At 39.7% G+C, this 144,179-nt stretch overlaps 2 protein-coding genes across 4 annotated transcripts in view; one reads left to right on the top strand and one right to left on the bottom strand.

Annotated features, from left to right (window-relative positions):
* Positions 1–56,357, bottom strand: part of Fkbp14 (peptidyl-prolyl cis-trans isomerase Fkb14) — a 61,323-nt gene extending 4,966 nt beyond the window's left edge. The window contains exons 1-2 of the mRNA XM_034983259.2: positions 56,069–56,357; positions 6,924–7,012 (exon numbers count right to left, since the gene is read on the bottom strand). Coding sequence (XP_034839150.1) covers positions 6,924–7,012; positions 56,069–56,256 — 277 coding nt within the window. The 5' untranslated portion in view covers positions 56,257–56,357. The remainder of the gene's footprint in view (positions 1–6,923; positions 7,013–56,068) is intronic.
* A 19,641-nt stretch (positions 56,358–75,998) lies between these two features.
* On the top strand, positions 75,999–141,064 carry LOC117995356 (protein NDRG3-like). Of its 3 annotated transcripts, none has more exons than XR_011238428.1 (10): positions 75,999–76,179; positions 78,769–78,858; positions 87,221–87,417; positions 109,557–109,674; positions 128,590–128,731; positions 130,172–130,318; positions 133,654–133,899; positions 136,186–136,270; positions 140,355–140,681; positions 140,729–141,064. XR_011238428.1 is itself a non-coding variant. In XM_069508705.1 (10 exons), the coding sequence occupies exons 2-9, from the start codon at positions 78,821–78,823 to the stop codon at positions 138,288–138,290; spliced, it is 1,131 nt and encodes a 376-aa protein (XP_069364806.1). In that variant the 5' UTR covers positions 75,999–76,179; positions 78,769–78,820; the 3' UTR covers positions 138,291–138,328; positions 140,355–140,492. The 3 variants fall into 3 exon arrangements, 2 of the variants coding, with proteins under 2 accessions (XP_069364806.1, XP_034839260.1); XM_069508705.1 differs by lacking the exon at positions 140,729–141,064 and adding an exon at positions 138,133–138,328 and having other exon boundaries at positions 140,355–140,492; XM_034983369.2 differs by lacking the exon at positions 140,729–141,064 and having other exon boundaries at positions 140,355–140,712.
* Positions 141,065–144,179: the final 3,115 nt, after the last annotated feature.

Raw genomic sequence — 144,179 nt, 5'->3', positions numbered from 1 at the left:
GGGTACGGGCTAGCCCCAATGGCATCCTGAGGGCATTTGCTAACAGGTTTGATTTTCAGTACCTGAACCATTGTCATATGGTGCACGTGCTGACTAATCAGGCCTGTCTTATATATAGTTTTAGGATTAGGTAAATAGTTAAAAGATTACTGACATTAGTTTTTTAAGGTGTGTGTTGTTACTAACAATTATGATCTTGATAATATGGTCGAAACTCGAAATAAAGGATATTTATTTTTTATTTTATTTGATTACATATGCATACATATACTTTGATTTGATTAAATAATAGGTATATAATAATATGATATGATATCAATTTATGCCTTCAAATTGATTAATCTAGCTGTTAAACCCATATTAAAGCAATTAGCGTTTAGGTATACAATCAAAGTGAAGTAGGTAGCAGCAAATGATAGAGCTCGTGTTGCGCGACCTGATTAGAAGATGTTCCTCTATTAGTTGTGACAATAAGCCACTTGCACCTAGGCATTAACTCTAGGTACTATAAACATAAAGTGGAATTTGTCAAAGAGATAACGGAGGTTTCAATCAATCTTTCCATTTATATTATATACATACTAATATATTGTACTAGCTTATGCTCGCGACTTCGTCCGCGTGGAATTAGGTTTTTAAAAATCCCGTGGGAACACTTTGATTTTCCGGGACAAAAAGTAGTCTATGTCAATCTCCAGGTCTTTATCTATACCCATGCAAAAAACCACGTCAATCCGTTGCACCGTTGCGACGTTATTGAAGGACAAACCAACAGACAAACACACTTTCGCATTTATAATAAGGGTACTAATTTACTTTAAGGGATCAGCTGTTTGCAGGATTATCAGACCAGTTTTAAAACAAATTGAGTCCTCACCTTCCACGCATCTTCCACGGATATTATGATATATTATTTTATGATATCTCTAAGGTCCTAGCCTCAGCTTGCGGGGATGTTACGGACATTACCCAACACCTTTGTAACCAACTTTGTAAGATACCTCGTCAATATTTGCCGCCAGCTCTCAGGTCCATGTGTTTCTTGGAGTTGAACGCGAAGCTATGTGGAACACTGAACCAGTGAGCACTTGATAAGTTTAACAGGATTTGTTCAATGTTGTTGTTCAGTAAACTATTTAAACACTAGCTGTCCTGGCGAACTTCGTACCGCCTAACAGTCGATTATTTAATATATTTTTTAATACTTATTCTGCTATTCGGGACACCGGGTCAGCCTTTCCGGAATACCTCCACTAACACTTAAACTTAATGGTATGGTATTAAAGTTCAAATTGACTTTTAAGTATTATTAAGAATCTTTTGTATGGGAATATAGAAAAGTGGCCATGGAGTCTTAGTGCTAAAAATTTTTTACGAGACATTTCACCGCGATTAATAGCCTCAACTGGTGACAGAAGGGCTGGCTCATTTTTTGCGCAGCGGATCAGCCTGGCTGTCCAGCGCGGAAATGCAGCCAGTGTTCTTGGCACCATTCCACGCGGTCATGATTTATATAGTAATTAGATAAGGCTAGCTTTAAGTTTTATTGTATTAAAAAAAAAAAAAAAAAAAAAAAAAAAAAAAAAAAAAAAAAAAAAAAAAAAAAGTGTTGTTTCTAGACATTTTCAGGCAATTTTTTAATTTTTTCTCTCCGTAACAACCATCCTCATACTTCAAGGAATATTATAAAAAAAGAGTTAGCGAAATCGGTTTGCGCTTAGCAACACATTCAGCGATTCATTTTTATATATAGAAAAAAAGAAGATACGTTGGTACCTAAGTAGAATTTATCTAACAAAAACTGGAGTGATGTATTAGAAACCTACATCCTTGTTGTTTTTATTGTTGTTTTTTTTTTTTTTTTTTTAATACAATAAAACTTAAAGCTAGCCTTATCTAATTACTATATAAATCATGACCGCGTGGAATGGTGCCAAGAATACTGGCTGCATTTCCGCGCTGGACAGCCAGGCTGATCCGCTGCGCAAAAAATGAGCCAGCCCTTCTGTCACCAGTTGAGGCTATTAATCGCGGTGAAATGTCTCGTAAAAAATTTTTAGCACTAAGACTCCATGGCCCCAGGGTCTCCACGGCAAACGGCACAAAAATGTAACTCTCTATAAGAGAGGCATACTTGCGCCGCTTGCCGTTTTCAGCTGTTTCTGCTGCGGCTCCCGGTCTTGATGCTGTCTTCCTGATATGACACGGGGCCAATGTGTCAACGCAAGTTGCGTCCCACATTAGCGCCCGTCCCCGTTCCCAGGGAACCAGCGTCAATCCATCAGGTCTCTTGCCATCATCCCGACTAATCCCTATTGTTGTTTTGATTCTAAGTATATTTATATTTACGACCTGATGCCCGACACTTCGTTCGCATGGATTTAGGTTTTTAAAAATCCCATGAGAACTCTTTAATTTTCCGGGAGAAAAAGTAGGTTATGTCACTCTCCAGATCTTCAACTATACCCATGCAAAAAATCACGTCGATCAGTTGTTCCGTTGCGACTTGATTAAAGGACAAACCAAAAAACAAACACTATTTCACATTTATAATATGGGTAGTCATGTGATGGGCAGGGCACATAGTTCGTAAAACCTATAGACGTTGGGGTCCCAACTCCCACTGTGCTGGAATGGCCCCCTCACACCGGAAGACGCAGTGTTGGAAGACCCCCCCACTAGGTGGACGGACGACATCAGACGAGTCGCAGGGAGCCGCTGGATTCAGGCGGCACAAGACCGTGGCGTGTGGAAGTCCCTACAAGAGACTATGTCCAGCAGTGGACGTCTATCGGTTGATGATGATGATGATGATCATGATGATGATAATAACAAAAGGGCAGAGTATGTCCTTTACAAGAAGACATCCATTTGTATTTTGTCTGTATACAAGTAATTATAACTTTTAGATAACGAAAGTTTTCGTGCGGCTCTAGGTCTCAGATTGGGAACACCACTGTGCCATCAGCACAGATGTCCGTGTGGAAAAGAGGTTGATAAATTTGGAATCCACGGACTCTCTTGCCAAAGGAGCTCCGGTAGGCTGTTTAGGCATGGCTCTCTTAACGATACAATTAAAAGAGCTCTTGCCACCATAAATATTCCTGCGCTCATTGAGCCGGCAGGGATTAGTCGGGATGATGGCAAGAGACCTGATGGATTGACGCTGGTTCCCTGGGAACGGGGACGGGCGCTAATGTGGGACGCAACTTGCGTTGACACATTGGCCCCGTGTCATATCAGGAAGACAGCATCAAGACCGGGAGCCGCAGCAGAAACAGCTGAAAACGGCAAGCGGCGCAAGTATGCCTCTCTTATAGAGAGTTACATTTTTGTGCCGTTTGCCGTGGAGACCCTGGGGCCATGGAGTCTTAGTGCTAAAAATTTTTTACGAGACATTTCACCGCGATTAATAGCCTCAACTGGTGACAGAAGGGCTGGCTCATTTTTTGCGCAGCGGATCAGCCTGGCTGTCCAGCGCGGAAATGCAGCCAGTATTCTTGGCACCATTCCACGCGGTCATGATTTATATAGTAATTAGATAAGGCTAGCTTTAAGTTTTATTGTATTAACAAAAAAAAAAAAAAAAAATAATTATTATACCTATAAGTTAATTACAGAAAAGGTTGTGCATAGAAATCATATATTATGATTTCTATGGCGTTGTGTTTATAAAGACAACATAATATTATAAATCACAATATCTACTTTCTATTACGGATGGAGTATCTGCCTTTCTAGATCTTATGTAACTTACGTTACCTGGGTCAGAGAGTACGGAGCGGAGGCTGTGTTTGATCTTAGCTATTTCCGGTGTAGTCATTCATTCAAATTAGTATTATACATTCTTTGATTCCATGTGCGTACAGTAGGTGCAACAGAGCAGATAGCTAAAGTTAAAACATTTCGTGGTGCATGGTAGATTGCACGTAGGTATATTCAGCGACAGGTCGAGATGGCAATCGGGGTGGGAAGTGGGAACGCCCCGTGCGCCCATACAACTCCCGTTCTAACCCGGTGAGGGCGAGGGCAGGTGACGTGTGGGTGGGCGGGGCGTCCCCCCTCCTCATACCCCGATTGCCATCTCAACCTGTTGCGGATTATCTACCATGCACCCAGAAATATTTTAACAGGCCATATTATGTAAAATTTTGCCACTTTTACAATAATAATGAAAACATTTATTTTCTGTAATTTTATTAGATCGTCATCATGATCAACACATAGCCGGCTCACTTCAGAGCGCGGGTCTCCTCTCAGAGTGAGAAGGGTTTTGACCATAGCCTACCACGCTGGCCATGTGCGGATTCGTAGAGTTTTTGTTAGATACATAGGTAGTATTTGATTTCGAACAATTCCAGTGCATGCTGCCGTAAAGCGGCGTCAATGAGTTTCCACGGGATTTTTAAAAACCTAAATCCACGCGGACGTAGGTAGGTACATTACGCAACAATTTTATTTAACTAGCTTCTTAGGTATTGACGCGCATTGTAGGAAGTTTTGTGAGAGCGAGTGAGCGGGCAGGCATCCAACTCGGTATCGCTCAACTTTATAATTACCTACTCCTACCGCACAATAGTTAGTGCCTACCTCACAGGTATAGAAGGTTGATAACAACACTCAACTAGATATCAATTATCTAGTTGAGTTGATCAGGTGCAATTTCCTCACGATGTTCTTACTCACAACCTTGAATGGGAAGCTGGAAGAAATCTCTGTTTAGAGATAAGCATTTCCAATGTAACTTAATTTATTACTACTGTGTAACTACAATTTCGGTACATAAAAAATAAAAATAAATAAAATGAGGTTGGAAAGAAGCAGGCATCCGTCCAGTAGTTTGTTCCGTGCGTTGATAGATCAGTCAGTCAGTCACTTTTTCCTTTTTAGGGTTCCGTAGTAAACAAGGAACCCTTATAGTTTCGCCATGTCCGTCCGTCTGTTTTTCCGACCTTGGTTAATCTCAGAGACCATTAGTGCTAGAAATCTGTAATTTGGCATGGGTGTAAATATTAATCACGCCGACGAAGTGGTGAAATAAAATTGTGATAAATATTTTTTTTAGGGTAGCTCCTATACATGTAAAGTGGGGATGATTTTTTTTTTCTCGTCTACCCCATAGTGTGGGGTATCGTTGAATAGGTCTTTTAAAAATACAATGGGTGTGGGAACATCATTTTTCGATTTCTAAATCCGTTTGTAAAATATGTTTTAAAGTGCTAATTAACAACGTTGTTGTTAAGTTTTTAAATAAAGTAGGGTTATTTAAGTTTACTTAGCTATCGTATTAGGTTAGCCTGTAAGGATAGTTTTAAGTTGTGAATAAATAAATAATAAAAAAAATTTATTAGAGTCAAGTGGAGTCAAGACGTGTCCCCCTCCTTTATCAGCCAAATGGTAGTATACCTATAGCAACGTGAAAAAATTCACAGCAGTAGTATATAATAATCATTTTAGAGGAAAACTATCATGGCTAAGGTGGCTAAGTTGTGACTACGGAACCCTACACTGCGCGTGGCTCGCAACGCACTTGGCCGGTTTTCCTTTTATATATTTAGATGTTCACATGGTCACCCTAAAATAGCTAACGGGCGATAGCTGTGACTCGAATTATCAGATTTTGTATGTTATTAATTTTATTGTGTCTTACATTTTATAGGAAAAATTACTTCAGTCAAATGAGCCTCAGGGTAGTCATCTGAGCCAAACATTACACACTGACTAATGGTTTTTTTTAATAATAAAATCCATTAGCCCTCTTGTAATGTGAAATGTGAATTTCAAATGTGATCTGAAACAAAGACTTATTTTCGAAGGTGTTTTTACTGACATACTTACTATTAATTATTCTTATCAAAATAAAACAGTTGATCATCTGAAATATTTAATTTAGATCAAAATTGCCCTTAACATTATTTAATTTAGAATAATATCTTGGGAGATATCACAAAATTAAAATAATATAAAATATCGTAAAATTAAAACTAACGCGCAATGGGCCGTGAAAAGCTAGCAGACAGACAGACACACTGTCGCATTTATAATATTAGTATGGAAGTATGGATTATTAAGCACTCCTCACTGACACCACATTAGTATCTACATTGCACCCATGCGAAGCCGGGGCGGGTCGCTAGTACATATAAAAATTCAAAGTCCTGACTGACTGACTGACTGACGAACTGACTGCCTGATTTATATATCAATGCACAGCCTAAACCGCTGGTCCTAAAGACGTGAATTGGAGGGTGTGTTCTTTGTAACGAGTAGGTATTGACTAAGAAAGGATTTTCCGAAATTCTACCCCTAAGTGGGTTAAATGTGGGTTTGAAGTTTGTGCAGTCCACGCGGACAAGGTCGCGAGCATAAGCTAGTTTAGAAATTATAAATTCCCAAATTGGCCCTGCCAGTTAATGAAACTGTCAAAATCAATAGTGGGAGAATCGATCACATATAAGAAGCACCAGCGCTCGCCACTGGGCCAGGGAGATCGTTGAACTACGTGCCACACTTGCTAGCAAGTGTGGTGTTACAGAACTTCAATCCAATCCAATCCAATCCATCAGCAGGTTTGCATCCTTTCCAAGAGCGCGCCACCAAACACGGCCCTCTGCCTTCCTCATCCATCCGCTCCCCACCACCTTCTTCAGGTCATCGGTCCAGCGGGCTGGGGGTCGTCCCACACTGCGCTTACCGGTACGCGGTCTCCACTCCAGAACACGTCTGCTCCATTGGCCGTCGGTTCTGCGACAGACATGACCTGCCCATTGCCACTTCAGCCCGCTAATCCTTTGAGCTATGTCGGTGGCTTTTGTTCTTCTGGGAACTTCCTCGTTCCTGTGATACCCAACATAGCTCGCTCCATAGCGCGCTGAGCGACTTTTACAGAACTTAAAGAAGAGAAAGAGGTTGCTTGTACTCACCGACACACATGTCCAGTAGACCTTGGTCCCAGCCCTTGATCACTTGGCCAGCGCCGATTTGGAAGGTGAACGGCTGGTCGCGGTCGAAGCTGTAACAATGGAAAATGCCTTTAGTCTATTTAGAGTTCCGTACCTCAAAAGGAAAAAAGGAACTCATATAGGATCACTTTGTTGTCTGTCTGTCCATCGTGTCTGTCAAGTAAAACCTATAGGGTACTTCCCGTTGACCTATAATAGAATCATGAAATCTGGCAAAAATAGGTAGGTCTTGAAAAATCTGAAAATTGTAAATTCTTATGACGTACGAAAAATAATAATTAAAATGTGTTCGTGAACAATAAATAATTACTATTTTCAACTTTCAAAGTAAGATAACTATTATAATATATCAAGTGGGTATCATATGAAAGGGCTTCATTTGTGCTTTCTAAAACCAATTTGTATTTATTTTTATACATCATAGTTTTCGTGTTCGTTTGAATTATCGTGCAAAATGTCGAAATAATACGACTGTAGTACGGAACCCTCGTTGCGCGAGCCTGACTCGCACTTGGCCGGTTTTTTTTGCAAAGGAGTGTATTTTGATAGATCGTTAAGCCCGTACGACTATGTGAGAATGTAGGTATGCGTTCGCAAATTAGTTATGTATGTGATAAGCGTAATGGCGCGGCGTGGTACTTGGGAACAAAGGCCTCTATAATAGTGTTATTTCGCGGCCGATTTATCTGATGTCTGCCAGCACCGGCCGGCCATATACGGATATACATAATATCCGTAATATACTGTAACTAGTAGGGCGCGTGGGTGCGCGGACCACTGAAGTGGTCCGCGAGCATGCAGCGTTGCTTTTTCAAAATGTGGACTATTCGCCATACATTTTCTATGGAAAAATAAATTCCGCCATCTTGAATTTTTTTCTATTCATCGAGTAGAAATTTGGATCCTGATCATCTTTTGCTAAGAAACCACTCTTCCATCTTTTATACTCTCGAGATGGACACCGACGAAGTTTGTATGGCAGCCATCTTTTTTTCGCCATTTTTAATTTTTTTTTAGCTCATTGGCAATTGGATGACGTCTCAAATGACATTTGCTCGAGCACCCCCCACCTATCTTCAATACCCTAAGCGTGCTCTTCAACCGTTTCCGAAATCTCTACTTATTTTTCCTCCGAATAAATTTTTGTCTTCTATACGAAACCATCAGTCAAAAAAAATTTTTTCATACAAAAATGGTCAGGATCAATGAGTGAGTCAGTCAGTGAATCAGCACGAACAGCTATATATTTATTAATACAGATGCCCATTAAAATAATTTGCAATTTTATCAACTTTTTGGATGGTCAACTCGACTGACAGTAAAATACTGAAGCAAACGATTCATGTACAGCTAAATAGAAAATGTGTTTCGCTTTCGCGAATCTAAATTTTGTTTTGTGCCGATTATTTTCCAGAAAGGTTTGAAAAAAGCTGTGGTAGCGTAGTGGTTAACACGTCTGCCTCCTAGTCGGGAAATCAGAGGTTCGATTACGGGCCCGCAGCTATATATAATCTTCGGAATTATGTACGTTTTAAGCAATTAAATAAATTAAATTTGATTTGACATGAGGGTAGATATCGTGAGGAAACCTGCAACCATAATTTCTTCAAACATGTGTAAAGTCTTCCAATCCGCACTTGGCAAACGTGGCGGTCTATGGCTTAAGCCCTTCTCTTCTGAGGGGAGAGTTGTGCTCAGCAGTGGGCCGGCGATGAGTTGATCATGATTTTTATCACACTTCTCGCGTTAGAGCTAACGCGCACCACGGTGCCACGAGTTGCGGTGCGTTATAAAATTCGTAAATTTTAATTTAAATCTAAGGAAATCATGTATGGATTTCCACAGTGTGAAATTTTTGCGGAGAAAAATGTACGAAAATTTAGCGTGGTGCGCGCTAGCTCTTAGTGTGCGCATTTTCTATGTGCCTAAGAACGAGTGGATGTTAAAGATTACGCGGAACAATAGAAGTAATGTGATTGTCACAAAAACATTGTTTAGAACGGAAGGCCTGATGGTTTTGACAAACAATAATAATTATAACAAACAATTTTGTGGACAATGGCGGCCTGGGCCGGTTATTATAAACAATGGCTGGTTATTGTAACTCATTGTTGCAGCCTTCACTAGCCCGGCTGCTGCCCGTCTTCGCCAGCTCTAAGGTCATCGCTGACTGTACACACTTGCACCTTTGGTTACAAAGTACGTGCATATAGGTGTATAAAGAAGCAGGTTTTCGGTACTTAATGCTGGTGCGGGTCGGTATCGCTCGGTGCGGATAAAATAGATTTATGTTATCTTATACCTACCTATTACCTGTCTCTTTATGTGACAGCTCATAAGATACTTCGGGGCTATTTTACCCGCACCGACTTGTCAAAACCAGAAACCTGCCCCTCGATTGCGGTAGAATGACAGCTACAGTGTTTCGGTCGCAATCACGTCTGATTGGTTGAAGCTCGCTTACAATGCATTGTGGCAACAAGAATAGCATAAATTCAGCCAATCACAACAATTGCGGTTGTAATAATAATTGATGCAGGTTTTACAGAATCGACCTTCAGGTTGTTTATGCCAGCACCCAAACTAACAGAAGATGACATTTTTGACGACCTCTCTGACGCAGTTGTGAGCGCTGTGTTCATATAAGTGTAAGACATCGGGTTTGAATCCCGGCTGAGGCGATTTGGGAGTTACGCCTAGAGACCTAGAATCATGGCAGGTAGGTCTTATAGCACAAGTAAAAGATAAAACCCGAAAACAGAGAAATTGTGGTGACATTACAAAAAATTTTATTAAAATGTGATTCTCTAATCGCACTATACGCGGCCTATACGACCTTGTTACTGCGCACAGTAAAATCATGATGTCAGTGAAAAACCTAACTCCAGGAGGTCAAGCGCCGGGCAAATCACGTCGCTGACGAGTTTCTGAGAGTTCGGTGCGGTATAGATAAGTGAGTGACGACCATTATTATTGGTTAATTAAAACAATAGCTAATTAGAAAACGAGATTTTCTCTTAATAATCTAATAGAATAATAGAAAGTAGCATAAAAAGTAAGTAAGCAGGAGACTTTCTTGGCGAAACCATTTTATACTACCAGATATAGTAAAAACCGGCCAAGTGCGAGTCAGACTCAAGCACCGAGGGTGTACTTATTAATACAATCATATTTTTTCGTCATTTTGCACGATACATCAAAAACTATTATGCATAAAAATAAATAAAAATCAGTTTTAGAATGTACTTACAATTAGTAAAGTTCTTTCATATGATACCCCACTTGGTATATTAATCTTACTTTGAAAGTTGAAAATACTAATTATATTCACGGTTTTCAGATTTTCCCTCTGACGTGTGCTATAAGACGTATTTTCATTCTAGGTAAACGGGAAGTATGCAGAAGTAGGTACTTATCTACTATTGGGCAGGTATTTTGTTGCATATAGGCATTGGTGTTGTTCACTTCACTAGAAAATATACTTAGTTTTTTATTTATTTATTTGAAGTAAAATAAAAAGTGGCAGACTTAAGGATGATTAATGGATGACTAGCTGATACCCGTGACTTCGTTCGCGTGGATTTAGGAAAATTCCCGTGGGAGCTCTTCGTTTTTCCGGGATAAAAAGTAGCCTATGACACTCTCCAGGTCTTTAACCATATCAAAAATCACGTCCATCGGTTGCTCCTTTGTGACGTGATTGAAGGACAAACCAACAAACCAATAAACTCACAAACTAACAAGCAAACGCACGCATTTATAATAATATGGATACTGATTTATGCCAGCACTTGGCTATTTTTCTACTTCTATATTATGTATTCCGTGGTGACATTAGACATAAACTTTCTCTTTGGCCTTTCATAACATGGTTCCTTATGTGTGTTACGTATATTTCGCTGTTTACTAACACCACGTACATTACCAGTTACCTACATACTCTGACTTTTAATGAGTTTTGCAATGTTCAAATTCTTGAAATTGTTGTATGCAGAGATAACAGTAACTAACTCTAAAATCAAAACAATAGCATCAAAGATAATATAACAATGAATGACAAGCTATTATATTATAGTCTCGATAGCTCAACGGTTAAAGGAGCGGACTGAAAATCGAAAGGTCGCCGGTTCGAATCCCACCCGTTGCACTATTGTCGTACCTACTCCTAGCACAAGCTTTACGCTTAATTGGAGGGGAAAGGGGAATATTAGGTAGAAACTTGGCTAAAAACAACATAGCTATTCATTCTCGCCCAATAGAGTAAGGCAAAAAGTAAAGAAAAACAAGCCATATCAGCTATAAAATGATCATCATGTTGGAGGTCTAAAAGCGGACATACAAAATATAATAACATACAAAATATAATAACATACAAAATATAATAACATACAAAATTTAGAGCCTCAATAGCTCAACCGGTATAGGAGTGGACTGAAAACCGAAAGGTCGACGGTTCAAACCCCGCCCGTTGCACTATTGTCGTACCTACTCCTAGCACAAGCCTGACGCTTAATTGGAGAGGAAAGGGGAATATTAGTCATTTATCATGGCTAATATTCTTTAAAAAAAACTAAAAAAAAAACGAAAAAAAACCGGCCAAGTGCGAGTCAGGCTCGCGCAATGAGGGTCCCGTACTACAGTCGTATTTTTTCGACATTTTGCACGATAATTCAAAAACTATGATGCATAAAAATAAATAAAAATCTGTTTTAGAATGTACAGGTGAAGACCTTTCACATGATACCCCACTTGATATAGTTATCTCACTTCGAAAGTTGAAAATCCCAATTATTAGTTCATGACCACAATTTAATTTTTGTTTGTGTGATCTAACCCTAAATTCACGGTTTTCAGATTTTTCCCCAAATATCAGCTATAAGATCTACCTACCTTCCAAATTTCATGATTCTAGGTCAACGGGAAGTACCCTGTAGGTTTCTTGACAGACAGACGGACAGACAGACAGACAGACAGACAGACAGATAGACAACAAAGTGATCCTATAAGGGTTCCGTTTTTCCTTTTGAGGTACGAAACCCGAAAAATACTAAAACAATATGATCAACCTATCACTGGCCCATTATACTGAGCTCGATCATTACTAATATTATAAATGCGAAAGTGTGTCTTTTTGTCTGTCTGTCTTTCACGGCCCATTCGTTATAAAAGGAATCAACCCCAAGTTTCTAATCCCAGAGGTTTAGGCTAAGTACCTATCTATTTTTTGTTTAATTAAGTATGGCATCTTAATTACACCACGGTAAAAGTTCAAGAATACCTACTTCAGGTGAAAGTGTAGAGAAAAGCGCAAGAAACCTTTCGCAAGACACCATTGTTTAGCACTCTCTCTCTAGATCATTATGATAATTGTGCTTGTAAACTTGCATCCTAATTGTTTTAATGTACTACCTGTTTGTACCTACTGTTGTGTATAAGTATATGCCTTGAAATTAAATGCTCAAGAAGTGAAATAAGTGCTTCAAATGCGGCCCGAATTTTTTTAGCCAAAATGGTTATAATAAAACTATAAATGACTTTATGTACCGCAAATTGCTAATGCGCTGGAACCATGTCATAACATCGAAATGAAGTCATTTTGACGTCAGCCGAAATAAGAATATACCATCAGTTTGAAACTTCAGTCTAGTGCTGACGTCACTAAAATGGCGGCCACGCGCAATAGCAATTTGCGGGGCTTATATGGGTTACTAGCTGATGCCTGCGACTTTGTCCGCGTGGATTTACATTTTTCAGAATCCCGCGGGAACTCTTTGATTTTCCGGGATAAAATGTAGCCTATGTAATCCAGGGTATAATCTATCATCCGTTCAGCCGTTTTTGCGTGATTGAGTAACAAACATTCAATCATCCACACTTTCACATTTATAATATTAGTCGAATGACGCAGAAGAGAATTATAAGAAATTATACGATTTTGAAAATCCATTCCCTCATGCAAATAACCGTCAGGAACATTTATAGTAGTAAGGTTAAATCTTACTCATAATGCATATTACCTGAGTAGACGCGCAAATGGATCATGAACACATATATGACCCGTGATCGTGATCCAGCATAAGCGATCGGAATGTAGTAGACTAAGAGCCCGTGAGGGCCAGATCTTCGTTATTTTATAAAAGCTGAGAGTTTCCCTGCGTATTGTCCCCAACACAGGGACGAACGTTTGTTTGGATCATGGTGGCTTTGAGAGATAACTTGAGAGTAGGTGGGTCTTATAGCTGGTATTAGGGGAAAAACCTGAAAACCGTGAATTTGTGGTTATATCACACAAAATAATTAAATTCTGGTCATGAACTAATAATTAGTATTTTTATATTTCGAAGTAAGATAACTATATCAAAAAGGGTTATAATATGAAAGGGCTTAACTTGTGCATTCTAAAACAATTTTTATTTTATTTTTATCCATCATAGTTTTTGAATTATCGTGCAAAATGTCGAAAAAATACGTCTGTAATACGGAACCCTCATTGCGCGAGCCTGACTCGCACTTGGTCGGTTTTTTTATATTTTCTTCGGAATAGTCTTAGAAATCACGTCATGCATTGCCAGACACTTCGTGTCCTGGCAACCCCCTGCCAGACACTCTTGAAGGGCATTATACTTTGACGCAAGATTTTTTACACCTTTGTTACCTGTTATCTCCCAAAGACACCATGATCCAAACTTCATAGTTGCAGTGAGGATATACGCAGATAAACTTTCCACTTTTATAAAATAACGAAGGTCCGGCACTAGCTGGCTCTCTCTCTCTATAGTCATTCACGTCCGTATACGTACTACATAGCTATATAATCAAAGATCCGATGGTCAGATTTTCTCGACGAGTTTTCCGTTCAAATTTTGTTAGTTTGTAATCTTTGTACATAACCATAACTGCGAAAGTGTGTTTGTTTGTTTATCCTTCAATTCCGTCGCAACGCAGCAACAGATCGAGCACATAAGTGCTTGAACGTTGAATTGTAAACCTTATCTTATTCAGATAAAGCATAAATCGCCTAAAGGACAAATACCTATACGCTTAACCGTGATTGAGCTGAAATTTTCTGCCGCGTACATACGCCAATCTCTTACGCCGCCTAAATCCAGCGGCTCCCTGCAACTCGTTTGATGTCGTCTAGAGGTAGCAAAACGCTGCGCTTTCCGGTACGAGGTCACCATTCCAGCACCTTGGGCCAGGTCGCCATTACTTAAAGTCACCCTTTATCAAGTCATCATCATCATGATCAACCCATCACCGGCTCACTACAGAGCACAGGTCTCCTCTCAGAGTGAGATGGGTTTTTGGGCAAAGTCTACCACGCTGGCCATATACGGATTGGTAGACTTCACACACCTTTGAGAACATTATGGAGAACTCTCAGCCTTCATCACGATATTTTCCTTCACCGTTAAAGCAAGTGATATTTAATTAATTAAAACGCACATAACTTCGAAAAGTTAGAGGTGAGTGCCCGGGATCGAACCCGAACCGATTAGAAGGCGGACGTCCTAACCACTTGGCTATCAAAGCTTATATCAAGTAACTTATTACAATTCCCTACCAGCTCTTGAAACCAATAAGCGCTATGGGCATGTTCAATACATTTGTGGGTCCACGTCTTTGCCTCCATACAGAAATTTCCAATTTGCAAGGAACTTTGGCAGGTACAACTACGGCACGGAATCCGATATGTGTAAGTGAAAGTGGTGGATCCGGTTTGGGGACGAGTTAGCGAATATCTTTATTGATGTGAAAATAACGTTCTTCCTCAGATTACGACACTACGACGACTGACAAATCAAGTTTATAAAGAGTCTAACCTATAGATAGGCAAGACCCCTCACTAGGTGGACGGACGACATCAGACGCGTCGCAGGGAGCCGCTGGATTCAGGCAGCGCAAGACCGTGGCGTGTGGAAGTCCCTACAAGAGACCTATGTCCAGCAGTGGACGTGGATGATGATGATAGATAGATAGATAGGCAAAACTCAAAACTCAAATTATTTTTTATTTTTTATGAAAAAAATAATTCAGCCCAGCATTTTGAAGGAAATTGAATTTACTATTTTTTATATACAACAATGCCTATACCTATCGCAGCCCAAGAAAAGATTCAGGCGTACAAACAAAAAAACTCAAACTTTATTTCAAGTTTGTTTCAACTGTTTTGGCATGGATTTCCTTTTTTGAATTTTTAAAAATTACCTTCACCGGAGGAAAGCCCTCCAGCATTAGTTTTCCCCTCCAATTATAATATGGATGGGCACCTTCAAGTCAAGAGCGAATAGGCATCTCGTAGGCAAGCGCGTTCCATCTTAGGCTGCATCATCGCTTGCCAGCAGATTTGATTGCAGCCAAGCGCAAGTCTATAAATTAAAAAAAACATCAAAGTGCAAGTCAAGCTCGCGCGACGAGGGTTCCGTAATACTGTCGTATTTTTTCGACTATCGTGAAAAATGCATGATAATTCAAAAACTATGATGCATAAAAATAAATAAAAATCCGTTTTAGAATGTACAAGTGAAGACCTTTCATATAATACCCCACTTGATATAGTTATCTTACTTCGAATATGGATAATACTAATTATTAGTTTATGACCACAATTTAATTTTTTTTGTGTGATGTAACCACAAATTCACGGTTTTCGGTTTCATTTTTCCCCTCATGTCAGCTATAAGACCCACCTACCTGCCAAATTTCATGATTCGAGGTCAACGGGAAGTACCCTGTAGGTTTCTAGACAGACCGACAGACAGACAAACAGACAGACAGACTTCTTTCAAATTTGAAATTTAGCATGCAGATAGCTATTATGACGTAGACATCCGCTAAGAAAGGATTTTTAAAAATTCAACCCCTAAGGGGGTAAAATAGGGGTTTGAAAGAGTAAGTCAATACAAGCGGGTACAAGCTAGTAACATTATAAATGCCTACTAGTAACTCTGTCTGTTTGTTTAGCAATTTATAAACCAATATAACCAATTTCGAGTAAATTCGGTAAAGACCTATATAGGATCATTTTTAACCCAGAAATTCAAAGAGTTCAAAGGGTTAGGGTAAATCGACGTCGAAATAGGTAGCCGCCGGACATCATCTAGTCAGTACTCTTATTATAAATGCGAAAGTGTGTTTGTTTGTTGGTTTGTCCTTCAATCACGTCGCGACGATGCAACGGATTGACGTGATCTTTTGCATGGGTATAGATAAAGACCTGGAGAGTGATATAGGCTACTTTTTATCCCGGAAAATCAAAGAGTTCCCACGGGATTTTTAAAAACCTGATTTCACGCGGACGAAGTCGTGGGCATCAGCTAGTATTTTATAAATATTTTACGGGGTGCATGCATAGGTAATAGCTCTGCAGGCCGTAGTCGTTTAATACCTCGTTTACCTATCGAGGAGTTACTGTACAGTGCTTATTACTTAAATGACATTTCCTTTATAGGTTACTTGTTTACCTACAATTATTTCCTACTTTCAATTAATAATTAATTTATACAGAGTGCTGGGTTAAAATTGGCTAAAATTACTGGATTTAGATGGATTTATCGACCATACGTAAGGAAACCTTGTTAATCTAAATATATAAAAGGAAAAGGTGACTGATTGACTGACTGACTGATCTATCAACGCACAGCTTAAACTACTGGACGGATCGAGCTAAAATTTGGAATGCAGATCGCTATTATGACGTAGGCATCCGCTGAGAAAGGATTTTTGAAAATTCAACCCCTAAGGGGGTGAAATAGGCACGCGGACGAAGTCGCGAGCATAAGCTAGTATTCTTTAAAAGCAGGTATTTTTCTTTATAGTTTCAAATATGTATAAAAATGACAAAAATATTTTGTAAGCCTATGTACTGGCATGAGACAATGCTGCCTAGCTCGGAATGTAATGTCATTTTTTCAATTTTTTCATTTTTTCATTTTCATATAAGCTTATAGAGATTGTATGGGGACCAGTAGTGCTGCGACAGCACTGTGACAGCTGGTGACAGCACTGTTGCGGCAGCGCTGCTGCGTGCAGCGTGGTTCGGAAAATATAGAATCTAATCCACGGTATATAAAAGGAAAGGCTGATTGATTGGCTGACTGACTAATTGATCTGTCAGCGCACAGCTCAAACTACTGGATGGACCGGACTGCATGCAGGTAGCTATGACGTAAACATCCGCCAAGAGAGGCTTTTTGATAACTCAACCCTGTGACGAAATCCGTTCGAACGAAATTGCCAGCGCATTGTATGAGATGGGTCTAGGCACGATGATTTTCACTGATATCAAGTGCGGTTAGGAAAAGTGTTTTTGAGAAAAAAATACTAAATGTATGTTTGCAAAGTAAAGATATAAACCATGTCTAAAATTAAATTGTCTTACGATTTTTACTCTTCTAATCTTATGTATTTAAGCCCAAAGTTGTCATAAATTTCGTGTTAAAATAGGAATATTTCGAGGCTCGTAACTTTAAAATCAATATTTTTTCAATGTTTTATATGCCTAATATCAATAAACCTAGATATAGTGGCAAGACAAATCGATATAATACTTAGTTTTGAGCGTACAGTATCAACCAATGTAGTAATCACCCTCCTACGTTTGTATGAAGAAAGCACCGAAGTACGCCCTCTTAAGGGGGTAAAATAGACGCGGACGAAGCCGCGGGATAAGCTAGTTATATAAATAGACCACCATCTATTCTACTACCAGACGCTACACTAAGTAGAGCCAATTAGGTTTTTTTTTAAATTCAGATACAAGTAAACCCTTGACTGCAATCTCACCTGGTGGTAAGTGACGATGCAGTCTAAGATGGAAGCGGGCTAGCCTGGAAGGGGTATGGCAGTTTTTATTGAACCCATGCTCCTCTTTTGGGCAACGTACCGGAACGCTGAATCGCTTGGCGGCACGGCTTTGCCGGTAGGGTGGTAACTAGCCACGGATCAGACCAGACAAGAAATTTAGAAATTATAAAACTCCAAACCCCTGCTAGGAATCCAACCCGGGACATTCAACTAATAAGACAACAGCGCTTACCAATGCGCCAGGGAGGTCGTCAAATTTTCAAAATTTCCTTTATCAAGAATCGAACCCGGGGCCTTCCGCTTATAAGAGCTATTGTTAGCCACTGGCTAGCGTCAAGTGGCGAGCGGCAATGTCACCCAGTGGGTGCAAATAAGTATTTTCATTTCGTACGTAAACTGCATCACATCTTGCTGGGAGCGCGGTTGTGAGCGCTGAATTTTTCACAACTTGTACCCCCCAGACCCCCTTAAGGTTGAGGCGTCTAGGCTGAATGTGTATACAGCCTCTCCGCCCCCACTTAATAATACATCAAGCAGACTTCGACACATCTCAAAAATATAAACATCACTTTATACATGCCACCGTCGTCCTAATATGTGATAATCGTAATTTTGTCGTAGCTCGTTCAAACCTTCAAACATGATGAACATCTACGTTATCGTCCCCACCAATGGATGCCCACTGATGGACATAATGTCATCATTATGATCAACCATCACCGGCCAACTACTGAGCCAGGGTCTCCTCTCAGAGTGAGAAGGGTTTGGCCACATTCTACCACGCTGTTCAAGTGTGTATTGCATCATATCACTGGTGTATTGGCACCTTAAGCTGTGATAGCCTAGTGGTTAGGACGTACGCCTTCTAATCGGAGGTCGGGGGTTCGATCCCGGGCACGCAACCTCTAACTTTTCAATTCAATTCAATTTATTTATTAAACCGGACAACAATAGATCCATTATGTGTTAATAACAATAAATACTTAATAACTATGTTAATACTTAAACACTAAGGAGTTAGTAACAAAATACTTAATCACTATGTTAGTACTTAATAACTAAAAGGGATTTAGTCCTCTGCACGAGTTTCCCCATCAGAGGACTATCCATTTTATCCGCTATCATGCGCAGGATCCCGTTGCTGCTTCCTCGGACTCTGGACAATAGTGATGCTGTTTTCTTGCGCCAGATGGCATCGAAGCCATCTGTCCGCGCCTCAGCAAACATAGCTGATGCACTACAGAACCGAGGTTGCCGCAACAAAATCCTGAACGCATTATTATATTGGACTCGCAGCGCATTGTATGCCCTTTGCGTGTACTGAAACCACAAGCTTGCCGAGTATAAGGATGTACAGTATGCTTTGAACAGCGTGACTTTCACAGCATCTGTACATCGGGCAAACCTGCGGGCCACCATATTCGCTCGGACTGACAATGCCCTGCGTTCCCTTTCCATATCTTCATCATCTCCAAGGACTTTTCGGAGTTATGTGCGTTTTAACTAATTAAATATCACTTGCTTTAACGGTAAAGGAAAACATCGTGAGGAAACCTGCATACCTGAGAGTTTCTCATGTTCTCAAAGGTGTGTGAAGTCTACCAATCCGCACATGGCCAGCGTGATAGACTATGGCCAAAACCCTTCTCACTCTGAGAGGAGACCTGTGCCTTGTAGTGAGCCGGTGATGGGTTGATCATGATGATGATGATGATTGGCACCTTTGAGAACATTATGGAGAACTCTCTGGCATGCAGGTTTCCTCACGATGTTTTCTTTCACGGAACTTGCTTTAACCGTGAAGTAATTAAATAGCACTTTCACTTGTGATATTCAATTACTTAAAGCGCACATAATTCCGAAAAGTTAGAGGTCGGCTAGTAGTATAATATTACTAAAATAACTGAAGTCGAGCGGCGACCGAAGCGACAAACTAGAAGTAAAATATTTACCTCGGAGCACGACATCGCGGGACGCTACATCATCTCGAGGAATTTATGAATTACGAATGTAGAGGATTCCATATCAAACCAACCTCGGGATATAGGAAGTATACCGCGTGTGAATAATGACTTAAATATAGTTTACTTTATAGATGGACCTACTTTACTAGAGATACCTACCTAAGTAGTTGACTTTTCCTTTATAGAGATCACTGTTACGTTGTCGGGTCGTGACACCTGGGCTCTGCCTGAAAATCAGCGCTGCAGTAGTCAAATACTGCAGCATCATGCTGAGGCAGTAGCCCCTTTAGCTCAAACAAGATATCAATTTTATTTTTAGTACTTTCTAGTTCCAGCACCTTGGGACCCCAACGTGCTGGAATGGCGACCTCGCACCGGAAGACGCAGCGTTGGAAGACCCCCCACTAGGTGGACGGACGACATCAGACGAGTCGCAGGGAGCCGCTGGATCCAGGCAAGACCGTGGCGTGTGGAAGTCCCTACAAGAGACCTATGTCCAGCAGTGGACGTCTATTGGTTGATGATGATGACTTTCTAGTTCGTAGTTTTAAGTTTACCTACTCGTAGTTTTAATTTTGTAATTTTTAACATTTTGTTATTATATTACCAATATTTTTTTTCTTGTATTGTTTTGTGTGCTGAATAAACCTTTATATATTTTATTTATTTATTTCTAAAAATCCGCTATGAAAGTATTTTAAAAATTCAACCCCGGAGTGGACAAAATAGAGGTTTGAAATTTGTGTAGTCCACGCGGAGGAAGTCGCGGGAATAAGCTAGTTTTATATGTATATAAGAGGAAAGTAGATATGGTAGGTAGAGTTCGCTACAGAGTGTTAAATATGTAGATGATTAATAAAGGCGGGGCGAGAAGCAAGATGGGACGTGAAAAACTGCATTTTAAACTTGCATTACTTCGCCAATCATATTTTATTTCACACTAACTTATTCCCGCCACTTCGTCCGCGTGGACTACACAAATTTCAAATCTTTATTTTGCCCCCCTAGGGATTGAATTTTCAAAAATCCTTTCTTAGCGGATGCCTAGCTGTCTTTAGCTGTCTTAGTACGAGTGTCTGACAGTCGCACTCAAAGTCGCTAATCGTTACTTAAGATTGAGTTAAAACGAGACAGATTTATGTGAGAGATCTCGTTTTAACTAAACTTAAGTAACGATTAAGCGACTCTGATTGCGGCAGTAAGCAGTCCTTTGGCAGGATCACATGTTAAACTAGCTTTTGGATTAATTTGTAAGGAGTAAAAATGTAAAAAAAAATTATTTTTGTGAAACAATTAAATAAATTGAATTGAATTGAAAATATTGACAGACGACAACAAAGCGATCCTACAAGGGTTCCTTTTGTCCTTTTGAGATACAAAACCCTAAAAAACTTACATTAACGTCATATTACGTCCGTAACAAAAGAAGGTGCTCTCAGTGTTGCCAGCTATAAATATTAAATGGGTGTATTCTGAGAGTTCGCTACACATCCGTGCGCCACTAAGCACCCTTATCGGTTTCTAAGTTAATAGCAGTTTCTAACTGCCAATGTGATATTATTACAAACGTATGGTTTTCGTATTTTTCCCTTTACATGTGCTATGAGCTATTGCTTCTTGCAAAATTTCATGATTCTAGGTCAACAGGAAGTACCCTATACCTTTTGATTCCTTTGCGAGTGTCAAAATATTGACAAACAGATACACAGACAACGAAGTGATTACAAGGGTTCTTACAGCGAGTCCTTATTTATAAGACTCCGCTGTCCGCTGTCACAGAATTTGTATTTCTATTGCCGCTACAACAGACAACAACAAGTACTAAAAAAAATTTAAATTGTCGCCACGAAAAAAAAATTAAACAGTGTTATATCTTGTACGGAACTCGTCCTCTGCGAGTCCTATTTGCACTTGACCGATTTTTTCCTTTTGATCTCAAAACCCTCTCAAGATACAGAACTGAAACACTTACGGTAAAAAGTAACGTCATAATATTACGTCCGTTACAAAAGAAGGTGTGCTCAGTGTTGCCAGCTATAAATATTAAATTGGGCGTATTGTGAGAGTTCGCTACACATCTGTGCGCCACTAACCGCTGCGTTAAAAATTCATCGCGGTGTTATCGCCGCGCCAGCCATTGTCCTCGATTCGATCGCCGTTTTTCAGCACAAGTTTGTCTTTAAGCTGTAATATTAGGTTTTAGCTACGCTTTTACAGCACCACTGCCTACTATATGCTTAGGTACCTCCATTTTTACACCAACCAAATTCCTCAGTGCTTGAAAACCTAAGTCTTCGAACAGTGCGTTTTCTTCTTCTTTCTGCTGTGCATATGTCAGTGACGAGATATGCCAAGATATGCACTGCAGAAAGTTGGTAAATTCTTTAACAAGAATTATTTAAAAAAAAAAACAAAAGCTACGAAAAGTCCTTAGTATAGATTATGACAATGCAAACGCAATTCGCAGAGTTTTCAACATAATATTATTGTGGTTTTCAACCATTTTTCAACAAATATAAAAAATTTGTCAATGCAAACTCACGGTGTGATTGGCATTTTGGGATTTATATTGCTCATAATGTAAAATAAATAGGTATACCTCATAGATTAATTATTGGTCTCGCATACCTACTATTTATTGAATTTCTTAACAGGAATTAAAATGGTGATATGGAATAATAATTTATAATACAGTGATGATTGAAAGCAGCAATAACACCTACAGGCAGGAACATAATATGAAAATGTAGTTAGATTTTCCGGAATGACAAATTCCGTCGTGAAAAGGCCAAAACACAGGAGGCCGTGTTCCGAGATAATTTAAAATGTATATGTAGTGAAAATGTTGCACTATTCAGTGGAAACGCGCGCTGGCATGTGACGCTTTAAGAGCTAGTGGGACATATTTAGCGCCGGATCCACATGCTTGTGACAAACAACAAACCGCAAGCACCACAGATGGTTTGCCTGCCAATCGGAACGACCCAAAGCGTTGGCTTGGCAAGCATACGCAAACACTCGACCACACGCTTGCCAGTGCTTTTTTTGGACTAGTCACTAGTATGACTATGTGGCTCTCGTAAGTTTACACAAAATTATTCAAACACTTGAAAACTAAATCTAAATACTAACTTATTTACTAATTTTATTTGTTTGCCACAAGCGTGGGGGCGCGTCCTTAAGCGATACTTGATAAAAGAATTAGCGATGAAACCGTTGTGCTTAAGATGCCTCCAATTGAAATCTCTAAGGTCAGAATCTATAGAGCACACTGACTCTGCTCAGACTTAAGACATTTTTCAAACGAGACAGCGCTATATCGCTGACATAAATCTGTCTCGTTTTACCTAAAGTCTGAACATGGTCTGAAACCATCAATTTACCAACTCTTATATGCAACATTACCAACAAATTCACACGCATCCATCCTTTTCATTTTAAGATAGGATCAGCTGCGCGATTGCGGGAGAATGACAGCTACAATGTCATGATCGCAATCATCTCTGATTGGTTAACGCTCGCTCACTATTGGCTATTGGCATTGTTGCAACAAGAATCGCACAAATTCAGCTAATCAGAACAATTGAGATTGTAATAATGATTGACGCAGGTTTTAGACAATCGCCCCACTGTGCTCAATAGGGAGCTGGCAATGGGTTGATCATGATGATGATGATGTTGATGATGATTAGTCATGGACTAAGATGGGTGAAAATTAGCCACCAGTTCTCAAAGTATGACCTCATCACCGCGACATGAACGGTTTTATGAAACTGAAAATCAATTTGTGATTGAATTTTAAGAAAATTGGACTCTGTTGTGGGAAATTGGAACGGAGTGTCCGCTTTAATATTTTGTCAGAGGTTCCTCTATTGTCGTTACGAACACTATTGAGGACCTACCAGCTTTCATTTGAAAAGGAAGCAAGTTAATATTGCGAAGAGTATATAAGTGCGCGTTGCCAGTGATGATATATGGATCCGAGACATGGTGGCTAACTATGGGCCTCATAAGAAAGCTCAGAGTCACTCAGTGGGCGATGGAGAGAGCTATACTTGGAGTTTCTCTACGTGATCAAATCAGAAATGAGGAGATCCGTAGGAGAACTAGAGTAACCGACATAGCTCAACGGGTTGCGAAGCTGAAGTGGCAATGGGCAGGGCACATAGTTCGTACAACCGATAGACGTTGGGGTCCCAAGGTGCTGGGATGGCAACCTCGCACCGGAAGACGCACGTTGGAAGACCCTCCACTAGGTGGACGGACTGTGGCGTGTGGAAGTCCCTACAAGAGACCTATGTCCATTGTACAGCAGTGGATGTCTATTGGTTGATGATGATAATGATGATTGCAAAGAACCGGGGTTCGATCTCGAGCATGCAAGTCTTAATTTTTTATTTTTAAGAGTTATGTGCGTTTTAAACAATTAAAATATATCACTTGCTTTAACGGTGCCTCGATTATAAATATATTATATGAATAGCCTCAACTGGTGACAGAAGGGATGGCTTTTCCCTGTTCTGCGTCCCTTGATTATAAATCAGCCGCGCGGTATTATTAACAAAAAGCCAACGGAAACCAATTATGTGAGTACATAGATGTCGTTACATCGGCGATGGATAAGGGCTATCGGGTAAACGTCGTGTACACCGATAATTCAAAAGCTTCTGATATAATTTTCCATTCCGTTCATCATCATCATCATCAACCGATAGACTTCCACTGCTGGACATAGGTCTTTTCCAACACTGCGTTTTCCGGTGTGAGGTCGCCATCCCAGCACCTTGGGACCCCAACGTCTATCGGTTTTACGAAAAAACCTTGATAAAACCTCCCATCCTGTTGTCACACTAATATTATTATCATCATCATTGTCAACCGATAGATAGCTTGATACATTGACTGATAGAAAGAAGAAAGAAATAATGTCATATCTCAGTGTCAATTAGGAGACCACCGGTTACCTGGCGAATGCCAATTTTAGTGGGTACTACTGTCGGTTAGCTGTTTTTGTTTACTCCAAGTGTGCTGGCGCTTGAATCATTTATGCATCCGTCCAAAAATAAGCGGCTTAATTGGCGGTTTGCTTTGTTTTGTCCATAGTCCACTATGCACACTGATGCACACATTTTATCGGACACCAAGATGCCTTTGTTTTAACTATTGAATTATTAGTTTTTTTTTTAACTTCATCGGCGTAACATAATCTACCTACTTACTTGATGATGCCCTCGACTTGACGGAAGGAACTCTATATTTTAACAATCAATGACACTTTGTTTCAAATGGTCGTCGTGTTGACCTAGGTGTAGACACTATGTTGATAGATATATCACTACTAACATTTAGTTCAGAGTAAATAGAAGGTCCTATTGTATATATTCACTCGGAACTACGCAAACGCGTCCCATCTTAGGCCATATCATCACTTCCCATCAGGTGTGATCGTGGTCTAGCGTGCGCCTATAAGGAATAAAAAAAAGAGTACGCTCACATGACACTCACTGCTGCTATCAGTGCTAAAATGGTGAAAATCAAGTTGCATCAAAAACAAGTCGGCAATCGCAGGTCCAGCGTGTATAGAGATCAGTGCCTATGGTCTTCAAATCAAACGAATAGATATGAACGACCCGTTTGAAATCCAGACGTCACTGAGGTTGCATTGGTGCTAAAGCACCACTGAGTCGGTGGTGCCATCTTGTTTGTTCAATGACCCTGTCCATACGAAGTAATATACAAGACAATGGTTTAGAAGTATTTTAAAAGTAAAGTGGAATAAGGCGTGTGTCGTTGGGAAACCGCTTTCAGTCACTAACAGGGTTACTGCAGGTCGGCACAAAGAGTTTCAAACAGCCCCGATAAGCTTTGAGAGCGTCCTCGACATGCCACTAGTAGCGGCTACTATGCTACGTAAAGCGCGAAACAAACACAACGCGCGGCGGCAAGCGTGCTCTGTTCATCATCGTAATTATCTAAACCTATCGTTTCTGAGCACGGGTCTCCTCACAAATTTCGTAAGAATGAAATTAGATAACATTTTCAATGCGAAATTAGTATTGATTCTTTGATTTTATCTAAACAAAACTACAACGGTTACACGATACGCTTAAATATTTGGGTAAAAAGCGCTAAAGTAACGTTTTTCAGGGGTTTGTTGTTGCGATATGATTCAAATTTCACAAAGGAGATCGCCCGTGAACGGGCCCTCTTTTGTGGCGTCGTGTCAAAACTTAACATAAATTATAAAAAATGTGTTATTTTTTTACGATTATGTTTTATTACGACTTTTCTTTCACTCTATTATTGAAAATATCCACAATTACTGTTAGAACCGTAAACATCCATTTATTTTGAAGAAGTATTAATTAAATATATCCTTAATATCAGCAACATAAAAAATAAGATTTCTTTATAACCAGGGTGAATAAATGAAAATCGTTTGCAGAATATAAAAAGGTAATTATTTGTCTACACAATAAAATTAAAACCATGGTGACATAACAATTATATTAGGAGGGGGGGCAAAGCTCCTAAGAAAATGGGCAATCTCCTTTTAGCCTCATTTTGGCAATAGATCTTAGAATATAAATATGTAACAATTATAATACTGACTCACTCCTAGTAAGGCGAAATTTTACACAGAGGTTCTTTGTAAAATGTAGGTAAGGAATAATTTTTGAATTTTTGAAATTCATGCCGGATAGGGAATGTGAGAACTTATCTTTTCGCAGAGTGAAGTTTCAGGCGGTCGCTAGTAAAGAAATACACTTACTCGTAGCTTATAGGTGTGAACCGTAAAGTAACCTGAAGTAATATCATACCTGTAACAATAAAAATGCTTCATTAATTTGGTTATTGTCAAAGTCAATTGTCAAGTCTATATTAAATGCAGAAATTGACTGACAAATAAACGTACAGCTTGCGCATAGCTCAAACCTCTATACTTGAGATATGCATGTAATTAACTAATTAGGTTTTTTTATAACGTAGACTAAGAAAATATTCAAAAAAAACTACGCGAGTGAGGCCAGAGTGGTTAGCTAGTATTTTATAAACATTCCATATCGACAGATCACAATTTTGTTTACATTTGTATGGAAGTTTGCGCTTGATGAATGTCCTTAACAGCGCCTAGGAGCCGCGTTGCATGTGCCCAGGCCTTTATATTAGCAAGCTGCAGGAAGATAGGGCGTAGGCAGCCTATGGACAAAATAAGTTAAGCCTATTTGCGGCCTGTGTCTACCCAAACAATTTGAATTTTATTGCCTTGGAAAAATTTGTTCATGAACACATTTAATTTTTTTTTTTGGTGATGTAACCACAAATTGACGGTTTTCGGATTTATTCCTTTACTTGTGCTATAAGACCTACCTGCCTACCAAATTTCTGATGATTCTAGGTCAACGGGAAGTACCCTATGGGTTTTCTTAACAGACGCCACAGACAGACGGACTTATTTTAGGGGTTGAATTTTCAAAAATCTTTTCTTATCGGATGTCTACGTCATAATAGCTATCTGCACGCCTTTTAGCCCGGTCTGTCCAGTAGTTTGAGCTGGGCGTTGATAGATCAGTCAGTCATTTAGTCAATCAGTAAGTCAGCTTTTCCTTTTATTTATATAGACTAGCTGACTCAGCGGACTTCGTACCACCGTCTTCGTAACACGTCACTCAATTCCAATTGTTTTGCGTTCCCGGAACCCCTCCATTAAACTTAAAATTTATGGAATGGTAAAAGTTCAAATTGACTTTTAAGTATTATTACGAATCTTATTATTATAATTTTAATATTCAATTTTTTAAATTTTCCTCTCCGTAAGAACCATACTCGTACTTCAAGCAATATTATAAAAAAAGAATTAGCGAAATCGGTTCAGCTATTCTCGAGATTTCACTAATTTTACGAGATTTTTACGAATTTTACAAATTTTTCGAGACATTCAGCGATTCGTTTTAATACACAGAAAAAAAAGATTAGTAATCTGTATAACCATCTTTTCCACCTTTTTGAGTCAGTTAAAAAGTGGCTTTTTCCAAGAGCCCTTCTGTTAATTGTATGCCTCCCTAAATGGGTTGAACGGTGGAAAACAACGTAAGAAGGTGAAATATGAAAGAGCTCGCTAAGTTTTAATTCTGTCGATTCAACTTCTTGGATGGCTCGTGTTAATAATTCAACGGAGGCGGCGCGGCGCGGGGCGAGGCGCACCGCATCGTTACTGCTTGGGAGGCTGAGAGTGATGCTAAGATCTGCTGGAAGAGACATTGCACAGTACGCGGCAGAAAGTAATGTACATCGAATTTTTTTTGTTTTTTTTTTAAAGAATATTAGCCATGTTAAATAACTAATATTCCGTCAACCTTTCGGTGTTCAGTCCACTCCTTTACCTGTTGAGCTATTGAGGCTTCATTTAAAAGGAGTTAGCAGATTTGTAGAGCGTTGTCTCTGTCATTGAGACCGACAAAATGTCAAATAAGTATGAGTGAAAGAGACAACGCTCTACAAAACCGAAATGTCATTCTAAAGGCTGATGCGCAATACTTTCTGCCGCGTCTACTGTCGTACGCGTCGTACTGTACGCGTCGTTGTGCCTACTGTCTTCTTATCTTCTATGGCCGGCAAATCGTCAAACAAACATGATTTCAAATAACATTCGAAATTCAATTTGAAAATGTTTTCAAAAACATTCGAAATTAAATTAGAAAACCGTAGATTGAGTAAAAAAGCTAGATTAAAGCACTATGTAACCGCGTATATGAGATTGCAATAGCACGACGTAACGATGAATAACACAACAATTTACCATTTTTTAGTAGTCAATATTTGTATTAACTATTAACCAATCAACAGTATTTGTATTAAAGGTTTTTTATGTGAAAACAAGTAAATAACTACTGAGAAATACAATGACGCCACGAATTCTCAAAGTTTGTTTTGCAACTAAAGTTGCATTCCTTCCTTGTAAAAATCGGTTACACAATAAGGGACAAAAAATAGGTTAGCTGCGTATCTGTTAATCACATTAGTAACTTTTTCTGTGCTCTATTTTTAGTGTGAATGAGAAAGCAAACGTTCCTTTATCTAGCTTTATCACTCTATCTACGTAGAAAACACACATAGTTTCGTTTGTGATTGTTTCGTGACTTAAAACGGCTAGCACCCACTGAGATTTTTGCCTCTATCATTTGTGTGTAGTAAATGTATCTGATTAAGTAACAGAGAGAGCGTGAATAGGGGAATGTGAATGTCACATCTTGCTTATCTACCTCTACGGGGCAGTGTAGGCGCCGCTTTACGACTGTTCCGCGGAGTTCCGCGAGGAGCGGCCTCAATCACCAACATTATTAGTAAATACACCTCTCTACCTCTACCTCTACCTCTACCACATGTTCAAAGTATGGAGCAAGCTATGTCGGAGCCTTATAAGGTACCTGCAGAATTCTTACGGCGGTTACGCACTCATCCGATGCAAGTCCATGAAAATACGTTCCTTTGTTTTGTATGGTGGTAGCTTATGACATATGTCGTACATATTTTTTATACCCGTATTTTCACGGGTTCGGATCGGATGAGTGCGTGATCGCTGTTAAGGTTGAACTTCTCACGCGTTTCTCCTTACAAACGTATTTAGGTACGCTCATAATTAGAATAGAATAGAATAGATTTTCATTTAAGTAAACTTTTGCAAGTGCTTTTGAATCGTCAAGTAGTTTAATTTACCACTGGTTCGGAGTGCCGTTCCTACCGAGAAGGACCAGCAAGAAACTCGGCGGTTGCTCTTTTCAACAGATCAATTTACAACATTATTATACCGTACTATACCATACATAATTATATTTTTTGTTGTTCCCACGGGATTTTAAAACACCTGAATCCACGTGGTAGAACTCCATGCATACTCTAGTTTATAAAATTAGTAGGATGTTGTAAAAAGTTGTGCGAAGAAAAATACTTACATATTTTGTGAAACTCTAGCAAAAGTGTAGGGGCATCGGGTTTCCCGAACGATCCGGGATAAGAAATAAATAAGTTCCGATTTAGACGAATGGATTGGTTGTATTTTTTGTATATTAAATATTAAAGGGCGGTAAACCTCGCCCGAGCCGTAAAGTTTGCCCGCCATGGATCAAGCGCCCGCCCGCCCGCCCGCCCTGCGAACCCGTACGCACGCACGCTTCACCTACAATCCTGTTTTATGGACTGCTTTCGGGTTAATCGGCTAAATATCGATAATGTACAACATAAGGATATTATGCTTACATGGAGATTATTCTGGGATTAAAAAAATAGCCCCTGAGACACACACTTTTTTTAACTCTACTTATAGGCTTGCGCTCAACTGCAATGACACCAAACTCTTTAATTTTCCAGAATAAAAAAGGCCTACTTATGTTCTTACTAGCTGATGCCCGCGACTTCGTCCACGTTTAATTAGGTTTTTTAGAAATGCCGTGGGAACTCTTTGATTTTCCGGGATAAAAAGTAGCCTATGTCACTCTCCAGGTTTTTATCTAATACCCATGCAAAAAACCACGTCAATCCGTTGCACTTTTGCGACGTGATTGAAGGACAAACCAACAAACCAATAAACAAACAAACAAAAACACTTTCGCATTTATAATAAGGGTACTGATTAGTATGGATTATGGGTTTCAGCTTCGAGATGTCTTCTTGTCCAAGATTCCTCAGTGCTTGAAGACCAAAGTCTTCGAACAGTGCGTGTTGCCAGTGATGACATATGGATCCGAGACATGGTCGCTAACTATGGGCCTCATAAGAAAGCTCAGAGTCACTCAGCGGGCGATGGAGAGAGCTGATAGAGATAGACGTTGGGGTCCCAAGGTGCTGGAATGGCGACCTCGCACCGGAGGGCGCAGCGTTGGAAGACCCCCCACTAGGTGGACGGACGACATCAGACGAGTCGCAGGGAGCCGCTGGATTCAGGCGGCGCAAGACCGTGGCGTGTGGAAGTCCCTACAAGAGACCTATGTCTAGCAGTGGACGTCTATTGGTTGATGATGATGATAATGGGTTTCAGAAATATTCATAGATATATTGTTATTCGTAGGTTCAAATGTTATGAAAACGTTCATTGCATGATTGGTATTTCGAAAGTGTGAAAACCTTGCGAGTTCCAGCGCTCGCTTACATATTAGTTTTTCTTACATTCCAACTTCACGAGTTTCCTCTAAGTTATTCAACATAGCCCAACGAATTAGCCAGCTGAAGTGGCAGTGGGCAGGCCACGTCTGCCGCAGAACCGATGGCCGCTGGGGCAGACGTGTTCTGGAGTGGAGACCGCGTATCAGCAAGCGCAGTGTGGGACGACCTCCAACCCGCTGGACTGACGACCTTAAGAAGATAGCGGGAAGTGGGCGGATGAGGAAGGCGGAGGATCGTGTGTGGTGGCGTGCTCTTGGGAAGGCCTATGTCCAGCAGTGGACGCAAACAAGCTGATTGATTGATTGATTGATATTCAACAAGTTCACAACTAAGATGATATTAAACTACGCCAGTGTGTAAAACGCCTTAAGAAGTTATATCCATAATAATATTATAAATGCTAAAGTGTGCCTGTCTGTCTGTCTGTCTGCTAGCTTTTCACAGCCCACCAGTTAAACCGATTATATTTTGATGAATTTTGGTACAGAGTTAGCTTACATCCCAGGGAAGGACATAGGTTACTTTTTATCCCGAAAAATCAATGAGTTCCCACGGGATTCTCGGTTTCACCGAAACTGTTGCATCAAATTTCATATAAATATAGTACGCGACAGGTTGAAATGGCAATCGCGGAGGGAACGCCTCGCACACCCACACAGCCCCCGCGCTAAACCAGTGCGGGCGAGCGTGGCTCACGTGCGGGGGTGCGGGGCGTCCCCTCGTCTTATTCCCCGATTGCCATTTCAACCTGTCGTGGACTATAGGTAATGGGCCGATAGGTAATACAAAAAATCTACATTTAGTATAAGAAATTAATGTTTATTCAGTTCCAATTATTAGTAAATGTTAACTCGTGTCTTATATAGAAAAAATATAGTTATACTTCTGTATATTCTATATATTATAACTAACTTATGCCCCGCGACTTTGTTCGAGTGGACTACACAAATGTCGAACCCCTATTTTACCCCTTAGGGGTTGAATTTTTAAAAATCCTTTCTTAGCGGATGCTTACGTCATAATAGCTATCTGCATGCCAAATTTCAGCTCGATCCGTCCAGTAGTTTGAGCAGTGCGTAGATATAGATCAGTCAGTTAGTCAGTCAGTCACCTTTTCGTTTTATATATTTAGATAACTAATTAGTTGCGAATGTGTTAAGGAGTTTGAAGTCTATGGTAGGCACCTACAGCACAGCGTATTCCGCGAGTGCCGTCTGATTGATCGCGTTTCTTTTTCCAATAAATATTAAATTTGATGGAGCAATTTGTCTGTCTCAGTTAGTTGCGATGAAATGATGTATTAATACAGAGGAAGATGCATAGCTTCTTTGAGGAGGTGCGCTCACTGTCCTACACAGGAATTTATCACTACAGGAATTTATTACTACTAGCTAATGCTCGCGACTTCGTCCGCGTGGACTACAGAAATTTCAAACCCCTATTTCACTCCTTTAGGGGTTAAATTTTCAAAAATACTTTCTTAGCGGATGCCTAGGTCATAATAGCTATCTGCATGCCAAATTTCAATTCGATCCGTCCGGTAGTTTGAGCTGTGCGTTGATAAATCAGTCAGTCAGTCAGTCAGTCACCTTTTCCTTTAATCTATTTAGAAATGCGAAAGTGTGTTTGTTTGTTGGTTTGTTAATTTGTCCTTCTATCACGCTGCAATGGAGCGACGGATCGACCTGATTTTTTACATGGACATAGTTGAAGACTTACTTTTTATCGCGGAAAATTAAATGAAGATAAATATATTATGTGTTAGTTTATACTTTATATTATCTGTCACAGTGTGCCCCTCGATATAGTGCTAACTCGAAAGGGTTAGACACCCCCTTTAGATTATTGGCAAGAAAATTAAAGTAAAATACTTACTTATAATTAAAAAATATTATTATATTTAAAAACAGACATAAAATGCACTTTTATTACAAAAAGTAAATTTTAAGTCATGAGATATCACTTTGCAAGATCTTTTTCATGTCAAAGATGTCTTCAAAAACATTCGAAATTCAGTTTGAAAATGTTTTAAAAAACATTCGAAATTCAATTAGAAAACATAGTTTTGTTTGTGATTGGTTGGTGACACAAAAGAGTTAGCGCCCACTCAGATTTTTGTCTCTATCATTTGTATGGGATTACGTAACAGAGAGAGCGCTATACTAACTTCTTTCCGCGGCTAGAGTATAATTACAGGTCGGTGGGCGGCTAGCTTACGGCACCGCGTCGTGTACGTGACGATTGGCTCGCGATCCGCAAACCAAGCAAATAGCGAGCGCGTTATTTGAAATAGAAATTCCAGCTGCTCTTATTTAATGGAATATTTCATTAGATTCACAACTAACCATAATGGAGTCGGTATTTCCAGCGGTTTATAATTGATTAAAGTGGGTTTACTTTGAAGGTGGTGCGCTCGATATAGCTTCGGGCAAGCTGCTTTGTTACATCACATGTACACCAGTGTAAGTTAAAAGGAAGACTGTGCTAATGGTTATTATAGTGCATTCAAAATAAACTGGCATGTTTCCACTTGAGACCGTCATTTTCCGTGACCGTCAAGTTACTTGTTTATGAACACATTTTTTTTGTGAAGTAACCACAACTTCATGGTCAGTATTTTTTTTTGAAAACCTAAATCCGCGCGCACTAAGTCGGGGGCATCATCTAGTGTAGTATATATCTGAAAGAAGTTTAACTAGCTCTTTCAAAACGTATGTAAAAATTCCGAGCGTGAGCTACAGCAATACATCTCAGTATATCTCAAAAAGCAATGTGCGGGAAACGACAATTTTTTCGTAAACAAAATATAAAAAACAAAACAAACAGCGTGCAAAATAACCGTTCATCCTGAGCATTTGTCAAGAGCGGCTTATGTGAACTTAGCAGGGCTGTATGAGCTGAAAAAATGTCGACCCGAGCCTTTCGCGAGGCATAACGCGTTAAACATATGCATGAATGTGAATGTTTCACACCCGTCACCACACGCTGGGTAACCAGAACGCTTTCCGTGTTTATAATAATAATGATCTTCTAACCAAATCTAGAAGCTGTGATAGCCTAGCGGTTAGGAAATTCGCCTTCTAATCGGTGGTTGGGGGTTCGATCTCGGGCACGCACACGAACTTTTCACTCACACAGTCTACTACGCTGGCTAAGTGCAGATTGGCAGACTTCACACACCTTTGAGAAAATTATGCGCACATAACTCCTCCAAAAGGACCTCCGATTGGAAGGCGGACGTCTTAACCACTAGGCTACCAGCTTATATTTATTTTTTAATCAGGTCGGAGAAAATGTGGAGTGTCTAGTTTCCAGTCATGTTCGTATCAGCAGGCAGAGAGGCGGCGCTACCAAGCGGCGCCGCGCGAAGTGCCTCGTCGCGTTGCGTTAATAATTAAGAGCACTTTTCCGCGCGGCGTAAGATCGTTCAGCCTTCACCTCGAGACATGCTAACTCTTTGCCGCAAACGTATCTCGTTAAGTTTCAACCTGGAGAAACGTACAAATATGCAATGAACCAAAAACTTAATTTGCTGTAGTCCGCTGAAACAGGTCGAATCTGTACGATACAACTTGCAGCATGCGAAATGCACCGCCCGCCCTCCCACTGCTAACCATGCAGGAAAAGCAGCCACTCGGCAAGCAATATGCACCACCACCACGCAGCACCACAAAAGGTGGTGGTGGTGCGTATTGCTTGCCGCAATAGGCTACTTTTTATCCCGGAAAATCAAAGAGTTCAGAGGATTTTCAATAACCTAATGCCGGGCAGTCGGAAGTCGCGGGCATCAGCTAGTAAAAATATAAAGACGCGTGCAGCTATATCAGTACATTTACATCAGTTTGGTTAGTTTATATTTAAAAAGCTAGACGCACGGTGTGGCGGGGGTTCCGTAGCCAATCGTCCGCAATAAAACGTGCGGAGATCTCGACCCCGAGCCGTTCGTCTATTATTCAGACGAAGACTCGGCGCACATGTGTCCGCTGACAATTCATGCGCCACCACTCTCACAACTATTCGTTTCTAAGACCACCGCCAATGACATTGTAACACAGACATGTTAAGAGGGATTCACTCGGCGTCTATCCGGCAAAATCTATATATATAAAAGGAAAAGGTGACTGACTGACTGACTGACTGACTGACTGACTGACTGACTGACTGACTGACTGATCTATCAACGCACAGCTCAAACTACTGGACGGATCGGGCTGAAATTTGGCATGCAGATAGCTATTATGACGTAGGCATCCGCTAAGAAAGGATTTTTGAAAATTCAACCCCTAAGGGGGTGAAATAGGGGTTTGAAGTTTGTATGAAAGTCAGTTAGTTCAAACCCCTTAATTTTCTACTTATGGGCTAAATTTTTCTTACTTCAAAACTGACAGACTTTCATACAAACTTCAAATCCCTATTTCACCCCCATAGGGGTTGCATTTTTAATGCCATATTTTATTAAGCTCATATTATGTTAAAATCTCATTGTTAAAGATCAACCCTAAGGGTGTAAAATAGGGGGTTAAATTTTGTTTACTCCACCCGGACGAAGTCGCGGGCATAAGCTAGTCTAAATATATAAAAGGAAAAGGTGACTGGCTGACTGACTGATCTATCAACGCACGCTGGCAAATACGAAGACAGAATACCTACATCTGTTTTCAGTGATATACCTACCACAAAAAAAACGCGCAAAAAAAATCTACATTTTGTAAAACTTCAGGATATATTGCATATAAAACATCTGATTGACGCTAGAGGTCAACGAACGTTCCGGAAGTAGGCCACTCGGAGTCAATGTCGCGTCGTAAGCGCCGAGTTTTGCACGCTATACATTGCGGGTTTGAAAAATACCAAATCACTAAAACTACAAAATGAGGCAAAAGGTTATTGGTATTAGATTGTGTTTAGGTAGTAAAACAATAACGCTAAGTTTTTGGTTGCATTCTGGTTACACCCTGTATATACGAGTATCCTTTACCCTTTCAAGAACTTTTACTTTCCAATATTGGTAGGAATTTCACAGTTTCCGCCTCGATAGGTAAATCGGTATACGAAAAATCCTCCCTTTTGAAAGGAAATAATTTTGGAAAGAGAAGATCAGAGGGAAATTTCAATGATTCAAAATATGATGATATAAAGCTCAACGGGTTGCGAAGCTGAAGTTGCAAGAGGTGGGGCACATAGTTCGTAAAACCGGTAGACGTTGGGGTCCCAATGTGCTAGACTGGCGATCTTGCACCGGTAAGCACGCCTTGGAATTTTGGATGGTCCCTTACTAAGTGATTTCAAAGATTCAAGTGGCCAAAAGACTTTTTTATTTAGATACAAGTTAACCCTCGACTGCAATCTCACCTGGTGGTAAGTGACGAACCTGTAAGGGGTATGGCAGTGTCTAATAAATCCATGCTCCTTTGGTTTCTACACGGCATCGTACCAGAATGCTAAATAGCTTGGCGGCACGGATTTGACGGTAGGATGGTAACTGGTCTGATCTGGCCGAAGTCTCTCACCAGACCAGACCAGAAATTTAGAAATTATGAAATTCCAAATCCTTGCCAGGAATCGAACCCGGAACCTTCCACTAATAAGACCTCAGCGCTTACCGGCCGACGGCGACCTTTCGGATTTCTGTCCGCTCCTTTAACTATTTAAGACGCCAGATAACATTTCTATTACCTTGTTATCAAGTATGTGCCCGTCACCTAAGTACCTATTAGAGTCAGAGCATACTCTCGAATTGAAAACATCGAAACGTGTAAAATATATCGGGCTTAGGGCTATAACGCAATCATAGAGTAGTCCATCGAAGCTCAATAACCTAAAATACAGCCCTATTGAGAGGAATCATTTTTGTGAAATACGTTGCGTTCCAGCGAAGCTCAGTCGGAGTGAGTTTATATGAGGATGGCGAGTTCGCGTAATACATATTAAAGTAAATATACAGATTATAATAATAAAGTACTACATCATTTTAAAAACCTAAATTCGCCCGGATGAAATTAGGCTCATTATTTTTTGTTTCGCAAAATTTTGCGGTGTGTATTAAAAATTTACAGCAAAAAAGAAAAAAGTAGGTACCCACCTCTTTTGGTTCCGGTCGGTGGGCCCTCAGCTCCGGCAACTTCTAACAAGAAGCATACGTTAGGATATATCCTTTATAGTATATTATGTAGTACATCAAAATCGCTAAGCCTTTCAATTCGCAGTGCAGCCTTCGCAATGCGCGGTCGTATGCTTTTTGCTAGAGGCATTGCGTTTATAGACAAGCCAACTTGTAGTCCAATTAATCTAAATATATAAAAAGAAAAGGTGACTGAATGACTGACTGACTGACTGGTCTACCCACGCACAGCTCAAACTACTGAATGGATCGGGCTGAAATCGCGAGACGCGAACACGCGGACGAAGTCGCGAGCATAAGCTACGCGTATAATTTTATTGGAAAATCCTAGTTATAGTGCGACAAGGCTATATTGGCGCGAGGTGAAAATCGGGACTAACATTGTCGTCAAGTGTCCTTGTTTGAATAGTCTAAGCCTTTGTTCTCCAACAGCGCCCCCCTGTCAATGTCACTCAAGTGCCAAGAGAGCCTTGCCGTACTGTAAATACCAAATTAAAACTTTATCGTCAATTTCATCAGCATCATCACGGCTCACTACAGAGCACGGGTCTCCTCTCAGAGTGAGAAGGGTTTCGGCCATAGTCTACCACCTTGGCCAAGTGTGGATTGGCAGATTTCACACACCTTCGAGAACATTATGGAGATCTCTCAGGCAGTCAAGTTTCCTCACGATGTTTTCCTTCACCGTTAAAGCAAATAATATTATCATTTAAAACGCATATAACTCCGAAAAGTTAGAGGTGCGTGCCCGGAATCGAACTCCCCGACCTCCGCTTAGGAGGCGGAAGTTCTAAACAATATAAAAATCATGTTTTTTTAAATCCAAGACCCTACTAAGGTTGAATCTATTATCGGAATATTTTCTACGTTCAAATAAAGTTCTTCTGGCCACTGCTAGTTAAATGTAAACTTAATTGACAGGTCTAAATCTAGTGCTATGCTTTTCCGTAGTGCGCATTATAAAAGGTAAGGTAAGGTATTCAATTTTTAGTTCTTCCATTATGTCTAGACATAATGATGTGTATGTTTTTAAGATAATATTTTTATAGATCCAATTTTATTTTTTATATTGGATGACAACGTTTTGGCGGGGCGCGCTGCGGTGCGGCGAATTGCGGTGCGTTTTAAAATCCGTAAATTTCAATTTAAATAAAGTAAAATCCGCTGCAAAATTAATCCGTAGTGCGCGCACTTTTAAGTAGTTCTATAGTTTACAGATTTTTCGGGGAAAATGTACGACAATTTACCGTGATGCGCGCTAGCAGTTGGCAAGTCAACCCGACTTTATCCCCAGATATCACTATTGAACTAAATCATATTATAGAATAGAATAGATTTTTTTTACTCAAGTAAACTTTTACAAGTGCTTTTTAATCGACAGCTAGTTTAATTTATCACTGGTTCGGAATGCCGTTCCTACCGAGAAGAACCAGCAAAAAACTCGGTGGTTGCTCTTTTCCAGTGATCAATTTACAATACATATTATTATACCATACTGTACAAGCAATTGCAGCCCCGTGCATTGCTAGAGCGAGTCAAATCCAAGCTGTTTTATTTGTATTTGTATTTGTATTTATTTATTTATTAAAGAAGAATATTTACAGGTTACAACAAGTTTGGTGCATTCATAAACTTTAAATAAGTTTTTCCGTACACCAGTGCCGTCGACAGTCGATAGGTACCTACACGTAACATTAATTTATTGGTATACTTAATACTTAACAGCTAACTAACAATTACTTAATATAAACTAACAACATTAAGCTAAATGTGGGTTATTTTAAACTTAATATACATTAAAAAATTATTTTAAACTTAATATACATAATAGGTAAAAAACACAATCATTTATATAATGTAGGTAGGTAAGAAAACGCATTATTATTATATACATAGTTTTCGACTGTATAATGTGCTTTTTAGGAGCATACTTTTAATACATTTTTAAACTTGTACAAAGGCAAGTTTAAAATTATTATTATGTTTGAAACCTATAACGTGTCGGCAGCAGACTTGTTGGTAGTTGGCATGTCTATAGACGCCATTGCGGGCGTTTGAATAGGTGTGGGTTGGCAAAAAAGAAAAAAAACATGAAGTAGCTATATATAGATGGATGCAGATATTCGGTGAAATATATCTGAGTGCTGTAAGTACAGAACAGATCCTTAGTTTAGGTATTGTATGCAGGATCAAGATAAAGTCTATAAAAAATAAGAGCATGTATAAAATAAATAGCTTATAACATGATAGGTAGACTACACAAAATACATAAAGTCGCGTAGCTTGTATAACAAAGCAACAACTTAAAATACTAAGTAGTAGGTACCTAAATAAGTAAATCTAAATAGGTATTTATCCAAATTAATTGTATATAGAACAATATAAAACTGAAAAGGTAATGAATTATTGGGTATTAAAGCCAATGAACGAGCGTAAAAAAACTCGATAGAAACTAATTCAGGTACAGTAATTGCATATTTTTTTTTTTACAAAAAAATAACAAGGCTTTATACCTATATTACCTACCTATTTATTACATTGTTACAAATTATTGTTTAAAAGTCATTACAATGTCGAATCGCGCATTTATTATTATCTCAATTAAAAAGATAAAAAGTAAAAAGTATTGATTTTTTAAGTGCGTGATCATTTTTAATTATATCTATTTGTTCCAAATTCTTTGATAAGCACTTCACAGGTCGGGCGTGGTATCGGGCCTTATCACCTTATCTTTTGACTACTACAACATAATACAAGTCAAGTAAGTGTCAGTATACTTCTAAGGTTACGTAGTGATACTACTTGCTAAAAACTTTGGTCACGGTCATTATTAATTAAACGGTAGATAGGTAGTTATTTTCGGAGCCAACGGCTCAACGTGATTTTTTTCACGGTTTAGTCACTATATATTATATTATATATTTATTAATATATGATATATTTTTTATTATATGCCAGTATCTTCGGAACCTTGCCTAAAGGGACTCCTTTTAATAATATATTTTAGTTATAATATTATATTTTTTAAGGTTTTAGTTTTAGTTTCATTGTTTTAGTCAATTTTTAATTTTATTTAGTACCTTACGCGTATACATTAATATACATTATATATAGATATATAGCATATAGATAGAATCGCGGGCATCCTGCCCGCGACTTCGTCAGCGTGGATTTTTAGATTTTTAAAAATCCCGTGGGAACTCTTTGATTTTCCAGGATAAAAAAGTAGCCTATGTTCTTCCCCGGGATGCAAGCCATCACTGTACCAAATTTCATCAAAATCGGTTGAATGGATGGGCCGTGAAAGGCTAGCAGATAGACAGACAGACACACTTTCGCATTTATAATATAGTATGGATATATTATACTATATACATAATATATTATATACTTTTATATATTATCTCTGGTATAGTTAAAGACTCGGAGAGTGACATGACTGCGTTTTATCCCGAAAAATCAAAGAGGTTCCACGGGATTTTTAAAACCAAAATCCACGCGGAAAAAGTCGTAGGCATCAGCTAGTGACAAATAAAACTTTATCGATTGTGACCTCTTAATGATAAAGTCGGTCAGTCGAAATTATCTGTTAATTGCATCGTTGTAGCAACGTGGTATCATTGCGGAGGTTACGATCGGCCTGGGTGAGATCAATTCACCACCGGCACCTCATTTTGTCACCAGGCACCGATTTTGACCCACTGCATATCCACTTTCCATAATCAATAGTCAATAGTCAATTTATTAGTATTTTTTTTACCAGTCATATAAAATAAGAAATAAAAATTTTGTTACAAAAAATATTGTAAGCAACATTACTATCTTCGCTGACCCGGCGAACTTCGTACCGCCTAAAAATCGATTACTAATTTTTTTTTAAATACTTATTCTGCTATTCGGGACACCGGGTCAGCCTTACCGGAACCCCTCCACTAACACTTAAACTTTATGGTATGGTATTAAAGTTCAAATTGACTTTTAAGTATTATTACGACTCTTTTGTATGCGAATATAGACAAGTGTTGTTTTTAGACTTCTTCACTCAATTTTTAATTTTTTTCTCTCTGTAAGAACCATCCTCGTACTTTAAGGAATATTGTAAATAAAAATTAGCGTAATCGGTTCAGCTGTTCTCGAGATTTGCGCTTAGCAACACATTCAGCGATTCATTTTTATATATTGACAAATAAAAGTGTGTCGATTGGGACCTCCGGTCAGTCGAAATTATCTGTTAATTGCATCGTTGTAGCAACGTGGTATCATTGCGGAGGTTACGATCGGCCTGGGTGAGATCAATTCACCACAGGCACCCATTCATTTTGTCACCAGGCACCGATTTTGACCCACTGCATATCCATTTTCAAAGCTGTGATAGCCTAGCGGTTAGGACGTCTGCCTTGTAATCGGAGGTCGGGGGTTCGATCCCGGACACGCAATTAAATTAAATGTGTTATTTCTTGTACGATGGTAGGTACGGAACTCAGAGTGTGCGAGTCCGACTTGTACTTAACCAGTTTTTTCTACCCAGAACAACTAGTAGATATTTAAAAACAATAATTTGTTGTGCCCGCGTGGCTTTTTTATAATACTAGTATTTAGTTAATCTGCGATTATTTTATAAACGATTTCTATTTTTGTCGATTTCACCCAATTAATCGATTATATTATTAACGACAGCACAGGAAAGTTTTAAAGGCGTAAACATCCCGCGTTATTATGTAGAACAAATACATAGGTATATATAGGCCATCGAGTTATAGCTCATAGAGATGCAGACCTCATACATCAGACGCGTCAGAAAAACGCTCCACCTTATTATAAAAAGACTGCCCCCAACTTTGTTGGCGCGGATCTAGGTTTTTAAAAATCCCGTGGGAACTCTTTGCTTTTCCGGGATAAAAGTAGTCAGGTATTTAACAATACCCATGCAAAAAAACACGTCAATCCGTTGCTCCACTGCGACTCCGTTAAAAATGGCGTGAGAACTCTTTGATTTTCCGGTATAAAAATTAGGCCTTGTCACTCTTCAAATCACGTCCATTCACCAAGAAACCAACAAACAAACACACTTTCGCATTTATAATATGGTAAGTGATTTATAATCACTAAAATATTTATCTTTGTTACTTTGTTTATACAGCACTGGTAGTTCACAGGTTGAGGCCGTTTTTCGGAACATCAGCGTCTCTATTAGGTAGATGTTACCTCTATGGGCATAGGTATAATTGATTTTAAACGCGCGGCAAGCATACTCAGTCTATGACTAATTCGTTGGATACAGATTTTGCTTTGGGTTACGTGTAACTCATAAAATGTATAATTAAATTCTTATCTGAAGAAATAGTTTGATAGGTACCTATTATACCGGCTTTCTATTTTTTGCCAAGCTGTGATAGCCTAGTGGTTAGGACGTCCGCCTTCTAATCGGAGGTCGGGGGTTAGATCCCGGGCAAGCACCTCTAACTTTTCAGAGTTATGGGCGTTTTAATCAAATAAATATTACTTGCTTTGACGGTGAAGGAAAACATCGTGAGGAAACCTGCATGCCTGAGAGTTCTCCATAATGTTCTCAAAGGTGTGTGAAGTCAACCAATCCGCACATGGCCAGCGTGGTAGACTATGGCCAAAACTCTTCTCACTCTGAGAGGAGACCCGTGCTCTGTAGTGAGCCGGTGATGGGTTGATCCTGTCAAATTTCATGATTCTAGGTCAACCGAATAAGTACTCTATAGGTTTCTTGACAGACAGACAGACAGACAATAAAGTGATCCTATAAGGGTTCCGTTTTTCCTTTTGAGGTACGGAACCCTAAAAATCAAAGAGTTCCCACGGGATTTCGAAATGCCTCACATGGACTAAGTCGCGGGTATTGTCTAGTCCATACTAATATTATAAATGCGAAAGTGTGTCCATCCGTCTGTCTGTCTGCTAGCCTTTCACGGCCCATCCGTTCAACCGATTTTGACGAAATTTGGTTCAGATATAGCTTGCATCCCGGGGAAGGACATAGGCTACTTTTTATCCCGGAAAATCAAAGAGTTCCCACGGGATTTCTAAAAACCTAATTCCGCGCAGACGAAGTCGCGGGCATGAGCTAGTAGTAAATATTTGTTGGACGGCGACATTAGTAGGTGTCTTGGTAACACGATCATTTGTAATAGAATATATACCTACTGTAAGTTAAGCAAACGTTTGCTGACACAACTTACAACTAAAGGCTACTTACTAAAGAGAATACGATCGTTTGCTGACAGTGTGTTTTAAATGAGAACATGTTTATTTGTAACTAGCCTATTCCTGCGACTTCGTCCGCATGGACTACACAAATTTGAAACCCCTATTTCACCCCCTTAGGGGTTGAATTTTCAAAAACCCTTTCAGAAAAGATCAGCCAGTCAGTCACCTTTTTCTTTTTAGATTATCGACTCGCTTCGGCTTCGCACCGGTAGTTTGTTAAGATTTTCGTAGGGATCTCTATAGTTTATGTTACTCAGGAATAATGTAGCTTTCTACTGGTGAAAGAATTTTCAAAATCGGTCGAGTAATTCCAGAGATTACTTCATACAAACAAATTTACAAAATTTACCTGTTTATAATATTAGTATAGATTGTACATAAGCTGCAGTAGGTAATGCCTCAATCAGGGATAGTTTGTAAAGGACAGACGGATGGCATTTGTACTGCAAGCCTGCAAAATTGCAGTTGTTAAAACTGCATCGATACTGCCGACTGACTGTGCAGTCCGTGAGCAGTTCACAATGACGTGAACACGTACTAGAAGAACTGCACGCCGATTTGACTTAAATTGCATTAAGGCAGTGGTCCGACCGCCGACGAAGAACGATAAACGAGTAGAACTAGGCGAGTGTGTAGTGTCGATAGTTTTGTCGCCGGGCTATAAGCGAGTGTGCAAGTGCGACGAGCGATTACTCGCGCCATTCGCCCGCGGTCGCTCAGTCCTGTGCAAACCTGCGCGCGCGTTACACGTGTTCAAGCGAGCGAGCATCGCTGAACGAATATCGCTGAGCAAGTTTATTTTTGAAAGCTCGTCGCTCAGCGACATAACTAGTAAAGCGAGTCGTCGCCGACAGTGTGAACATTCAGAGAGCAACTCTTGATATATGCATCTCTTTCGTTTACACGGAATGTACAATTATTGTGCGTTTCTTGAGAGATAAAATCGCCGATAGTTAGTCATTTTCTCCGCGGCGGTCGGACCACTGCCTTAAGCTGTAATTTTGCAATTGACTTGAAGGCTACATCACCAACCCACATGAGTGAAGCCTCAATAGCTGAACGGTTAAAGGAGCGGACTGAAATCAGAAAGGTCGGCGGTTCAAACCCCACCCGTTGCACTATTGTCGTGCCTACCTACTCCTACCACAAGATTTACGCTTAGTTGAAGTGGAAATGGGGATATTATGGTTAACATGGCTTCAACGCATCGCCGGCCCACTACTGACCACAGGTCTCCTATCAGAACGACAAGGATTTATGCCATAGTCTGCCACACTGGCCCAATGCGGACTTCAGTCACCTTTGAGAACATTACGATTTACGGAGAACTTTCATTCTGCAGGTTTCCTAACTACGGATTAGCAGACTTCACACACCTTTGAGAACATGACGATTTACTTTCAGTCTTTCAGTCTGCAGGTTTCTTAACGATGTTTTCCTTCACCGCTAAAGCAAATGAACGGAACCCTAAAAATTTAAACGCACGTATAACTTCAACCGTCTGTGTAGACCCTTATATCTCACAGAATTTAGAGCAAGTCGTCCAGATGGAGGCCGTAAATAGGTACGTGTATTTGCGGTCCTACATGTAAGATCGCAATCGCCACAAGCCTACCAGCGATCGCCACAATTTCACCCACCAATCACCCATGATTCCACCCACCCGGCAATCGCCACAACTTCACCCACCAATCACCCATAATGCCACCCAGCAATGAGCAATCAATCCGGCCTCCGCTCTGGTCCGTCCCGGCTTCATTAACAATTTTGATTACTTTGTATTTGTGTTGTCCGACTGTCGCCCATAGAAAATTAATAGGAAACTTTTCAATTGCTCAAGAAAATTAAGTTTCTGATGCGAGGGATTTGGCGCGAGCCGATAATTAAATGGGTAATGCTTGAAACAAACAGAACGCGTTACGATATTGTGTCAAACAACACTGTCTTTTTTTTCTAAAGCGGCTAGCCCAAAAAAATAGTGTATTCAAAAACTGACGTAATTTCTAAAATGAATATTATGGAGAAGCAAGATTTTATAAACTTATTTTTGTAAGCAAACTTTTTTTTAATTTAGCGATAGCTCACAGATAATTTTTGGGGGTTATCGGCTTTTTAGACAATATAGGACATTTAAGAAGATGTACGTAGTCGTCTTACTAAACTTACTGATCTCGAATAGGTGTCCTTATTGGCATTCGCGCGATGATCGCGTATTTGCGTTCTATTTGACGCAAGGACGCGATGAACGCATCGCTTACTCGCGCGATGATCGCATTCGAGTTGTATTAGGACAACGCCTAATGCGTTCCGTCACCGCTGGCTTATACCGGGTTTCCGATACCCGGTATCCGGTCTCTGATACCCGGTTCTCGATACCCGTACTGACGTCACTGAACGGCGATACACCGCACCATAACAACATTAATTTGCAAAGGGAGCGCGCATGCTTTAATTTGCAAGAGCGTGTATTTTAATTAATTTATTATTATTATTTTACTGAAACCCCATAAATTAGTGCAACGTGCCATGGTTGTGGCTATAAACTACTTTTAAAATTTACTATAACATACACTATACAGAACTCTTTCACAGTCGCTCAGGCTGAGATTTATAAAGCGTTCTTTGACTTAAAAAACTCAAACTTAAAAAACTGAAAGGGGAATATTAGTCATTTAACATGGGCAATTATTCCTTAAAAACTTAGTTCTCTTGTCCACCAAAACTTAGTTCTTGTAATTCTGAGAGGAGACCCGCGCTCTGTAGTGAGCCGTCTATGGGTTGATATTATGGAGAACTCTTTGGCATGTGCGTGTGTGGCGTGTTTTATGTCTTGTTATATGTCTCCGTCCTAAAATATAGTTGAAACACTAAAGCAATTACCGCAACGTGTGAAATACGTATAACAGCAACGTCGATTGTTAGAGAACGCCATTGTCACGCCAGAGAGCCAGTGTTCCGTCAAGATGGCATCAGCTATTGTGCCACTGTTTATGCAATTATCTGATTACACGCAGCACTTGACTATAATAATAATTAACATCAGCACATTGCAGCTAACACCAGCCTTGCAGAATTCAGCGGCCAATAATAATTAATTGCAATCCAATATAGAGTAATGGACTAAGAGCCAGCGCGTGCCAGATCTTCGCTATTTTATAAAAGCTGAAAGTTTTCTGCGTTTTGTCCCCAGCACAGGAAGAAACGATCAGCACTATGTGGTTTGGATCGTGGTGGGTTTGGGAGATCTTTAAATCAAACGATATATTTTTAAACGCACATAGCTCTGATAAAAAAGAAAAGCTGTGATGGCCTAGTCGTTAGGACGTCCGCTTTCTAATCGGAGTTCGCTGGTTCAATCTCGGGCACGTACCTCTAACTTTTCGGAGTTAATTAATTAAATATCACTTGCTTTAACTGTAAAGGAAAACATCGTGAGAAAACCTGCATGCCTGAGAGATCTCCATAATGTTCTCAAAGGTGTGTGAAGGCTACCAATCCGCACATGGCCAGCGTGATAGACAATGGCCATAAACCATTCTCACTAGAAGAGGAGACCCGTGCTCTGTAGCCAGTCGGCGATCATGATGATGATGACTACAAACTATACGGTTGTTGGCTCCAGTGGCGTGTTTTAGCTATCTTTCTTCCTAGGCAAACGATTTGATTTTTTTTATTTTTATTTATTTTGTTTATTTGAAAGTAATCAACAGAGTAATAATTATTATTTAAATCTAAATCTAGGTATAACAGAAGGCCAAAAGAGATTACTTAAAATTATAATTAAAATTATTTTAACAGAATAGATTTAGAATAAATGTAGGTATATACAATAATAAAATTACAACAGTGTTATTATTTTTATTAAGTTAATTATACCGTGATTATCTCGAGTAATAATTGTTGTAACTATAATTATCTTCTTTATATATAAAACTCAAAGTTCTGACTGACTGACTGACTTATATACCTATCAACGCACAGCCTACACCGCTGGTAGAGACATGACATTTTGAGGGTGTGTTCTTTGTAAAGAGTAAGTATCCAGTAAGAAAGGATTTTTCGAAATTCCACCCCTAAGTGGGTTAAATGGGGTATTGAAGCTTTCGATAAAATTAAAAAAAATACGTAATTCACGATTTTTAAAAATTTAACTAAATATAAAAAGTTCTTTTATACCTTTTTATAAAAGTTTGTATGAAAGTCCGGCATTTTTCAAGTTATTTGAATAAAACCTTGTTTGGGATATACGTGTTTCAGGATTTTTGGAAATTCAACCTAGCCCTCGATTTTCTAAATTCAACCCGAGCGAAGCCGGGGCGGGTCAGCAAGTTTTGTAAAAAAAATCTACTGTCATTCATACCATTTTCGTAAGGTTTTCGTTTGAACAAATGTGTGATCAGCATTAAACTCCATTTTATTTCAAGGTAATATGATCAGAAAGTTGGTAAAAGCCCGCAAACATAGTTTCGCGCTGCCTCAACGCTGGCGTAACTTCCAGGATGCTAGGGAGTTTAGAGACATTTGTATTTTATAGAGATTATAATTTTATTTACGCTGATATACATAGTGTAACCAGAACGCCAACAAAAACTTAGCGTTGGCACCGATTCCTTTGTCTTACTCTAAACTAAATTTAGAGTATCTGCATCCTTTTCTTTTTACTAATGCTAAAAAAGGAACGGAACATGACTTTCACATTTAAAGACTCTAAATTTTAGTGCACAATACAAATTTAAATAGTATGTTCGCGAGTGCGTGCTAAAATCACGGGTTTTACGATCTAAAAATTAAATTTAAAACTGTCAAACTGTGTCTGTCCTTTTCATATTACATTAGTAAGAAAAGCATGCGAATACTCTAAAATTAGGTTGTGCTCAGAATTAGCCCCATTGTTATACTACCTAAACACAATTCAATACCAATAACCATATGCCTCATTTTGTAGTTTTAGTGAATTAGTATTTTTCAAACCCGCAAAGTATAGCGTGCAAAACTCGGATCAATGCCCCGCCTACGAAAACCTAACGCCAGAAGGTCTAAAGCGCCACTGGGAAAATCGTGTCACTACCGCGTTTCTCCGAGAGCAGTGGTTTCAGTCAAGGAAAACTAAAATATAGTAGCCCAGGCAGTAAGAAATCTGTAATTTGCACAAAGATGTGTCTAGGTTTATTAGGTTACTATCTCGCTTGACTTACCAAAATTTTGACTTCAAAACTTTAGTTATTACAGTACGTATATGAATGTACGAAATTCAGCCTTACAATTCTTAATTTTATACCCCCGAGACAACATTCGTTCTATAAAGGCCAGCGCACATTGCCGCATTGTGCCAAAACACATCATGCGGTGTGGCCCGCCTGTAATATGTCGTGAGCGATGGTTCATACAAAAATTGCTGTTACCCGTGACCTCACGTGCTAGTGGGACTTAGGTAATCATCACCATTCCAATAGGGTCTTGGACTGTAGTAATAAAATGGGGTTATTGCAATGCAAGACGTGGTGCGAGCCGTGCGACCCACCGTTATGTGCGCGAGCTTTTAGGGTGTGAGAAACCAAGTGACATAGTTTTCGCAGCAGTTTCGCCTATTGTAGAGCCAACGAGAGATTGCGTTTTTGACGTTTCGGCGTCAGATATCAAAGTCACGTGTACGAGAGAGCACAGAATATTATTTTGTATGTAACTGACAGATATCAAAAACGCTATCTCTCTTTACAATACGTACACGTATTACAGTACGCGGCCGAAAGAGATGAATATCGGCCTTTAGAATGACATTTCATCTTTGTAGAGCGTTGTCTCTGTCACTCATACCCATATGACGCTTTGTCAGTCTCAACTCTCAACGACCGAGACAGTGCTCTACAAGTCTGCTTCAAAACTCCGCGTACTGTACGTAGGTACACGTCTTTTGGCAACTCAAAAGTTGCTCTTGTGTGTTCACCCTAAGATTTCCTATAATCATTCGCATGATCGACTTAGAACAGTGAGAAAAGTATCGTTTAGGCAGCCACTTGATGATCAATTTTGTATTCTTCTGACATCCCACTAGTTAAATTGTAAAATTTCCAATTTTTTGCGCAGCGGCTGTCCAGCGCGGAAATACAGCCAGTATTCTTGGCACCATTCCTAACTTTAAGTTTTATTTCACATTATAAAAATTCACGTGAAGTCACGGGTAACAGCTAGTGTGAAATAAAGACATGCCAATATCTTTGTTTCCCGTGTGAATGAGGCTTATAAATATTCATACTTCTTTAGAAGTAATTAGTTTTTTAATCAACACTCTGAATTAGGCACGTTAAAGGAAGTCGGGAGCAGTTTTACAACTCTTATTAAATTCAACCTCAAAACCTCTACCTAAAAAAATACTTCAATGTGGTTTCTTAGACGTCCGGTGCTTTTTAAGTTCGTCTCTATTAATTAAATAATTTCACCATAACTTTTTGTGACCTTAGGAATATATAATAAGAACCAGCTTATGCTCGCGACTTAATCCTCGTGGACTACACAAATTTCAAACCCCTATTTTACCCCCTTAGGGGTTGAATCATCAAAAATCCTTCCTTAGCAGAGATCTACGTTATAAATAATATAATAGCTATCTGCATACCAAATTTCAGCCCAATCCGTCGAGTGGTTTGCTGTGCGTTGATATATCAGTCAGTCAGTCAGTCAGTCAGTCACTCAGCTTTTCCTTTTGTATACCTATATAGATTTAATTTCGCTACGTGTATGTCCTTCCTTCCTTCCGTCCTTCCCCGGGATGCAAGCTTTTGCTTTGCAAAATTCGTCAAAATCGGTTAAACGGTTGGGCCGTAAAATGCTAGCAGACTGACAGACAGACAGACAGACACGCTTTTGCATTTAGGATAATATTAGTTTGGATTAACATTCTTCAAGCGCTAGGGATATCGCTTTTGATATAAAACAAGAAAAGAAGAAGGAATCAAAGTTAGATTTAAAATTTAATTTCGAAGTTCCAACTAGGGAGGTAGGTATTATGTCTTTTTCATAAAATATTAGTAAGTGGGAGGAAATGGTGTAAGAGTCGTGTGGTGGCAAATAATAATGATTTGTGGTCGGCCGTAGGATCGCTTAGATCGCAGAATTCAAAAGGGGTAGGTATAGAAGTGAAAAGAAGCGGTGATGGCCTAGTCACACGAGTAGGTGTGGCGTAGTGGTTGAGATAGCCTAGGCCCTAGTGGTTGAGACTTCAGCCTCCTATCGCGAGTTCAAGTGCCTGGGCACTGCCGAAGTATGTATGTGTGTTTTAACTTTTAAGCAATGAGGAAGTTTCAGAGCGAACGTTCCATAAAATTTTCATAGATGGCGCTGTGTACTGCACCCACTAAAAACGAAAAATAATACCTATATCTATATGATTTAGCCAGAATGTCAGCATTTTCGTTGCCAACTATTCCAGCATGCTCTGGTACCTAGCGTAGAACCACCCGGTATTGGGCCAGGGTGTCTCTGCAGTTTTCAACCAGTCTTAAATTAACAACCTCAGAGGACACAGCTGAAAGAGCTGCCTGGCTGTCCGTATGTTTTATTGACGTTGTTGTTGTACAGGATGTTTAACGTACAAATTATTATAGCGTATACCTTCGCTCGCAAATTATTTTTCGTTTTTAGTGGGTGCAGTAAACAGCGCCATCTATAAAAAATTATGGAACGTTCGCCCTGAAACTTCCTCATTAAATATCACCTGATTCAATGGTGAAGGGGAAACTTCTTGAAACCTACATGCCTGAGAATACTCAAGGTGGCCGGCCACCTTTTGATATTTTTCTAGATAATGCCCGCGACTGCATTCGTGTGTATGGTGCATTTAAGTTTTTGAAAAATTCCGTGGGAACTCTTTGATTTTTCGGGATATAAATTAGTCTATATATACTGGTTGAACGCTATCTCTGTCCAAATAGATGACGCCCGCGACTTCATTCACGTCAATTCAGCTTATTAACCGACTTCAAAAAAAGGAGGAGGTTCTCAATTCGTCGGAATCTTTTTTTTTTTTATGTATGTTTCCCGATAACTCGAAAACGCCTAGACCGATTTTGAAAATTATTTTTTTGTTTGAAAGGGTATACTTCAAAGTTGGTCCCATTTAAATTTGGTGAAGATCTGATGAACATCTTCGAAGCTAGATACTGGAACTCCTCAACGGATAAGAGTAAATTGCTCGCGATCAGTGTAATAGCTTAGTAAACAGTAGACTTTTAACCAGTCATAGCATAATTCCATGGGGCCACTAAAAATTGTGAAATAAATTTTTTTTTACAAAAAAAATAAAAACTGACTTCGTTACACAAACACTAAAAATTGAAAAATAATTTAATTTATTACCGAATATATTATGTATACAAGAGTTAATATAGTTCCATAATAATATTTTTTGGGGTCGGTGCCAATGAGGTGCCATTGTGGAGTCCCATAAAAATATGAAGTCTAGACGATTCGCGCAGCTAAAGCTAATTGGCACCGGCACCAAAAAGTATTATTATGGAACTATATTAACTCTTGTATACATAATATATTCGGTAATAAATTAAATTATTTTTCAATTTTTAGTGTTTGTGTAACGAAGTAGGTTTTTATTTTTTTTGTAAAAAAAAATTCAAAATTACCGTAGGAACTCTTTGATTTTCTGGGACAAAATAAATTTCAGAGGCTGTTCTAAATTTCGTCAAAATCTTTTAAATGGATGGCCCGTGAAGACAGTCAGCACACTTTCGCATTTGTAATATTAGTCTGGATTGCCTGCACCCCAAATAAATGTTTCTTTCTTCTTGTTCTATTATAGTTATTTACAATTCTGTGGCCTAGATGCATAGTGCGATATAATGTACGGGAATGCTTAAATTATTTACATGATCGCGGAAAACTGTTCCACGCTTTCGAGGTTCACCGCGTATGAAAGGGTGAGGCCATTTCTCTTTTTCTTTTTTTTAAGGTTCCGTTGTAAAACAAGGAACCTTCATATTTTCTTCCAATTCGTCTAAGGCGTTGGTGCATTCATTCTTATTCGTTTTCGTAAAAATACGATTCGTAGTCTTCGATATAAATGGCAAGATATGGTCAAGCAAACAAAACTTTTCACGGTTTTAGAACCAAATAAATCAGCGCCACCTGCGTGTCCTATACAGTGAGGAAGTAAGCTAGAAAGTACAGCATTTCCTTGCTGTGCCACATTTAAGTACGTCATTAGATCGCTATGCTAAGGCAGGCATGAACAGCACCTCTGAAAAGTTCCTCACTGGAACTAGTTCCTATGTGTCCTATACACAGTGAGGAAGTAAACTAGTAGGTACAGCATTTCCTTGCTGTGCCACATTTAGGTACGTCATTAGATCGCTATGCTAAGGCAGGCATGAACAGCACCTCTGAAAAGTTCCTCACTGGAACTAGTTCCTATGTGTCCTATACACAGTGAGGAAGTAAACTAGTAGGTACAGCATTTCCTTGCTGTGCCACATATAGGTACGTCATTAGATCGCTATGCTAAGGCAGGCGTTCAGGCAGATTCGGTGAATTCAATTTAGAACTCATTAACAAACGCGACTTACTTAATTAATAACTATTTAGACATTGGTAGGTCCTAGTCTACCTATCGGGAAAGAGAAAGACTAATGAACCATAGGCACCTACTAACAATCAAAAAAAGTTAATAGGTAACATAATCCATACTTAATATTATAAATGCGAAAGTGTGTCTGTCTGCTTGCTAGCCTTTCACGGCCCATCCATTCAACCGATTTTGACGAAATTTGGTACAGATATAGCTTGCATCCCGGGGAAGGACATAGGCTACAAGAGTATAAGAGTATAAGAGCTATAAAGAGTTCCCACGGGATTTCAAAAAACTTAAACCCACGCGGACGAAGTCGCGGGCATCATCTAGTTTTATATAAATCGGTTAAACGGATGGGCCTTAAGAATCCCGTGGAAACTTTTAGATTTTCCGGTATAAAAACTATCCTATATCCATCTCCAAAGCTTAAGCTCTGCGCCTTTTTTCAAGTCGGATTCATCGATTGAGCCTTGAAAAGTTAACAAATAGACAGACAGAGTTACTTTCGGATTTATAATATTATTAGTAGACTATCTGATGCCCGCGACATCGTCCGCGTGGAATAAGGTTTTTAAAAAATCTTTGAAAACTCTTTAATTTTCCGGGATAAAAGTAGCCTACTATGTCACTTTCTAAGCTTTTATCTATACCGATCCATGCTCCATACTAATATAATAAATGCGAAAATATTGTGTCTGTCTGTCTGCTAGCTTTTCACGGCTCAACCGCTAAACCGAGAGAGTGCATCCTTTGGTACAGAGATAGCTTGCATCTTGATGAAGGACATAGGCCACTTTTTATGTACCTATATCAAATGTTTGAAAAGAGCAACCGCCGAGTTTCTTGCTGGTTCTTCTCGGTAGGAAAGGCATTCCGAACCAGTGGTAGATGCATCCGATTATTCGAAAGTACTTGTTTTTTTTTAAGGAAAATATTACAATAAAAATAAAAATATTTTTTTTTAGCACTAAGACTCCATGGCCCCAGGGTCTCCACGGCAAACGGCACAAAAATGTAACTCTCTATAAGAGAGGCATACATGCGCCGCTTGCCGTTTTCAGCTGTTTCTGCTGCGGCTCCCGGCCTTGATGCCGTTTTATTTTATTTATCCCTGAAAATTATTAAAGAGTTGCGAGAAGAAAAGTCGCCGGCATCATCTAGTATTAAATAATGTATTGAGTATATAAAGTACTAATTTGGCTAGATACATAGTTTTAAATTACCATGATATAGGTAGGTACATGATTATACATAGGTAGTAACTAGTAAGTAAAGTAATGAAAAACTTTGTGGGCATGAAGACATCGGTATCTTCTATCTACTAACACTAACCTAACTCTAACTTTTCGGAGTTAGTTACGAGTACGTAGATAGATTAGTAGGTACATTTTAAGTAATTACTTATGAGCGGGCGATGGAGAGAGCTATGCTTGGAGTTTCTCTACGTGATCAAATCAGAAATGAGGAGATCCGTAGGAGAACTAGAGTGACCGACATAGCTCAACGGGTTGCGAAGCTGAAGTGGCAACGGTTCTGATCCTTATTATAAATGCGAAGGATCAGTACCTACCCTTATTATAAATGCGAAAATGTGTTTTTTTGTTGGTTTATTGGTTTGTTGGTTCGTCCTTCAATCACGTCGCAACGGTGCAACAGATTGACGTGATTTTTTACATGAGTATAGATAAAGACCTGGAGAGTTACATAGGCTACATTTTATCCCGAAAAATCAAAGAGTCCCCACGGGATTTTTAAAAAACCTAATTCCACGCGGACGAAGTCGCGGGCATCAGCTATTACTGATACAATAAGGGTACTGACTACTGAGGTACTGATTCAGAGAAGAGATACTTACAACTATAAGTAGGTCAACTAAAAACGTGAGCTGAGCAAACAGCAATTTGATTGTCAAATAACGTGCGTAGTGTAGGTAGGTACTAGGTATATAGTTTAGTAGGTATAAAAGAACCGTTATCTTTTACTTGTACGTCCTTTCCAGCGTTTCAAACCGGATTTGAACACCGGCCACCAACTAAAATTAAACTTCGCTCGCGAAAATACGATTAACATAGCCTTAACTTAAAAGAATTATTAAATCTACAGAATCATCACTTAAATGATGTTTTTCGCAATTTGTTTCCTCCTTAGGGCGTTTTTGCACTCATCCGTGATTTTACGAATCCGTCAATAAATACGAATCGAATGTACGTATTTGTATGACAACCACTTCGAAGAATCACGGATTCGAACCGAATACGGATGAATGCACAAACGCCCTTAGGGTACTTGTGCATTCATTTGTAATCGTTTTCGTAAAATTAGGGTTCAAAGTGGCCGCCATAGGGCATTTGTGCACTCATCCGTGATTTTATTTATCAGTTTAAAAAAAACAAATCGAATGTACTTACGTATTTGTATGATGGCCACTTTGAAAAATCACGGATACGAACCGAGTACGGATGGGTGCACAAACGCCAATACAAAACGTCTACAATATTAGAGACGCGTGCGCACTCATTTGATTCGGATCCGTGAAAATACGAATCGTAAAAATACGAATGAGTGCACACGCGTACGTACGTTTTGTGTGACGGCCGTTTCGAATCGTAGTTTCACGAATCACGAATACGAATTGAATACGAATGAGTGCCCTTACTCTATCCGTGTAGAGTAGGAAACCGAATTCTTGAAATGAAATACAATCTGATAAAAAATCATCATAACTTAACTAGGTAATGTTTTTTCGCAATTGTTTAATTATTAAGTAATTAATTAAGTAGACTACTACTTAAGTACCAATACTTAAGTAGTAGTCTACTTAAGTACCTAACTCTACAAACAATAGAGTTGGTAGGTATAGCGAATGTAATAAGTAAGTTTCCGTCCTTTTCTCATTATAGAACCGAATTATACACGTACCTACACCATGAGAAGTCGTAATAATAATATTATGTACTGAAGTCTGAAACGTCACATAACTTTTAAGCATTTCTTAAAAATTAAGTTCACACGTCACATTAATATAAGTACCGCAAATTGCTATTGCACTGCAACCATGTCTTATTAACATCGAAATGACGTCAATGCGAACGAAGTCGCGGGCATCAGCTAGTCAAAAATATCAAGGTATGGTAATATTAAGGTAATAACGTATTGTATATAGTAATATAGATCATCATAATGTCATGGTCATACAGCATACCTACTTAATTTATATAAATAAGCCTTGTTGTAAACGTACCTGGAGTCAAACTTTTTCCCATCATCAAGCGTGCCTGTATAGTGCATGGTGAGCATATCACCATTCTTGGACTTGGCGCTGCATCCTTCTGGTAAGCTGACGACTTCGACCTTAAGTTCGGTGACCTCAGGGCTCGCGAACGTGGCTCCGGCGATTGCCAATAACGCAAGCACGCATCGCAACGTCATTCTGAACTTACGAAAAGTTAACTTCGGAAAATGAATTTTCTGGAGACGTGCGCTCAACGCGACTGCTCGGATTGAACTGAGCGGCTAGGCAACTGGCAACAACTGTGAACTGAGTTGGCTTTGAGTTGGAAATACTTTGCTGGTTCGCTGGTTTTCCATGACTCTGATAAGTTGATAACCCAATAGTACTCTCTCGCTCCGACGTTTCCTAGCCATATACAGTATGTTTGTTTCACGGCACGAGTAGCCAAAGAAAATCTAAGTAAGTATAAGAAAGTTTTTAAACCGAAAAACCTTTGCTGACTTTCCTGAAATCACTATCCATATTATAAATACGAAAGGGTGTTTGTTTGTTGGTTTGTTGGTTTGTCCTTCAATCACGTCGCAATGGAACAACGGATCAACGTGATTTTTTGCATGGGTATAATCAAAGACCTGGAGAAAGACATAAGCAACTTTTTATCCTGATTAATCAAAGAGTTCTCACGGGATTTTTAAAAACCTAAATCCACGCGTACGAATTTGCGGCTACAGCTAGAAAAAAACAGGCCAAGTGCGAGTCAGGCTCGCGCAATGAGGGTTTAGTACTACAGTCGTATTTTTTCGACATTTTGCACGATAATTCAAAAACTATGATGCATTAAAATAAAATAAAATCTGTTTTAGAATGTACAGGTGAAGACCTTTCATATGATACCCCACTTGATATAGTTATCTCACTTCGAAAGATGTTTTTGTGTGATCTAACCCTAAATCTACGGTTTTCAGATTTTTCCCCAAATGTCCGCTATAAGATCTACCTACCTTGTGCCAGATCCTTCTTTCCACGCACATGCAAACTGTGGAACCAACTCCCATCGGCGGTGTTCCCACTAGATTACAACATGGGGTTACTCAAGGGGCGGACCAACAAATTCATAAAAGGCCGGCAATGCATTTGCGGTTCCTCTGGTGCTGCAAATGTTCATGGGCGGCGGTAATCACTTAACATCAGGTGACCCGACTGCTCGTTTGCTCGATATCTCGTCAGGCGGTGACAGGTGTAGAGCACCCTGAATATAAGAGTGAGACAGGTATATTTGTGTCAGCTTTGCGCCCGCAGGTTCCACCGCTTCGCGTCTGCCACGCAAGAGATGACGTGATCTTGTTCGGCCAACGTGTACTATTTACACAAAACTCGGTTAGTAAGGAAAACAATTAGGTTGGTTTCGATAACAACTTTTTATATGCAAGTTATTAACTCCGTAAAAAATATATCCATACTAATATGATAAAAGCGAAAGTTTGTATCTGTCTGCTAGCTTTTCACGGCGCAGCTCAACAGTTTCACCGATTTTAATGAATAATTTTAAATAGGTACATATCAAAAATTGCGGACCGGCAGAAATCGAACTAGCGTCTCCTACCTATATAGTTCACGATATATTGCAAATAAAACATCTGACTGACGCTAGAGGTCAACAAACGTTGCATAAGTAGGTCACTCGGAGTCAATGCCGCGTCGAAGGCGAGGCATTGACCTGAGTTTTGCGTGCTATACATTGCAGGTTTGAAAAATACTAAATCACTAAAACTACAAAATGAGGCAAATGGTTATGGGTTATGGGGTGATGGTGTGGTATTGGATTGTGTTTAGTAGTATAACAAAACGCTAAGATTTTGCTAGCGTTCTGGTTACACCCTGTATAGCTGTACATTCTGATTCACATCACATGCATACAAACAGACACTTCAATTATTTATTTGCATGCACAAATAATGCCCACGACTTCATTCGCGTAGAAACCCTTTTTGTTTCGAGAGGAGTCCCGTTCTCAGTAGTGGACCAGAGATGCGGATAGAGATGATGATGACATGCAGTGGCATGCAGGTCATAGACGCATAAAAACACTGCTTACCCTATTTGTAACAACTTGTAACTATTGCTATTTATTTTCATTGACTTTTATTTCGTGTAGGAGGGAAAAATCCTCGTGGAAATAGCGCCGGACTCCTACCGACTAAAAACACCTCCTTTCTCTAAGCAATAATGTTCCCGCCTTGTTGGCCTAGCATAAAATTTTTCATTGACCTGCCAGTAAAAAGTCCGGAAGGAAAGCCTCCGCATTAGTATCCCTAGAAAAGTTTTACCATTTTTTACCATTATGTGATTAATGGAAAGGAGTCACGACCTCAGGAATGAAAAATATGGTGACAGTGTGTGTGTGTGTGTGTACAGCGGAGATTAGGAACTGTGGGGCGTCACTCCCACATTTTTAAGAATTTTTTTTTGTGTATTTTTTTGCGCCAATTTTCGTTATGATATTATTCGTGATTAGGATCATCATCATTATCATAACACGTTATTACTTATATACCAAATTTTAGCTTCATCGAAAAGCATATACCTATATGCTTGCTTTGCAGTGTGCACGCCACTGATGACATGCCGGTTGTTTTTTTTTTTTATTTTTTTTTTATTTATCACCGACAACTTCCATACATAAATGACCGCACATTTAAATACATACAATAAACAGTATGGTCGTCAATTACAGGTGAAAACTTTACATATAAACTAACATGCACTAACTTAACAGATTAAGAGTATAGATTAACTTAATAACAGACAGACTTAATAACGTACAGAGTAACTTGACAGATTAACAGTAGGTAAAAATGAAATGAAACTGTTTTGACTTCTATAGGTGCCATTAACTACAATTTTACATACAACTATTCTTGTGTAATGTTTCCTTGACTCGATACTTTACCAAAGGTAAGAGAATGGCGGACCGGTAATTTCACAACCTCGTTTATTTCCGATCGTTGTTTATTGTAGAACTAGCTGATGCCCGCGACTTTGTCCGCGTGGATTTAGGTTTTTTTAAAATCCCGTGGGAATTCTTTCATTTTCCGGGATAAAAATTAGTGACACGACGTTTATAAAAGCTTTCGTGTCCGATGACCATGCCCCCAGACTGCCCAGAGTCTTCTCAGAAATAAATCTAAATCAGGATGCGACTCTTATTTTAATAAATAATTAGGAATACCAATCAGTTAGTTTGAGACTTTGAATAAATGGTTGACTACCTTTGAATTGAAATTCCCTTTGGTATTTCCTGGCAAAGATACCTGGTCTCTAGTCTAGCAAGACTCACTGCTACGTAAAAGGTAGGTTTTAACGCAACACTGGGCCTTCTAGTTGCTCTAGGATCTATATGTAACCATCACAAATACCTAGGTACTTTAATTTATCTAAATATTATATTAAAGGAAAAGGTGACTGACTGACTGACTGACTGATCTATTAACGCACAGCTCAAACTACTGGACGGATCGGGCTGCAATTTGGTATGCAGATGGCTACTCGTATTATGACTTAGGCATCCGCTAAGAAAGGGTTTTTGAAAATTCAACCCCTAAGGGGGTGCAATAGGGGGTCCACACGGACGCAGTCGCAAGCATAAGCTAGTTTATAATATAAATACCCGGCTCTTGTGTGATCTCCATTGTGGGCTCTTCTCAGACCTGGGCGCGTTTGGAACCCTCGTAGCTTTAGTTTTAAGTTTACGTAATCAAATTGTATTGCAATAATTCAGCAATTAACCATCAGAAAGTGTAGGTATACAATAATACCCAATCTGAATAAATTATTTCAGTTTGAGTTTATTCATATTTTTCATTTAGTTTTTTTTAATATTCTTGTACTCTTATTGATTAGGTTGATTAGATAATAGATAGATTATTCAGTTATTACTACTCCGGCAGAAAGTTTTATATTTTTTACCCTCGTTTGATACCAACTCTGTAGATAAGATGTTTATTAGTTGAACTCACCACTATATCGCCGAGTATATTTTATACTTTATAGTTTATAGTGCCACTATCCTATCAATCGCGAATCATTATCCGTTGCCGTCACTATATCGGCACTTAAATCTTTTCGGCGTGAACCAAGAGTTCACATTAGAAAGTAGGTACGTGGCGAAAGCAAACCTACCTAATCTCACGAACACAGACAAATAACTGGTAGAGCGGCTTTTGGATTCTTTATCAAAATTCTAAACTCATGTTGAAGTAAGCTGGTGTTTAAACTTTAAAGAAAAATCCGAACACCCTACCTCAAAAAGTCAAAAAGTCAAATGATTTATTCAAAATAGGTAATAAATTACTCATTTTGATGGTCAGATGTTGGATTTCTAAGATATTATAGTGGTGATAATTGTTATGCAAACTTAAAACTAAAGGTACGAGGGTTCCAAACGCGCCCAGGTCTGAGAAGAGCCCACAACAAACTCTGCCTCCGATTAGAAGGCAGACGTCCTAACCACTAGGCTATCTAAGCTTTTTTTTAATAATATGTATACACTATACAGTGTGCTTTTTATAACTGGGACGGTATGGGGAAATCTAAAACCATAGGAGGAGGCAGCATTGAATAACGGTCGCTCTTTAAAACCAATTAGCTCCTTTTCATTTTGCCCTATCTATTACCATAACCTTTAAATATCCTTACCAAAGAGAGATATCAAAAGAATCAAAACCGCACACAATCCCTCACACACATATGAGTTTATGACCCGTGTTAGTTTCACTTATGGAGGCAAATTATATCTTTTGGGTGTCAATAGAGACAGTAAGAGACGCAGTGAATATTAACTAAGGCTTTCTATTTTAGCGTCGTTTCGCATATGTTCCACACGTGTTTTGTGCCTTGATTACACCATATTATTTTCCGCGAAACTGACACTGGGGCCGCGTACCAGGCCATTATTATTGGCTGTTTGTTTATACCCATTGATCTATTATACTATGCTAAGTACTTAGTCAGAAATAAGGAGATCCGTAGGAGAACTAGAGTAACCGACATAGCTCAACGGGTTGCGAAGCTGAAGTGGCAATGGGCAGGGCACATAGTTCGTACAACCGATAGACGTTGGGGTCCCAAGGTGCTGGAATGGCGACCTCGCACCGGAAGACGCAGCGTTGGAAGACCCCCCACTAGGTGGACGGACGACATCAGACGAGTCGCAGGGAGCCGCTGGATCCAGGGAGCGCAAGACAGTGGCGTGTGGAAGTCCCTACAAGAGTCCTATGTCCAGCAGTGGACGTCTATTGGTTGATGATTAAGTACTTAGTAATAGATCTCTGGCTCAAGCTAGCAAATATGCGAACGTTAAAAGTACGCACAAACACTACTCTATCCCAGACATTTTGTTACTCAGAAAATAAGGCAGGTCTGGCACTATCGGGATCTTGCCCTATTAGTACCATTTGTATTTTAAAAAAGTCGAAAAAAAAAACGGGCTGAATTGAGAACCTCCTTTTTGGAAGTCGGTTAAAAAGTAGATACCTACTATTCTGAGGCCCTTGCCCAGACGTGGGACAGCACAGGCTGATTTAGATTAGATTAGATTTGAATTTGTACTTTGTACTACTTAGATATGTGAATTAAGAATATCACGAATTCTTGTTTACGGACCGAATTAACCACAATATTACCTAAGCAATCTCCGTCAAAACAGACGCATTGTAAAATCGGCTCTTGGATTTTATCCGAATTTTCTATGTAGAATTTCCTCGGATTTGGATCGGATGCAGTGCGTAACGACGATTACGCACTGCACTTTCGTTATCCGAGTTCTATCCGTCATCCGACATAATGTGTCGTAAGCTCCCAAACAAAACAAAAAGGAACGTATTTTCACGGACTCGGATCGGATGAGTGCGTAACCGCCGTAAAGGTAGCGAGCCCTGTTCCACATACGAGTGAGAAAAAACATAACAAATGTAAATGATTTTAATATTGTTTCTATGCTTATTTGGAGATAATCATAACATGCCACTCACGCGACGAATTTTCCCTGTCGCGCGTCCGTCTCGCGTCACCCTGTCGTGTTCCCTCTAAGTCCCTTAACTAGATTAACTACGCCAAAATTCTTTATAAAACATCTCTGCGCACCTTTGAATCATAAAAATATTTTGCGAATTTATTATTCGCTATTAAAGTTATGCAGTGGTGTTTCCATGGTGTTTCTAATATTTCCCGACCCAAAATTGAGTAACTGACGACCTATATACTTACCCAAAAAGTCTGACTCGCACTTGGACTGTTTTCTCTATCTATACTTCTATACTAATATTATAAAGAAGTAATGTCGTTAAGTTTGTTTGTAGCGGGTAATCTTTGGAACTACTGAACCGATTTTAAAAATTCTTTCACCAGTAGAAAGCTACATTATTCCTGAGTGACATAGGCTATATTTTTTTTAATTGGATCTTTACGAAAATTGTAATAAGCTACCCGTACGAAGCCGGGGCGGGTCGCTAGTAATATATAAAAATGAATCGCTTAATGTGTTGCTGATCGCAAATCTCGAGAACAGCTGAACCGATTTTGCTTATTCTTTTTTTATAATATTCCTTAAAGTACGAGGATGGTTCTTACGGAGAGAAAATTTAATTCAACCTCCCCCTCAATTTTCTAAACTCCACCCGACGAAGCCGGGGTGGGTCAGCTAGTTTTAAATAAAAATTCAATATGGGGGCTGTGTGCCACCATTTTTAAATCAGTTTTTTTTACTTTTTTGTACCTATTTCTTATTTTGGTAGGGCAGTCATGTTTTGTTTTATTATTTTGTTTTATGACACATTCTGTAAAGTTGTTGGTACAAGAGGCTCATCTACCCTTTTATTCTCCCGAGGAACACTAATTTATCTGAATAATGGATCAACCGCGAGCGTGATGGAGGCGCGGCCGCGACGTCATATACAAACTTTGTGTTGTTAACACTTTTAACACTTTACCGCTTGCACTTTACAGCTTCCATATTCCCAAGAGTTTTCAGTGCCAACAAATGAGTTTTTTAAACCTGGCTGCGTTAGAACTCTCGGATCACTTGGTAGCAATATATTTTTTATTATTATTTAAAACAAACATACATTTTTAATTATTACAATATTACATATATCGTTCCGATGCAGCAAAAACTTGGTCGGGTTTATCCGTGCACCAGCGTTCCTTGTACTCGCTCGAGATATTATAATATTCATTACACCTAAACAACCTTTAATAGTACCATTATTAAATATCTTCTACTTATATATATAATATATATAAAAGGAAATTACTGATTGACTGACTGCCTGATCTATCAACGTACAGCTAAAACTACTGGATGGATCGGGCTGAAATTTGGCATGCAGATAGCTATTATGACATAGGCATCCGCTAAGAAAGGATTTTTGAAAATTCCACCCCTAAGGGTGAAATAGAGGTTTGCAATTTGTGTAGTCCACGCAGACGAAGTCGCGAGCATAAGCTAGTTATTTATATACTCGGCTGAGTTTGTTGTAGGCTCTTCTCAGACGGGCGCGTTTGGAACCCTTGTAGCATTAGTTTTAAGTTCACGTAATAAGTAATTATCACCACCATATCTTACAAATCGAGCAACCGACCATCAAAAAGGGTAATTTAGTACCTATTTTGTATAAATTATATTTTTAATTTTTAATTTATTTTGAAAATTTAAAATACCTATTAATTTTTTGTTCATGAACACTTTTTTTTTTCTTGTGATGTAGTAACCACAAAGTAACGGTTTTCAGATTGTTTCCTTTACTTGTGCTATAAGACCTACCTACCTGACAAATTTCATGATTCTAGGTCAACGGGATGTACCTTATAGGTTTTCTTGACTGAGACGACAGACAGATAGAAATACAGACGGACAGACGGACAGACAGACAGATAGACAACAAAGTGATCCTATAAGGGTTCCTTTTTTACTTTTGAGGTACCGAACCCTAAATACCGGTCAAGTGCGATTAGGATACTACGTGAAGGTTTCCGTACCATCATTCAGTAAATAACACTTTTTTTGTTTGTGATGCAACCACAAATTCGCGATTTTTGGACTTTCGCTTTACTTGTGTAAAAGACATTGCTACCTGACCATTGCCCTGCTCTGTCGTGCTCAGTATTGAACCCCCAACCTCCCGAGAACGAGGCCGACTTCTTAATATCTATTACTATACTTCTTAATATCTATAGCTATTACCGCTCTATTATTTTCGTTGCGCCTTCGTGATTTATAAGAGCACAGAAATTGTTTTATCAATATTAAAAATTGCGTTTCTTAAATTGTAAGGCGCTAGGCGTGGTGGATGGATTGCACTTTGCACGGCTATAAATACGCGACAAAGCGCGAGAAGTGGCGAATGCTTGTGAGGCGTATAACATCTGCCCTCAAAGACGTTGCTTCGTGCTGAACACGACCGCTCTGCAACGAGTGCTGCGACGAAGAAGAAGAAATATGGATTAGTATGGATATGGATTTACTCAGTCAATCAAAAACCTCCAACCTTGAAAGTTATTGAAAAATGTCTTACAAAGAACAAACCAAGAGTGCCCCAGATACAGAGCGCTTCAGAACTAGCATCACAACAATATTTCACCGTAACATATTCAGCAATTAGAGGGCAAAGACAAAAGTTTATGAAGAAACAAAGATTAATTATTGGTTTCGCTACGCTCTAGCAACTAGCTGACCCGGCGAACTTCGTACCGCCTAACAGTCGATTCTAATTTTTTTAATTTTTCTCTCCGTAAGAACCATCCTCGTTCAAGGAATATTATAAAAAAAGAATTAGCGAAATCGGTTCAGCTGTTCTCGAGATTTGATTCGTTTTTATATATAGAGAAAGAAAGAGATAATTGATTTATTGCGTCAATCAAAAAACTCCAACGAACAAACCAAGAGTGCCCCAGATACTTACAGAAAACTTCAGAACTAGCATCACAACAATATTTTACCGTAACGTATTCAGCAAATAGAGAGCAAAGAGAAAAGTTTATGAAGAAATGAATCAAATGGCTCGCAGGCCCGAGTAAGGAACCGTTCAGCCTGTGCCCTGAGACATAAGCTTGGCGAGAAAATAAAATTAAGATCAGTTTCATTAAACACAAACACTAACAATAACAAAAAAAATTATGAATTTAATGTATTACCGAATAATAAATTATATTGTGTAAACAAGAGTTAATGTAGGTACGTAGTTTTTAATAATATTTTTGGAGCGGGTGCCAATTAGCCGCAAGGACCGTCTACTCTTCAACCGCCGAGTTTCTTGCTGCTTCTTCTCGGTAGGATATTGTGGCTAATTCCTTTGTACACAATCTCTAAACTAAACTAAAATATCACGTCTAAATCTATTGCTATCCCTTTCATAATGTTGCTTGCGGAAAAGGAAAGCACTAGATTTAGACCTGTTAATTTAGTTTAGTTTAGAGATTGTGTACTAGAGAATCGGCCCCAATGTTTATCTAAATATATAAAAGAGAAAGGTGACTGACTGACTGACTCATCTATCAACGCACAGCTCAAACTACTGGACGGATCGGACTGAAATTTGGCATGCAGATAGCTATTATAACGTAGGCAACCGCTAAAAAAGGATTTTTGAAAATTTAACCCCTAAGGGGGTAAAATAGGGGCTGAAATTTATGTAGTCCACGCGGACGAAGTCGTGGGCATAAGCTTGTTATCGATTTTATTTAGTCGCTGGTAGTAAGAGTTCGCGAGTATAAAACAGGGTGTAACCAGAACGCTAGCAAATACTTAGCGTTATTGTCATAATTTCTAAACACAATCCAATACCAATAACCATTTGCCTCATTTTGTAGTTTTAGTGATTTAGTATTTTTCAAACCCGCAATGTATAGCGTTCAAAACTAAATGCTACGTTTAGAGTTATGTGCGTTTTAATTGATTAAATAACACTTGCTTTACTGGTGAAGGAAAACATCGTGAGGAAACCTGCATGCCTGAGAGCTCTGCATAATGTTCTCAAAGGTGTGTGAAGTCTACCAATCCGCACATGGCCAGCGTGGTAGACTATGGCCAAAACCCTTCTCAGTCTGAGAGAAGACCCGTGCTTTGTAGTGAGCCAGCGATAGGTTGATCATGATGATGATGATTAGTAGGTAATGTTGTCTGCTTCGTAGAACACGATTTATGTGCGGATTAGCCATTCGATAGGTACCTACATTCAGTTAAATGAGTGTTAGTTATATGTAACTACGCGTAAGCTAAAAATTATGCGGTATATAGATTGAGACTTAAAGGCCTTCGCACATTAAATTCGATGCCGACTCCACTCAAATTCCGCTCCAACACCACTCTCATAGGAAGCATGCAAATATTGTGTTCATGTATTTGTATTTCTTATAGTGGAATCTCCAATATTTAATAGAGTCATGATACTCATGATACGTAGGTCTTATAGCACAAGTAAAGGAATAAATCCGAAAACAGTGAATTTGTGGTTACATCACAGAAACAAAATTAAAATATGTTCATGAACAAATACATAAGTAAGTATTTGTAATTTTCAAATTATGATAACTATACGAAGTGGGGTATCATACGAAAGGGTTTTACTTTTACATTCTAAAGCAGATTTTATTTATTTTTATGCATAATAGTTTTTGATTTATCGTGCAAAATGTCGAAAAAATACGACTCTAGACTGTATAGAGTGTAGTACACGTAACCTTCAGTGCGCGAGTTTGACTTGCACTTGGCCGGTTTTTTAGTTAAAGGACGGCAGCCCTGGTGTCTGAAACTGCACTAAAGACTCGTTGATGCTGAAGCGAAAGTTGGAGTTGGAACTGTGTTGGATTGGTGTCCAGTGTGTGAAGACCTTGTCCGAAATTCCTAAGTGCTTGAAAACCAAAGTCTTCGAACAGTGCGTGTTGCCAGTGATGACATATGGATCCGAGACATGGTCGCTAACTATGGGCCTCAGAAGAAAGCTCAGTGTCACTCAGCGGGCGATGGAGAGAGTGCGGAGTTTCTCTACGTGATCAAATCAGAAATGAGGAGATCCGTAGGAGAACTAGAGTAACCGACATAGCTCAACGGGTTGCGAAGCTGAAGTGGCAATGGGCAGGGCACATAGTCCGTAGAACCGATAGACGTTGGGGTCCCAAGGTTAGCAGACGCTGGACGAGGGACGCAGCGTTAGAAGACCCCCCCACTAGGTGGACGGACGACATCAGACGAGTCGCAGGGAGCCGCTGGATCCAGGCGTCGCAAGACCGTGGCGTGTGGTCCCTACAAGAGACCTATGTCCAGCTGTGGACGTCTGAAGTGATGATGTGTGAAGACCTTTAAGCAGGTGTTTGCTCTGTTTGTTATTATATTTGTCAGCAATAGATAATGTACCTTGAATTGAACTAATCATTTTGTATGGTGGGTATGAGCGAATAGCAAAGGTTCCCATAACATAAGGCACGTTTATCTAAACCCGACCCCGTGATGCTGAGGCAGTTTGTAGGTTGTTATTATACTATACTTAAACTTGCTTAGATAAAATACTTAGAACAAATTCTTATTGTTAGTAAAATGTAAACAATATAGTCGTATGATATTGCATATTATGTAGGTACATTTTGCTGTAAAGTCTAAACAATATTTTAGGGTTCCGTACCCGAAAAATGCTAGCGAGACTCTATTACTAAGTCTGTCCGTTTGTGTCCGTCCGTCTGTCAGCGAGCTGTCATTCATGAACCGTAATAGCTACTAGAGTTTTCAGTGTGTGTTTGTATTGCCGCTTTAATAACAAATAATAAAAAACCAAGATGACGAATTTCAAAATGACCAGAATCCAAATCCTAATTAATTAATAATATATTAGTGAAAGTGTGGATGTTTGGATGTTTGAATGTTTGGATGTTTGTTACTCAATCACGCAAAAACGACTGAACGGATTTGGATGAAATTTGAAGTGGAGATAGATTATACCCTGGATTAACGCATAGGCTACTTTTTATCCCGGAAAATCAAAGAGTTCCCGCGGGATTTTTAAAAATGTAAATCCACGCGGACGAAGTCGAGGGCATCAGCTAGTTTAAAAATAAATAAAAGTAATCAATTTGTAACTAGATGAGAGCCATGATTCATTCAGCCGATGACAACACCAATAAATGACAAAGAATGTTCTACATCTAGAACATTGGATACAAAATATACAATACAACGTTGGTACTATAAGCTATTGTAAAGTTTAGGCACATGCGTAGATATGTTTAGGCTCCAATCTCTATGAGTTAGGCGCAACACACACCTACAGAACGGAGCCGAGGCACACTGGCAGCGTTTTTGATAAGCTATATTACAGTACGAGGCCGAAAGTAGTGTACATCGGCCTTTAGAATGACATTTTGGCTTTGTAGAGCGTTGTCGACGATTTCCAAATCCTGAAAGCTAAAAAGAGCAAGACAAACTACTGAAACTGGCTTGTATTACCAAGTGAACAAGGAATAACTTAGGACACAGAACTAAGCTCAAGGAATCACACTACACACTAGGTACTTAATATTATAAAGGCGAATGTGTGTTGTTTGTTGTGTGTGTGTGTGTGTGTGTGTATGTGTGTTTGTTTGTTACTCCTTCACGCAAAAACTACTGAACGGATTCGGCTGAAATTTAGAATGAGCATAGATTATACTCTGGATTAACACATAGGCGACTTTTTATCCCGGAAAATCAAAGTGTTCCCACGGGATTTTCAAAAACCTGAATCCACGCGGACGAAGTTGCGGGCATCATCTAGCATTTAATATTATTAATGCAAAAGTGTGTTTGTCTGTCTGCTAGCTTTTCGAATCAAAGATAAGTCAAATAATTAGGCTATGGCATTGACTTATTTATTACTTCGTATGGACAGGGCCATTGAACAAACAAAATGGCACCGACTCAGTGGTGGCGGTGGTGATGAATGACATTGACAGGGGGGCGCTGTTGGAGAACAAAGGTTTAGAATATTCAAACAAGAACAAAGGGGACCCTTGACGGCAACTTTAGTTCCGATTTTCGCCACGCGCCAAGATAGCCTTGTGGCACTGTATAATATTATGTTATTGGTCTGTGAGTAGGACGCTCACAAAACCAAAGTGCTCCCATGCAACATTGTAACCAAGAAATTCCTCAATTGTTTATTTATCTTGACTTAACAAAATGTTTATGCAATGGCAACTCTGAGAACTCCCTAATTACTATTAGAGAACCTATTACATCCCCACTACCTACTGCCCGCGACTTCGTCCGTGTGAATTTTGGTTTTTAAAAACCCGTGAAAGATTTCGCGGTATAAAAAAATAGCCGATCGTTGCAAGTTCTAACACGTAAGTCATTTTTAGGGTTCCGTATCTCAAAAGGAAAAAAGGAACCCTTAAAGGATCACTTTGTTGTCTGTCTGTCTGTCCGACGTGTCTGTCAAGGAAACATTCTGTAAAAATTTCAAGTCTACCTATTATGGCTCACGAGATACAGTCCATTGACAGACAAACGGACGCGGACGGCCGGACGGATGGTCGGACGAACATGAAATTTTCATAGAATATCTATTTCTTTTGCCGCTATAAGAACAAATACTTACTAAAAATTACGAAATAGCCGCCATGAAAATAAAAAAAAGTGCTATTTCTTGTGCGATAGTACGGAACCCTTTGTGTGCGAGCCCGACTCGCACTTGACTGATTTCATTTTACCTTTTGATCCCAATAAAAAATAATATTTAACCAATTTGCATCAAAGTCGTTTTTAAATTTTATTGATCCTGATTAAATTCTTTGACGATAGCATTTCTTAGAATTTTTTACGTCACTTTGTTGTGTTATTTTTCTTGATTTTATAATTTTTCCTGTAATATTTATGGACCAATGGATAGCTAACGATACGTAGATATTTTTGAAATAATCCGCAGGATAAGTGCCATAGTCATTTTTACAGAAAATTTGCAAGTTATTCAAAGGAAATTAAATTTAAAAATTGAAAACTTGTACAGTTTTTGGGCTGTAATTTTAGAATGCTTGAAGATTTTTCTTATTTTGTACCTGTTTATTATTAACAAGGATATGTACTAGCAAGAAATAAAAAAAAACTGATGAAACACATTGTTTCTTTTTTTTACTAATTTTTTAAGTGGCAAACACCCCTTTACCTAGAAAAAAATAAAAAAATGAATAACTCGAAAACGATACACTTTTGCATAAGCACTTTAGGGGTCGTTTGATAGCTAATGTCACGTACTATAACCCCTTTACGGGATCGTGTCATATTTTCCTGTAATCCGTATAATACGCGACAGGGGGACGGTTCGCACACCCGCATGTCAGCTGCACTATCTCGCACCGGTATAGTGCGGGGGCTGTGCGGGGCTTCCCCACCCCGATTGCCACCTCGACCTGTCACACGCCCTCCTGTAAAGTACAAACTTACAAGTGATGCTATGTTACTTTCCAAAAAAATCATCTTTCCTTGCAAAAAATCATGTCTATGCTACGTTGCGGCGTGATTGAAGGACAAACTAACTAACACACCTTCGCATTTATAATGTGGGTGATGATTTCTATGAATTCACGATAGCCATTGCGCTTGGTGTGTACATAATCCATACAAACCACTGACTTAACAATTACTTTGCTGACGATCATCAATGGTTAATGTTCAATAGAAATACTTATATCAGAATCAGTCGTCTACCGTGCTTTATGCTTGATAGTTGACACACCTCAAGTACACGGTATCGGACTCCATTATATTTAAAAAAATTTTTTTTTAACAAAATCGCGAATAAAATTGTTACTCTATTAATGGTTGTTCGTAAAATCTCCCGCGCACAAAGTTTATCGTGGCACTAATCAATTATTTTTTAATATTTCGATAGAGTGACGTAAATAATTATTGTAAAAATAACTGTGAAAAATGTCACAATAATTATTCTCGCGCTCATTTTGTGTGTTGATTTTAGGACAAATCCTATATATAATCCTATATATAGTTCTGTATGCGGTGTATCGCAACATTAATAAATTATTATTTAATATTTCGATAAAGTGACGCGAATAGTTAAAAAATTAAAAACGAATATTTAAAACATGTGTTTTAAACATGTTTTAAATAAAAAATGATTTGTTTTTTTAGTTATCAGTCATAGATTTCTATTCTACATCGCAATTTCATTACTCAAGTGATTTAAGTGGACTATTGTTAGCCAGTGAATCTTTAAAAAAACTATAAAAGGGAAGAAGCTGCGGCTCTTTCTAAGTCATTTATTTACGAGATAAGTGAGGAGATACCTATCACTATGGACAACCTTGGTTTCGACTGGGACGAGTTGCTGCCGAGGATTCTTGCACTAAGGGCAGAAGAGGTGGCAATGCAGGTTGACGAAGAACCTACGAACGCAAACGATTCTAGGAGGTAAAAAATACTACTTCCCTACATTATTTTAGAATAGAATAGAATAGATTTTTATTCAAGTAAACTTTTACAACTTACAAGTGCTTTTCAATCGTCAACTAGTTTAATTCACCACTGGTTCGGAATGCCGTTCGTACCGAGAAGAACCAGCAAGAAACTCGGCGATTGCTCTTTTCAAGAGATCAATTTACAATATTATTAAATACCATACTGTACAAGCAATTGCAGCCCCGTGCATTGCTGGAGCGAGTCAAATCCAAGCTTTCTTATCATTTACATAGTCTTTGACTGTATAATATGCTTTTAAGAGCACACTTATAATAGATTTTTAAACTTGTGTAAAAGCAAGTCTAAAATTGTTTGTATTTGAGTTGGTTATACATCATTTTATGACAACTGATAAACTTGATGATGCCTGAACCTTCGTCCCCGTGGATTTAGTTTTTTGTCCCATGGGAACTCTTTGATTTTCCGGGATAAAAGTTTGATAAAAGATTTTTTTTATTTTTATTAAAAAGAATATTAGCCATATTAATTGACTAATATTCCCCTTTCTCTCCAACTAAGCGAAAAGCTTGTGCTAGGAGTCGGCAGGTCGGATGTTCGATTCCGGCTACGCACCACTAACCTTTGCAGCCTGTTCGTATTCCACCCCATATATGTCTATGCATTGGCGTTCACTGGCTTGTTCTTTTTTAATTTTTTATTAAAAAAATATTAGCCATGCTAATCATGACTAATATTCCCCTTTCTCTCCAACTAAGCGAAAAGCTTGTGCTAGGAGTGGGTACGACAATAGTGCAACGGTTGGGATTTGAACCGGAATTCAGTCCGCTCCTGAGGCTCTTGAAGCAAGATGCAAGCTATCTCTGTTCAGTACGCGACAGAAAGTAATGTACATCGATCGTTAGAAGGAGATAGCGGATGTGTAGAGCATTGTCTCTGTCGTTGAGACCCACAAAATGTTATACAGCTATATTGGCGATAGGTATGAGTGACAGAGACAACGCTCTACAGAGCCGAAATGTCATTCAAATGGCCGATGTACATTATTTTCTGCCGCGTACTGATGATAATGATGACGATGATGATGGAAAGAACTCCCCCGCCCCGCCGTTTGTGTTCGCTTCGGGCTAATCTGGAAAACTAGTGTGTGCATTTTCACACAGTTTTCAGTTAGGACCGATAGAAATAGGGATTATAGAAGGAGGTCCACTCAATCCATACTTAATATTATAAATGCGATAGTGTGTCTTTCCTTTTGTCTGTCTGCTAGCTTTTCACGACCCATCCGTTTAACCGATTTTGATGAAATTTGGTACAGAGATAGCATGCATCCCGGAGAAGGACATCGGCTACTTTTGATCCCGGAAAATTAAAGAGTTTCCACGGGATTTTTAAAAACCTAAATCCACGCGATCGAAGTCGCGGGCATCATAATATTATTTATTATCGTCAGAAGCAAACAAGGGTAATTAAAAAGTCCTGTAAGTTCATAAAATATCATTTAAGTTGTGTTTTTCTCCTCTCCTGAAAATTGTTGAATTACATAATATAATAATTATTGTTCTCCTTTTATCAATGAAGGTACCTACACAATTCCTCACGGTATTTACCTCAGAATAAGGACTGTTAGAAGTTGCCCTATTGTGACACTTACGGTTAGAGCGAGATAGCTAAATGCATTTAAGCTCTTGTTAGAACGTGACAAAATGATTATGTTTTGTCCTTATCACCGTGGCCAATTTTTTTTGTTTGTCAAAATGTATTTGTACGTAAGTATTTGACAAACAACGTGAAGTGTAGAAGGAATGACATTTCACAAGTAAGAAAATCTGCTTGAGCGAGAGGGACTGAGGGGGCCACGCTAGTTGCAAATCTGGACATTCCGTCTGTGTCGGCCCTAGACCCCGTTTACATTAACACAAGGCATTAACACCGCCCGCACTTTTTTTTGAAGATTCATCCTGCCAAAGGCCTTTAGAACTTCATTGATCCATGCATGATGCATCCTACAATTTGTGCAACGTGCGGTTGCTAATGCTGTGTGAACGGCGTCTTAGTAATTTTAGATTTTAGGTACTCCATCTCTGCAACGCCGCTACAACTACTCGGATCTAGATACTTCAGGAAAACCCACTTTTCTTAGCGCTTTATGTTTATATACATGAAATAATATTGTTGACTCTCACTAGATGGCGCTAGACAGTTTCAAAAAAGGACCAAAGCCGCAATTTCAAATACCTACATAATAATAATCAGTATAATTATTATTATTAGTAGGTATAGGTAACTCATTAACATGAATTGAATTTTAACAAAAAGTTAACATTTTCAGAGACCTTTCTAAACATTTAAATATTGCCGCCCAAAAGTTTGAATTCCTGTAGGTACCTAGTTATTTATATGAAAATCATATGAAAAAATACCCAGATTTATAAACTCTTAACTTTGAAGACATCATAAAAAAATATTATTATCTCTTCATATTTCGGTAGACTCTTTATAATCGACAGACTACTCACTTGTACATGCTATAGCAAATACCAATCGTATAGTTAGGAAATAGTATGAATAGGTAGGTAGTTAATGTGGCTAATTCCTTTGTACACAATCTCTAAACTAAACTAAAATATCACGTCTAAATCTATTGCTATCCCTTTCATAATGTTGCTTGCGGAAAAGGAAAGCACTAGATTTAGACCTGTTAATTTAGTTTAGTTTAGAGATTGTGTACTAGAGAATCGGCCCCAATAAGTTAGTAAATCCCATTGATGTTGGTTTATTATTCTAGGGTAAATCCTAACTATTTAGTAGGAACAGGAACAACCATAGAGATAGTATACATTCATCTAAGGGAACAACACTTTTGGTCACAGCTTTTGGTACCTACTTGATTGACATCACCGACAGAAAATATAGAAGGATTGACATTCACAGGGGGCGTAGAGTATTAACTCCACAGACCACAGAGTACTTTTTACATCCACAGACAGAACCAAAGAATTTCTAAGTACTACTTCAAAGGCTGTTAGCCGTTAGCATATAGAATATTCCAAAGGAGTTGGAAGTACTACTAGGAATATCCTCAATTTTAGGGAATAATTTTAAAATGTCAATTTTGCAAATCAAGCAAGTTAAAGAAAGCCTTCCCTGTTTCCACTTCTGTTATTCCTGAATCCACCCGCCCTACTCAATCTAGTCAGTTTTTTGTACCATGCTCTACCAGTCGCAGAGTAAGGGTTTAGGAATAGGTCTTTAGGACCATGTTAATCCTGAATCGGTTACCCGCTCTACTCACTCTAGTCAGTTTTTTGTACCATGCTCTACCAATCACAGAGTAAGGATTTAGGAATAGGTCGTTATGAGCATGTTAATCCTGAATCTGTTGCCCGCTCTGCTCACTCTAGACAGTTTTTGTACCATGCTCTAACCAGTTGTAGAGCTAGGATTTAGGAATAGGTCGTTATGAGCTTGTTAATCCCGAATCTGTGGTCCACTCTACTCACTCTAGACAGTTTTTGTACCTACCATGCTCTAACCAGTTGTAGAGCTAGGATTTAGGAATAGGTCGTTATGAGCTTGTTAATCCCGAATCTGTGGTCCACTCTACTCACACTAGACAGTTTTTGTACCATGCTCTAACCAGTTGTAGAGGTAGAATTTAGAAATAGGTCGTTATGAGCATGTTAATCCTGAATCTGTGGCCCGTTCTACTCACTGAACTCTAGACAGTTTTTGTATCATGCTCTAACCAGTTGTAGAGTCAGGATTAAAGAATAGGTAGTTAGGAGCATGTTAATAATGAATGTGTGTCCCACTCTACTCACTGGTTTTTGTACTATGCTCTAACCAGTTGTAGAGGTAGAATTTAGAAATAGGTCGTTATGAGCATGTTAATCCTGAATCTGTGGCCCGTTCTACTCACTGAACTCTAGACAGTTTTTGTATCATGCTCTAACCAGTTGTAGAATCAGGATTTAGGAATAGGTCGTTATGAGCATGTTGATCCTGAATGTGTGGCCCACTCTACTCACTCTAGCCAGTTTTTGTAATTGTACCTACTACCTACCATGCTCTACAAGTCGCAGAGTTAGGATTTAGAAATAAGTCGTTTTCAGCATAATATTATTAGTTACAACAATATAACTAGAGCATATTAAAATTCCTAATTCTGTTGTCCCCGTATAGTTAACTAACTAATTAACTACTGCGATTTTTTTTGTTCAAACAAATTAGAGCCTCCCACTCTATAGGTATACTCAGGGATAGCTATAAAAAGCTTTAAGTTGGTTTTAGAGCGCCCCCCCGGTGACACTGTAGCGGCCAATAGGGCCTACGCAGCATAGTCAATCCGAAACAACACAAAAATTTTAGAGCGTTCGCTCCGTTACTGTGCTTAGAGTAGTTGCTGTGTGACAAGCGGCAACACTGCGTTCTTGTACCCTGCGTTGCGTACTCTGTGCAGCAGCCAGTCGCGCATGCGTCGTGAAATCGGCCGGAAGTTGCTCTATGCAGCTCGCACTGAGCACCTGATTCAAGCATACGACGTCGAGCTCCGCAGCAGTCTATGTTTATGTTTAGTGAACTGTGAAGTGTAGTGGCTGTTTTCTCAAGAATCCCTTAAATACGTAAAGTTTTCCAAAACCTTAGGACTGTGATCTAACTCCAGGTAAGTTCCTTTCAAGTTTGTCTAAGTTTCTGACACTTTTGTTCACCTACACCGAGCTTCATAACGATTTAAGTGTTCACGTAACTTACCTACTCAAACTATGGAGAGATTTGCAAACTTTATATTTTCATTATAATTTTTCTTGCGTTGCTGTATAAATTACACGCACATTTAGCAGCGCCTAGGCAACTATCTATGCCTCTTTTCCCCCTTTATTTCCTCCCTAAAATAGATTTCTTTTAACTTTAATTTATAACTAGCTCTACCTGCGACTTCGTCTGCGTGGATAAATGTTTTTAAAAATCCGGTAGGAACCCTTTTTTTAAATAAAAAGTAGCCTATGTATTAATTCAGGGTACCTATATGCTATCTGCATTCCAAATTTCAGCCAAATCGGTTCAATCTTGGCATAAAAGAATAACAAATGTTAGTATATTGGATTTCATGTTTTTTTTTTTTTGCGAAACCCTAATTATTTTTTTAAAATAAAAATAACCCTAGTTATTCCTTGTAATCTTAGCTATCTGCCAGTGAAAGTCCTGTCAAAATAGGTCTAACGGTTTCAGAGATTCGCCGGAACATACAGATAAAAAGACAATTTTTTTAAAAATTGTTTTCTCTACCTTTTCACAGCCCGATTTAACCGATTTTAACGAAATTTGGTACAGAGAGTTAGCTAGCACCTGGGGATAGACATAAGCTACTTTTTGTGCTGGGAAATTAAAGGATTCCCACAGGATTAAAAAAAACCTAAGTCTACATGGACGAAGCTGTGGTCATCATCTAATATTACTATATTTACTTACTGTTGTGGGACATAGGCAATGGAGAAATAAATCAATATACAGCATAGTTTTAGATCTTAATTACTTAACAATAACAAAATAGACTAATAAGCATAATTAATTCATTCCTTCATTCATTCATGGATTCATATGTGTGGAGAAGCGAGTAACAAGTGTAACCTTATATTTAATAATGCTGAGTAATCTATATAAATAAAAGGAAAAGGTGACTGACTGACTGACTGATCTATCAACACACAGCTCAAACTACTGGACGGATCAGACTGAAATTTGACATGCAGATAGCTATTATAACGTAGACATCAGCTAAGAAAGGATTTTGAAAATAACCCCTAAATGGTAAGTAAAATGGGGGTTTGAATTTGTGTTGACAATTTTAGTTCCTGTCAAAACTAGGTAAATCTGTATAATATAAAATTCAAACTCCTGACTGACTGACTGACTTATATATTATACCTATATAATTATATCATTTTAATTTTAAGGCATTTTTTATTTTTGTTCCGACACAAGTTAGCCCTTGACTATGACCTGCCATCTTAGACTGCGTCACCACTTACCTGCTGGTAAGTGGTGACGCATTCTAAGACGGAAGCTAACTTGAAAGGGATATGGCAGTTTCTTTAAATCCATATACCCTTGATTTAAAAAAAAATATTGAAGTAAACTTTTACAAGTATTTTTGAACCGTCAGATGCGTCCACCACTGGTTCGGAATGCCGTTCCTACCGAGAAGAACCAGCGAGAAACTCGGAGGTTGCTCTTTTCAAAGATTTGATATACTTACAATATTATCGGTCGGTTTCTATGCTGGAACGCTCCATCGCTTACCGGTACGCCTTTACCGGTAAGGTGTTAACTAGCCATGGCCGAACCCTCCCACCAGGCAAAGGCATGCATGTTCCACGTTCATCCACTTAGGTTAGCCCGGCTCTGAAATCACCAAACTAACAAATAGGGTCTTGGACTGTAGTAATAAAATGATGTGATTTTTTGTATAGCGACAGTTTATGGGTCTAGAATTCATTATTAAAGAGAACAATTTAAAAAAAAAACCATGATTTTTATTTATTTTTCTTAGTTAATTATTAATGTCACACTGTACGGAAAGAGAATAATGACGTAACAGTGCGTAAACGGCAATTATTTTTCAATTTTTTTACATATAAATAGAGTAATTTCTACTGGAAAATATTTCTTATGTTAAAAAATTTGAAAATATTTGTACAGCGGTGACGTTAATAATAATTAATTATGTTAAACATAAATAAAAATCATGATTTTTATAAATTATTCTCTTTAATAATGAATTCTATAGCCACATAAACTACCACTATACAAAAATCACATAATTTTATGACTACAGTCCAAGACCCTATTAACTGCGTGTATTAATTTCACTTTCGTTAGGCGCTCCGCTCACGTCCGACAAATCAGTGACCGATTTTTTGTTGGCAAAAGATGATACAGATTGCAATATTGAAACGCACACACCCTACATAAAGTCAGTCAAAAATTTATTATAAAAGTCATAACAATCTCAATTGTTTTGATTGGCTGAATTTGTGCGATTCTTATTGCAACAAGGCATTCTAGCCAATAGTGAGCGAGCGTCAACCAATCAGAGGTGATGGCGATCGTGACATTGTAGCTGTCATTCTAATGCAATCGAGCAGCTGACCTTCTGAAAGCTTGACGTGTGCGGAGCGCCTATGGTGTTGGTGTATGTTCGTTGTAATTGTAAGGTATGTCTGAGTTGTGTACATCTAGTGTACTCTTTTAGGTTGGAAGCCGAAGAGCCGATCGCGGGGCCAAGTAACGAAAATCGTACAAGTATGCCTACCACGAACTCTGAAGAAACAGCTCTATTAAGGTAAGATTTATCATTCCTAGCCTTCTGATGGAAGAAACGTTTGCGTTAGACGTTGCGAAAAAGATTTTAGTAAAGCCACCAAACAGAACAGCTGGTGGCTTTCGAGATGTCATCTTTTGTCGAGGTGTTTTTTTTAATTCTAAATTTTTACGGAGTATTTGTTTATGAATTATGTTGTATTAATTATTTATTTAAAACTAAATGATGCCCGCGACTTCGTCTGCGTGGATATAGATGTTTAAAAATACCGTGGAAACTCTTTGATTTTCCGGGATAAAAAGTAGCCTATGTCCTTCCGCGGGATGAAAGCTATCGCTGTACCAAATTTATTCAAAATCGGTTGAATGGATGGGCTGTGAAAGGCTAGCAGACAGATGGACAGATAGGTGGATAGACAGACAGACACACTTTCGTATTTATAACATTAGTATGGATTATAAAAACATGCCACCCTCATTGGAGCAAGCATCCTTAATTATGATCTAAGATTTGAATATAGGTATCTTATAAAGCTTGTACAGTGTTCTGGCCTCCTTAGATAAAGGGTGGCTCTGGCCTCCTAAGGCAGTGGTCCGACCGCCGGCGAGAAAACGACTAACTATCGGCGATTATCTCTCTCAAGAAACGCACAATAAATGTACATTCCGTGTAAACGAAAGAGATGCATATATCAAAAGTTGCTCTCTGACTGTTCACACTGCCGCGCCGGCGACGACACGCTTGACTACTTTTGTCGCTGAGCGACGAGCTTTCAAAAATAAACTCGCTCAGCGATATTCGTTCAGCGATGCTCGCTCGCTTGAACACGTGTAACGCGCGCAGGTTTGCACCGACCGACCGCGGGCGAATTGCGCGAGTAATCGATCGTCGCACTTGCACACACACTTATAGCCCGGCGATAAAACTATCGAAACTACACACTCGCTTCCCGCTGATCGCCAACTAGTTTATAGTTTCTAGTTCTACTCGTTTCTCGTTCATCGTCGGCGGTCGAACCACTGCCTTAGACAAAGGGTAGGGTTTTGTCGAGGTATTCAAGTTTAGAGGAAACTGCTCTATTGAGGCACAGTTCACTCCGATTGAGCTCAAATTTTGGAAGTAAAACTTCGGGATTTGAGAGTAGTTCCGTTCGTTCGTTTTACTCGTCGCATAAAGGATTCAAATTGCCGCTAAACAGAACAGCTGTTGGCCGCCGTCTTTTATCGAGGTGTCAAACAACAAACTAAAAACAAAATTAAAAACCACCTAATGAACCTTTAAATACTTATTCTATAGTAAGTCTGCTGTGGAATATTAAAAGATTCATTTTGAAATTGTAGGGTACCATTGTGGCCAATTCCGTTGTACACAATCTCTAAACTAAACTAAAATGGCACGTCTAAATATATTGCTATCCCTTTCATAATTTTGCTTGCGGAAAAGGATAGCACTGGATTTAGACCTGTCAATTTAGTTTAGTTTAGAGATTGTGTACAAGAGAATCGGCCCCATTGGCACCGATTCTAAGCACAACCTAATTTTAGAATATTCGCACCCTCTTCTTACTATTGTAATATGAAAAGGACAGAAGCAGTTTGACATTTCTAAATTTAATTTTTAGATGGTAAAACCCGTGATTTTAGCACGCACTCGCGAACCTACTGTTTAAATTTGTATTGTGCACTAAAATTTAGAGTCTTTAAATGTGAAAGTAATGTTCCGTTCCTTTTTTAGCATTAGTAAAAAGAAAAGGATGCAGATACTCTAAATTTAGTTTAGAAAGAGACTAGAGAATCGGGATTATCGTTAGTCTTAATTGTTAGTTGTAAGAATTATTGTACTTTTAGCTTATTGAGTAATTAATTTAATTATTATAGATTTTATGCAAGGAATGTCTTGGTTTAAGTTTTACTATTTAGAAGTTCTAGTTAAGCATGTTGAGTTAGCCTGTAAGTGAGTATAGATTGATAGTCCTAAGTTTTTATAAGTCGTCATAATTAGTTTTCTTTGTATACCGTTGGCTTCCTATTAAATAAATAAAAAAATAAGACTTCATTTTGTGAGCTACTTTTAAGACCAGGGTCGAGCCAAAGTCGCATGGCATACCGAACCCTTTAGCCAGTAGTGATGCCGGATGCGGCCCGTCAGGTTCCGGAATTTTCCAGTTCGGGGCCCGTCTTACTGCACCAGCCACATCCTCCGCAGTGATGGCTACCGGGTTCATCGGCTGTATTGAGGCACATGCTTCCTCTACCGCCGCAATCCCAGGGCCCTTCTCATGCACCACTTCTCTTGACCAAACACGCCACGCGGGCGAAGTCACGGGCATCATCTTGGTTATATATATTGTATTGTACGATGGTACGGAACCCTTCGTGTGCGAGCCTGACTAGCAGTTAACCGGTTTGTTCCTTCTTGATACAGAACCCTGGAAAACAATCAGAGATAATTTATAAGTAGGTAGCGGACGGTGAGCGGCGTGTACACGACACACGTACTTACCTAATTGCATTATCCGTCTATCTGTAATGCAATTGCTATTGTTTTGTTGTAGTGCTGTAGCTCTAAATGTTCTGTGAAACAATTATTCGACTATATAGACTACTAGATGGTGCTAGAGAATCTAGATCGGATTCGTCCGCGTAGATTCAGGTTTTCAAAAATCCTGTGCGAATGTGAAAGTGTGGATGTTTGTTACTCAATCACGCAAAAACGGCTGAACGGATTTGAATGAAATTCGGAATGGAGATAGATCACACCCTGGATTAACACATAGGCTACTTTTATCCCGGAAAATCAAAGATTTCCCGCGGGATTTTGAAAAATGTAAATCCACGCGGACGCGCGCGGAGCCGCGAGGATCAGTTAGTAATAAGTATAACCTAACGGCAGTTAACTAGGAAAAGTTACACTCAAAGCCCAAAGCTAAGAAAATGTGTCATAGAATGTTCTCGCACTGTAAAGGGTACTTTGTTACATGAAAACATTTTTAGTTTTCCGTCGTAATGGTCAATAAAGCGACCTTGGCCGGGCCAGCTGTTTAATGCCAACTTATTGACTCGCATTTGGGCCTTTGTGTGCGACGGTTGAGACTTGCCTAGCTATTAAATAATTGATTTAATGCAGTACTATATCCATACTAATATTATAAATGTGAAAGTGTGTCTGTCTGTCTGTCTGCTAGCTTTTCACGGCCCAACCGTTCAACCGATTTTGATGAAATTTGGTACAGATATAGCTTACATCAGTCATAGTCAGTTGAAAAAGTAGCCTATGTTACTCTTTGGTTAATCATCTACTTGGCTGTGAAAGTCCCGTCAAAATAGGTTGAGCCGTTCCGGAGATTAGCCCGTCCAAACATGCAGACACTTCAATTTTATTTATTAGTATAGATGTGTCACTTGGTATGGACATTTGATATCTCCAATATTTCAACCCGTCGTCGCTGGCATACTAATCAGGTTTTTTTTCTGAAAATGAGAAGGATTTAAGCCATTGTCACCGACGCTGGCCAAGTGTAGACTTCACACACCTTTGAGAACATTATGGAGAACTCTCGGGCATGCAGGTTTCCTCACGATGTTTTCCTTCACCGTTAAAGCAAGGGATATTTAATTACTTAGTATTTCAAAATGGTATTTTAAAAAAAAGATGGTACGGAACCTTCCGTGTACCGACTAGCACTTGACTAGTTTTTTTAAATTGCAATTGTTGCGTCCATAACTCTAGTGTCGAATAATAAACAAACTACCTGACTATTCATAAGCACTTTTAAAAAGTTTACATGAATAAAAAAACATTCTATTCTATTCTATTCTATTCTAATTTTTGAACGATCTCGGGCACGCACCTCTAACATTTCGGAGTGATGTGCGTTTTAAGCAATTAAATATCACTTGCTTTAACGGTGAAAGTGAACATCTTGAGGAAACTTACTATTTCCTGAGAGTTCTCCACAATACAAATGTTCGAAGTTCAATCCTTCAATCTTCATCAGCATCCACCTATGGCCTACTTAAAGGAGACCTGTGCTCAGTAATAAGCCAGCGGTAGGTTGAAATGAAGGAGCCCCTGCCTTCAAAAGGGCATATTTTAGAATAAGTTCAAATTACCTTGACTCGAAAAAAACGACGATAGCAGAGTAGTTAAGATGCCGAGCTCCTCTAACTTTTCGGAGCTAGGTGCGTTTTAAGCAATTAAATGTTTTTTTAACGGTGAAAGAAAACATCTTGAGGAAACTTATAATTTCCTGAGAGTTCTCCAAAATACAAATGTTCGAAGTTCAATCCTTCAATCTTCATCAGCATCCACCTAGGTATGGCCTACTTAAAGGAGACCTGTGCTCAGTAATAAGCCAGCGGTAGGTTGAAATGAAGGAGCCCCTGCCTTCAAAAGGGCATATTTTAGAACAAGTTCGAATTACCTTGACTCGAAAAGAACGACGATAGCAGAGTAGTTAAGATGCCGAGCTCCTCTAACTTTTCGGAGCTAGGTGCGTTTTAAGCAATTAAATGTTTTTTTAACGGTGAAAGAAAACATCTTGAGGAAACTTATAATTTCCTGAGAGTTCTCCACAATACAAATGTTCGAAGTTCAATCCTTCAATCTTCATCAGCATCCACCTAGGTATGGCCTACTTAAAGGAGACCTGTGCACAGTAATAAGCCAGCGGTAGGTTGAAATGAAGGAGCCCCTGCCTTCAAAAGGGCATATTTTAGAATAAGTTCGAATTACCTTGACTCGAAAAAAACGACGGTTTTAAGCAATTAAATGTTTTTTTAACGGTGAAAGAAAACATCTTGAGGAAACTTATAATTTCCTGAGAGTTCTCCAAAATACAAATGTTCGAAGTTCAATCCTTCAATCTTCATCAGCATCCACCTAGGTATGGCCTACTTAAAGGAGACCTCTGCTCAGTAATAAGCCAGCGGTAGGTTGAAATGAAGTAGCCCCTGCCTTCAAAAGGGCATATTTTAGAATAAGTTCGAATTACCTTGACTCGAAAAAAACGACGATAGCAGAGTAGTTAAGATGCCGAGCTCCTCTAACTTTTCGGAGCTAGGTGCGTTTTAAGCAATTAAATGTTTTTTTAACGGTGAAAGAAAACATCTTGAGGAAACTTATAATTTCCTGAGAGTTCTCCACAATACAAATGTTCGAAGTTCAATCCTTCAATCTTCATCAGCATCCACCTAGGTATGGCCTACTTAAAGGAGACCTGTGCTCAGTAATAAGCCAGCGGTAGGTTGAAATGAAGGAGCCCCTGCCTTCAAAAGGGCATATTTTAGAATAAGTTCGAATTACCTTGACTCGAAAAGAACGACGATAGCAGAGTAGTTAAGATGCCGAGCTCTTCTAACTTTTCGGAGCTAGGTGCGTTTTAAGCAATTAAATGTTTTTTTAACGGTGAAAGAAAACATCTTGAGGAAACTTATAATTTCCTGAGAGTTCTCCACAATACAAATGTTCGAAGTTCAATCCTTCAATCTTCATCAGCATCCACCTAGGTATGGCCTACTTAAAGGAGACCTGTGCTCAGTAATAAGCCAGCGGTAGGTTGAAATGAAGGGGCCCCTGCCTTCAAAAGGGCATATTTTAGAATAAGGTGGAATTACCCCGACTCGCTCGGGCTGGTAGGTATGCCGTGGCACGCTCGCTGCGATCGACCGCGTTCGTTGGCTCGGCGCCAGGAGCGGCGGGACAGAGCTTTCAATTTGTGAACTCTACCTACTACCTATCTACTACGTACGAACTTGCTCAACTTTAAACTAATTGCTCGCTTTATACAAAACCACACAAAACGATTACCTACTTGATACCTCTGCCTATCAAAATATATAACACTAGCTAATGCCCGCGACTTCGTTCGCGCGGAATTAGGTTTTTAAAAATTCCGTGGAAACTCTTTATTTTCCGGGATAAAAATTAGTCTATGTCACTCTCCTGGTCTTTATCTATACCCATGCGAAAAATCTCGTCAATCCGTTGCACCGTTGCGACGTGATTGAAGGACAAACAAACACATTTTCGCATTTATAATATGGGTATACGGGATAAAAAGTGGATGTACAACATTTCCTGTCAGGGTATTGTTTTTATTTTTAATATGAGGCAAGTTTATCATGCTCACTAATATTCCCCATTCCCCTTCAATTAAGCGTAAAGTTTGTGCTAGGAGTAGGTACGACAATAGTGCAACGGGTGGGATTCGAACCGGCGACCTTTCGGTTTTCAGTCCTGTCCTTTAACCGTTGAGCTATCGAGGCTCTGTATTTGAATCCAGTAGAGTAATACCACAAACCAACAGCAGTTGATATTAACATACAGATTGAGTTTCAACCGTATTGAATCGATAGGCTTTATATCCTGAACTAGATGATGCCCGCGACTTCGTCCGCGTGGATTTAGTTTTTGAAAATCCCGTGGAAACTCTTTAATTTTCCGGAATAAAAAGCCTATGTCCTTCCCCGGGATATAAGCTAACTCTGTACCAAATTTCATCAAAATCGGTTGAACGGTTGGGCCGTGAAAAGCTAGCAGACAGAGAGACACACTTTCCCATTTATTAGTATGGATGTTTGTACCTAGTTGTTACGAACATGCCTATATTGTATGGATTCGCTCATCACTCATCTGGGCCGTTTGTTCATGAAAAAAATAGTATTTTCAACTTTCAAAGTAATATATCAAGTGGGGTATCATATAAAAGGGCTTCACCTGTAAATTCTAAAACAGATTTTTATTTATTTTTATGCATAATAGTTTTTGATTTATCGTGCAAAATGTCGAAAAAATACGACTGTAGTATGGAACACGAGTAATGACTCGCACTTGGCCGGTTTTTGATACTACAATTAATTAGAAAATCCAAAAAAAGAATAAAAACCGGCCAAGTGCGAGTCAGGCTCGCGCAATGAGGGTTCCGTACTACAGTCGTATTTTTTCGACATTTTGCACGATAATTGTAATGTAAAATGAAATGTAATAAGCACTATTATTATGTATTAAGAAGTATAGAATAGAATAGAATAAAATAATGTTTATTCGAGGTATATAGGTGGTACATGGTGTAGGCAATATCGTCCTGTACAGCAGTGCAACACCTCGAACAGGTAGGCCACTCAGCTTGTGTTGAGACATCGGGCCCCTCAGACACAAACCTCTAGAGCAAACATCTGAGGTACCAGACGCCCCAACGCTGATTTTCAGTGACCGCCTTTTAATTATTACCTATAAACGTAAGTGGCATAGAATATATAAAGTTGGCGAGTAAATCTAAATATTTAAAAGGAAAAGGTGACTGACTGACTGACTGACTGACTGATCTATCAACGCACAGCTCAAACTACTGGACGGATCAGGCTGAAATTTTGCATGCAGATAGCTATTATGACGTAGGCATCCGCTAAGAAAGGATTTTTGAAAATTCAATCCCTAAGGGGTTAAAATAGGGGTTTGAAATTTGTGTAGTCCACGCGGACGAAGTCGCGAGCATAAGCTAGTGGATAAATAAAATGACACACTTTTTAAACCTTCGTGGTTTTTTGCTGTGTCTAAATTGGATTTATTAAACATTCTTTATGTTGGTAATTTAAAAAAAAAAAACTAGTTTCGTTTAAATAAACGGCTTAGTAATCAACGGGAGTGGTGAATTAGAGCGATTTGCCCACGCATAGCGAGCTGTGGGCGACTTGGACGATTTAAAGGTGGGCGATCTGGGGCCCTGCGCAACATGGCGCGATCCCGCCACCACTATTTCAGTGGCCTTAACTCTACACCCGCAACGATTTTGTTCTATCGAATCGCAGCAATTACACTACGCGGCAGAAAGTAATGTACATCGACCTTTAGAATGACATTTCAGGTTTGTAGAGCGGTGTCTCTGTCACTCATACCCGTATGACGTTTTGTCGATCTCAACGACCGAGACAGCTACAAATCTGCTATCTCCTTCTCTAGCTCGTTGGCTATCATTGATCGTTGAACACTGAGTTAGTGAATCTGCACCTAGCAGGTCTGACTAGTCTACAAAATTTATAGACTAGCGCTTGGCTATTTCTCTACATAGTATAAAATAAAGTCGATTCCCGCGTCTGTATGTATGTATGAACACGTAGATCTTTTGAACTACGCAACGGATTTTGATCGGATCGGCGGTTTTCACCAATAGATAGAGTAATTTAAGAGGAAGGTTTATAGCTATAGTTTAATTCTCAAAAAATTTGAGATCCCTCGAGAAATTGAGAAAAAAATCCTCTCATTTGAGAGTTTCCGAGGCAATGACACCACATTAGTATCTACATTGCACCCATGCGAAGCCGGGGCGGGTCGCTAGTATAGTATAAATAAATAAAAAACTTATAGATCCTCATTTGTCCTACAGCCTGCTTCCATCGGAAAACATGGACGACATAGAGCTGAAGAGCATCCAGCTGCACTTCCCCAACAGCCTGCTGCTGAACGGCGTGGTCGCGTGCGTGGAGACCCGCGTGCACACCGACCGCGGGGAAATCGTGGTGGCCGTGCAGGGCGACCGCAGCAAGCCCGCCATCCTCACCTACCACGACATCGGCTTCAACTGTGAGTACCTACATCTACTTCCTTAATTCTTCTTTTTCCTTGTAACACTCTTGGCAGGCCGGTCATGGTCATCGCGAAGCAACGTCACGCTGCACGTTTCAGTGCTGCCGCAACAGTTCTGTCACAGTGCTGTCACAGTGCTGTCGCGGCACTACTGGTCCCCATACAATCTCTATAAGCTTATATGAGATTACATTCCGAGCTAGGCAGCAATGTTCCGCTACATTGCTGCCGCGACATTGCTGCCTAGCTCGGAATGTAATCTCATTACTACTACTGAGGACCAGTAGTGCCGCGACAGCACTGTTGCGGCAGCACTAGTGCGTGCAGCGTGGTTCGGAATCATACCTTTATGCGCCTCACGAGCATTCGCCATTTCTCCCTACTATATTATGTGGCACACGCAAGCTCACGAATTTTATAAAAAAACATTATAATTATATGTACTTTGCCTCTCAGAAGTTTTTTATACGGTTCTATTGTACAAACTTGTGGCCTAGATTTATCCGACTCATTTTTATTGGGGTGGACGGACGCTCCTTTAAATATGTAGGACACATTTCTTTAAAGATATGACGTAAAATCAGCGGTAAAATTGAAAAGATTAATAGTTTATAGAAGGAAGAAAAGCTTAAGAAGGGGAAGCTTGTCGCTGAGCTAATAGAATTTCTGATTCGTGAAAAGCCGAAACGCTCGGCGGCACGAAAAAGACATTACCAAAAGGCGTCAGATTTTTGTAACCCTTTTTACTTAACATTTATTTTTTATTAGTTTATCAATAAAAGCCCGAATAACTCATCATAAACACGATTTACTGCACAGGTTGTGAAGTCAGGGTTAGGCAGATATCTATACCTATACTAGCTGTACGCGACAGGTCGCAATGGCAATCGGGGTGGGGACGCCGCACACCCGCACGGCCCCCGGGCTAACCGGTGCGGGATAGTGCGGTTGTGCGGGGCGTTCCCTCGTCTTATGAGACGCCATGATGGCAATCAAGGTATGCCCCGATTGCCATCTCGACCTGTCGCGTACTATAGTATAGTGACACCAAATTTTAGTTCAATGAGTGACACAGACTACATAGCTTTTTAGCTCGACTCAGCACTCGTAACCGGTTCACACGTACTTATATACCGAATAGTTAAACCATTTAGGTTTTTCAAGTCGTCATCGTCATCATCAACCGAAAGACGTCCACTGCTGGACATAGGTCTCTTGTAAGCACTTCCACGCGCCATGGGCTTGCGCCGTCTGAATCCCTGCTACTCGTTTGATGTGGTCTGTGGGGGGTCTGAATTTTTTTCAAATACCTAGGTGTTATTAGATTGCTAGCAAAAAGTCATACTACCTAAACCAAAAATCAATGGCCTCATACTTGTAGTTTTAGTGATTTATTATTTTTCAAACCCGCAATGTATATCGTGCAAAACTCGGGGTCAATAGGCCCCTCTACGACGCGGCACCTATCTACGCAACGTTCGTTGACCATTAGCGTCAGTCAGATGTTTTATTTGTAAATATAGTGCGAACTTTTAAAAATACAGGATTTTCTATTTATTTTTTCGCATTTGTTTTGTGGTTTCTTATCAGTACTCAATAGTACTAACCTGTCTTCTTTTTGCCAGTGTTCAGTATAAGTGCCGCAAATTGCTATTGCGCCGGAACCATGTCTCATTAACATCGAAATGACGTCATTTTGACGTCAGCCGAAATAAAAAGTCCACCATCAGCTCGAAACTTCAGTCTAGTGCTGACAATACTAAAATGGCGGCCACGCGCATTAGCAATTTGCGGGACTTTTAACACCCTGTATATTTACTGAACTTGATTCTCTAGTGTTAGATCGCTTCTCGATAAGGCACTTTCATGGCACTTTCAAAGTAACGTGTAACTTAAAGGACACAATACGCGTCAAATTCCACGTCCCCTTTCAATTTTATCAGGTGACTCGCGCCTCGTGCTGTTACTAAAGTAATAGAGCCTTTTCTATACACTCTGAAGGAAGCATGTTGGACGTAAGGAAAATTCCTTAGCAATGTTTAGTGCCAACTTTTATATTGGCTGAGGCGGATGTGAATTTCATGAGTGAGTTTTTCGTTCAGTTCATAAGATTTGTCAGTTCGTATATTAATGATATATGAAGGGAAGTGTTCTAGGGAAGAAGGTATATCTCACGTCTGTCCGGATGAGTAAAAGTTTTACTCAATAGGACAACTATTTTTAAAAATTCCCGTTGAGTCATAGTGTTACACATGGGGGTGTGACTCAACGGGAATAACCCCATCATATCATGTCCCCTAAATCTAGGATTGCTCCTTCTCGAATACAATATGCTCTCAAAATTTGGGACATTAGGTATAATAATTATTTAGTAGTGATGTGTCAGCTATTCAGTTTATTTATTTAAACACGGCATGAAAAAGGAGCCTTTAAAAATATTTCAGAAAGAAAGTGTGTCACATTAAACAATGCAAAAGGCAGCGGGGGCAACAGACAGGTCCTCATTAATAAAGTCCATTTTGCTAAGCAGGCGCAATGCTCATCTAAAGCTGCCTTTACACTACGAATGAGCTTAGATGCGTAAAAAAGGAAACAAAAACTGGCCAAGTGCGAGACAGACTCGCGCACCGAGGGTTCCGTATTTTTTCGACATTTTGCACGATAAATCAAATACTATTATTTATATTGTTATTATCTTCTTCTTCTTTTATATATATAAAAAACTAGCTTATGCTCGCGACTTCGTCAGCGTGGACCACACAAATTTCAAACCCCTATTTCACCCCCTTAGGGGTTGAATTTTCAAAAATCCTTTCTTAGCGGACGCCTTGGTCATAATATCTATTCTGCATGCCAAATTTCAGCCCGACCCGCCCAGTAGTTTGAGCTATGCGTTGATAGATCAGTCAGTCAGTCAACTTTTCCTTTTAAATATTTAAGGTGACGCAGGACGCTCGACCGAAATTGGCAGCGCACGTGGGTAACATGTTTGCTTTTCACTTGACATTGTATGAGAAAGTTGAGAGGCACGATGATTTTCACCAAAATCAAGCGCGCGAAAAGGGTTCAGGAAAAGTATTTTTGAGAAAAAACTGCTGAATTTATGTTTGCAAAGTAAAATTATTTCAACTAATTAATAAATAAACTACGTCTAATGATAAATTGTTTTAGAATTTTCATATACCTAATCTTATTTATTTACGCCCAAAGTTGTCATTAATTTAGTGTTAAAATAGGAATCTTTTGAGCCTCGTAACTTTTAAATCAATATTTTTTTCAATGTTTTATATATCAATAAACCTAGATAATGACGAGATAAATCGATATAAATCTTAGTTTTGTGCGTACAATATCAAATATTGTTGTAATTTCCCTCCTACGTTTGTATGAAGAAAGCACCGAACTGAGTCCCCTTAAGAAAGAAAGAAAGAAAATGCATGTATTTGTTGTTGGTGTCACACATAAAAACAAAGTACAAATGTAACATTTTCACCTGTGACACCACCCCAAATGGGCGTACAGCTCAACATAATGTCCTGCATCATATGCGTTAACACACATAAGATGCATTACGCTGCTTTTCAGCTGTGACCCGGATTTAGATTGAGAGCTAACTAAAACTTTACGTGGTCTCATCAAAGCTCAACTATATTTGGCGTGGTTTTGAGCAGACGTGACCGAATTTACTTCCTATAACGAATTCACGTCACCCATGACTCTGTCGATTACCTATCTGTTTGTATCCTCTGCTAATTGCCTTCCTATCCAATTCCAGTGAAATGGAATCACGTCGGTTACATCTCCAATTATAGTTGACGGGTACTATTTTATACTTACTATAACTCCGCGAAAAGTTAGTGGGTAAGCGCTCTCTCTGTTATGTAAGCCCATACAAATGATAAAGACAAACATCTCAGTGGGCGTTAAACCACAGACTAAGGATCATGTGGACGTCAGACGCGTATATCCGAAAGGGACAAAACAACAAATAATAAATTATTTATTGATCAAAAACATACATAGGTTACAAGTACATCTGCATATTTAAAAGTACAAAATACATGCTTATAATAACATACCAATTTTGTTAAGTATACAGAAATACCGACTGTCCCTAAGCTAGGTATATACATGTGTTTTAGGCGACATCACTCTCCTTAAAATTCATGACTCATTTTATAATAAAAAGGAAATGAAATCGGCATGTAAGGTAAATATAAAATTAAACATATTTACACTATTACAGTTAGAAACAGCTGTGTGTTATTGTGTGTGTGTGTGTGTGTGTGTGTGCGTGTGTGTGTGTGTGTGTGTGTGTGTGTGTGTGTTAATAATAATAACTATGTGGTTGACGTAGTGGGTAGCACGTATATTAATACTATGTTATATTATTACTGTTTTTTATCCAAGCACTGCGTGCTACTGTTTGTTGATCCGAATAAATAAAAATAAAAAAATAAAAAAAATAAAATAATATATATATATATACAAAAGAAATGATATTTACGTTTGAAAGGTTGTGTTTCATTGCGTTCACTACAACTGTTACAGCCGATCACACAGCAATGCACCATAAATGGCTTCTACACATCTTCAATACTAAATTTAAAACAGAAAACTAAATAGTAACTTGTAATATTCGCAATAAATTATTGTCACAGAGGTGTGTTGGGCACAGATGACAACTGTGCCCAACAAAAAAAGCTAAACTATGACAAAGACAAAAAATGTGTTTCTATCTTTATCACTCTACCTATAGAATTTACCTCCTTTAACGAATTCACGTCACTCATGACTGTCCATTATCTGTTTGTATCCTCTGCTAATTGCCTTACTATCCAATTCCAGTGAAATGGAATCACGTCGGTTACACCTCCAATTATAGTTTTTTTTTTTTTTTTTTTTTTTTAAATAAAGAATATTAGCCATGTTAAATGACTAATATTCCCCTTTCCTCTTCAATTAAGCGTCAGGCTTGTGCTAGGAGTAGGTACGACAATAGTGCAACGGGCGGGGCCCGAACCGTCGACCTTTCGGTTCTCAGTCCACTCCTATGCCGGTTGAGCTATTGAGGCTCTAAAGTTGACGGGTACTATTTTTTATTTTATTTTATTTTGTTTATTTGAAAGTAATCAACAGCGTAAATACATAATTATTATTTAAATTTAAATCTAGGTATAACATAAGGCCAAAAGAGATAACTTAAAATTATAATTAAACTATTTTAACAGAATAGATTTAGAATAAATGTAGGTATATACAATAATAAAATAAAATTACAACAGTGTGTGTATGATTGTGTGTGTGTGTGAGTGTGTGCTTATGTGTGTGTGTAAGTGGGAGTGTGTGATTGCATGCATATTTAGATGTTAGCTACTTTTTTTTTTAGTATGATAGTTTCTTAATTCCTTTTTAAATTTATTGTTTGATAGGTAAAATAAGTCGAACTCAGCGAACTGATTGTTATATAGCGTGGAAAGCGTGGAATTATAGAATTTCGCGCATAATTTGAGTTAGATTTGGGAACATTTAGAAGGTGCGTTATTTTTAACCGACTTCAAAAAAAGGAGGAGGTTCTCAATTCGTCGGAATCTTTTTTTTTTATTTTTTTTTATTTTTTATGTATGTTCCCCGATTACTCGAAAACGCCTGGACCGATTTTGAAAATTCTTTTTTTGTTTGAAAGGGTATACTTCAAAGTTGGTCCCATTTCAATTTGGTGAAGATCTGATGAACATCTTCGAAGATAGATACTGGAACTCCTCAACGGATAAGAGTAAATTGCTCGCGATCAGTGTAATAGCTTAGTAAACAATAGATTTTTTACCAGTCATAGCATAATTCCATGGGGCCACTAAAAATTGTGAAATAAAATTTTTTTACAAAAAAAATAAAAACCGACTTCGTTACACAAACCGGCACCAAAAAGTATTATTATGGAACTATATTAACTCTTGTATACATAATATATTCGGTAATAAATTAAATTATTTTTCAATTTTTATTACAGTTACTATACCTACTCTTAAGGGAGTGCACTTCCACCTTAGCGCTCCAACAGTCAACCCAACCTGCCCGCGGTGCCCCATGCCGATTAACGAACGAGGCTCTGGCGACCGACAAATGGCGGTATAACCATTTCCAACTAGCTAGACTTGACCAAATGACACAGGCTGGTGTCGGGCAGCAGCGACACCAGCGAAATCAAGTCTAGGACTGCGATGACCAACACGCCTGCCCAGCGTGGTCATTATGGACATTTCTCCCCATGAGTAGCGACAATACACAATGGCCCCCAGTCCCCGGCAGCCCTACTATTCCCGTCCACGGTAGCGAACCGACGATACAAAGAGACTGGCGGGAAGTGGCTGGATGAGGAAGGCTGAGGACCGGGTGTGGAGGCGCTCTTTAGGGAAGGCCTATGTCCAACAGTGGATGTCCACAGGCTGATGATGATGATGATACCTAGTACCTACTCTATCCGCGAAAAGTTTTGCTTCATGTCAGCACACAGTATAATTGAGTGGAAATTAAGGAACTTGGGTGAAATATCAAATTGTTTTCCCGTAACTCGACTGTTGATGTAGAGGTTACGGAAACGCCGCGATAAGTTGACGAGTCAACGCAATTACGATTTACGAGTACCTATATACAGGGTGTAACCAAAACGCTTGCAAAAACTTAGCGTTATTGTTATATTACCTAAACACAATTCAATACCAATAACGATTTGCCTCGTTTTGTACTTTTAGTGATTTAGAATTTTTCAAACACGCAATGTACAGCGTGCTAAACTCAGGTCACTGCCCCGCCTACGACGTGGCATTGGCCTACTTTCACAACGTTCGTTGACTTGCGTCGGTCAGATGTTTTATTTGCAATGCATGCCTGAGAGTCCTCCATGATGCTCTCAAAGGTGTGTGAAGTCTGCCAATCCGCACCGGGCCAGCGTGGTGGACTACGGCCTAAACCATTCTCATTCTACGAGGAGACCCCCGCTCATTAGTAGGCCGGCGATGGGTTGATCATGATGATAATATACTGTCTTGAATTTCGATATTTTACAAGATACTTTCTATTTAATAAATCCTCAGGAATAATTTATTTTTGACAGGCAACATTTCTTAATTAAAGTCTAGTTTTATGTAAGTCTAATTAGCTAGTAAAGCATCGACCTAGAAACTTTGTTAGCCTCGGCTCTGGGTACCCAGAGCCTTTGAGACGAGTCTCCTTCAAAGTTTCCTTACTCTCCACATAGACAAGCGGAGAAATTCTCTTCCAGCGCGCAAGACTTTACCACAGTGCCGGACTAAGCCAGCGCGGGGCCTGTATCAAATTCTATCAAAGGGCCCTTGAATGAAATGAAATGAAATGAAATGAAAATCTTTTTTATTCGTATAAACTTTTACAAGTGCTTACGAATAGTCGGATGCATCTACCGCTTTGCTGAAAATTTGCTGAATGCTGAATTGCTTTAGGTTATCAAGTTTATAGTCAGTATAAATGCGAAAGTGTGTTTGTTTGTTGGTTTGTTAATTTGTTGGTTTGTTGGTTTGTCCTTCAATCACGTCGCAACGGATGGACGTGATTGTTTGCACGGGTATAGATAAAGACTTGGAGAGTGACATAGGCAACTTTTTATTCCGGAAAATCAAAGAGTTCCCACGGGATTTTTGAAAAACCTAATTCCACGCGGACGAAGTCGCGGGCATCAGCTAGTATTAAATAAAACAAAACTGTTACAAACAAACTTTTCTGTATTAAGTTGGGACAAATTTATAAATAACACTTTTCATATCGATTTCTCTAAGTACATCTTATTCAATAATATTCATTGAAATGAGGTGATTAAGACGTTTTATGAAAGACGTACATTATATTAGACGTATATTATTTTCACGCAACAATCTAAATATGTACTTTTTACGGTCAGAAAACGTTGACGCGCGGGGCCCACAAATGTGTGGGGCCCGTAGCATTTGCTACTTTTGCTACGTGGCTAATCCGCCACTGCTTTAGCAGTGCCCTTGCAAAGTATACGGTACATTCCTTTTACGTACTTCGAAGTATTTCTTTGTTAGTTATTACTTATTACTCGGGTACATTATATCAAAGGCTGAGAGACTGGCTAGGAACTTGTTATTAAAATTCCGAAAAAATTGCATTCCTCTTTTAATACTTATATTATTTAATGCCTGCGCCATCGTCGTTAGGTTTTTACAAACCCATGGGAACTCCTATTGATTTCCCGGGATAGAAAGTCTGCCACTGTCTAAAATAAAGTGAAAATCCTCAGTGTTCGCTATAGTGGTGTGTGTCTGAGGGGCCTGACGTCTCAACACGTGGCCTACCTGTTCTAGTTGTTGCATCGCACGTTTTTCTTTCTTTCAATCCAAAAATGAAAATTTACTGTTGTTCAAAATTGGTTGTTTCACAATTATATCGGGTACGCTTAAGTAAGTTTGAAAACTCTGTATCTCAATGACCCCGCTCTAAATTATACCCTGGATACACAGGCTACTTTTTATCACGGAAAATCAAAGAGTTCCCACGGGGGTTTGGAAAACCTAAATCCACAACGAAGTCGCGGCCATCAGCTAGTTTATAATATTAGCAGGATCATGCGACGTCTCGGGCTTTTGAATTTGGGAGCTGCTTATTTAACTTTTATCTAAATATATAAAAGGAAAAGGAGACTGACTGACTGACTGATCTATCAACGCACAGCTCAAATTACTGGACGGATTGGGCTGACATTTAGCATACAAAATTCAACCCCTAAGGAGGTGAAATAGGGGTTTGAAATTTGTGTAGTCCACGTGGACGAAGTCGCGAGCATAAGCTAGTGAAATATAAAGGTATATTGTTTGGCCGAAATGTACCTTTTCTCAGATAATAGTAAAACAAGGCGCGAAGAATGGAAATCAATATTTAAATGGAACAAGACGGCAGCGTTGGCTGTCTAAAATATTAAAGCCTAGCCGACTTCCACAACACTGGGCACGGCTGTGCAATGTAGGCCTTTCGGTAGAGAATACGGTATTTGACAACTAGTCAAATCAGTAACTTTTTATCAAACGTCAAAACGCGCGCTTAGTATGCGAGATTCTATGGAATACCGGTGTGTGACGTCACAATCATTTGACGTGCTTTTTTTAGTTTAATCGATAATTTAAAATGGTTATTACACTTATAAAAAAATTAAAAAAAAAAAAAAAATCGACTTCAATAACCAACAACACTAAAAAGTAAAAAAATAATTTATTACCCAATATATTATGTATACAAGAGTTATTGTAGTTCTATAGTAATATTTTTTGGAGCCGGTGCCAATTAGTCGCCGAACCGTCTATCTACTCTTCATAGTGTTTTGCAACTCCACATTGGCACCGACTCCAAAAAATATTACTATAGAACTACAATAACTCTTGTATACATAATATATTGGGTAATAAATTATTTTTTTACTTTTTAGTGTTGGTGGTTATTGAAATTGGTTTTTTTTTTATTTTTTTTTATTTCACAATTTTTAGTGGCCCCATCATACTAAAATATGATATGCCTGGTTAAAAACCTACTAAAAGCTAAAAGCTGTTACACTGATCACGAGCAATTTACTCTTATCTATTGAGGAGTTCTGTTCTCCATCTCCGAAGATATTCATCAGATCTTCAGCAAAGTAAAAAAGAGCACCTCTCAAGTACGAACTACCAAACAAAAAAAGAATCATTAAAATCGGTTCATATTTGGCGAATAAATCGCGTAACAAACATACAAAAATACATACATTCGAATTGAGAACCTCCTCCTTTTTTCAAGTCGGTTAAAACCAACAAAGAACGTGGATTTTACGTATTTTGGAAGACTCTCTATTTAATAATCACTGAGAAATAATTTATTTTTGATGTAGTCAAATACCCAATTAAACTTTGTCGCATATGGCATACTAGCTGTTGCCCGCGACTTCGTCCGCGTGGAATTAGGTTTTTTAATAATACAGTGGGAACTCTTTGATTTTGCGGGATAAAAATTTAATAGAAAAATGTAATTTTAAAAGAGCAGTGAAATGATGGATTCAATAAAATCCTGAAATACTTTTCTTACTTAAATCTTTTTAGTGTTCCGTACCTCAAAATGAAAAACGGAACCCTTATAGGATCACTTTGTTGTCTCTCTGTCAGTCTGTCAGTCCGTCTGTCAAGAGACCTACCAGGGTACTTATCGTTGACCTAGAATCATGAAAGGCAGGTAGGTAGACCTTATAGCAGACTTTAAGGGAAAATCTGAAAACCGTGAATTTATGGTTACATCACAAAAAAAATATTAAAATGTGTTCATGAACAAATATTGCTATTTTCGACATTCAAAGTAAGGTTGCTATACCAATTGGGGTATAATATGAAAATTTTTTGTAGACATAATAGTTTTTGATTTATCGTGCAAAATGTCGATAAAATACGATAGTAGTACGGAACCCTCAGTGCGCGAGTCTGACTCGCACTTGGCCGGTTTTTGTCTAACAAACCAATCCAGATGCTGAGGTCAATCAGTATTCCGCTCAAGCTTCATTTTCGTTACAGACCTCATAGACGTGTTACGTAAGTTTTACCCTCGCCCGTACCAAGTTTTGCAAACATTTTCCCGTGTTCAGTTTCCAATGCTTCTTTTGTTTGATAATGTTTATCGGAAAAGGCTTAGAGCCAGCAGTTTATGATGTACCTACTGATATTTTTTGCAGTGTCATTACTGTAAGGATGTAACGTATTTGAGATTTAATACGTCCCGTGCATTGACTTATATATTACTTCGTATGGACAGGGCTTTTGAAGTCAAAACTCTGGTTATACAAGACTGGCAGCCAGCGATGGCTTCGTATTTAAACAATGCTTTAGGGTTTCTTTTTCTTTGGTGGAGATACGGAACCCTCAAAAAGGAGTTTCAGAAATGGCAAACAAAAAAATCTAGGTTTTGTATATAAGGTAAGCTCCCAGAAATAATTTCAGGAAATTCTATCCGAGCATAGCCAGGGTATGTTAGGTGGTTGTTTACGTGATAAATATACGCGCATATCAGCTTACCGAGAAATTAATATAAGTTATCTGATAGTCTTGCTCTGCTAAGGGCTTGTTGTTTGTTTTTTAATAATTTGCATACTAGTGCATTCGCATCTAACGCCCACTATTATGATGAAATCAAATCGGAGAACTGGACGCCATGGTTCTTATTCATCACTAGCTGATGCCCGCGACTTCGTACGCGTGGATTTAGGTTCTCTATACGTGGGTGGATAAGGAAGGAACTCTTTGATTTTCCGGGATAAAAAGTAGCCTATGTCACTCTCCAGGTATTTATTTATACCCATGCAAAAAATTACGTCGGTCCGTTGCTTCGTTGCGACGTGATTGAAGGACAAACCAACAAACCAGCAAACCAACAACCCAACAAACAAACACACTTTCGCATTTATAATAGGGGTAGTGATTAATGAACTCTTACTTTCATTCCTCTTCAGTTTATTAAAAAATCTTTATTGAAAAATCAGGTCAGCATGAAACAACTAGAAATGCACTTTATGCTTACGTATAAAAACGTAAAAAATATCTTGTTTAATAATTTAATAAAAAAGAAAAAAATGTCGTCGCCATTTCTATGAAATTACGAGTAGGTACGTGCACGGATTTATAGAAAATGGGAATTGGGTGGCTTCAAATAATTAAATAGGTTAATGTGTTGCCCGAATTCGGGTTAAAACATATTGACTTTTGCTATACATTTAATAGATTAATCTCAGGTATTAATGAACACTTTAATATATATGTACAGTTATATTTCAAAATGAAATTTCACAGAAAGGTTTTTAGTTTTTTTTACCAACTTCATGACAAGTAAAAAAGCATTTTCTTGGTTTTTAAAACGAATGCCACACTGAATGACGGTCTTTATCCAACCCTACATTGCGCGTGGCCCGTTTTTGATAACTACAGAAACTCAGCTTTATGACTTATCTTTATGTATGATATACCGTGAATAAAGCTTAGATTGAGTTATTATCAAGAGAGACGCTACACCCCGGCTTTGCCGGTATAATGATGTTGCGTCTTGGAAATTCCATTAGGGCAAATACTGTACTAACTCGTTTACTTACAACGTCTATTGGATTTCCAGTATCCGCCCACTATATCAAATAAATATGAACCTCTAAAGCCATGTTTTAAGAGGGCTCAGGACGGTGCTTTCTTCATACAAACGCAGGAGGGTAATTATTACATTATTTAATACTATACGCTCAAAACTAAGTATGTATTATATCAATTTATCTCGTCATTATCTAGGTTTATTGATATAATATAAAACATTTAAAAAAAAATGATTTTAAAGTTACGAGCCTCAAAAGATTCCTATTTTAAGGTGACGCAGGACGCTCGACCGAAATTGGCAGCGCACGTGGGTAACATGTTTGCTTTTCACTTGACATTGTATGAGAAAGTTGAGAGGCACGATGATTTTCACCAAAATCAAGCGCGCGAAAAGGGTTCAGGAAAAGTATTTTTGAGAAAAAACTGCTGAATTTATGTTTGCAAAGTAAAATTATTTCAACTAATGAATAAATAAACTACGTCTAATGATAAATTGTTTTAGAATTTTCATATACCTAATCTTATTTATTTACGCCCAAAGTTGTCATTAATTTAGTGTTAAAATAGGAATCTTTTGAGCCTCGTAACTTTTAAATCAATATTTTTTTCAATGTTTTATAGATCAATAAACCTAGATAATGACGAGATAAATCGATATAAATCTTAGTTTTGTGCGTACAATATCAAATATTGTTGTAATTTCCCTCCTACGTTTGTATGAAGAAAGCACCGAACTGAGTCCCCTTAACACTAAATTTATGCCATCTTCGAGCGTAAATAAATAAGATTAGGGGTATAAAAATTCTAAAAGAATTTAACATTGGACATAGTTTGTTTATTCATTAGTTGAAATAACTATACTTTGTAAACATAAATTCAGTAGTTTTTTCTCAAAAATACTTTTCCTAAACCCTTTTCGCGCGCTTGATTTCGGTGAAAATCATCTTGCCTCTCACCTTTCTCATACAATATCAAGTGAAAAGCAAGCAGTTTACCCACGTGCGCTGCCAATTTCGGTCGAGCGTACTGCGTCACCTTAAGGCTGTTTAAGTATGTTATTTCTACTTTGTGTCATCATTTGAGTTTGCAATGCTCTTTCTTCTACTTCTTCTTCACTCTGGACTGGTTTCCGCACTTAAACGTTTCCGTCTGTTGTGCGTGCATTGCCCCTCCCCGCTGAAGTCTTTACTCCAGCCATCCAAGCTCGCTCCAGAAGCCGAGTAGACCGCCCAGGTTGCCGAGGGCTTCATGGAGTGAGGTCGGGGAACCCAAACGGCGTTCGCGTTGTTCTGCCACGCTCGTGCACTCTAGGACCACGTGCGTCGGTGTTTCATCGACCTCCATGCAGGCCCTGCACACTGCACAGAGGACTGTTGGTGACACCCAGTGTTTCCATGTACACGGTAATTACCGTAGATGCACCGTAATTCAGCCCTAATCTACCGTCAAGGTAATATGGCCATTACTTTGACCGTGTCACCGTAATACAAAATCACGTTAAAAATTCATAATATACTGCGTAATAGTAGTATTTCGTCCTTATTCAAGCAATTAGGAAGGAGTAAAATGTAAAACTAATGAGATTTAACAAAATATTAATATGAATAAATCCGTATATGAAAAAGATATTGCTATGCTAGGAGAGTCAGATTCAGAATAATATTAATAGCTGATTAAAAAGCTAATTCGTGACTTTTTTTCTTTTAAAAATGACACGGTAATTTACACGGTATTCTTTTAGCTAATCCACCGTAATTTAATCTAGAAACACCGTAATTTTAACCCTTGAACACGGTAATTCTCGATTTACATATGGAAACACTGGTGACACCTATAACGAAAAGGTGTTTGTTTAGTGGGCTTTGCCCTGTTATCAGTGTTAGCAATGCTCATAGTTCGCATTGAAAATTGTCTTTTTTTATACAAGTTAGCTTTTAACTGCAATCTCACCTGGTGGTAAGTGATGATTCAGACTAAGATGGAAGTGGGCTAACCTGGACTGGCTGACGGGCAGTTTTTTATTAAACCCATATGCCTATACGCCTTTGGTTTTTATACGACATCGTCCCAGCTAAATCGCTTGGCGGCACGGCTGTACCGGTAGGATGGTAGCCACGGCCGAAGCCTCCCACCTAATTGTGTTATAGTGACGTGAAATGAAAGAAAAATAATTTGGGCTACCTAGCGTCAAATGTACTAACATTTGACGCCTGCCAGTGACGCTGAGGCCTCGACTTTTTGTTAAAAGGTCCCTAACTGTCGTGAACTGTGCTATAATGACGTGAAATGAAAGAAAAATAGGGCTACCTAGCGTAAATTTTTTTTTTTGGTTAAGTTAATTGACTAATATTCCCCTTTCCCCTCCAATTAAGCGTAAAGCTTGTGCTAGGACTAGGTACGACAATAGTGCAACGGGTGGGATTTGAACCGGCGACCTTTCGGTTTTCAGTCCGCTCCTTTAACCGTTGAGCTATCGAGGCTCTCAAATGTACTAACATTTGACGACGCTTGTCGAGGCTTGTTCGTTGTTATTGTTTGTTAGAAGTTCCCTAACTGTCGTGAACTGTGGTATCTTGGTATAAGATCGTTTGAGTTAGCAATGCTCATAGTTCGCCTTGAAAGTTGTCATAGCAGATTCAAGATGGTGTTCAGGCGTTCCTTTGTGGCGAGCAGAATTGGCTCTTAACGATGTTCTCAAAGATTCAAAGATTCTTTATTTGCGGAAACATTTTACAACGAGATGTTATTACATAAAATTGTCCAGTAGAAATGTTTCGCCTAAAATATTAGGCATGCAAAACAATTAGTAAACCTAGTAAAACAATAACTATAAGTAATTTGACGCACGTTGTCTTTGTCTATGTTAAAATTCAAAATTTAAAAATGTCTTAAGTTGAAAAAAATTCGTTAATGTTATATAATGTCTTGTCTATTAAAAAATCATGCAATTTATTCTTAAATTTATTTATATTATTACATTTCCTTATCTCCCCTGGTATCTAATTATATATCTTTACCGCCATGACACAAACACTTTTGTTAAGGAATGAGGTTTTGTGAGTGGGAAACCGAAATCTGTCTTTACAGCGTTCTCGGTTAATTCGAACAAACAAATTTTCGTTATTTCTTAAAAATAGAGCTAGTTCTCTCTGCGTCACTTGCTCCATACAAACCTAGTTTGGTTATGCTACCCTATTAGACTCGATGTATGTAGGTTATTTTGTAGAAGCGTTCCAGTAACTAATATCTATGTCTGTGGTTTGTCAGGTTTTCTTAAAAATAACCAGTTATAAAGTTGCACGGGGTCAAAGATTTCTATGTAAACCTTTAGACCATGTGACTTTTGGAACTGAATACTTTAGCGGAAATCTGGAAACCACAGATATTAGTTCCTAGAACGCATCTACAAAACATTGAGTTTAATCAGCTCGTATCTAAATCTATATCTATACTATTATATAAAGAGGTAATGTCGTTAAGTTTGTTTGTAGGGGGTAATCTCTGGAACTACTGAACCGATTTAAAAAATTCTTTCACCAGTAGAAAGCTAAATTATTCCTGAGTGACATAGGCTATACGGGATCTTTAAAAACCTAAATCCCCGGGGATCAGCTAGTAATATATAAAAGGAAAAGGTGACTGATTGACTGACTGCCTGACTGAGTGATCCATAAACGCACAGCTCAAACTACTGAACGGATCGGGCTGAAATTCTGCATGCAGTTAGCTATTATGAGGTAGGCATCCGCTAAGAAAGGATTTTTGAAAATTCAAACCCTAAGGGGGTGAAATAGGGATTTGAAATTTGTGTAGTCCACGCGAACGAAGTCGCGAGCATAAGTTAGTTCAAAGAGCCAAACTACGTTTGTATGGAGGAGTGACGGAACCTCTCTTTTAATTGCTGCGGGAGTGCTCTCCAGCCTCTGTAAACAAGTTTATCTATCGATCAATACAAGTTCTCTAGAAGCATTTGAGTGCACTTCATTCCCTTGGCGGCGATCGCTTTAAAAGAAATCATTGTGGCTAATTCCATTGTACACAATCTCTAAACTAAACTAAAATGGCACGTCTAAATCTATTGCTATCCCTTTCATAATGTTGCTTGCGGAAAAGGATGGCACTAAATTTAGACCTGCTAATTTAGTTTAGTTTAGAGATTGTGTACAAGAGAATCGGCCCCAATGAGGCTCTAAACTACCTTCTTTTTGTACTGGTTTTCCTCTTAATTTTTTTTAAATTCAGATACAAGTTAGCCCTTGACTGCAATCTCATCTGGTGGTAAGTGATGAGGCAGTCTAAGATGGAAGCGGGGTAACCTGGACTGGTTAACGGGCAGTTTTTTATTAAACCAATACGCCTTTGTTAGCCTAGCTAAGCTAAAGCTGTGATAGCCTAATGGTTAGGACGCGTCCGCCTTCTAATCGGAGGTCGGGGGTTCGATTCTGGGCACGCACCTCTAACTTTTAAGAGTTATGTGCGTTTTAATTAATTAAATATCACGTGCTTTAACGGTGAAGGAAAACATCGTGAGGAAACCTGCATGCCTGAGTGTTCTCTATAATGTTCTCAAAGGTGTGTGAAGTCTACCAATCCGCACATGGCCAGCGTGGTAGACTATGGCCATAACCCTTCTCACTCTAAGAGGAGACCCGTGCTCTGTAGTGAGCCAATAATGGGTTGATCATGATGATGATACGCCTTTGGTTTCTACATGGCATCGTCCCAGTGAAATCGCTTGACGGCACGGCTGTACCGGTAGGGTGGTAACTAGCCACGGCCAAAAAAATAACTAGTCTCCCAGTCTTCCCAATATATTTACTATAATATAATTTTTGTACGACAAAACATTCACAGTTACAAAAAACAGTGATCTCCATGATAGGCAAACTAGAAACAAAAATAAGCTAGCTACTCCTGCGCTCCGCCTCTGGAAGGTGGGAAAGTCATTTGTGGGAATGAGTGTAATATTTTATAATAAAATGCCACAAGCAATTTTAGACTTGCCTTTACACAAGTTTAAAAAATGTGTTAAAAGTATGCTCCTAAAAAAAGCATATTATACAGTCGCAGACTATGTAAACGATAAAAAAGCTTGGATTTGACTCGCTCCAGCAATGCACGGGGCTGCAATGGCTTGTATAGTACGGTATAATAACATTGTAAATTGAAAAATTAAAAAGAGCAACCGCCGAGTTTCTTGCTGGTTCTTCTCGGTAGGAACGGCATTCCGAACCAGTGGTAAATTAAAACTACCTGACTATTCATAAACACTTGTAAAAAGTTTACATGAATAAAAAAACATTCTATTCTATTATATTCTATTATATTCTATTCTATTCTCCTACCAGATTAGACCAGAGAAAATTTAGTAATTATAAAATTCTGAATTACCTCTTAATTCGGCTCTTTTATTGCCTCTAATTCAAGCCTCTGTAAACAAGTTTATCTATCGACCTATTCAAGTTCTCTACAAGTGTCGCTCGACGTTTGAGTGCGCTTCATTCCCTTGGCGGCGATCGCTTTAAAAGAAATCAATGAGGCTCCAGTTTTACTTCTTTTTGTAATGGTTTTCCCTCTTAATCTGTACCCTTATTATAAATGTGAAAGTGTTGTTTGTTTGTTGGTTTGTCCTTCAATCACGTCGCAACGGTGCAACGGATTGACGTGATTTTTTGCATGGGTATATTTTTATCCCGGAAATCAAAGAGTTTCTACGGGATTTATAATAAACCTAATTATAAGCGGACGAAGTCGCAGGCATCAGCTAGTTTTTTCAGATTCAGATACTAGTTAGCCCTTGACTGCAATCTCATCTGGTGGTAAGTGATGATGCAGTCTAAGATTGAAGCGGGCTAACCTGGAAAGGATATGGCAGTTTTTATTAAACCCATGCCCCTTTGGCTTATATATACGGCATAGTACTGGAACGCTTGACGCATGGCTTTGCCGGTAAGGTGGTAACTAGCCACGGCCGAAGCCTCCCACCAGGCAAAAATTAAGTTATGCTGCAGCCGTAATAACTAGTTATAAGAACATGTTATGAAGAAATATCTAGCTCCCTCCTGATTCATTATAGAAGTTTCAAAAACTACACCAGTAGGATATATTCTAGATACTAATATATAAAGTTTGCACAACTTCGAAGTCCTCCATAACTGACGACTTACAAGAAAACGATTTTACAACCCGCCGGTACGTTAGTACTATTATATTATTCTGTGCCGCCGCGCCGGGAAGATGCTAGTTCGCAACTAAGGTCTAGCGCAGACGACCGACTGACGTTATTCACAATAAATTTAACTAAAATCAGTATAGTTCTCGGCAGTTAAATAGTCGTGTCTGACTTACGATGCAAGTGCGAGCTTGCACAGGTATTGTTCCATGCGCTCGTGTACTGTGTACAAATGTAGCACTCACACTAATGCAGATGGCGAACTCGGGGTGCAACGCGGCGCGCGGGACTGCGTCGCGCGCCCCACTGATGCCTAAAAATGCAATTGCGACGCGTCTTGCGATTTCGAGGACGTCTATTTAATTGGCGTAGACTATACAAGTTGATCCGCGTAAAATCTAACCCGCATACAGTCTTTTCAGTTTCAGTTTTTGCTTTTCTGACAAGGCTTTTCAGTTGGATTGGGAATAAAATAATCTTTCAATTGTTATAAAATTTGATTAAAAACAGATGAACGCTTACTCACCAACCCCAGTTGTAACGAGGAAAGTAGGCAACGACGTGATTGAAGGGCAAACCAAGAAACCAACAAACAAACACACTTTCGCATTTATAATATGGGTAGTTATAAATCGGTATCTGACTTAGTTTTAGATCTAGAACAACAAAAAAATAGAATTATAATATTTAAGGCGCTTTGAAAGCATAGTAAAATGTGTTTTCCCTTATCAAATAAAAGCGTCTATGCTTCAAGGAAAACGTCGTTAGGAGTATTCCCTGGTATTATAGAATTCCGAGAACATAGTTATGCTCAAAGAGCTTAAAATATATGGCTGCTATCGGGAACATTTTAACAAAATGATATAATGCATCATAGCAGTACAATTTACGGAATTTACTGGAGTTATGAACAATATTTGCGACGACATTATAGAAAGAGCCAGCGCGTGCCAGACCTTCGTTATTTTTTTTTTATTTTTTTATTCAGATACAAGTTATCCCTTGACTGCAATCTCACCTGATGGTAAGTGACGATGCAGTCTAAGGTGGGAGCGGGCTAACCTGGAAGGGGTATGGCAGTTTTTACTAGACCCATACCTTTGGTTTCTTCACGGCATCGTACCGGAACGCTAAATCGGTTGGCGGCACGTCTTTACCGGTAGGGTGGTAACTAGCCACGGCCGAGGCCTCCCACCAGACCAGACCAGAAATTTAGAAATTATAAAATTTCAAATCCCTGCCAGGAATCGAACCTCCCACTAATAAGACCACAGCGCTTACCACCATAGATAACATTACCGTGGCCAGGGAGATCGTCAATATTTTATAAAAGCTGAAAGTTTCTCAGCGTATTGTCCGCCACACTAGGAGGTTTGTTTGGATCATGGTGGCTTTGTCTTTTTTTTTAAATATTAACGAAAGCCAAGTTTATCATGCTGACTAATACTCCCCTTTATCCTCTAATTAGTGAGAGGCCCGAGAGCGAACCCCGGACCCCTCGACTAGGAGGCCGACATCTTAAGCACTAGACTATCGCGGCTGTTATATACAGCTGCTCCTAAAGTTTCGCGGGTCCTAAAGGTGTTGCACTGCTGTACAGGACGATATTGCCTACACCATGTACCACCTATATACCTCGAATAAACATTATTCTATTCTATTCTATTCTATTTTGGAACCTCATTAAAACTTTGTACTGGGAAACATTTTGAACAACTTTCGTTTTTTTTGCTGAGTCAACCTATACATTAACCTATAATAAGATTAGTGGGTGATAGCCTCATCATCATCATCATGATCAACCCATCGCCGGCTCACTACAGAGCACGGGTCTCCTCTCAGAGTGAGAAGGGTTTTGCCATAGTCAACCATACTGACCATGTGCGGATTGGTAGACTTCACACACCTTTGGGAACATTATACAGAACTCTCAGGCATGCAGGTTTCCTCACGATATTTTCCTTCACCGTTAAAGCAAGTGATATTTAATTAATTAAAACGCACATAACTCCGAAAAGTTAAGAGGTGCGTGCCCGGGATCGAACCCCCGACCTCCGATTAGAAGGCGGACGTCTTAACCACCTTTAAAGGAAACAGATACAAAATTTTGCATGTATAATATTTAGATGATAATAAAATGATAACGCCAGTATTAAACACGCCTTCTTCATCATCATCAACCAATAGACGTCCACCGCTGGACATAGGTCTCTTGTAGGGACTTCCACACGCCACGGTTTTCCACGCCACGCTGCCTGAATCCAGCGGCTCCCTGCGACTCTTCTGATATCGTCCGTCCACCTAGTGGGGGTCATCCAACGCTGCGTCTTCCGGTGCGAGGTCGCCATTCCAACACCTTGGGACCCCAACGTCTATCGGTTGTACGAACTATGTGCCCTGCCCATTGCCACTTCAGCTTCGCAATCCGTTGAGCTATGTCGGTTACTCTAGTTCTCCTACGGATCTGCTCATTTCTGATTTGATCACGTAGAGAAACTCCAAGCAACGCCTTATTATATCTTAGAAAATGTGAACTTTTTGAATCTCTGGCACACTAGCCTACATTGCACTAATTGGGGTCATACCTTAAAACTCATTAAAACCATAGAAAGCGAACATTCTAACAAACAAGCTACCTTGAATAAATTAGGGCAAGAAATTCCTAATGAGCTACCTTAACTTGTGTAACACTTAAATATAAACTCTATTTGTGTTAGCATAAAGTTGAATATCTAAAGTTAAATTAGTCTCGGTCATGTTTGAATTTAACTTGCTAACAATGCTAACAATCATAAAAATATTGAATAGAAGCAAGCGTGACTTTATTACGTCCATTGATGTTGGAATCCCCCATTACGTCCTTGATAGTCTAGAAACAATCTCCTTTACAGGACGCACCAGAAAGTAATGTACATCGACCATAGATAGCAGATTTGCAGAGCTTGTCTCTGTCGACAGACCGACAAAACGTCATCAGTGCCCTTATTATAAATGCGAAAGTATGTTAGTTTGTTGGTTTGTCCTTCAATCACGTCGCAACGGTGCAACGGATTGACGTGATTTTTTGTATGAGTATAGATAAAGACCTGTAGAGTGACATAGGCTACTTTTTATTCCGGAAAATCAAAGAGTTCCCACTTGATTTTTAAAAACCTAATTCCACGCGGACGATGTCGCGGGTATCAGTTAGTAAAAGTGACGAAGACAATGCTGTACAAAGCCGAAATATCATTCTAATGGCCGATGCACATTACTTTTTGCCAAGTACTGTAATTTAGCTAAACTAGATGAATCTGTATCACAGTTCACGATAAACTTCTAACAAAACGTCGCGACTTCGTCGCTACTGGCAGGCGTCAAATGTTAGTAGATACATTTGACGCTAGATAACCCTAAGGTAGCCCTTTCTCACATATCTCTTCTCTTCATTCTTATTTGACATACGAGTATTGTTGGATCAAACCGACAGGCGCTCTAGTTCCTTCTGTCTTTATAGTACAACGTCATTTCACACTACGGGATACAAATTATATTATAGACCGGCCAAAATAGACATTCACGGTTACAATAATTCACATAAAGCTTAAAATTGGTACGAATGTTGGGAACGCGTGGCGAAAATCGGAACTCGGTCAAGTGTCCCCTTTGTTCTTGTTTGAATATTCCAAGCCTTTGTTCACCAACAGCGCCCCACTGTCAATGTCATTCAAGTGCCAAGAGAGCCTTGTCGCACTGTATTAAGGTTTTTGTTCGAACTAATTTTCGTTCGAAAGCTTGGTGTAGTCAGGTAAAGAATGCGTGATTGATTAGAGTTTGTTTGTCAACAGATTCGAGTTTCATGCCGTTCTTCAACTTCGTTGACATGCGCGCTCTGCTGGAGAACTTCTGCGTGTACCACGTGAACGCGCCGGGGCAGGAGGACGGTGCGCCCACGCTGCCTGAAGAGTGAGTACTACATATTAGAACTCTCTCTATTTTCTTTTTTTCCTTTCTTTTTTTTAAATTTCTAGACTCGCGCTTGGCTGCAATTAGACCGCCAAGTGATTCGCTAACTCAGTGTCTAACACTGAATGCAAGCCACAGAGGTTTGTTGGTTCTACATTGCTGCTTCACTGGGTGACGTTAAAATATTTGTTCGTAGAAAACCTTCAACGGATTAAAAATTGAGCTTGGTGCCTATCCTTTATTTCGCTAATTCAGTGTTAGACACTGAGTTAGCGAATCACCCCGCCGCGCTAGTGGGAAGTAAAAATGCAGCCCAAGGTGGAGCTCCCCCTTCTACACCTTGGTACGATCACCCCCACCGTGTAAACCGGCAGATAAATATTTTTGCGATAAAAAAAACACGTGGGGCGCATTATATATACTATTAATATCTATAAAGCGCTCGAGTATTTCTTTGTGAATATCATAGACTTATTTGGTGAATATAATATATATATTTTTTTAAATTTTGAAAACCTGTACGCGCTCTCCCTACCAGTGAAAGTGGTTACATCATATAACCTTTTTTCTTTTGGGTACTGATGATTAATGATAGATACCATAAAAAAACACGAAAAAAATATCATATATTTCGTAAAAGTTCACGATATATTGCAAATAAAACATCTGACTGACGCTAGAGGTCAACGAACCTTACATACTAAATAATATCTGTCCCGGCTGTACTCACGTGTGTAGTCGACGTTAGCCCGACTAGTTTCGAACCCATACGGGGTCCTTCAAGGGAGTCCGTTCGCGCACGCGCCGCGGTTTTGACTGCGGGACGCACGTGCCGCTGCCCGTAGCGCCCGTTGTGAGGGTGGCTGGGGTGGGGGGGGAGACAGCTGCCGATCGTCTCCCGACAGTTCCTGCTGTTCTTCATCACTGGAACCGTCACCGAAATCCAGGCACGCGGAGCTAATGGAACCTTACATAAGTAGGCCACTCGAAGTCAATGCTTTTTTTTCTAGCGTTCTGGTTACACCCTGTATACCACCACACTCACACAACATTAATATCTACATGGCACCCGTTCGAAGCGGGGGCGGGTCGCTAGTAATCTAAATATATAAAAGCGAAATACCACTCACTCACTCACTCACTGACTGACTGACTGACTAATCACGAAATCTCAGGAATTATACAGCCTACAAACTTGAAATCTGAAACGTAGGTTCTTTCAAGGGGGTAGGTATCAGATAAGAAAGGATCTAACTAAATTCCCCCCTTAAGGGGGTGAAATGGGAGTTGAAATTTTTAATGAAAATCCTATGTTTTTGAAGTTAGAGATATGAAAATTGGCAGTTAGGTAGTCTGGGTTCCGTGCCTTAAGGTGAGACTGAGTGAGTAGGTAAGTGAAGCCTTTTGCAGCGGGAAAATTTCTGATCTCATGAGAAACCAGAAATTTTACGCGGACGAAGTCGCGAGCAACTGCTTGTATTATATTATACGAAGTAGGAAACCAGTTCAGTGTGAGTTTGTGCGTGAATTGTTTGTGTTGCCAATTCCGCGCATGACTGCCCTTAGGTACTTTACTGCTGCCAGTTCAAAGGCTATACTCCCCAGATTTTATATCGGCCATGCTGTATGGTGGTTCACGTATCTCCGAAGGTTTTATAAAAATCTAGAAACCGTGAATTTAGGGTTAGATCACACAAAATAAATTAAATTGTGGTCATGAACTAATAATTATTAGTTCATGACAATTTGAATTTTTTAATTACTTAGTACTTTCAATTTTCAAACTATATCAAGTGGGGTATCATATAAAAGGGCTTTATCTGTGTATTCTAAAACAGATTTTTATTTATTTTTATGTATCATAGTTTTTGAATTACCGTGCAAAATGTCGAAAAAATACGACTGTAGTACGGAACCCTCGTTGCGCGAGCCTGAGTCGCACTTGGCCGGTTTTTTCTATCTTATCTATCTTCGTAGAAACTGATTGAGTCTAAAGCGGATTGCGAGTGACAGGAATGCAGACAATATGTTCTTTGGAACAAATTGATACTGTGAAACGCCGCATCTAGCGGAACATTCATATCATATATAATATCTGTCCCGGCTTTACTCACGTGTTTAGCCGACGTTAGTCCGACTAGTTTCGAACCCATCCGGGGTGGGTTTGAGGAGGGAGCGGGGGTTCGGGCGGGGGGGGGGGGGGGGGGTTGTTAGTCACAACCGCGGCGCGTGCACGAACTGCCTCCCTTGAAAAAGGACCCCGGACGGGTTCTAAACTAGTCGGGTTAGCGCCGACTAAACACGTGAGTAAAGCCGGGACAGATATTATATATTATGGAAACCACTCACGATAGTTTAAACGTTAAAACATTCATATCGCTGGTTTTCAACCATCGCCTCTGATTTCTGTCAGTGTCATTGAGCTAGATAGGTAAATTGTAGGTGACTAACGCACGTCTAGAGTGTGCGCTCGAAGGAAATCCGTTGGATGCCCACCTTTTATTCACTTACGAGTTACGACGAGCGATAAAGTTAACTATAGTACGCGACACGCCGAGATGGGAACGCCCGCGCGCCAACCCGGTGCAGGATAGCACGGGTGACGTGCGGGTGTACGCCCCGCCCCCCCCGCCTCATTCCCCGATTGCCATCTCGTGCCTGTCGTGAACTATAGGTAGCTGTTATGACGGATGAGTTGACTAGACATGATAGCGAAACAGACTAAAATTGTCATAAGGACCTTTGGGGCCTGTTTTACAACTTTATCTAACGGATAAATAAGCTGTGATAGCCTAGTGGTTAAAACGTCCCGTAGAATTGCCACTTCAGCTTCGCAATCCGTTGAGCTATGTCGGTTACTCTAGTTCTCCTACGGATCTCCTCATTTCTGATTTGATCACGTAGAGAAACTCCAAGCAACGCCTTATTATATCTTAGAAAATGTGAACTTTTTGAATCTCTGGCACACTAGCCTACATTGCACTAATTGGGGTCATACCTTAAAACTCATTAAAACCATAGAAAGCGTACATTCTAACAAACAAGCTACCTTGAATAAATTAGGGCAAGAAATTCCTAATGAGCTACCTTAACTTGTGTAACACTTAAATATAAACTCTATTTGTGTTAGCATAAAGTTGAATATCTAAAGTTAAATTAGTCTCGGTCATGTTTGAATTTAACTTGCTAACAATGCTAACAATCATAAAAATATTGAATAGAAGCAAGCGTGACTTTATTACGTCAAGAAACAATCTCCTTTACAGTACGCACCAGAAAGTAATCTCTCCATCGCCCGCATCTTCGGACAAGGAATAAGATCGGATTTTTTGAAATTCTCACGGGATAAGTAAAAAAGCCGAGCCGAGTGAAATAGTCTATATATCTATAGTCTATATAATAGTCTAAATATATAAAAGGAAAAGGTGACTGACTGACTCACTGACTAACTAATCTATCAACGCACAGCTCATCTAAATATATAAAAGGAAAAGGTAACTAACTAACTGACTGACTGACTGACTAATCTATCAACGCACAGCTCATCTTAAATATTTATAAGAAAAAGGTGACTGACTGACTGTCTGATCTATCAACGCACAGTTCAAACTACTGGATGGATCGGGCTGAAATTTAGCATGCAGATAGCTATTGTGACGTAGGCATCCGCTAAGAAAGGATTTTTGAAAATTCAACTGCTAAGGAAGTAAAATTGAAGTTTGAAATTTGTGTAGTCCACGCGGACGAAGTCGCGAGCGTAAGATAGTCAGTTAATAAACACCCTTTTATTAGCGAGCCTACGCACTATGCGGTTAGCCATGTGGCTGACCGTACACCATGTACCACCTATATACCTCGAATAAACATTATTCTATTCTATTCTATTCTATTAATCTATTTGTACGAGAAAGTAGTTTTTATAAGTACTGCGATGCGGCTGACGGCTGACCGCTCCGGTTGTTCTGAGCGCTGCGTACCTCGAATAAACATTATTCTATTCTATTAATCTATTTGTACGAGAAAGTAGTTTTTATACGTACTGCGATGCGGCTGACGGCTGACCGCTCCGGTTGTTCTGAGCGCTGCGGCCCGACTGACGGCTAGCCGGACGGTTGCCCTACACACTACGCGGATAGTGCTAGTTAACCGCAAGCGCAACCGCGTCCTGCGGTTAGCCGCACGTCTGGCCGCATTCCGGCTAACCGCATAGTGCGTAGGTGCCCTTAGTGCTTGTGAACATTTCGAGCACGTAGCGGGTATGTGGCAGGTGTCGCTGCAATTTGGGGCAGCTTCAAGCCAACGTCGAAGGTGCGATCTCTGCAGGCTTGACATTCCCAACACGCGCTTCCTGAATGCTATCATTAGGAGCGAAATATTTTATGTACAGAGGTATTACCCGTCGGAAATACCTGCGCACCTGGCTTAGCCACGTCATGCAACGAACTTGCGTTGACAACGGCGCTGGTAGAACGTAGATCGGACTTTTTGAAATTCTCACGGGATAGGTAAAAAAGCGAGCCGAGTGAAGCAGCGGGCGGTCGCTAGTGAGTTAATAAACACCCTTTTGTTAGTGCTTGTGAATATTTGGAGCACGAAGCGGGTATGTGGCAGGTGTGGCTGCAATTTGAGGCAGCTTCGACCCAACGTCGAAGGTGCGATCTTTGCAGGCTTGACATTCCTAACACGCGCTTCCTGAATGCTGTCATTAGGAGCGAAATATTTTATGTACAGAGGTATTACCCGGCGGAAATATCTGCTCACCTGGCTTAATGACGTCATGCAACGTACTTGCGTTGGCAACGGTGCTGGTAGAACGTAGATCGGATTTTTTGAAATTTTCACGGGATAGGTAAAAAAGCGAGCCGAGTAAAGCAGCGGGCGGTTGCTAGTGAGTTAATAAACACCCTTTTGCTATAATAGCTATCTGCAGGCGAAATTTCAGCCCGATCCGTCCAGTAGTTTGAGCTGTGCGTTGATAGATCAGTCAGTCAGTCAGTCAGTCAGTCACCTTTTCCTTTTATATATTTAGATAAATGTCTTAAACCAGAATAGGTGGAAATGGGCGAGCTGCGGGGGAGCGCGAGGGGAAGCGGATTCCAGTGAGGTGCTCAGATATTTCCGACGGGTTGTACCGTTTAGTTTATAAGGCTGCAAAGCGATAAGGCGGGGTTTACACGGGTGACTATTAGCTGCACGATTTTCGCCGTACGTCGACTGTCCAAAACTTATTTCACATTACGAGATATAAATTATATTATAGTCCGGTCCGGTGTTGCCAACATTCGTACCAATTTAGAGCTAAAATCATCAGATACATCAGCTTCATCGTCGTTAACCTAAGGCCCCAGCCTCACAAAGCCATGGTCCGAGCCTCACTAGAAGCGTCTTTAGGCTAACATTACCCTGATATCTAGCCCTAAGGCTCAAATACAGACATACATTTTACCGGTCCTTCCAGTATTGAAAAAAAACTTTCGTAGTGTTTTTCACAGTATTCGTGATCATCACAGAATGACTTAAAGTTTTTTGAGGCTATAAATATAAAGATATTTTAAAACTCCAGATAGCAGACAAAGGTCTGGTCGCGGATTTAAGACTAGACTAGATTTTAATTCAAGAGTTAATCTTGTTACTTTACTGGAACATTGAGATATTCTCTTCAACGAATTATGCTTCTGACTTGTAAGAGAAAAGGTTGAATAAACTAATTAAGGGAGTTTTCAACTTTCGTTGCCCGTTGTGCAATAGGAAACCACTAAGAGAAGATTTAAGATTGCCAGATAAGCTCTTAATCTGTTGACAGTATGACTTTGCTCGAGTTTGCTGGGCAAACTTTGTTATACGACTAGCAAGAAAATCCTGATGAATATACTTCGAGCTTTCGATTAATAGATAAATAAATAAGCCTACCTCTAATTTTTTTGTTTAGTATATTTTCTTATACAGGTATATGTAATATGTCGGTAAAGAGCTCTAGGATCGTTTTATTTCCTTCTATTGGGCGTTTATCTACAGGGTTGTTATGTTGGCTTAATAGGAACGCGGGATACGATTCTACACAAGTACACAAGTCTTTCTCTCACCATCTTCAAACCATATTGTTATTCTTACGTCTCCTTGGTAACCCAGATTGTATCATAATGCGCAGACTCGATCAACGTCACTAGACAACGTTTGCGTCCCGATTACTGCCGAGTATCTCCGACATATATATTTTTTATCATCTTTTTTTATTTATTTTTCCATTATCAATACCTTTTTTTACTTTTTTCTTAAATATTATTGTTTATAAGGTATATCTAGCTCTAATTTTTCAGAGATCGTCCCAAACGCGGGCAAAGGCCTCCCCCTTTTTCTTCCAGGTATCCCTGTTAGCGACCAGACGCGTCCAGACTAGAGCACACGATATCGCTTTAGCTTTAGGAAATGCTAATCTTCTGTGGGCGGCACCTTGCATGGGTGCACCGTGCTGTTTGCTTCAGGGAAAAGTCCGGCCCTAAAGACTTGTATAGATTGGTAATGGGCCGCCATGTTTTGAAGCATGCTCTATGTGTCGTTTTATCCAAAGGTGCGTAATCACTAAGCACGTTAAGACGTTAGCCTTCTATTCTGGAAGTCGGAAGTTCGATTCTGAGCACGCACCTCTTACTTTTCGGAATTTAGTGCGTTTTAAGCATCGATATATAAATAATCAGATATGGTCAAGCAAACAAAAATTTTCACCTACTGTGTAAAATTGTTCTACCGAAATATTTATTTTATTTTATTTGAATAATAACGCCCGTTTCTATCCGAACATTGAGGGACATTTTATTAAATTTATATTGAGGTAAGGCATTGGGTTACTGGTTATTGACTTTACCTTAGCTTGATTAGCGTAATTTGGTTACGGAGAAGGGCACTGCGATCGAATACACAATGGTCGGATCGATCGGTTGAGCTTCATAGGCTTGCGTGACCTTGCTAAAGCCCATAGCAAATGTTTGTTGGTAAAATATACCGGTCGTAAAATCTATATCCATACTAACATTATAAATGCGAAAGTATGTCTGACTGTTCCACTAAACCGCTGAACAAATCTTGAAAAGCAAATTGCTATTGCGCTGGAACCATGTCTCATTAACATCGAAATGACGTCATTTTGACGTCAGTCGAAATAAAAATATACCATCAGCTCGAAACTTCAGTCAAGTGCTGACGTCACTAAAATGGCGGCCACGCGCATTAGCGATTTGCGTGACTTATACTCGTAACTTCTGTTTTAAGTTTGCTTTATTGACATTATTATCAAAAAAAGTCAACTATTGGCAGTAAAAATTGTACAATAATAATTGTACATATTTTGAATAAGTAAATGCTATGAGTGGGTTTGATTCCATTTTATTTTGAAGAGTGGAGTTAGTAGAGCATTAGATTAAGCAGTACGACTGTGCCCGTACCTACTTTGAGTCAATCTGAAGTAAACCGACATCGTTTACGGGCCGGAAGCGTGCTTGCGGCGTAGAGGCCTGCATCCGATGTGGGCTGTTTGTTGAAAGCGGACAACATGCCCCGTTTGTGGCACATTACAGCATTATTTACCCCACTACCTACTACACTAGAACTGTGCCGCTGATAATTTATACCTACGTAAAGCTTATAGCTATTTACATATTAGTAACCTATACACTTACAACGTTAGTTTTAGTTGACGCAAAAACCGAAACACGTTTCAAATATTTTTGCATAAAGAAAATACAAAATTTAAAAAATATTTAATGAAAATTTACGAAGTTATATAAGCTTGTTGTGTTGAGTCGTCGTCCTCGAAAAAAATGGTCACCCCAAGCAAGCCGCTGTGAGCGAACGGGACGGTTGGCGTCGATCTTGCGCGCTCCCACTCGCGCGGCTCGAGCCTCGAATCAGCTGATGCTTGCGGTCATTCAACTCGGTGTTCAAACTTGCAGGATTTTAAAGGATATTTTGGTCAAATATAACCCGTACTGAAAATGATTGCAATCGATTCTGATTCTGAACAAACTACTTTCAGGTTTTGCGTATACTAAAACTAACGTTGTATAATATAAAAGGAAAAGCTTACTGACTGACTGATTTGAAAGGCATGCAAATAGGGGATTGAAATTTGTGTAGTCCACGCGGACGAAGTCGCGGGCATAAGCTAGTTTGTTGACAAAAATCGGCGATAGACTAGTCGCTAAGACGTCTGTCTTCTATTCGGGAGGTCAGAGATTCTATCCCGGGCACAGACCTCTAACTTTTCGGAATTATGTGCGTTTTAAGTATCTAATTAAATATCACTTGCTTTAGCAGTGAAGGAAAACATCGTGAGGAAACCTGCCTGCCTGAAAGTTCTCCATAATGTTCTCAAAGGTATGAACTCTGTCAATCCGCATTCGGCTAGCGTGGTAGACTATGGCCAAACCATTCTCATAATGATGCAATTTGTTTGACATAATTGAACCCTACTTAATATTTTTAATAAAAACTAAAAAAAGAAATTCATGGATTCTTTTTTTTTTTCTTTAATAAATTTTCAGGCTTTATATTATGCAATTTCATTATGAATCAGGCTAGAATATGAAATATCTCGGGCACAATATGTAGTGGTAGGTAGTTAAATAAAATATAGGTTATCAGGTTAGGTTAGCAGTGCCAAAGAATCGATACACTCTGTATGATGTACACACAGTGAATAATCGCTTTTTCATCATAGTCGCCAAGCAGTGTTTCCATGTACGCGGTAATTACCGTGAAGAAAAAAGAATTAGCGAAATCGGTTCAGCTGTTCCCGAGATTTGCGATGAGCAACACATTTAAGTGATTCATTTTTAACCGACTTCAAAAAAAGGAGGAGGTTCTCAATTCGTCGGAATCTTTTTTTTATTTTTTTTTATTTTTTATGTATGTTCCCCGATTACTCGAAGACGCCTGGACCGATTTTGAAAATTCTTTTTTTGTTTGAAAGGGTATACTTCAAAGTTGGTCCCATTTAAATTTGGTGAAGATCTGATGAACATCTTCGAAGATAGATACTGGAACTCCTCAACGGATAAGAGTAAATTGCTCGCGATCAGTGTAATAGCTTAGTAAACAGTAGATTTTTAACCAGTCATAGCATAATTCCATGGGGCCACTAAAAATTGAAAAATAATTTAATTTATTACCGAATATATTATGTATACAAGAGTAAATATAGTTCCATAATAATATTTTTTGGGGTCGGTGCCAATGAGGTGCCATTGTGGAGTCTCATAAAAATATGAAGTCTAGACGATTCGCGCAGCTAAAGCTAATTGGCACCGGCACCAAAAAGTATTATTATGGAACTATATTAACTCTTGTATACATAATATATTCGGTAATAAATTAAATTATTTTTCAATTTTTAGTGTTTGTGTATCGAAGTCGGTTTTTATTTTTTTTGTAATTTTTTTTAATTATATTATGGAAGATATAACACTGACACGGTAATTGCATATGGCATATTACCTTGACCGTAGATTAGGGCCATTGACTTATATATTACTTCGTATGGACAGGGCTATTGAACAAACAAAATGGCACCGACTCGGTGGTGCTTTAGCACCAATGCAACCTCAGTGACGTCTGGATTTCAAACGGGTCGTTCATTAGTATCTAAGAGGTGGTGCTGATTTATTTTTTGGTTTCTAAACCGTGAAAAATTTTGTTCGCTTGACCATATCTTGTCATTTATATCGATGGTGTCACTCGATTAGTAAAGGAAGAAGCAGCAAGGAGAGGGAGGAACGGGCGTGGCGCTTGAACAAGATTTATGAAAGTTTGGTTGTTGTTCCGCAAGCACATGCCCCGCCACCTGCGAGGTTACTGCGGCCTATAAACTTGAAATTGGCTCTAAACTGAACACCGCTTTACAACAATTTGACCCAATAAAGTGCGGCGCCTGCCTGGTTACGTGTATTTATGGCTGAATGACGACTCCCTGGCGCAGTGGTAAGCTTCTTCTTCATAGTGCAGTCTCCTATCGGAGGTTGGCAACCATTAGGGCTATCTGCACCTTGGACACTGCTGCGCGGAATAAAGAACGGCTACTGGCGTAAACTGGCGTAAATTTTTGAGCGGCGATGTTCTTCTTCAGCCAGATGGTCTTCTGCCGGCTATTTTCCCCTGACTTATGAGCTGAAGGAGGTCGTACTTGCTATTACTCATGTGCAGTGGTAAGCGCTGTGGTCTTATTAGTGGGAGGTCCCTGGTTCAATTTCTGGCAGGGGTTTGGAATTTTATAATTTCTAAATTTCTGGTCTGGGTGGGACTAAGTCGCGAGACTTTGTCCACGCGGACTAAGTCGCGAGCATAAGCTAGTTTTATTATAAAATACTAGCTTATGTTCGCGACTATCAAAGACTCTCACTTGGCCGGTTTTTATATTATAGAGAAGATTATTCATGAATCATGATGTACGCTCAGCTGTTCTGTTTCCTTATCTATATGTTCTATCATATATAATTTCCAACCGATAAACGTCCACTGGTGGACATAGGGATTTTCACACGACACAATCTTGCGCCACCTGAAACCAGCGGCACCCTGCGATCCACCTGCTAGGTGGTGCGGTCGTCCAGGGATCTTACAACCAACCAAGAAACTCGGCGGTTGCTCATTCCAAAGATTTTATTGTCTGTTAATGGTCTTCGTATATCTACCCTCATTATAAAAATTATTGGAACACTATTAATTTAATAAACTATGACGCAAAAGTCCACTTCAGTTCGTGAGCGCTTTAAGCGGCATGCACATTGTAGCCTGTAGTGGTACCTCTCGAAAGCGCAGTGAGGGAGAAAAGATGACGCCATCAAGAGGCCCTCCAGTGCAGAGCCACCTTTATTTATGTTACGAGAGGGGTTAAGAGACCAAAGCTTCTATAAACTTTTTATATTCTTTGAGGGTACTTTTTATTTTATTTTTAAATTATTAGGGGGGGGAGGGGGACTAGATTGAATTTTCTTTGATTTGAAAGCTGATATTTTACACACACGAATAAACGTAATAGGATCATTATAAGAAAAAACCGGTCAAGAGCGAGTCTTATTTGCCCACGAAGGGTTCCGTATAAAAATTGTATTTTCCTTTCATAGATACTTTGATTTGTTTTATTATAGCGGCAATAGAAATAAACATTCTGTGAAAATTTATATCTTTCTATCTACTTCGGATCATGAGATGACCGCTGACAGACAGACGGATAGATGGACGGACAGCAGAGGTTTAGTAATACGGTCCCCTTGGGACTCTTCGCTTACTGAACTCTAAAAAGTGGTGACAGGCTACTGGTTAAAACTATAAGATTAAGATTTTTGCAGCAGTTTTTCAATTTTGTTGTTCTGATTATAATGCTATTTGTGGCTATTTCATAGCAAATATCTGACTGATCTATCAACGCAAGCTAAAACTACTGGACGGATCGGGCTGAAATTTGGCGTAGAGAACCGATAAAAACTTGTGGCTATTTCATAGCAAATATCTGACTGATCTATCAACGCAAGCTCAAACTACTGGACGGATCGGGCTGAAATTTGGCGTAGATAACCGATAAAAACAAATTTGTGGCTATTTCATAGCAAATATCTGACTGATCTATCAACGCAAGCTCAAACTACTGGACGGATCGGGCTGAAATTTGGCGTAATCATCCGATAAAAACAAATTTGAAAATTCAATCCCTGGGAGGATACCTATTATTATTATAGGTATACAAATTTGTGTAGTCCATGCGGATGAAGTCGCATGAATACGCTAGTTACGCTTATAGTTATAAATAACTAGATGATGCCCGCGACTTCGTCCTCGTGGATTTAGGTTTTTAAAAATCCTGTGGAACTCTTCAATTTTCCGGGATAAAAAGTAGTCTATGTCCTTCCCCGGGATGCAAGCTATGTCTGTACCAAATTTCGTCAAAATCGTTTGAACGGATGGGCCGTGAAAAGCTAGCAGACAGACATACAGCGAGACAGACAGACACACTTTCTCATTTATAATATTAGTATGGATTTTATCAACCAATGCGCCACCAATTTCAGTGTAGCTTGTTAGGAGCTAGTGAGGTTTGCAGTCTATTTACTCAATTTTCCAATAGAAACCAACTTATTTACCTACTTTAAAGTGTTTGAGGAACACCGCAAAATTTCCCCAGAGAGAAAACTCAAATCCCGCTCAAAACAAATCTCTTTTGACCAAAGGATTTTGAAATGAAATAAAATACTAGCTTTCAGTGTACTGATGTGCAGCGTTCAGGCAAGGCTACAAAACTTAAGGTGACGCAGGACGCTCGACCGAAATTGGCAGCGCACGTGGGTAACATGTTTGCTTTTCACTTGACATTGTATGAGAAAGTTGAGAGGCACGATGATTTTCACCAAAATCAAGCGCGCGAAAAGGGTTCAGGAAAAGTATTTTTGAGAAAAAACTGCTGAATTTATGTTTGCAAAGTAAAATTATTTCAACTAATGAATAAATAAACTACGTCTAATGATAAATTGTTTTAGAATTTTCATATACCTAATCTTATTTATTTACGCCCAAAGTTGTCATTAATTTAGTGTAAAAATAGGAATCTTTTGAGCCTCGTAACTTTAAAATCAATATTTTTTTCAATGTTTTATATATCAATAAACCTAGATAATGACGAGATAAATCGATATAAATCTTAGTTTTGTGCGTACAATATCAAATATTGTTGTAATTTCCCTCCTACGTTTGTATGAAGAAAGCACCGAACTGAGTCCCCAAGGGCAGGGTGTTAAGGATAATTTTATTATATATGTAGTTCGATGGATTAGTTATATAGATAGGTAGAAAGATAAATAGATAGTTAAGTAGTTAGATAGAAAGACATAATAGATATAAATGTAAAATATTCAATAGAATAGATTAAATAGATAGAGATCTGATTCGTTAAAGCCTAGATATATGTATTGGGTTGAAATTGCTTTACCTACTACCAAAAGAGCACCAGCAAGTAACTCGGCATGTGTCAATATAAAATAGGCACGGCACGGTATGTTCGCGCTCCCGATCGGCCCGTGATATCACTGGGGGCCATGCCCGAAAATCAGCGCTGCAGTCGACCGACTGCAGCAATAAGCTGAGGCAGCGCCCCGTTCGGCCAAGATAGACACTAAGCTAGTTTTAAGAAGTGGGTGCCTGGGCCTTGGGGAACCAGGGAGCATGGACACTGGTCGGCTCCTTGGTTCCCCAGGGACTACGACACCCTACCTGTTTCTACGTATTTGTAAATTTGGCTGAATAAAAGGTTTATATTATTATTATTATTATTAAGAACCTATGTAAATACCTATATCTCTATATATAAAATGAATCACCAAATGTGTTGCTGATCGCAAATTTCGTGAACAGCTGAACCGATTTCGATAATTCTTTTTTTATAATATTCCTTGAAGTACGAGGATGGAAAAAAATTGAATCGACAGTTAAGGCGGTACGGAGTTCGCCGGGGCAGCTAGTTTGTTATGGAAATAAAATATCAGTACCCTTATTATAATACGAAAGTGTGTTTGTTTGTTGGTTTGTCCTTCAATCATGTCGCAACGGTGCAACAGATTGACGTGATTTTTTGCATGGGTAAAGGCCTGGAGAGTGACACTTTTTAACCCGAAAAATCAAAGAGTTCCCGCGGTATTTTTAGGAAACCTAATTCCACGCGGACGAAGTCGCGGGCATCAGCTAGTTAAATATATAAATATAAGCCATGGGTACTTAAATGTTGGCGCAGGTCACATACGCAGTCAAGTTGACGCCTACAGACGTTGCTAAGTAACTGGGTACAAATAAATCATTGTATTAAATCACTAGTTCTTTCGTACCGCAGTTAAATAAATTAGTAGGTAAGTAACTGGGTATAATCACTTATCGTTATACGCAACCTCTTGTTAGAACATTTGCACCGGTATAAGTCTCGCAAATTGCTAATGCGCTTGACCGCCATTTTAGTGACGTCGGCACTAGACTGAAGTTTCGAGCTGATGGTATATTTTTACTAACTTTTACTTTAACGGTGAAGGAAAACATCACGAGGGAACCTGCATGCCTGAGAGTTCTCCATAATATTCTCAAAGATGTGTAAAGTCTGCCAATCCGCACTGGGCCAGCGTGGCAGACTTTGGCCCTAGTAGCGGGCCGTCGATGCGTCACATCTCTATAACTCAATGGGCTTACCTACGCAAGCGTCGGCGTCCGCGTCGGGAGAACACAATGTGAAAACGTCAGCTCGCCAGTACCCTTATTACGAGATTTTACATCTCACCAAAGTTGACAGTATTCGAGTGTCGAAAACCTTCCGCATTATAGTAAACTGGATCTTAATTGCCTTGTTTTAAAGCTCAAGTTTGTCTACACATCTACAGACAGCGCTCCAAGCGGAAACGTTGCGAAATTAAAATCAGTGGCATTGAATTTTTGACTTCAATTCAAGGCGCTTTAGGTCCATTTTACATTGACGGTATTGTGTTTCGACTCTTGAATTCTAGCAACGTTTAGTGAGACGTAAAATCTTATACTAGGCGTAGGTACAGATATGTAGAAAAGTGGGACGAAACGATTTTCCAGATCCCACACAGAAAGTAGAACACACGTCTATTGAAGTTTGAAATATACTTTTGTATAGTGTGCTCAATATTATTTGGAGTCAGCTATATAGTTTAAGCTGTGATAGCCTCGTGGTTAATACGTCCGCCTCCTAATCGGCGGTAGGAGGTTCGATCCCGGGCACGCATGTTGACCTCTAACTTTTCGGATTTATGTGCGTTTTAAGTAATTAAATATCACTTGCTTTTACGGTGAAGGAAAACGTCGTGTAAAAACCTGCATGCCTGGGAGTTCTCCATAATGTTCTCAAAGGTGTGTGAAGTCTGCCAATCAGTTTGAGCCTCGATAGCTCAACGGTTAAGGGAGCGGACTAAAATCTGAAAGGTCGCCGGTTCAAACGAACAGTTTTATTTATTTTTATGCATCATAGTTTTTGAATTATTGTGCAAAATGTAGAAAAAATACGACTGTAGTACGGAACCCTCGCTGCGCGAGCCTGACTCGCACTTGGCCGGTTTTCATCCCGGAAATTCCAAACGGATGGAGTCGCGGGTATTATGTAGTTTCCAAATAAGTTCTAAATTCGTAGTGCTTTCGCCACCACGCAGAACATTCGACGTGGAATTATATGAGCCATCAAATATAACATTATATTTTATAGTCCATGTCAAGTAAGGACGGTTCAGCTTTTAAGCTCATTTCACACTACGAGATATTAATTATATTATAGTCCGGTCAAAATAAACATTCACGGTTATTTTAATAATTCGCAAAGAGCTAAAACCATTGTTGGGAACACCAATCGATCGATCATTATGAACTTATCACAATCCATACTAATATTATAAATGCGAAAGTGTGTCTGTCTGTCTGTCGGCTGGCTTTTCACTGCCCAACCGTTCTACCGATTTTGATGAAATTTGGTACAGAGTTAGCTTACATCCCGGGGACGGACATAGGCTTTTTATCCCGGAAAATTAAGGAGTTTCCACGGGATTTAAAAAAACCTATATCCATGCGGACGAGGTCGCGCGATTTACCCTTTGGGTACGGACCACTAAAAAACTAGAGAAATGCGTCGAACTCGACTGTAGTACTTGGCCGATTTTTTTTACAGTCAAGGGCTAACTTGTATCTGAATAAAATAAAATAAAAAATCCTCTGTAAGATTGTCAGGCTATCTGTGCCGCTCGTCGCGCGTCCCGAGCTTCTATCGAACGCCGCTTACATAACACTGCGGTACGAGCCCTCCGCCTGTACTACCCCAACACGACTTACATGCTGACATTACCAACTGAACTATATTAGTATATAGGTAGGTATAGTATGCGACAGGTCGACATGGCAATTGGGGTGGGGACGCCACACACACCCGCACAGCCCCCGCGCTAACCAGGTGCGGGTGACGTGCAGGTGTGCGGGGCGTCCCCCTGCCTCATACCCCAATTTCCATGTCGCCCTGTTGCGAACTATATATTTGACGCAAGTAGCCCTATTTTTCTTTGATTTCACGTCATCATAGCCTAATATAATTATAATATGACATATCGTCGATTCAAGATCAAGTCGAGAGTTCCTTGGCACTCTGCTAGTCTTTAACTAACACAAAAAACAAATAAGTAAGTGCATACCTATTTAGTTTTATAATAGAGTGCAATCAGCAGTAGATACTCACTTAAAAAGGTCTTGAAGCATCTTAAATTTTCCTCGTTAAGGAGTCGAGCGTCACTTAACATTTTCTTCGATAGACGTCGAGTGGGCACAAAAACATCGAATGGCCAATAAAATATTGAAAAATATTCGTTTAGACTACAGACTCTAATTAGTTAAGTGTCATGTACACATTAGCAGGGCCATCTTTAACCTATTGGAGGCTCTGGGCACATTAGAATAATTGGGCCCCTATGACCATGACAGAGTAGTGGGTCGGGGACCGTAAACAAGAAGGATCGAATATAAGTCAGTCTTGACTAGTTAACTATCTCTATGGTCCTCTGTTTGAGTGGGCCTTTTTGACCTTTGAATTTATCGAAATAAATGTTTTTCGGTAATAAAACATCGGTCAGTCGGTTATAGTTTGGTGATCTGGCAGGTACTAGTGAGCCCCTATCTATCGTGGGCCCTAGGCACGTGCCTAGAGTGCCCAGTGGGAAAGATGGGCCTGCACATTGGCCCAATGAATTAGATGACAATAAACCGGCATGCATTTTTACAGGTGTGCAAGTGCGGGATTACCAGTTCACTTAAAGCTAAAAATGAAAAAATCACTGAAATATTTTTAAAAAAAGTATATAAAACAAGAAAAATTAGAAAGGCAATAATGCGAAGATGGCTTCAGAGTGGGTTTTTTGTTTTTTTTAGCTTAGTAGCACAACACGGCGGGTATGCGCTAGGTATTATATAGTTGTGACTTCTAGGTACGAGAGTTTCATTTCGCCTCGCATCCGTTATGTAACACTGCACCAGCGAGCGGGTGGAATAGCTTGTAATAGCTATATACCTTCGTTATTCCAAGTGTTCCTAATCGATTTCAATTTTCAAGCTATTGCTTTACTCTTTTGCAGTATGAACATAAAACAGTAAAAACCGGCCAAGTGCGAGTCGGACTCGCGCACAAAGGGTTCCGTACTATCAGTACCCTTATTATAAATGCGTAAGTGTATTTGTTTGTTGGTTTGTTAGTTTGTCCTTCAATCACATCGCAACGGTGCAACGAATTGACGTGATTTTTTGTATGGGTATAGATTAAGAACCGCGACTTCGTCCGCGTGGAATTGGGTTTTTAAAATCCCGTGGGAACTCTTTGATTTTCCGGGATAAAAAGATAAATCCACTTGGACGAAGTTGGGACATCAAATAAATAGATGATGCCAGGCTACCTATGTATCAAATTGTACAAAGATAGTTTTTAGGCTAGGGTAGATTCCGTACCTCAAAAGGAAAAACGGAACCCTTATATAGGATCACTTTGTTGTCTGTCTGTCTGTCTGTCGGTCTGCCAAGAAACCTACAGGGTATTTCCCGTTGACTTAGAATCATGAAATTTGGCAGGTAGGTAGGTGGGAACTCTTTGATAAAAAGTAGTCCATGTCACTCTCCAGGTATTTAACTATAGCTATGCAATCACATCGATCTGTTGCTCTGTTGCGAAGTGGTGGAAGCAATGAACCGACAAACAAACATTTATAATTTGGTAAGTGATATACTAGTAGAAGTTTTCTTGAGATATTGAGATAATAATGCGGCGGGTTAGATACTTACGTACGCTTACGACCCAATTAAGTGAAAGAGATTTCAACTCTTAGGTTTAACAGTTATTATCAGATGTTAGGTAATAAATAAATAAATAAATAAATAAAAATCTTTTTTATTCGTATAAACTATTACAAGTAGAAGAAAGAAAGAAAGAAAGAAAAATGTTTATTTTTTAAGGCTGTACCACACATTACCAGCTAGACCTGGTTAGGTTATCCCGGCGCCTCTAATACTTGAGTAGTAAAGTCAAAAGACCTCAAGTAGAAGAAGCGCCGGAATAAAGTATGTCATGTGTGGCACAACCCGAAAAAAAAGGTCACTACTCAGCATAGATGCCATATGTCTTGCACAAGTACAAAACATACAGCGCTGGTTTTCAGTAGGAACCCTGATTCGGGTGGCGCCACGGAATTATTTTAATTGTACTTATCTATTCTATATGTTAATAATATATGCAAATTCACACATATTATACTTACTTATATATATAATTGGACGCATCTATGTACATGTATACGGTATACCTATGATGTAGCCTATGAAGTACTTACGAATGGTCGGATGCATCTACCACTAGAATAATATAGCTTCGGCTTCGGCCGTGGCTAGTTACCAGCCTAGACTGCATCATCACTTACCACCAAGTGAGATCACAGCCATGGACTAACTTCTATTAGGAAAAAAGTAAGAGTGGGTTAGCACGAGTTACCTCGTGTATCGTGACGTTTTATTAGCATAGCTCAACGGGTTGCGAAGCTGAAGTGGCAATGGGCAGGGCACATAGTTCGTACAACCGATAGACGTTGGGGTCCCAAGGTGCTGGAATGGCGACCTCGCACCGGAAGACGCAGCGTTGGAAGACCCCCCCACTAGATGGACGAACGGACGACATCAGACGAGTTGCAGGGAGCCGCTGGATTCAGGCGGTGCAAAACCGTGGCGTGTGGAAGTCCCTACAAGAGACTTATGTCCAGCAGTGGACGTCTATTAGTTGCTGATGATAATGATGATCATCATCATTGACTGGTAAAACTCGGTGGAGTTTCGTTAATAACTAAACAGCACTCTGTTTTGTTACAGCTACCTGTACCCAACGATGGAGGAACTGGCGCACCAGATCAGCTTCGTGCTGGTGCACTTCGGCATCAAGACTTTCATCGGTATCGGTGTAGGTGCCGGAGCCCACATCTTGGCGAGATTCGCCCTTATCAACCCGACAAAGGTAATAACTACATACCTCTATGTACCTACACAGGACGAATATAAGACTGGTCTTCCGAACAAAATTTTTTGCGTTCTTGAACTAGTTTTTAGGGTTCCGTACCTCAATAAGAAAAACGGAACCCTTATAGGATCACTTTGTTGTCCGTCTGTCGGTCTGTCTGTCTGTCTGTCGGTCTGTCAAGAAACTTACAGGGTACTTCCCGTTGACGTAGCAGGCATTCGGGGAAAAATCTAAAAACCGTGATTTTGTGGTTACATTACAAAAAAAAAATATTGTTGTCATGGACTAATAATTAGTATTTTCAATTTTCGAAGTAAGATAACTATATCGAATGGGTTATCAGATGAAAGGTCTTTATCTGTGCATTCTAAAACACATTTTTATTTATTTTTATGCATCATAGTTTTTGAAATATCCTGCAAAATCTCGAAAAATACGACTGTAGTACGGAACCCTCGTTGCGCGAGCTTGACTCGCACTTGGCCGGTTTTTTTAAGTAAAAGTTAACTCTTAAGGTTATATAACCTTTAGGCGTCGTCCTAATACAATGCGAATGAGTAACATAGCTACTTTTAGCCTATGTTACTCCTTGGCTAATCCTCTACTTGTCTGTGAAAGTCCCGTCAAAATACGTTCAGCCGTTCCGGAGATTAGCCCGTTCAAACAGACAGACAGACAAAAATTTTAACAACGTGTGATTCGTTATGTTACAGTTCAAATAGCCATATGAGCCTAATGTGAGGTAGTTATTTCGATATTACAGACGAATATTACTTCAATTTTATTTATTAATGTAAAAAAGTATCAAATATCACAGTTTAGAAGTTACTAGCTTATGCTCGCGGCTTCGTCCGCGTGGACTACACAATTTTCAAACCCCTATTTCACCCCCTTAGAGGTTGAATTTTCAAAAATCCTTTCTTAGCGGATGCCTACATCATAATAGCTATCTGCATGCCAAATTTCAGCCCGATCCGTCCAGTAGTTTGAGCTGTGCGTTGATAGATCAGTCAGTCAGTCACCTTTTCCTTTTATATATTTAGATTAGTAGATACGTAGAGAACGTGGGTAATCATACTTTAGATTAGAAGTTTAGAGGAAGTATAATTTACCACCATGTCTCGCAGAAAGCGTGCTTTCCGTCCCCATTGTTATCACCACTTATCACTGACTAACATCTGCAGGCCCGTTGCCTATCTCAGTGGATATGTAATTAACGGCCCCTCCGTCACTCGCTCTATACAAACGTAGATTGGAAGTTGGAACGTACATTTGAGAATTATTTACTTTTACAAACTACATTTATAATAAGGGTACTTTAGGACGATGTGAAGTAGTTATTTTTGTACTAAATTTTTTTGACTGTAGTGTTTGTACTTTGTACCGATTGTATGGATACAAAATACAAACAATACAGTCAGTACGTTTGTGCGGCAGGTGGATGCGTTGATGCTCGTGAACTGCACTGCGACGCAGGCTGGCTGGCTCGAGTGGGCGTCGCATAAACTAAACTCGCGCGCACTGCGCTTGCGCGGTATGACTCCAGCTGTCATCGACTACCTCGTGTGGCACCACCTCGGCAGGGTAAGTATTTATTTAATTTTTTTTTAACTCATATCATAAGAAAGCTCAGAGTGACTCAGCGGGCGATGAAGAGAGCTATGCTTGGAGTTTCTCTACGTTATCAAATCATATGAAAGGTATATAATAGGTTCGATAGGTATATAATAGGTTCGAAGTATCCAAGTATATCAAGTGGGGTATCATATGAAAGGTCTTCACCTGTGCATTCTAAAACAGATTTTTATTTATTTTTATGTGTCATAGTTTTTGAATTATCGTGCAAAATGTCGAAAAAATACGACTGTAGTACGGAACCCTCGTTGCGCGAGCCTGACTCGCACTTGCCCGGTTTTTTAATATGAAAAATGTTTTCCCTTATTTAATTCAGAGGCGCGCGACCTTGTTTAAAACGTTGTACCCCCACACAAGTTCACAGCCCCGCACCCAAGCGAAGGTTATTTTTACTGTATTGCCAATAAGCTTTCATAATCATCATCATGATCAACCCATCGTCGGCTCACTACAGAGCACGGGTCGCCTCTCAGAGTGAGAAGGGTTTTGGCCATAGTCTACCACGCTGGACATGTGTGTATTGGTAGACTTCACACACCTTTGAGAACATTATGGAGAACTCTCAGGCGTGCAGGTTTCCTCACGATGTTTTCCTTCACCGTTAAAGCAAGTGATATTTAATTACTTAAAAGTTAAAACGCACATAACTCCGAAAAGTTAGAACTGCGTGTCCGGGATCGATCGGGAACCCCCGACCTCCGATTAGAAGGCAGACGTCCTAACCACTAGGCTATAAGCATTACTTAGGCATAATTTTGATATCTACACATCGATATAAATGACAAGATATGGCCAAGCGAATAAAATTTTTCACGGTTTAGCAACCAAATAAATCAGCGCCACCTCACTAATGAACGACCCGTTTGAAATCCAGACATCACTGAGGTTGCGTTGGTGCTAAAGCACCACTGAGTCGGTGCCATTTTGTTTGTTCAATAACCTTGTCCATACGAAGTAATATATAAGTCAATGTATCTACAGGTATCGCGCTTAACTGAGTAGGTTCTTGCGGTAGTGGGGCGGTGCGGGAGGGTGACAGTTGTCACAAGTTGACGAATCAGAGAGCTCCCGCGTCACGTCATCACACCCCTCCCGCACCGATTCACTACCGCAGGAACCTACACACAGCGTTTAAGTCCCGCAAATTGCTAAAGCGCGTGGCCGCCAGTTTTGTGACGTCAGTACTAGACTGAAGTTTCGAGCTGATGGTATATTTTTATTTTGGCTGACGTCAAAATGACGTCATTTCGATGTTAATGAGACATGGTTCCAGCGCAATAGCAATTTGCGGGACTTATATATCGCATAACTGAGTAGGCTCCTGCGGTAGAGGAGCGGTGCGGGAGGGTGACAGTTGTTACAAGTTGACGAATCACTGAGCTCCCGCGTCACGTCATCACGTTCCCTCCCGCACCGATTCACTACCGCAGGAACCTACTCACAACGTTATAAATATGTCTTTGTCTGTTCCTTATGCGTTCCTATATCATTCATCCGATTGCGAGTCATACCATTCTTTAGCTAGTTATACAGGATGTAACCTGAACGCTAGCAAAAACTTAGCGTTATTGTTATACTACCTAAACACAATCCAATACCAATAAACACTTGCCTCATTTTGAAGTTTTAGTTATTTATTATTTTTCAAACTCGCAATGTATAGCGTGCAAAACTCGGATCAATGCCCCTCCTACGACGCGACATTGACTCCGAGTGACCTAGTTATGTAACGTTTGTTGACCTCCGCGTCAGTCGGGTGTTTTATTTGCAATATATCGTGAACTTTGTGGTATCCTGTCAGTAATATCAGTAGGTACTATTAGAATGAAAACCACTTTGATATACTTTAGTAGGCTTTTATTCACTGTTCACATAGTAATAGAGAGAGTTACATTTTTGTGCCGTTTGCCGTGGAGACCCTGGGGCCATGGAGTCTTAGTGCTAAAAAAATTTTACGAGACATTTCACCGCGATTAATAGCCTCAACTGGTGACAGAAGGGCTGGCTCATTTTTTGCGCAGCGGATCAGCCTGGCTGTCCAGCGCGGAAATGCAGCCAGTATTCTTGGCACCATTCCACGCGGTCATGATTTATATAGTAATTAGATAAGGCTAGCTTTAAGTTTTATTGTAAAAAAAAAAAAAAAAAAAAAAAAAAAAAAAAAAAGCAACAATTGCATAAAACATAGTAATTATTATTTATATCAACACAACGGCAAACACCTTTCACTCCGCGCCATTTTTGAGTGACGTTTCCCATAGATTCGCTACTCCGCAGAGCAACGCCATAGATAATACAATCACCTAGTTTTTATCCGTCTAACAGTACTATGACCTGTTTTCCTTTCGTTCTGGTTACACCCTGTATGTAATAGCAACATCTACCTATATATATAATATATTGACACTATGGTCTATGCGAATGTAACTATCTTATCTGTGTTTCCTTAAAGTCGACTCCAGATGTGTATCACTTGCCCGATCAGATCCCCGTACCAAGGCGTAGTGTGGACGATCGGACAAAAACCGACTGGACCGTTAAAGAAAGTGATGAGGAGTTTTCCAGGCAACGTTCGAGAAAATTTTCATAGATGGCGCTGAATACTACCACCACTAAAGATGAAAAATAATACCTATATCTATACGTTGTCTGGAAACCTCCTCATTGCTTAAAGCTAAATAGAGGTTTTCGCACAATATATAGACTCGAGTCACAGTAAATAATAGTTTTTTAGTTATCCTGCAAAATGTCGACAAAATACGACTGTGGTACGGAACCCTCGGTGCGCGAGTCTGAATCGCACTTGGCCGATTTTGTTAAATTTAAATTAAGTCGCTCAGTATGCAAAGCGAAACCAAAATGGCGTAGCTTAGTTATTTCAAATCCGCATTACACTTTATAGTGATTATTGCGTAATGTGCAAATCGCGTGGCGCTCAGCTCGCATGCTAGCTGTTAACTTTATAATATTCATATTTATAAGTCCCGCAAATTGCTATTGCGCTTGAACCATGTCTCATTACAATCAGCGTGACGATCATAAGATCGAATTCTGTAATGTTAGTTGCTAAATACTGACTGTCGTTACGGTAGACTGTAGTTTTTTGCCCAAAAACTATCTTAGCTACATCATAACGCTTTAAAAATACCTATTCTCGATTATATGATATACCACTCTTGTTTCAGACAGATAGGCTGGACGAAACTATACTATGACTATGACTATACTCGGACTATGGTTTCCACGCTTATTATGGAACCCTAAAAATGGTTACGTGTTTTCAGTCTCCGGAGGTGCGCAACCCGGACATGGTGGCAACCTACCGCTCGTACTTCAGCCAAAACTGCAACCCTGGCAACCTGGCGATGTTCATAGAGAGCTACGGGCGTCGGAATGGCCTGGGCATCGCGCGAGACGGCATCACGCTGCGTCCGCCCGTGCTCAACCTGGCCGGAGGATTCTCTCTCATGCTGGATGACACCGTGGAGCTGAACGCGCGCCTCGACCCGTCCCACTCCACCTGGATGAAGGTACTGATTACTGCACACTATAGAGTGCTACGGGCGTCGGAACTACCTGGGCATCGTGCAAGACGGTGTTACACTGCGTCCGCCCGTGCTCAGCCTGGCCGGGGGATTCTCCCCCATGCTGGATAACACCGTGGAACTGAACGCGCGCCTCGACCCGTCCCACTCCACCTGGATGAAGGTACTGATTACTGCACACTATAGAGTGCTACGGGCGTCGGAACTACCTGGGCATCGTGCGAGACGGTGTCACACTGCGTCCGCCCGTGCTCAGCCTGGCCGGGGGATTCTCCCCTATGCTGGATAACACCGTGGAACTGAACGCGCGCCTCGACCCGTCCCACACCACCTGGATGAAGGTACTGATTACTGCACACTATAGAGTGCTACGGGCGTCGGAACTACCTGGGCATCGTGCAAGACGGTGTTACACTGCGTCCGCCCGTGCTCAGCCTGGCCGGGGGATTCTCCCCTATGCTGGATAACACCGTGGAACTGAACGCGCGCCTCGACCCGTCCCACTCCACCTGGATGAAGGTACTGATTACTGCACACTATAGAGTGCTACGGGCGTCGGAACTACCTGGGCATCGTGCAAGACGGTGTTACACTGCGTCCGCCCGTGCTCAGCCTGGCCGGGGGATTCTCCCCCATGCTGGATAACACCGTGGAACTGAACGCGCGCCTCGACCCGTCCCACTCCACCTGGATGAAGGTACTGATTACTGCACACTATAGAGTGCTACGGGCGTCGGAACTACCTGGGCATCGTGCGAGACGGTGTCACACTGCGTCCGCCCGTGCTCAGCCTGGCCGGGGGATTCTCCCCTATGCTGGATAACACCGTGGAACTGAACGCGCGCCTCGACCCGTCCCACACCACCTGGATGAAGGTACTGATTACTGCACACTATAGAGTGCTACGGGCGTCGGAACTACCTGGGCATCGTGCAAGACGGTGTTACACTGCGTCCGCCCGTGCTCAGCCTGGCCGGGGGATTCTCCCCTATGCTGGATAACACCGTGGAACTGAACGCGCGCCTCGACCCGTCCCACTCCACCTGGATGAAGGTACTGATTACTGCACACTATAGAGTGCTACGGGCGTCGGAACTACCTGGGCATCGTGCAAGACGGTGTTACACTGCGTCCGCCCGTGCTCAGCCTGGCCGGGGGATTCTCCCCCATGCTGGATAACACCGTGGAACTGAACGCGCGCCTCGACCCGTCCCACTCCACCTGGATGAAGGTACTGATTACTGCACACTATAGAGTGCTACGGGCGTCGGAACTACCTGGGCATCGTGCGAGACGGTGTCACACTGCGTCCGCCCGTGCTCAGCCTGGCCGGGGGATTCTCCCCTATGCTGGATAACACCGTGGAACTGAACGCGCGCCTCGACCCGTCCCACACCACCTGGATGAAGGTACTGATTACTGCACACTATAGAGTGCTACGGGCGTCGGAACTACCTGGGCATCGTGCAAGACGGTGTTACACTGCGTCCGCCCGTGCTCAGCCTGGCCGGGGGATTCTCCCCTATGCTGGATAACACCGTGGAACTGAACGCGCGCCTCGACCCGTCCCACTCCACCTGGATGAAGGTACTGATTACTGCACACTATAGAGTGCTACGGGCGTCGGAACTACCTGGGCATCGTGCAAGACGGTGTTACACTGCGTCCGCCCGTGCTCAGCCTGGCCGGGGGATTCTCCCCCATGCTGGATAACACCGTGGAACTGAACGCGCGCCTCGACCCGTCCCACTCCACCTGGATGAAGGTACTGATTACTGCACACTATAGAGTGCTACGGGCGTCGGAACTACCTGGGCATCGTGCGAGACGGTGTCACACTGCGTCCGCCCGTGCTCAGCCTGGCCGGGGGATTCTCCCCTATGCTGGATAACACCGTGGAACTGAACGCGCGCCTCGACCCGTCCCACACCACCTGGATGGAAGGTACCGATTACTGCACACTATAGTGTGCAGTAATCGGTACCTTCCATCCAGAGATCCATCATAAGAGAGTGGCCATTCTGACGCCCGTAGCACTCTATAGAGTGCTACGGGCGTCAGAATGGCCACTCTACCAAGTTTCAACAGTATAGCTCTTATAGTTTCGGAAAAAAGTGGTTGTGACATACGGACGGACAGACATACAGACATGACGAATCTATATCTATAATGGTTCCGTTATTTGCCATTTGGCTACGGAACCCTAAAAATGTTAGAATTTGCGCTCAAACTGGTTGTCTCTTTATTAAACACCATTGTTAAATTTTTCAGTTGTCTGACTCAGCGTTGCCGTTAGAAGAGCAACCGGCCACAGTGTCGCAGGCGTTCCGTCTGTTTCTGCAAGGAGAAGGCTACGGTGAGTGTTACGAAACACGCAAACAAACAAACACACATCTCGTACATTGATAACTATATTCCGCGCAAATCTTCTTGGCATGGCATGGCATGCCGTGATTTCTAATACTACTCCGATTTTTTTTTTAGATAGACTTTATTCTTTGGCGTAAATTGTTTACATCTTTATTACCTGTTATTTTCCAAAGCGACCATGATCCAAACAAACGTTCCTCCCAGTGTTGGGGACAATACGCAGAGAAACTTTCAGCTTTTATAAAATAAGGAAGGTCTGGCATGCACTGGCTCTCTCTGTAAGATAATAGTTGCTGTGGCATCCTTGACATTCTCACGGAAAGAGTCAACTGTTTTGCGACTCTATTCTAATATATAATTCTTTAATTTGGTTTTTCGCAATTTGTAAACTAATATGACAAAGTAGGCTTATGGTATTCAAATTGAGCCCCTAGCAGTATCATCTTCACAGGCTTATATGAAAATCTTTAATTGAAAGGGTCCTGTTTAAGAAATTAAATATTAAAAAAAATGAGTTTGACGTGAGCTACTCACAAATTAGCATCAAATTAGTCATTATTTTGACTAATTTGACACTGGACACATAAACCTGTGAAGATGATACTGCTAGGGGCAAAATTTGAATGCCTTAAGTCTAACTTTGTCGCATTAGTTTACAAATTGTGAAAAACTAAATTAAATTTGGATTTCGCGGGCAGACCCGTTCTCATATCTCCCACGCATATCACTATAGGAGACTCACTATTTTTGTTCTTACATACATCTACACATCGGTCCTAACCTCAGTTTGCCGGGATGTTACAGACATTATCCATATCTTGTATATTGTATAAAACTCGCTAAATATATCTCATACTAACCGCCGTACTCAGAGCCGCTAATCGTTACTTAAGATTGAGTTAAAACGAGACAGATTTATGTGAGAGATATACACATAGCTCTTGACTAAATTATTTTAACTAAACTTAAGTTAAAGTAACGATTAAGCGACTCTGAGTACGGCTGTAAGTTACACCACGCTTCAATTTATTTATTTTATAGTCGTTTTAAGCTAAGTTTATTTTTCATGTCTCTACCGCAGAGTACAGACTAATAGAATTAGTTGGGCCGATTTTTAAACTGTATGAGAATCGGTCCGATTATTTATTATTTATAACGGTGCGTTTCCACTGAAGCCAAGCGAAGACGTGTTCAATAGACCGACCAATCAGGTTATTTTACGATGACACGATAATTTTAGTATGTCGTCTCTATATAATCTGGTTGGTCGGAAACACGTTTATCCGTTTTAAGAGAAAACGCATCAAGGTCCAAGACACGGGTCTGCCCGCGAAATTCAAATTTAATTATTTGGTTTTTCACAATTTGTAAACTAATGCGACAATAAGACAAAGTAGACTAATGGCATTCAAATTTCGCTCCTAGCAATATCATCTTTACAGGTTTATACATATAAAGATCTTTACTTGAAAGTGTTCAGTTTAAGAAATTAGTCAAAATAATGACTAATTAAATAGCACACGTCAAACTCATTATTTTGACTATTTAATTTCTTAAACTGGACACTTTCAAGTAAAGATTTTTATATAAGTCTGTGAAGGATAATATTGCTAGGGGCTCAATTTGAATGCCATAAGCCTACTTTGTCGTATTCGTTTACAAATTGCGAAAAACCAAATTTTGAATTTCGCGGGCAGACCGTGTCATTCCACGTTAATCTTAGATTTACGGCTTTTCCGATATTTTGTATTTATTTATCAAGCAAGTGAATTAATTGAAGTCTAAATTGTTCTGGCGGAAACAAAATATTAGCCACGCATGTGCTGATGTCTGTTTGCCGTGTGGCAGCCGTGCTGGCTCTGCACAGAATAGGTACCGCGCACGCTAGCTCCTCTGGTAACTCGCCCGCTAGCCCCTCTGGTACCGCGCCCGCTAGCCCCTCTGGTACCCCGCCCGCTAGCCCCTCTGGTACCCCGCACGCTAGCCCTTCTTCAGAAGACCAGTAGTGGGCATATACCCACATAGTGTGGCTCGCACATATTGCGTAAGTTTTTATTTTTTTTACTTTGCTTTTACACGACTGCTCCAAAACCGGCCAAGTGCGAGTCGGACTCGCACACGAAGGGTTCCATACCATCCATACTAATATTATAAATGCGAAAGTGTGTCTGTCTGTCTGTCTGTCTGCTAGCCTTTCACGGCCCATCCGTTCAACCGATTTTGATGAAATTTGGTACAGAGATAGCTTGCATCCCGGGAAAGGAAGAGTTCCCACGGGATTTTTGAAAACCTAAATCCACGCGGACGAAGTCGCGGGCATCATCTAGTTATCTATAAAAACGAGCAAAAAAATCACGTTTGAAAATCACTTCGTTGTCTGTCCGTCGCGTCTATCAAAAAAATCTGTACTTCCCGTTGACCTAGAATGATGAAAGTTGGTTGGTAGGTAGCATAAAGGAATAAATCCGAAAACCGTGAATTTGTGGTTACATCACAAAAAATTTAAAATGTATTTTCAAAGTAAGATTACTATACCAAGTGGGGTATCATATAAAAGGCCTTTATCCGCACATTCTAAAACTGATTTTTATTTATTTTCATGCATAATAGTTTTTGATTTATCGTGAAAAATGTCGAAAAAAGTACCCGAGTTCGGAACCCTCGGTGCGTGCGTCGGATTCGCACTTGGCCGGTTTTTTTTTTAATTATTAATTTTGGCGTCACAATTTTCAAATATGAAATACTTATGAAATATTTTATCTTTTTAGTTTTGGTAGGGCAGTTGTGTTTTTGTTTTTTTAATTACGACTTGTTATCATCATCATTTCAACCTTTATACTAAAGCCTTACCTAAAGACCGCCACCACACCTGCCTTCGACCTTCCTCATCCAGCCACTTCTCACCACCCTCTTAATGCCTTCGATCCATCTTGCTGGAGGGTCACACACACTACATAGTCGTACAATAGTACGCGAAAGGTCGAGATGTCAAGCGGGGAGGGAACGCCCCGCACACTCGTACAGGCTCGCGCTAACCCAGTGCGGACGAGCGCGGGTGACGTGCGGGTGTGGGGGGCATCCCCCCGCTTCAGACCCCGATTGCCATCTCACCTGTCGGGGTTTAAACCTACCGTGTATAAATAATTTTAAAAACATATCAAACCTTGCGCACCGTCAGGAATCGAACCCGCGTCTCTTATGGGATCGCGCCCGACGCTCTGACTACTAAGCTACGGTTCGCTTGCTGCCAGTTACTGGGTGGCATTAACCCATTAATTTAAATTAAAGTCGTTTCAGTTTTGAGTAAACATGCATATCACCGTCACTGGCAGCATTCGAACCGTAGCTTAGTGGTCAGGGCGTCAGGCGCGATCCCAAGAGACGCGGGTTCGATTCCTGCTGGTCCGCAATTTTTGATACGTATTTAAAATTATTTAGATTATATACGCACTAATTTAGATCAATGGGTTTAGGTAAATAAATAATAAAATAAAAACAAATAAAATAGCCATTTATTCTATTACCTAATTTTCGGAGTTACAAATTATTAAATATCATCAATATTCATCATAACAGTCTTTAAAATATATTTTTAAAATATAATTTAATTAAATATCAATTTGTAATAATCGTCAAAGCAAAGACAGTACGCGGCAGAAAATAATGTACATCAACGTTTAGAAGGAAATAGCGGATTTGTAGAGCATTGTCTCTGTCGTTGAGACCGACAAACGTCATATAGGTATGGAGTGACAGAGACAACGCTCTACAAAGCCGAAATATCATACTAATAAAGGCCGATATACATTATTTTCTGCCTCGTACTGTCTTTGCTTAATTATGTCGTAATAAAATTGAGAAACCTACTAGTCTGACTTTTCCTTTTACTCTCTGAGACTAATAATTGAGTCAATTCACTTTCGATATTATTTCAAAGTAAGCAAAGTCGATAATGGTTTGCCAGTGAAAAATGATTTGCGCCAGCCAAATAAACTAATTCGACGAAGTTTTATTTTTACATTGAACTTATTTTCAGTTTAATTTACCGTGACAAATGTTTGTGTTCACAGTGGCGCCACTATCGCCGACGAAGATTGTCGCATTCCGTCGGCTGTCGGACGCAGGCCGACGTCGCGCGTGTCGTCACTCGCCTGTCATTCGCATTACCGAGAATCCTATCTCGGAGGCCTGCTCCGTCGCCTGCTAAACACCCAGTACTCGGTACCTACACACCCACACTCAACACCCGGTACTAACACACCCACACTCATAATGCCCGATACCAATACACCCACACCGAATACCAGATAAGCATACATCCACACAAAATACCCGGTACCTTTATATCCTACCGAATATCCGGTAGGTACTATAGTCGACGCATTTTAAGCTGAGTCGTCGAGTGATCTGTCTGTTTCGCTCGCACTTACCGACAACCTGTAAGTGCGAGCGAAACAGACAGATAACTCGACGACTCAGTTTAAAATGCGTCGACTGTAATACACACACACACCGAATATCTAATGTATCCAGTTTCTAATGTGGATGTAAAAGACCCATATGAATACCTGGTACCGTTACACCCCCCACCGCATTCCTGGTATCCACAAACCCTATCAAATACCCAGTATCAATACACCCACACCGAAACCCAGTATCTATTATGAATACCGAATACCCGGTATTTAGTGTGGGTTTATGAGACACACACTAAATACCCGGCATTATAGACCTACACCCAATACCAGGTACAAATACACCCACACCGAACACCCGGTACCTATACACCCATCGAATACCCGGTACTTATACACCCACCGAATACCCAGTACCCAAAACCCGACAAAAGGTATCCGGTACCAATACACACACATACACAGCTTATATAGCATATAGTTGGAAGACTATAACGTGTCCGCAATACATTGCACGTGACTACGGCGGTAATCAAATTGTTCAATCCACATCTCAGCACCGAACTGTATGATTGCTAAGCTGTGACCGCATTCCCTCTAGGTACCAAGACGGTATTATTATTTTATAATCATTTTTATTATTTTTTCTTTAATCAATAAGAAATGTTCCTATGTTTGTTATACCCCTATTAGGTTGCATTTTCAATGTATTATGTGCGAGATTGCGTGTAATATAATATTATGTAATGATTTTGCTTCATTTCTTAATTTAGTTCATTGAATGAGACAGTCTCGCCTTAACTGAAATTTAAGTCTGAGCAAAGTCAAAGAACTCCACAGACTTCAGTCTAAGGCTGAGATCTATAGAGCGCACTTTGATTGAGTTAAAACGAGACAGATCTATGTGAGAGATATAGGTCTGTCTCGTTTTAACTCTGTCTTAAGTCTAAGCAAAGTCAGAGTGCGCTTTATAGATTTCACCCTTGAACTGCATCGGTTAATTTGCATTTACAACGGCTGACTTATCAGTACAATCTTGTTTGCTTTTTCTTACTCTAGTGCCATCTCCTACCGGAGGTTGGCAATCATTAAGGCTAAAGGTATGATTCCGAACCACGCTGCACGCAGCAGTGCTGCCGCAACAGTGCTGTCGCAGCACTACTGGTCCCCATACAATCTCTATAAGCTTATATGAGATTACATTCCGAGCTAGGCAGCATGTCGCGGCAGCAATGTAGCGGAACATTGCTGCATAGCCCGGAATGTAATCTCATATAAGCTTATAGAGATTGTATGGGGACCGGTAGTGCCGCACAACACTGTTGCGGCAGCACTGCTGCGTGCAGCGTGGTTCGGAATCATACCTTAACTGAATTTTGTTCACCGCTGCCATAAACAGTGACCTTACTCGTGTTGAAACTACTGGCGAAGGTTCTTAAGCCAGGATATTCGTCTACATTTGCCTTTTATCTTGCCTTGTATTATAAGCTGTAACGTCTCATTTGCACAACCTATAGGCCCAGTCTCCACCTAAGCAGAGCGGAGACGAGATGTGTACAGTCAACCAATCCGATTTCCAAAAGATGACGTGAAGTGAAGATAATTTTTTCATGTCATCTATTTTGAATCTGATTGGTCGATTGGACGCATCCCCTCTCCTCTCCGCTTAGGTGGATACCGGGTCTTAATACGTGTTCTCGCAGATCTTTGGTGAAAAAGCAACCTTATATTATGTTCTAAAATAAAATTGCAAGCACAACGCATTTATGCTCTAGTGCAAAACTTAAATAGGAAATCAAGCGCGCAAATTTAATATAGACTATATTTAAATACGCAAAAAAGATAAGAAGTGGTTCCCGCATTTTAATTTAGAACGCGTTCACGAAACCTAGTGTGATCATCGCAATTTTGACTATTGGCTTCAATCTTAAACTTAGTTGACTATTCTAGGAAACCATGCGTCTTTGCTTAAGTGACGTCATTCGACGCTATATAAGTAGAGGCTGCCATGTGAGGCAAGTTATTTTACAAAGAAACGGTCTTACTAGAATACTTCAGGCTCAGGTAGGTTGAATGGGATTTAACATCTAAATATACTTTGTATAATACATGGTGGTGATTTTGACAGCTCAAAGGTAGGGGTGAGGTAGTGTAAAATCGTTAATGCATCTGTTCGATTATCGATTACTTGGAATCGATAGTTGATCTGATAGATAGATAGATGAGATTATATAAAACATTTTTTTTGTATAAAATAATAATTTATTTAATATAATATTATGTATATATATTATACCTACATTCTTATTAATTGCAAAGTACTTTGATATTTATAAAAGATAATGTAAGTTAGGTAAATGTTAATTTTTATATGTTCGATTCATTTTATTTAAAAAAACTATTTTAGATAGTCTATGGCTACTCGTTATGCATGCATATGCACTTCACTACGATAAGTGGGGGTTACCCATCAATGAAGTACGACATTATCTATAGTATGTTTTCACCGAAAAAATACGAAACTTCATGGACGTGAGCTGTCAAAATCATTACCCTTTATTAGACAAGGTATAAGAGGGGTTTAACTAAATGGTAGATAAGTTCTAGGAACCAATATCTTGTGTCTGTCTTGTTTTCCAGATTTCCATTAAAATATTCAGTTTTAAAGTCTTACCCTCTAACAAATAAACCTGGAATAGCGGTGGAATAGTTATACTCTGTTTTATCTTTTTCCTTCAAATGTCAAATTACTGATGACAGAGAAAGACAAAACAGAGTATAACTATTCCACCGCTATACCAGGTTTATTTGTTAGAGGGTAAGACGCATGGTCATACAAATCTTTTGAACACGTGTAACTTTCAAACTAGTTGTTTTTACGGAAAACTGGCATACCATAGACAAACATATTCTGTTTACAAAGTTACATCGAGTTTGATTGGTTGATATTCAACTGAGAACTACGTTTGTATGTGGAGCGACCTAGAGCCTTCTGTTAATCTAAAATTTGTTTTTGGACCAAGATAGGTAAAATGTCTTACATCCGGGCAACGATCACGATTGTGACGATCGCATTGGATGTATCATAAGTTTCGTTATAGGGGTTCATTGTTTTGTTTGTATTAATTAATGATTAATTTTGATATTGTTTAATAAAATATTACAACGGAAATCTAATTTGTGTTTTTAAGTTTATTGATTTTATTGCTGGAGCGCCACTACTGCTTAAACTACATACCGTTCACTAGGGACAAGTTATCTTGTCTCCTGTCGTCATGTTGGCATCATTGCTTTGTTTGCTAATTCCTTAGAACTTAGGGTTTATTATTGTGCGAACCACAATACGTACGGTATTTGACAACTAGTCAAATCAGTAACTTTTTATCAAACGTCAAAACGCGCGCTTAGTATGCGAGATTCTATGAAATACCGGTGTGTGACATCACAATCATTTGACGTTCTTTTTTAGTTTAATCGATA

This window comes from Maniola hyperantus, chromosome Z (assembly GCF_902806685.2).
Source record: "Maniola hyperantus chromosome Z, iAphHyp1.2, whole genome shotgun sequence".
Classification (NCBI taxonomy): Eukaryota; Metazoa; Arthropoda; class Insecta; order Lepidoptera; family Nymphalidae; genus Maniola; species Maniola hyperantus.
This window is presented reverse-complemented; position numbering and strand designations above follow the sequence as displayed.

Bases quoted from the DNA above. Each gene is read 5' to 3' on its own strand.
- LOC117995356 (XM_069508705.1), top strand. From the start codon at position 78,821: ATGCCTACCACGAACTCTGAAGAAACAGCTCTATTAAG. The intron at 78,859-87,220 runs GTAAGATTTATC...TTTGTCCTACAG, and splicing joins GAAGAAACAGCTCTATTAAG to CCTGCTTCCATCGGAAAACA. The intron at 109,675-128,589 runs GTGAGTACTACA...GTTTTGTTACAG, and splicing joins GCGCCCACGCTGCCTGAAGA to CTACCTGTACCCAACGATGG.